Source organism: Aplidium turbinatum, chromosome 8 (assembly GCF_918807975.1).
Source record: "Aplidium turbinatum chromosome 8, kaAplTurb1.1, whole genome shotgun sequence".
NCBI classification, from domain to species: Eukaryota; Metazoa; Chordata; class Ascidiacea; order Aplousobranchia; family Polyclinidae; genus Aplidium; species Aplidium turbinatum.
The window spans coordinates 14,607,544-14,718,718 of record NC_137479.1 but is presented as its reverse complement, the minus strand read 5'-3'; the positions used below and the strand labels follow the sequence as shown (position 1 = coordinate 14,718,718).

The 111,175-nt window shown below is 37.4% G+C and overlaps 6 protein-coding genes and 1 long non-coding RNA gene across 7 annotated transcripts; 4 read left to right on the top strand and 3 right to left on the bottom strand.

Moving 5' to 3' along the window:
- The first annotated feature begins 17,619 nt into the window (after window positions 1-17,619).
- LOC145776088 (lysM and putative peptidoglycan-binding domain-containing protein 2-like) lies at window positions 17,620-18,153 on the top strand. The gene has a single exon (XM_082587493.1). It carries the CDS (start codon window positions 17,620-17,622, stop codon window positions 18,151-18,153), a length of 534 nt encoding a protein of 177 aa, XP_082443619.1.
- Window positions 18,154-19,008: 855 nt separating this feature from the next.
- On the top strand, window positions 19,009-24,790 carry LOC145775084 (large ribosomal subunit protein uL10-like). Its single transcript, XM_082586282.1, has 5 exons — window positions 19,009-20,751; window positions 20,968-21,116; window positions 21,190-21,339; window positions 22,521-22,677; window positions 24,244-24,790. Exons 1-5 carry the CDS (start codon window positions 20,694-20,696, stop codon window positions 24,462-24,464), a joined length of 735 nt encoding a protein of 244 aa, XP_082442408.1. The 5' UTR covers window positions 19,009-20,693; the 3' UTR covers window positions 24,465-24,790.
- A 990-nt stretch (window positions 24,791-25,780) lies between these two features.
- Window positions 25,781-42,651, bottom strand: LOC145775083 (NPC1-like intracellular cholesterol transporter 1). Its single transcript, XM_082586281.1, has 21 exons — window positions 42,563-42,651; window positions 41,270-41,363; window positions 40,747-40,985; window positions 40,247-40,412; window positions 39,292-39,456; window positions 35,883-36,739; window positions 35,587-35,759; window positions 35,236-35,338; window positions 33,652-33,816; window positions 33,161-33,289; window positions 32,368-32,550; window positions 31,867-32,109; window positions 31,304-31,435; window positions 30,940-31,108; window positions 30,361-30,472; window positions 29,829-30,083; window positions 29,226-29,474; window positions 28,729-28,960; window positions 28,325-28,438; window positions 27,525-27,687; window positions 25,781-27,122 (listed from the first exon to the last, which is right to left on the bottom strand). The coding sequence occupies exons 1-21, from the start codon at window positions 42,608-42,610 to the stop codon at window positions 26,938-26,940; spliced, it is 4,176 nt and encodes a 1,391-aa protein (XP_082442407.1). The 5' UTR covers window positions 42,611-42,651; the 3' UTR covers window positions 25,781-26,937.
- Window positions 42,652-46,146: 3,495 nt separating this feature from the next.
- On the top strand, window positions 46,147-52,454 carry LOC145775737 (uncharacterized). Its single transcript, XR_014290173.1, has 2 exons — window positions 46,147-46,467; window positions 51,662-52,454. It is a non-coding gene; the product is annotated as an uncharacterized LOC145775737 (long non-coding RNA).
- A 376-nt stretch (window positions 52,455-52,830) lies between these two features.
- Window positions 52,831-56,786, bottom strand: LOC145776087 (peptidase inhibitor 16-like). Its single transcript, XM_082587492.1, has 4 exons — window positions 56,639-56,786; window positions 55,970-56,082; window positions 53,551-53,750; window positions 52,831-53,299 (listed from the first exon to the last, which is right to left on the bottom strand). The coding sequence occupies exons 1-4, from the start codon at window positions 56,784-56,786 to the stop codon at window positions 52,831-52,833; spliced, it is 930 nt and encodes a 309-aa protein (XP_082443618.1).
- A 4,429-nt stretch (window positions 56,787-61,215) lies between these two features.
- On the bottom strand, window positions 61,216-70,397 carry LOC145775878 (uncharacterized). Its single transcript, XM_082587267.1, has 12 exons — window positions 70,263-70,397; window positions 67,524-67,650; window positions 66,736-66,844; window positions 66,397-66,530; window positions 64,528-64,648; window positions 64,073-64,229; window positions 63,655-63,827; window positions 63,241-63,465; window positions 63,030-63,114; window positions 62,794-62,946; window positions 61,792-62,304; window positions 61,216-61,342 (listed from the first exon to the last, which is right to left on the bottom strand). Exons 1-12 carry the CDS (start codon window positions 70,312-70,314, stop codon window positions 61,290-61,292), a joined length of 1,902 nt encoding a protein of 633 aa, XP_082443393.1. The 5' UTR covers window positions 70,315-70,397; the 3' UTR covers window positions 61,216-61,289.
- A 14,212-nt stretch (window positions 70,398-84,609) lies between these two features.
- LOC145776086 (uncharacterized) lies at window positions 84,610-106,873 on the top strand. Its single transcript, XM_082587491.1, has 26 exons — window positions 84,610-84,771; window positions 84,880-84,981; window positions 85,264-85,434; window positions 85,638-85,737; window positions 85,955-86,108; window positions 86,245-86,368; window positions 86,853-88,408; window positions 93,339-93,532; window positions 93,879-94,063; window positions 94,168-94,388; window positions 94,502-94,602; window positions 95,314-95,949; window positions 96,665-96,799; window positions 97,033-97,145; window positions 97,686-97,849; window positions 97,998-98,196; window positions 98,363-98,484; window positions 100,911-101,235; window positions 101,473-101,636; window positions 101,793-101,836; window positions 102,372-102,442; window positions 102,704-102,901; window positions 103,703-103,922; window positions 104,216-104,442; window positions 104,729-104,986; window positions 105,377-106,873. Exons 1-26 carry the CDS (start codon window positions 84,610-84,612, stop codon window positions 105,548-105,550), a joined length of 6,120 nt encoding a protein of 2,039 aa, XP_082443617.1. The 3' UTR covers window positions 105,551-106,873.
- Window positions 106,874-111,175: the final 4,302 nt, after the last annotated feature.

Sequence of the window (111,175 nt, the reverse complement as noted above, 5' to 3'; positions counted from 1 at the left end):
ATTGAAGTACTAACTTTCATTTTTATACTTTATTTAATATATTAGCAATCGTTGTTCGAAGACAGCCCCCCAACGAAGCTTTTGCCCAATGCATTTCAATGGCGAATCGATCGTCTTCCAGTTCACGCCCTGCCTGATCACGATTCTTCTTCTTGCGTTTGAGATCACGATAATTAATTGTCTCCCATTTATTCATTTCTTGCTCAATTTCAACAGATTTGCTATTGTTGAAAAGCACAAGCATAGATCTAACCAACTAAGTTATTACCAAGTCCCAAAATACTACTAGCTCCATCTGGTGGCCACTTAAACTTGACCAAATTCAAACCATTATCAAAAGTTTATTTGCAGTGATAAACACATTAAACGACAACCAATTAAAAGAACATGTTACTGTTTATTGAAGTGCTAACTTTCATTTTTATACTTTATTTAATATATTAGCAATCGTTGTTCGAAGACAGCCCCCCAACGAAGCTTTTGCCCAATGCATTTCAATGGCGAATCGATCGTCTTCCAGTTCACGCCCTGCGTGATCACGACAATTAAATGTCTCCCATTTATTCATTTCTTGCTCAATTTCAACAGCTTTGCTATCGTTGAAAAGCACAAGCATAGATATAACCAACTAAGTTAATACCAAGTCCCAAAATACTACTAGCTCCATCTGGTGGCCACTTAAACTTGACCAAATTCAAACCATTATCAAAAGTTTATTTGCAGTGATAAAAACATTAAACGACAACCAATTAAAAGAACATGTTACTGTTTATTGAAGTGCTAACTTTCATTTTTATATCTTATTCAATATGCGCGCAATCGTTGTTCGAAGACAGCCCCCCAACGAAGCTTTTGCCCAATGCATTTCAATGGCGAATCGATCGTCTTCCAGTTCACGCCCTGCGTGCTCACGACAATTAATTGTCTCCCATTTATTCATTTCTTGCTCAATTTCAACAGATTTGCTATCGTTGAAAAGCACAAGCATTGATCTAACCGTCTAAATTAATACCAAGTCCCAAAATACTACTAGCTCCATCTGGTGGCTACCTAAACTTGACCAAATTCAAACCATTATCAAAAGTTTATTTGCAATGATAAAAACATTAAACGACAACCAATTAAAAGAACATGTTACTGTTTATTGAAGTGCTAACTTTCATTTTTATACTTTATTTAATATATTAGCAATCGTTGTTCGAAGACAGCCCCCCAACGAAGCTTTTGCCCAATGCATTTCAATGGCGAATCGATCGTCTTCCAGTTCAAGCCCTGCGTGATCACGACAATTAAATGTCTCCCATTTATTCATTTCTTGCTCAATTTCAACAGATTTGCTATCGTTGAAAAGCACAAGCATAGATCTAACCGACTAAGTTAATACCAAGTCCCAAAATACTACTAGCTCCATCTGGTGGCCACCTAAACTTGACCAAATTCAAACCATTATCAAAAGTTTATTTGCAATGATAAACACATTAAACGACAACCAATTGAAAGAACATGTTACTGTTTATTGAAGGGATAACTTTCATTTTTATATCTTATTCAATATGCGCGCAATCGTTGTTCGAACACAGCCCCCCAACGAAGCTTTTGCCCAATGCATTTCAATGGCGAATCGATCGTCTTCCAGTTCACGCCCTGCGTGATCACGACAATTAATTGTCTCCCATTTATTCATTTCTTGCTCAATTTCAACAGATTTGCTATCGTTGAAAAGCACAAGCATAGATCTAACCGACTAAATTAATACCAAGTCCCAAAATACTACTAGCTCCATCTGGTGGCCACCTAAACTTGACCAAATTCAAACTATTATCAAAAGTTTATTTGCAGTGATAAAAACATTAAACGACAACCAATTAAAAGAACATGTTACTGTTTATTGAAGTGCTAACTTTCATTTTTATATCTTATTCAATATGCGCGCAATCGTTGTTCGAACACAGCCCCCAACGAAGCTTTTGCCCAATGCATTTCAATGGCGAATCGATCGTCTTCCAGTTCACGCCCTGCCTGATCACGATTCTTCTTCTTGCGTTTGAGATCACGATAATTAATTATCTCCCATTTATTCATTTCTTGCTCAATTTCAACAGATTTGCTATCGTTGAAAAGCACAAGCATAGATCTAACCAACTAAGTTATTACCAAGTCCCAAAATACTACTAGCTCCATCTGGTGGCCACTTAAACTTGACCAAATTCAAACCATTATCAAAAGTTTATTTGCAGTGATAAAAACATTAAACGACAACCAATTAAAAGAACATGTTACTGTTTATTGAAGTGCTAACTTTCATTTTTATATCTTATTCAATATGCGCGCAATCGTTGTTCGAAGACAGCCCCCCAACGAAGCTTTTGCCCAATGCATTTCAATGGCGAATCGATCGTCTTCCAGTTCACGCCCTGCGTGATCACGACAATTAAATGTCTCCCATTTATTCATTTCTTGCTCAATTTCAACAGATGTGCTATCGTTGAAAAGCACAAGCATAGATCTAACTAACTAAGTTAATACCAAGTCCCAAAATACTACTAGCTCCATCTGGTGGCCACCTAAACTTGACCAAATTCAAACCATTATCAAAAGTTTATTTGCAATGATAAACACATTAAACGACAACCAATTAAAAGAACATGTTACTGTTTATTGAAGTGCTAACTTTCATTTTTATACTTTATTTAATATATTAGCAATCGTTGTTCGAAGACAGCCCCCCAACGAAGCTTTTGCCCAATGCATTTCAATGGCGAATCGATCGTCTTCCAGTTCACGCCCTGCGTGATCACGACAATTAAATGTCTCCCATTTATTCATTTCTTGCTCAATTTCAACAGATTTGCTATTGTTGAAACGCACAAGCATAGATCTAACCGACTAAATTAATACCAAGTCCCAAAATACTACTAGCTCCATCTGGTGGCCACCTAAACTTGACCAAATTCAAACCATTATCAAAAGTTTATTTGCAATGATAAACACATTAAACGACAACCAATTAAAAGAACATGTTACTGTTTATTGAAGTGCTAACTTTCATTTTTATATCTTATTCAATATGCGCGCAATCGTTGTTCGAAGACAGCTCCCCAACGAAGCTTTTGCCCAATGCATTTCAATGGCGAATCGATCGTCTTCCAGTTCACGCCCAGCGTGATCACGACAATTAAATGTCTCCCATTTATTCATTTCTTGCTCAATTTCAACAGATTTGCTATCGTTGAAAAGCACAAGCATAGATCTAACCAACTAAGTTATTACCAAGTCCCAAAATACTACTAGCTCCATCTGGTGGCCACTTAAACTTGACCAAATTCAAACCATTATCAAAAGTTTATTTGCAGTGATAAAAACATTAAACGACAACCAATTAAAAGAACATGTTACTGTTTATTGAAGTGCTAACTTTCATTTTTATATCTTATTCAATATGCGCGCAATCGTTGTTCGAAGACAGCCCCCCAACGAAGCTTTTGCCCAATGCATTTCAATGGCGAATCGATCGTCTTCCAGTTCACGCCCTGCGTGATCACGACAATTAATTGTCTCCCATTTATTCATTTCTTGCTCAATTTCAACAGATTTGCTATCGTGGAAAAGCACAAGCATAGATCTAACCAACTAAGTTATTACCAAGTCCCAAAATACTACTAGCTCCATCTGGTGGCCACTTAAACTTGACCAAATTCAAACCATTATCAAAAGTTTATTTGCAGTGATAAAAACATTAAACGACAACCAATTAAAAGAACATGTTACTGTTTATTGAAGTGCTAACTTTCATTTATATATCTTATTCAATATGCGCGCAATCGTTGTTCGAAGACAGCCCCCCAACGAAGCTTTTGCCCAATGCATTTCAATGGCGAATCGATCGTCTTCCAGTTTACGCCCTGCCTGATCACGATTCTTCTTCTTGCGTTTAAGATCACGATAATTAATTGTCTCCCATTTATTCATTTCTTGCTCAATTTCAACAGATTTGCTATCGTTGAAAAGCACAAGCATAGATCTAACCGACTAAATTAATACCAAGTCCCAAAATACTACTAGCTCCATCTGGTGGCCACCTAAACTTGACCAAATTCAAACCATTATCAAAAGTTTATTTGCAATGATAAACACATTAAACGACAACCAATTAAAAGAACATGTTACTGTTTATTGAAGGGCTAACTTTCATTTTTATACTTTATTTAATATATGAGCAATCGTTGTTCGAAGACAGCCCCCCAACGAAGCTTTTGCCCAATGCATTTCAATGGCGAATCGATCGTCTTCCAGTTCACGCCCTGCGTGATCACGACAATTAAATGTCTCCCATTTATTCATTTCTTGCTCAATTTTAACAGATTTGCTATCGTTGAAAAGCATAAGCATAGATCTAACCAACTAAGTTAATACCAAGTCCGAAAATACTACTAGCTCTATCTGGTGGCCACCTAAACTTGACCAAATTCAAACCATTATCAAAAGTTTATTTGCAATGATAAAAACATTAAACGACAACCAATTAAATGATTGCTTGCACAGTCCCATTGCTCATTTAACCACCAGTTTGTGTTTAGCTTGTCTGAAGACATATCACAGTAGGCCTACAATGTGTACTTTTCTGTTGTGATAGCATCAGACCCAACCATATGGCTTAAACTGTCATGCCAGGTCCCACTTGATACAACTTATTCATAGTGTAGAAACTGTTGACAACAGTTAACCCATTAAAGTTACTTTGGGATAAGAAAAAACAATCAACTGACCTCGCCACTAAACTGCACAGCTCTTTTTCAAAACGCACGATGGCTCATGTCAAAAGAATTATGCATCCACTAAAAATAAATTTACCAATTTAACATGTTTTTGTTATTTCTATTTGGAAACCGTTGCAGCAAGCATTTTACGCTGAAATTTATTTAAAGTTGCTTTCGTATTTTTTTAGATCTTGGATATCGCCACCAAACGGACAACCATCACCATCATTATGTTTCGGCCACAGGGGTTCATACGAACCACATTGAAAACCTGTGGCTGAATTGTAAACGGAAATTTAAAAGAATGGGTGGCACCACAAGGCACATGATACCTGGGTATCTTGATGAATTTATGTGGCGACATCAGTTTCCACGGGGACGACATTTTCCGGAAGTTCTCCGCGCCATAAGGGAGTCCTACCCCTTACTGTAGCCGCCACATCGTCCATTTGCCAAAAAAACAGCCCTTTTCAGGGCTACCTAATGATAAAAAACAGTTGCTGCCAGGGGCGCCGGAACGATTTTTGACTGGGGGGGCAAGATTACGAAAAAAGGGCACTTTTGTTTACTAAAAGGCCAATTTTTTTTCAAGTTTTAAGATAAGACATAGCGATAATGACCATATCAGCTCACTATGTATTGAGTAATGATAGCCTACAAGTGTCCGGTATACAAAGAAGGGCATCATGCTATTTTATAATGATGTAACCTACTGTCAAGCCTTAAAGCAGCCTGCGCCATGGCCGCTACGTAGTGCTTGAATGAACCGCAGGTGCTACCTTCTCAATCGGCCAAGTTTGGCCGCCGGTCTCTCCTAGCCAATTATTTAATTTCGCAATAGAATGATCGTGGATTAACTGTCGAAAACATGCAGTATCAAAGAGTGACGCAAAGTTAGATCAGCACGTCATAATCGCCACTGTTGCATTGTGTGGGGAATATTTGTTATTGATGGAATATCCATCTGCGATCGCCAGCGCTGTAAGTCTTGTTTGTAATTCCCGACGTTTATTTTAACAAAGTCTTAATCCGAATTGCTAATTTACATCGGCTGGCAATATTGTCGTTTTTATGTCGATTCGATGTTGTCGGACATTGAACCGTTGTTAAAAAGGAGAACAAAGTTAGTTGACGTCAATGGGAAAACATTTTTTGATCATAATTTGCAAAAATTATGCTTCTTTTAGTAATGTACATCATTGAAATAGCTAAAACCTCAATTGCTAAGGCAACAGGATCAGATGTCAGTGGATTTAACAGAAAAAATATTTCGCACTTGCTAGTGCATCGTCAGTTCTGATAAAGGGCAGTTAAAGCCTACAAGTAATGTTTTAATCATTGAAATACTTATTTTATTACCTTGCCGTCATCGTCAACACATGTCGAACGTTGTTTTTTGTTGCTAAAAAGAATTCTAGGGGAGTGGCCTAGAACTTTTATAAAATCAGCCACATTGGAGACACTCGTGCGAGTGTCGTTTGAATAGTACTGGATTACAATCCCGATAAAGCAGTTATTGCGTGGTGCAGCGATTCTATTTCAGGACGTCGCCCAGGCCCAGACTTCAACAACGCTAAGTGATCATTTTAGCATTGTTGCAAGTTTAATTCTATTTACTTGTGCTATCGTTATTTTTATTTTGTATTTTGGCCTCCAAGCACGCAGATTTGGCCGTCGAGAAGGAGCTCCCGTTAGGCCACGATGGCTGTCGAAAAAAAACGAGTTTTAAGGCCTGTACTGTGTTGCAAAATTTTGTGCCGTAAATATTATTTTGAGGCAAAAATGAAAGATTATAATTAGGCTAAAAGCGAATAGCAGAAATTGTTATATTGCAAAATGTGCAGTAGCTAACATGACTTTAAAAGGGCACCATTGCCCCCCCCCCCGTCCCCCGCTTCCGGCGCCCCTGGTTGCTGCCCACATACTTTGTGATATTTATTCTATAACAAACAAACTAGGCTAACAAAAGTGCAATGTTAGATGAAACAAAATAATTTTTTTAACTTACGTTTGTAACGTGATTTTTGTGTGTCAAAGTTTAAGGTTTGGACCTATGAATCATTTTGTTTACACACACGGATGCCTTTAGGAAAAAGACTTCGTGTGGTATTGAAAGAACACGAGAATGCAAGCCCAAGTCATTTCATTACGGTTTCGTTACTTACCTTTGATCCATATTTAAGCCTAGGTTTATTAGGCTTAGCCTAAGTGTTGTGAAAAAATTTCTTGGCTAAGCATTGAACAAAACATAAGTATCCGCACCCACTGTCTCGCTGGTTGTTGTTGCTTTTTATTATTTGCAGAGGTTTCTCCATCCAAATAGGAACAATTTTCTGACTCCTGCACTTAGAACTGACATCACTTGCTTCCTCAACCGAGCTTTTCCAGTTGATGGACTGCGGGCCGAGTGACAACAATTCTTCCACGACCTCCCAAAGGATCAAAGTTCTACACCGCTCTAGAGCACACATCGCTTTCCTATTGATCAGTGTTTGTTACATTACTTGATTCGGACAAGCCATTACACCACCAATTAGGCTATTTGTGTGCCTGATCCTAATCCTTTCTATGACTTTAGCATTTTTTCTATATAAATGGGAGACAATTAATTATCGCGATCACGCAATGTGAATCCAGACAGACGATCGATTCGTCATTGAAATGCATTGTGCAAAAGCTTCGTTGGGAGACTGTCTTCAAACAACGATTGCTCATGCATTAAACAAAGCATAAAAATGAAAGTTAGCCCTTCAATAACCAGTAACATGTTCTTTTAATTGGTTGTCGTTTAATGTTTTTATCATTGCAAATAAACTTTTGATAATGGTTTGAATTTGGTCAAGTTTAGGTGGCCACCAGATGGAGCTAGTAGTATTTTTTGGGACTTGGTATTAATTTAGTTGGTTAGATCTATGCTTGTGCTTTTCAACGATAGCACATCTGTTGAAATTGAGCAAGAAATGAATAAATGGGAGACAATTAATTATCGTGAACATGCAGGGCGTGAACTGGAAGATGATCGATTCGCCATTGAAATGCATTGTGCAAAAGCTTCGTTGGGGGGCTGTCTTCGAACAACGATTGCTCGTATATTAAATGAGGTATAAAAATGAAAGTTAGCACTTCAATAAACAGTAACATGTTCTTTTAATTGGTTGTCGTTTAATGTTTTTATCATTGCAAATAAACTTTTGATAATGGTTTGAATTTGGTCAAGTTTAGGTGGCCACCAGATGGAGCTAGTAGTATTTTTTGGGACTTGGTATTAATTTAGTTGGTTAGATCTATGCTTGTGCTTTTCAACGATAGCAAATCTGTTGAAATTGAGCAAGAAATGAATAAATGGGAGACAATTAATTATCGTGATCTCAAACGCAAGAAGAAGAATCGTGATCACGCTAGGCGTGAACTGGAAGACGATCGATTCGCCATTGAAATGCATTGGGCAAAAGCTTCGTTGGGGGGCTGTCTTCGAACAACGATTGCTAATATATTAAATAAAGTATAAAAATGAAAGTTAGCCCTTCAATAAACAGTAACATGTTCTTTTAATTGGTTGTCGTTTAATGTGTTTATCATTGCAAATAAACTTTTGATAATGGTTTGAATTTGGTCAAGTTTAGGTGGCCACCAGATGGAGCTAGTAGTATTTTGGGACTTGGTATTACCTTAGTTAGTTAGATCTATGCTTGTGCTTTTCAACGATAGCAAATCTGTTAAAATTGAGCAAGAAATGAATAAATGGGAGACAATTAATTGTCGTGATCACGCAGGGCGTGAACTGGAAGACGATCGATTCGCCATTGAAATGCATTGGGCAAAAGCTTCGTTGGGGGGCTGTCTTCGAACAACGATTGCTAATATATTAAATAAAGTATAAAAATGAAAGTTAGCACTTCAATAAACAGTAACATGTTCTTTTAATTGGTTGTCGTTTAATGTGTTTATCATTGCAAATAAACTTTTGATAATGGTTTGAATTTGGTCAAGTTTAGGTGGCCACCAGATGGAGCTAGTAGTATTTTGGGACTTGGTATTAACTTAGTTAGTTAGATCTATGCTTGTGCTTTTCAACGATAGCAAATCTTAGTAAAAACAGAGAGAGACTGTTCACCAGGCATTTTATAATAAAAGTAATTTGCGTTCTTCTGGTGACTATTTACTAGGTTACCTCCTGATGTTAAAGATGATAACTAGCTTTTGTATTTCCGACGTTTCGTCAGTCAGCACGACTGACTTTATCAAGGTGGCTAAAACAGGTTAACACAACCTGTTCAGCAACGATGGCACAACACAAAAACGTACTGATAAAATGAATAAAGTAAGCAGCAAGAATCAGAATTAAAACACGCAACAAGATACCTAGAGGTTAAACTGAATGCAGTGAATGCCTAAAACCAGTAGGCTGCTTTCCAACAGCGTAAATTTATCTATCTATTGGGCCACCGTCAAGAAACATTGAAAAGTCATCAGACAAGACAGAAACCAAGGGTGCGTCTTCTCTATCATTGTTATTGCCAATTCCCTTGGTTTCTGTCTTGTCTGATGACTTTTCAATGTTTCTTGACGGTGGCCCAATAGATAGATAAATTTACGCTGTTGGAAAGCAGCCTACTGGTTTTAGGCATTCACTGCATTCAGTTTAACCTCTAGGTATCTTGTTGCGTGTTTTAATTCTGATTCTTGCTGCTTACTTTATTCATTTTATCAGTACGTTTTTGTGTTGTGCCATCGTTGCTGAACAGGTTGTGTTAACCTGTTTTAGCCACCTTGATAAAGTCAGTCGTGCTGACTGACGAAACGTCGGAAATACAAAAGCTAGTTATCATCTTTAACATCAGGAGGTAACCTAGTAAATAGTCACCAGAAGAACGCAAATTACTTTTATGATAGCAAATCTGTTGAAATTGAGCAAGAAATGAATAAATGGGAGACATTTAATTGTCGTGATCACGCAGGGCGTGAACTGGAAGACGATCGATTCGCCATTGAAATGCATTGGGCAAAAGCTTCGTTGGGGGGCTGTCTTCGAAAAACGATTGCTCATATATTAAATAAAGTATAAAAATGAAAGTTAGCCCTTCAATAAACAGTAACATGGTCTTTTAATTGGTTGTCGTTTAATGTTTTTATCATTGCAAATAAACTTTTGATAATGGTTTGAATTTGGTCAAGTTTAGGTGGCCACCAGATGGAGCTAGTAGTATTTTGGGACTTGGTATTAACTTAGTCGGTTAGATCTATGCTTGTGCTTTTCAACGATAGCAAATCTGTTAAAATTGAGCAAGAAATGAATAAATGGGAGACAATTAATTATCGTGATCTTAAACGCAAGAAGAAGAATCGTGATCAGGCAGGGCGTAAACTGGAAGACGATCGATTCGCCATTGAAATGCATTGGGCAAAAGCTTCGTTGGGGGGCTGTCTTCGAACAACGATTGCGCGCATATTGAATAAGATATAAAAATGAAAGTTAGCACTTCAATAAACAGTAACATGTTCTTTTAATTGGTTGTCGTTTAATGTGTTTATCATTGCAAATAAACTTTTGATAATGGTTTGAATTTGGTCAAGTTTAGGTGGCCACCAGATAGAGCTAGTAGTATTTTGGGACTTGGTATTAACTTAGTTAGTTAGATCTATGCTTGTGCTTTTCAACGATAGCAAATCTGTTGAAATTGAGCAAGAAATGAATAAATGGGAGACATTTAATTGTCGTGATCACGCAGGGCGTGAACTGGAAGACGATCGATTCGCCATTGAAATGCATTGGGCAAAAGCTTCGTTTGGGGGCTGTCTTCGAACAACGATTGCGCGCATATTGAATAAGATATAAAAATGAAAGTTAGCACTTCAATAAACAGTAACATGTTCTTTTAATTGGTTGTCGTTTAATGTTTTTATCACTGCAAATAAACTTTTGATAATGGTTTGAATTTGGTCAAGTTTAAGTGGCCACCAGATGGAGCTAGTAGTATTTTGGGACTTGGTAATAACTTAGTTGGTTAGATCTATGCTTGTGCTTTTCAACAATAGCAAATCTGTTGAAATTGAGCAAGAAATGAATAAATGGGAGACAATTAATTATCGTGATCTCAAACGCAAGAAGAAGAATCGTGATCAGGCAGGGCGTGAACTGGAAGACGATCGATTCGCCATTGAAATGCATAGGGCAAAAGCTTCGTTGGGGGGCTGTCTTCGAACAACGATTGCGCGCATATTGAATAAGATATAAAAATGAAAGTTAGCACTTCAATAAACAGTAACATGTTCTTTTAATTGGTTGTCGTTTAATGTTTTTATCACTGCAAATAAACTTTTGATAATGGTTTGAATTTGGTCAAGTTTAAGTGGCCACCAGATGGAGCTAGTAGTATTTTGGGACTTGGTAATAACTTAGTTGGTTAGATCTATGCTTGTGCTTTTCAACAATAGCAAATCTGTTGAAATTGAGCAAGAAATGAATAAATGGGAGACAATTAATTATCGTGATCTCAAACGCAAGAAGAAGAATCGTGATCAGGCAGGGCGTGAACTGGAAGACGATCGATTCGCCATTGAAATGCATAGGGCAAAAGCTTCGTTGGGGGGCTGTCTTCGAACAACGATTGCGCGCATATTGAATAAGATATAAAAATGAAAGTTAGCACTTCAATAAACAGTAACATGTTCTTTTAATTGGTTGTCGTTTAATGTGTTTATCATTGCAAATAAACTTTTGATAATGGTTTGAATTTGGTCAAGTTTAGGTGGCCACCAGATGGAGCTGGTAGTAGTTTGGGACTTGGTATTAATTTAGTCGGTTAGATCTATGCATGTGCTTTTCAACGATAGCACATCTGTTGAAATTGAGCAAGAAATGAATAAATGGGAGACATTTAATTGTCGTGACCACGCAGGGCGTGAACCGGAAGACGATCGATTCGCCATTGAAATGCATTAGGCAAAAGCTTCGTTGGGGGGCTGTCTTCGAACAACGATTGCGCGCATATTGAATAAGATATAAAAATGAAAGTTAGCACTTCAATAAACAGTAACATGTTCTTTTAATTGGTTGTCGTTTAATGTTTTTATCATTGCAAATAAACTTTTGATAATGGTTTGAATTTGGTCAAGTTTAGGTGGCCACCAGATAGAGCTAGTAGTATTTTTGGGACTTGGTATTAATTTAGTCGGTTAGATCTATGCTTGTGCTTTTCAACGATAGCAAATCTGTTGAAATTGAGCAAGAAATGAATAAATGGGAGACAATTAATTGTCGTGATCACGCAGGGCGTGAACTGGAAGACGATCGATTCGCCATTGAAATGCATTGGGCAAAAGCTTCGTTGGGGGGCTGTCTTCGAACAACGATTGCTAATATATTAAATAAAGTATAAAAATGAAAGTTAGCACTTCAATAAACAGTAACATGTTCTTTTAATTGGTTGTCGTTTAATGTTTTTATCACTGCAAATAAACTTTTGATAATGGTTTGAATTTGGTCAAGTTTAAGTGGCCACCAGATGGAGCTAGTAGTATTTTGGGACTTGGTATTAACTTAGTTGGTTAGATCTATGCATGTGCTTTTCAACAATAGCAAATCTGTTGAAATTGAGCAAGAAATGAATAAATGGGAGACATTTAATTATCGTGATCTCAAACGCAAGAAGAAGAATCGTGATCAGGCAGGGCGTGAACTGGAAGACGATCGATTCGCCATTGAAATGCATTGGGCAAACGCTTCGTTGGGGGGCTGTCTTCGAACAACGATTGCGCGCATATTGAATAAGATATAAAAATGAAAGTTAGCACTTCAATAAACAGTAACATGTTCTTTTAATTGGTTGTCGTTTAATGTGTTTATCATTGCAAATAAACTTTTGATAATGGTTTGAATTTGGTCAAGTTTAGGTGGCCACCAGATGGAGCTAGTAGTATTTTGGGACTTGGTATTAACTTAGTTAGTTAGATCTATGCTTGTGCTTTTCAACGATAGCAAATCTGTTGAAATTGAGCAAGAAATGAATAAATGGGAGACAATTAATTGTCGTGATCACGCAGGGCGTGAACTGGAAGACGATCGATTCGCCATTGAAATGCATTGGGCAAAAGCTTCGTTGGGGGGCTGTCTTCGAACAACGATTGCTAATATATTAAATAAAGTATAAAAATGAAAGTTAGCACTTCAATAAACAGTAACATGTTCTTTTAATTGGTTGTCGTTTAATGTTTTTATCACTGCAAATAAACTTTTGATAATGGTTTGAATTTGGTCAAGTTTAAGTGGCCACCAGATGGAGCTAGTAGTATTTTGGGACTTGGTATTAACTTAGTTGGTTAGATCTATGCATGTGCTTTTCAACAATAGCAAATCTGTTGAAATTGAGCAAGAAATGAATAAATGGGAGACAATTAATTATCGTGATCTCAAACGCAAGAAGAAGAATCGTGATCAGGCAGGGCGTGAACTGGAAGACGATCGATTCGCCATTGAAATGCATTGGGCAAACGCTTCGTTGGGGGGCTGTCTTCGAACAACGATTGCGCGCATATTGAATAAGATATAAAAATGAAAGTTAGCACTTCAATAAACAGTAACATGTTCTTTCAATTGGTTGTCGTTTAATGTGTTTATCATTGCAAATAAACTTTTGATAATGGTTTGAATTTGGTCAAGTTTAGGTGGCCACCAGATGGAGCTAGTAGTATTTTGGGACTTGGTATTAACTTAGTCAGTTAGATCTATGCTTGTGCTTTTCAACGATAGCAAATCTGTTGAAATTGAGCAAGAAATGAATAAATGGGAGACAATTAATTTCGTGATCACGCAGGGCGTGAACTGGAAGACGATCGATTCGCCATTGAAATGCATTGGGCAAAAGCTTCGTTTGGGGGCTGTCTTCGAACAACGATTGCGCGCATATTGAATAAGATATAAAAATGAAAGTTAGCACTTCAATAAACAGTAACATGTTCTTTTAATTGGTTGTCGTTTAATGTTTTTATCACTGCAAATAAACTTTTGATAATGGTTTGAATTTGGTCAAGTTTAAGTGGCCACCAGATGGAGCTAGTAGTATTTTGGGACTTGGTAATAACTTAGTTGGTTAGATCTATGCTTGTGCTTTTCAACAATAGCAAATCTGTTGAAATTGAGCAAGAAATGAATAAACGGGAGACAATTAATTATCGTGATCTCAAACGCAAGAAGAAGAATCGTGATCAGGCAGGGCGTGAACTGGAAGACGATCGATTCGCCATTGAAATGCATAGGGCAAAAGCTTCGTTGGGGGGCTGTCTTCGAACAACGATTGCGCGCATATTGAATAAGATATAAAAATGAAAGTTAGCACTTCAATAAACAGTAACATGTTCTTTTAATTGGTTGTCGTTTAATGTGTTTATCATTGCAAATAAACTTTTGATAATGGTTTGAATTTGGTCAAGTTTAGGTGGCCACCAGATGGAGCTGGTAGTAGTTTGGGACTTGGTATTAATTTAGTCGGTTAGATCTATGCTTGTGCTTTTCAACGATAGCACATCTGTTGAAATTGAGCAAGAAATGAATAAATGGGAGACATTTAATTGTCGTGACCACGCAGGGCGTGAACTGGAAGACGATCGATTCGCCATTGAAATGCATTGGGCAAAAGCTTCGTTGGGGGGCTGTCTTCGAACAACGATTGCGCGCATATTGAATAAGATATAAAAATGAAAGTTAGCACTTCAATAAACAGTAACATGTTCTTTTAATTGGTTGTCGTTTAATGTTTTTATCATTGCAAATAAACTTTTGATAATGGTTTGAATTTGGTCAAGTTTAGGTGGCCACCAGATAGAGCTAGTAGTATTTTTGGGACTTGGTATTAATTTAGTCGGTTAGATCTATGCTTGTGCTTTTCAACGATAGCAAATCTGTTGAAATTGAGCAAGAAATGAATAAATGGGAGACAATTAATTGTCGTGATCACGCAGGGCGTGAACTGGAAGACGATCGATTCGCCATTGAAATGCATTGGGCAAAAGCTTCGTTGGGGGGCTGTCTTCGAACAACGATTGCTAATATATTAAATAAAGTATAAAAATGAAAGTTAGCACTTCAATAAACAGTAACATGTTCTTTTAATTGGTTGTCGTTTAATGTGTTTATCATTGCAAATAAACTTTTGATAATGGTTTGAATTTGGTCAAGTTTAGGTGGCCACCAGATGGAGCTAGTAGTATTTTGGGACTTGGTATTGACTTAGTTAGTTAGATCTATGCTTGTGCTTTTCAACGATAGCAAATCTGTTGAAATTGAGCAAGAAATGAATAAATGGGAGACAATTAATTGTCGTGATCACGCAGGGCGTGAACTGGAAGACGATCGATTCGCCATTGAAATGCATTGGGCAAAAGCTTCGTTTGGGGGCTGTCTTCGAACAACGATTGCGCGCATATTGAATAAGATATAAAAATGAAAGTTAGCACTTCAATAAACAGTAACATGTTCTTTTAATTGGTTGTCGTTTAATGTTTTTATCATTGCAAATAAACTTTTGATAATGGTTTGAATTTGGTCAAGTTTAAGTGGCCACCAGATGGAGCTAGTAGTATTTTGGGACTTGGTAATAACTTAGTTGGTTAGATCTATGCTTGTGCTTTTCAACAATAGCAAATCTGTTGAAATTGAGCAAGAAATGAATAAATGGGAGACAATTAATTATCGTGATCTCAAACGCAAGAAGAAGAATCGTGATCAGGCAGGGCGTGAACTGGAAGACGATCGATTCGCCATTGAAATGCATAGGGCAAAAGCTTCGTTGGGGGGCTGTCTTCGAACAACGATTGCGCGCATATTGAATAAGATATAAAAATGAAAGTTAGCACTTCAATAAACAGTAACATGTTCTTTTAATTGGTTGTCGTTTAATGTGTTTATCATTGCAAATAAACTTTTGATAATGGTTTGAATTTGATCAAGTTTAAGTGGCCACCAGATGGAGCTAGTAGTATTTTGGGACTTGGTATTAACTTAGTTAGTTAGATCTATGCATGTGCTTTTCAACGATTGCAAATTTGTTGAAATTGAACAACAAATCAATAAATGGGAGACAATTTCCTTCTGGTGTGTTTCATTGCATTTCCACCCCGCACTTCCTCCTTCATAATAGTCCATTCCAATGTGTGTGACGTCATCATTTTGTCTGGTTGACCAACAGGGCGTCTTGTGGAAGAGCACCAACAAAAGTTGACGATCGATTATATGTTTTTTTAAATCGAAACAATTCAATTTTCGATTTGTATTGAACCAACACGACTGGTGTTTGGAGGATTGTTCGAAAACGAGAAGTCGACAACATTCACGTTGAAACAATCATCCTTTTGAGCAGCATAGTTTCACTTCAGTCATTTAAATGCACTACATTATTCTAATTTCTATGAAAATATAAACAATCAATCAAGCTGTGTGAGTGTGTGAGAAACAATAACATCGTGTGCCAGCATGCAGAGCATTTTGAAACTCTTATCTTTCAATACAGCTTCACATACCATCACGGTACATTTGATAAAAGTCTGATACTAATATGGTAGGCTATATCAATGACATAGCCTAACGCTTATCCATAGCGAAGCTACACCTGGGAGGCACTAAAAAAGAAACATTCGGTTCTCTGAGATAATGTGCCCCAATAAATATAAACAAAAGGTAGGCCTAAGCCCAGTGCTGTATTCGTAAAAAAGCACAGGGTATACTGTCAGATTTGCCAAAATGATAAATAATACACAACTTGCTAAATACTAATCTTTATTCTACCATAACATGAATTAATTATCAACATCAAAATTGGACTAGAGATACAAAATTATTTATTTTTGGAAAACCAGAGGGCATACTATAGTTACTTGTAAAAGTAGAGAGTATACTGCGTATGCCGCCGTATACCCTCGAATACAGCACTGCCTAAGCCTGAGAAGATAGAGTAAGCTTGCGGTCTTAAAAACTCCAAACACACATTGGACATAAATCACCGCAAAAACAGAACATGTAATTGCAACCGTTCCTATATTCCACTCACCCGCATAAACATATTGATGATAGGCTGCACTTGGAAGCATTATAAAACAGTTATCTAAGTGAGATGTCTCTGATGTTTCACATAAATTGACAAAACACGGAATACAGCCACTTTAATGCATTCCAGCTCGCTGCACACCTAGTGTTGAAGTTGCACCGAAACAAAACCACAGGTATAGTTCTAAGTTATCAATAACACCAGACGGTACGGTTAAATAATCCTTAAAAAATGCTGACTGTTAAATTTTTAGCTCAAATTCAGCCTGTAGTTGCAATTTCTATTGGCAAACTCGGTTATATCCTCTTTTGGAAAATGAAAATTCACTTAAAGAAATTTCTAAATTATTACAGAATTGAAAAGCTTTAAAAATTCAACTTTTTTATTTACATTTAAAAGCGCAGATAGCTATTTTCATTCAGGCAATATTAATTGTAGAGACAATGCTTTTTTGTTTGGTGGTCATTGTGGCAACGAAAAGTACCAATATAAATGTGACAAATAAAATAGATTGAAGCCGCAAAAAAAGATATATAATCAACAATTGAGCTATATACTTCACATTGGTTAACCAGTTTACCAAAAAGTATGCTTTGAAGCTGTGTTGAATTGAGGTCTTTTGGAGTTTTGCATTTACAAACAAGCAGTACCCACAGAAAGACAAACAATAAATCTCTCAAGCCAGCTTCATGCAAAGTCAGCTCAATAAGTGTATTTTCGCTTGAGTTTCTGTTTGTTGTTTTTACAAGTGGTCTTTAGTTTCAATTGTTTTTATGATTAAAAGACAGGTTTATGTTTGTTTGCCTTACCTACTGGTTGTTAGTATGAGTGAATGGGAAGCAATTGTTTGCTCTAGCAAGGCAACATCGTATGGATCTTGTGTTAGATCCATTGAAAAATCTTCCATCCAATATGTAAAGCATTTTTTAGATGAATCGGATACTCTGCAAGGATTAGCTCTAAAGTATGATTCCTCAACGGATGAACTGAGGAGGATCAATAAATTATTTAACTCAGATTCCATATTTTTAAGAGACTTCCTGCTGGTTCCAGCACCAAATATCTTTCCTGTAAGAAATCAGCGGGAGCAACATACTGTGTCTAAACCTTCACCAAGGGAGTCAGTTCTCAAAGAAGAGTTGGATGTTTCTTCATTTTTAAAGCAGTTGGATTCAAAAATTTTACTTGGAAAGAAAGCTGTAAAAGATTTTAAGTTTGATGAAAAAACTGTGAGTAGTTCAATGAACTGTGGTACGGGTACTGCAAAATTTCTTAAAAATTCTATATCAAAGGCAGAAGATTCTGCAAAATCATTGTCAAATTTTAAAAGGAGTGATCAAGAGTTTTTGCAGCTTTAATTTATGGAAACTTATTACCACTATTTTGTATTTATATGATATTCTAACTGACATGGCAGATTCTTTTGCCATGAATTGTGTTGTTCTTATAAACTGTCAATTTTTTTCTTTGCACTTCAAAAACTTTCTGTAATCATACCGTATTTAACACACCAGGAAATTTCTTGAATCTGGTTTTACCTGTTTTTTTTTTGTTTTTTTTTTTTCTTCGCGCAACCTGGTACAAATGGACGATCATCAGACCAGCTGTTGTTTTGTAAGAATAAGTATATGATCAATATTTTTTTCTTTCACGTTTGTGGTTTGATTATCAAGTATGCATGTGTATTGTTTAACTGTAACAAGAATACACCATAAAAGCATAAAACGCTGTTTCACAGGCTTGTCACTTTATAATAGTAGGCAATAGTATGATACGGAATGGCCCGTTTCGGTGAGTCCGATTCGGAGAGTCCGATTCGATGAGTCCGATCCTTTAACGGGGGATTTTTTCAATTTTTTTTTTAATTATCGAGTACCGTAGCCTAATTATCATTGCCGTTTTAGGGTTAGGATTAGAGGTTAGGAACTCACCAAATAGTAGCAGACTCAGTATGATAAAGTCCATTTTCCCACAACAGTGGTTAGTTGTCACCTGCTTATTTTCATTGAAAAACTTTGGTGGGATATGATTAGGCAAACTGATTTACATTGCACAATATGCGTGCTGATCTACTTACATGAGGCTCAAATTTAGAAATACCACTGTTTTTTTTTGTATTGACTTGTTCTGTTCTTTAACATCTGTCCTTCAGCTTTTGGACCCTTTTTGGTCCCTTTTTTTTCGTTGCACTATAAAGCATGGCCATAAAGGTCCCATTCACTGTCACGTTTAATCTTGAAACACTGTGTTGTTGTCATTGTATTATATATATGTAGGTGTACATGAAAATGTTGGTTATTAAATTATCAACCCATTTCGTGTAACTTTCAATGTGCACTAATACCGTTAATAAATCAATCACAATATACCCCATCTTCAGAAGAGCAGCAGTTTATCTAGTTATTGTCAAACTAAAAAATGAATAATAATTTGTGATCTCTTTTCGGCTGGACTGGATTCAATTCCCAGCCTAATAACATTAAGGACTTTGAAAAATGACAGCCTGGTGTTTATAGCCTATGTTGAAATTGCACATGAATTTTGCACATGTTTCTATCAAAAGAATACCATTGGTGTTGTTCAATGTTCAGAGGCATCGCTTACATCATTTCTAAAACATGCGACTCGCCGTTTGCAAGTTGGTGTCATGATGTAGTCGAAGTTTGCGTTTAGTTGCTTACACCTTTTTTCTAGACTCCTGCTATGTTATGGCGAGTATTATTGTTTGCATTTATGATCAGAAATAAAGTGAACTGATACCCCCAGTTTTGAGTTGGTCACATGAGTAATAGTCTTTCAACGTTAGGCAAAAGTTTATCAAATATCATAAAAAAAACAGAAGCGCAAACAATTCTATGTCCAACATTTTTAATGTTTTATTTCAAAATTATGATATATGAAATTCCTACAGTACATTGTTTGGAGAAACTGTTGATCATTCCGAAGAAATAATTTACTAATGTTAAAATGTGGCATCCGGGTTTCTCGGCATATGGATCACGCCACGAAGACTTGCTTTGCAGTTACCTAACTCGGAGAAAAATTGTTAATAACTTGCAAGTACACCAGCTTGCTGACAAACAGAAGAATCAATCTTGACAAGTTTTAAACCATGTAGGAATAATTGCTTGGAGAGTAAGGTAGCCTACCTTGTGTGAACACAGAAATGCGTCAGCATTACTGTAATACACAAACAAAACATTTAACTGCACTTTTAATAAGTTAGAAATTTGTGCAATGCAGCCTATATTGTCAGTACATTTATGATATTTTGTGTTTTCAGCAATGAATGTTTGCACAGATTTTCTGTTTATTGTAGTACTATACTTTGATTCTGTGTGTACCCTACTGATCATTCATACGGATATCTATCAATGCCGTTTTATAGATTGATTCCATAACTTCAAGTCTTGTGTATATTACACAGATGCAGTGTGATGTTTTCAAAAGATAAACTTGTATTAAATTTATGAAGCTTATTTTGTGATTGTGAATGAGTACAAATCATATCTTGATATCTTATATGGAAATCTTGACATAACATGTCAAATAGTTTTAATAACTGCAGTGATCTACAAGATTTCCTATTTTTTGCGTAGCCCTACAAATGTTTTGACATCTGTGTAACTTTTTTTGATTTAACTTTAAAATTAATTAATTTAAGGTTTCATCAAACCACGAAAATTAAAACAAAACTTGTTGGAAAGGTAAAAATTTGCTCTGCCTTTTTTGTTTTTTTTTCTTCTTTTTTTAAGTAAACAGAGACTTTGTTAACCTACTATAATTAAAGGTTAATGTTATTCTTTTCCTTCAAATATGTGTTTCAGAACAAATCATAGAAAATTGCTTGACTTACTTGTATTGTCGTATAAATGTGTCATAATCGTACTTTGGGAAAATGTCGTGCGTCAGATCCATAGCTTCAGTTGGTTTTCAAAGCTTTAAAACAAAATCAAGTAAGTATTCTCGCATGATATAATAAAACTCACAAATACATTGTAATTTGTATAATTTGTCATTTAAACTTGGTCATGTAGTGCTTGTATCTTAAATCACGTTTTTCTTTGTAAAAACCTTCAAACTGCTTCAAGATTTCTTGCAAGGATTCGGCGATCAACAGTTTGGTCTGTGATGTTCTTTCACAGCATTCATGAAGATCATTTTTTGTTCAGGTACAAGTACAATCATACCTATGCGAAGCAGATATTACTGGGAAGCAAGACCGGAATGCAGGGAAAGAAAAAGGCTAATGATGATCACTCTTCCTCGGCTTCCAAAGCGAAAACCTCTCGAAACGAAGAAGGAGCTTCATGAACCTAAGGTAATGCAGTCTTACCGTTGTTACAGTCATCAAATTTGACGTATTGCGTCAATCACCGCTTTCTTTTTCACAGTTATATGGACTTGACGTCCTTTTGCACCAAGAAGTTCAGGAGATATTCAATACAAGTCGAATGGTCGTCGCTTGTCTTTATGCCAATCAGATAGAAGACGAATATTACCGAGTTCGATATGAGCTGAAACAGCATGAGATGAGCATGGAAGTGAGTGATTACCAAAATAATAAACCCCAAAACCTTTTTGGTTTTCTGAGGCGTTACTTCAGTTAGCGACTTTCAAGGCTATCTTTTGTTTTGTTTTTTCGCTGCAGTGTTAGCAATTACTATCCTTCCATCAAAAGCTGTGTCTACAACTGCTGCTAGCTGGGAGAAAATTGATAAGGCGTTACGTCTTTTGCGTTGCTTGATTTGCTTGGTCAGATGTTTTCTTGCTTTGCAATTACAGTATTTTATAAATATTGCTTTTTTGCATCTAAGTAATTTCGACTTAGTCATTCTTGTTTTTGTTGGCAGTTTAGGTTGGAATACTCATGAACTTGTTTTCACCCAAATCTATTCAATATTATGCAGCTAAAAATCGGCTAAGAGATGATCTTTAGCTAAGCTGAAACAAAGCAGCAGAAATAATTTCGAAGGTGCGACAGAGTTAAAATGCTACACAGTGCTACTAGGTACACTAGTGCGAGTTGGCTGTATACCCGAGTGGTGAGAGCCATCGTTCGACGTTGGATAAGGCGCCGGTTCGACATCGCTCAAGTGCATGTGGCTGTGTCTTTGGCAAGACACTTAAGCCTTTACTATAGTCCTTGATTTCTTTCATTATTATGAACAGTGAGCTGCTCAAGAGAGAAATGCCTACGCACCTATCTGTGAGGCGCTTGTTCTTGTAAAATTAGCCATGAAAAGAGTTTAGTAAAGCAAACTAATTTCTCCAGTGAAATAACCTGGCAACTAGACACAGAACTGCAGACTGAAGAAGTTATGTGAATTTACATTTGTTGCACATGTACTGTACCTGGTATCTCAAAAAATTGATTCATACGGCTAAACGGCAAATAAAACTTACAGGTACAGTATGTGTGCGACAATTGTTTTGAGTCTATTTGTCAGGTTACTTCATTTGGAACCACTTTGTTTTGCTCTTTTTGTGGCATAACGGGTTGGGGCGGAGACTTCAATTAATTGCACAAATTAAAAATTTTATTTAAGTTAAAAGCTTTTTACGAAAGGCCAAACTTTCGGTCGACATGCTCCACCAGAATATTAGACTTAATTGTACCCGAAATATCCGCTTGTGCAATGCCATGTATTTTAACGCTTTCTTTTTACATTTTTTTTTTGCGTTTTGTTATAAAAACTCAAGGATGCATGTTGCCATATTTCAGAAATACGACAGACACGTGATGGAGTTCACATTGAAAGGCACGCCGTATGAACATCTCATTACATTATTTGACGACCCATGCACTGTCATTTTTGGCGAACCTAACGCAAAGCAAATGTTTGCAGCTGTAAAGAAAAACAAGAACATATTGGTGCTAGGTGAGCAGTTTATTTCAGTTTTCTTAAATTTTCAAAAAATTAACTGTTTCAATTCTTTTTTCATCGCTTCATCTAATTTTTGAATACCTTGGTGTGACATTATCGTTACATTATTTTGGGGTGACAGATCGCTGGCAGGCTCCAGCTGGGAAGTGAGGGCTGACACTTTGCGTATAGCAGAGTACTGTGCATCTGTTTGGTGCCGCACTGGTCACTGCCACATCATCAACACTGCCATAAACAGCGCTCTGCGCACAGTGACCGGGTGCTTGCGTCCCACACCATTGAACAATCTTCCCATTCTTGCTGGCATTCAACCCGCTGAGCTTCGTCGCGAAGAAGCCACTCTGTCTCTCGGTCGACGGGCATTGGATCCCAACCATCTTCTTTATTCCAAGATCTCTGCTCCCCCAAGAGAGCACCCCATCGACTGAAATCAACACACCCATTCGTGCTAGTCGCTTAACTTCTGGACAAAACATCTCTGCGGATAATTAAGCAGACCATAAATGGAAGTCTCAATGGAAGTCAAACACCACCAGACTCCATTCGTTCATCGATGCTGACACTCGTCCCACCAGCCTGACACTACAAAGACAGGCGTGCGTGCGCCTCAACCGTCTCCGTACGGACGTCGGGCTTTTCCGCTCAACCACGCATCAATGGAGAATGGTTTCTTTCTCTACTTGTGAATGTGGTGCTGAGAACCGCAGACAACATCAACGACTGCACCAGTGGAAGATCTGCGTGTCTTGGATGATGAAACAAGACTGGCTGCTCTCCAGTAGCCTTCCAGCTTAATCCGGAAACATCGTGAATCTGGGGTAGTAAATAAATAGACCCTCGGCCCCAGAGGAACGCCGACAACCTATTTTTTTTTTTTGTTCAATGTAGCTTTTCTCTTGGAAGCGTTGAGAGCCACCGGGCAGTTTCTCACTAATTATCCACAATCTTGCCGTTGAGCCAAATTTTCGGCAACAATTTTTACTGGTCAACCTTTGATTTTGCTCACTGCATTCCGGCCACATGAGGATTACTCTGATATAGACCAAGTCAGTAGGCCACATTGCTTCAGAGTTTTGTTGCGATTAGGCTCGGTTTAAATCTAGACCTTATCCAGATTCATTATTGCATAAATGGGTGAAAATTTACAAATCCTTTGACAATTATTTTAACCTTAACTGTAGCGAATTGATTGATGGAATCTTTATCCTCGGACTGAGAAAACTTCTTTGAGAGCTTGATCCTGGCAGTTTTGCACACTTGTAGAAGCTTTGAACCACTGACGCAGGCTTGTCACCACGTTTGGCAGAGTGAAGTTTCCGGTAATTTTTTCCGGGAATTATTCTATCGCTATGGTACCGTTGAACGGAGACAAGTCCTTGAAATGCATTGCTTAAGCGCACACCTCGAGAGTCGAACCAGCGCCGCTTGATCTGGCAGTTTTTGTTCGTAAATCTAGTCGCTTACCAACTGAACTATCGGGGCAGACATTTAAATGTGCACTCATTTTATGTTGACACACAAGTCAAGTCTACAAGTGTGTTTGAACAACTTGTTTCACAGGTGGAATGATTGACGGGAAGCTCATGAGCAGTCCAGAACTGATAGCTTATGCCAACTTGCAAAGTTTAGATCACAGCAGAGGAGAATTGTGCGGCATCCTATCTTCTGCCTCGTCGTCAACTTACAACTTGCTGAGCAACCCGACATCTTCTCTTGTGACCTCATTGAGACAATACATAGACGATAACGAAGCGCGGAAAGATAGAGAAAGCGATGATTAACCATGCTTCTACGACGCCAAACAATCCTGGCTTGGTGCAGTCTGTCGCACTCCGTGGGCAGCAGTGACGTATGGATGCGAGAGACAATGTTGTTGGTTGCGTAACTCACTAAAGAATTTACTTTTTGTGCTTTTGCGAGCGAAAACATTTAAAAATACTTTCAATTCTAAAATCAAGTAAAATCGATAGACTAGTCAGGTGCTGTACAGTTTGCACCAGTGTGCAGCATTTTTTAAATGGTAACTCTACTAAACTCACTATCGCGAAATGACGTCACGTTTGTATGGAAATTTGTCACTTTACGCAGTAAACGAGACATATCTTTTCTGTTTCAGTTTATTGAAAGGAAAAAAATTAATTAGGTTTTATGCAAATATGACTACGTATGTATGACAAGCTACTGTACGGTATGCAAATACGTATTTTTCCATATGCGATTTTCGTTATTGGGCTTCCTTGTACACGTTTTGTGCAAAAACACAATTAAATTCACCTAAAATGATCCAGCGAAGCAGCTTTTTCACGCAGTGGAATAAGGTTAATGGTTATGTGACGATCAGTAGTTACAATCCACTACTGTGTGCACAGCGTTCGTACAAGGAAACCACTAGGCTGCTGAAATCTAGACCAGCTGTGTCCAACCCAGGCGGCCGCATGCGGCTCTGTTAGAAGATTCTTCACAAAACAAATTCATTGTTACACGTTGTGGAGGAGAGTCTCCCATCTTCCAACGTGAGATTGACGTTGTTTCCCGGACTACAGTGGGAGGCTAGTAGGAACAAAAGAGCAACTTATCTTTGGTCTTATGGTTTAAACACTCAGAAGCTCTACTTCATTTTTGGATGGAGGATGGTACAGTCGTCGATGGTATGGTGTGTGGTATGTTTTTCAGTTCCAATTTTGGAGGAAGAGAAATAAGCCATTTCCTACTGAGCGAAAATGCATCCAACCCCCTCGCTAGTATTATGGCAGGTGTATGGATGAATGAGCGGAGTGTAGTAGCGTTTAGTCTCCATTCTGAGTTCAATTTTTGATCCCACCAATCTTTCATACGACTCAGATTTCCTCCCACTGCTCAAGGTGATAAAGGGCAGAGCCCCTCAGGCCCTCGACTATTGGAGTGGTGTAGAAGAAAAGCTTCACACGAAGAAGACCAATTTTTCAAAGTTTAGAGTAGATGGTGAAAAAAGTAGCTTCGTCCAGAGCTGCAGCCACGCATCCGTGTTAGTAAGTTTGGCACTCAAACATACTATTCAGATTAGCCTTACTCCATGAGAAAAACGTTAGTCAATTCAGGGACAAATTTCAGTTGGACATAGCTGTTCTAGACTATTTAATGTGTAACGATTCAGAATTGACAAGTAGAGAAAGATAAAAATTGCATAAATACATCAAAACACCTTTTTGACAGTATAAAATGGAAAGAATTTTACTGCTTAAAACATTGGAAGACCAATGGTTCTTCAAATCCCCTATTTGCCTGTTAGAAGGTTTCTCCGCCGCAATTCAAATGACTGACACAAAAGTGATTCATAATTAGTAGGCTATTGCATGAAATATTATTAATAACGGCACCAACCGACATCCCAAACAGCAAAATTCGTCATTTTTACATTGATTCAACGTCTGCAGACGTCTCAATGTACTGTAAAAGTGACAGATTTTGCTGTCTGGGTGGCCATGGTGCTACTGGAAACGATCAGTCGATAGATATTATTCGTAAATCAAAACGCCAAGCTTTTGTATTGGCCTGCGTTTTACTGAATTGGTATAGGTTATAATGTCAGCTTACAAGTCACCATAGACTATATGAGGACCAAATATCACTTTAAACTTAAACGCTATTCCAGACGAGAGGTGAGAGATGCTTTCAACATATAAACGGTTCCGGTATTCATTGTCTAGCTGATGAAAAAAAAGAACAACAAGCTTACAAAAAAGGCGCAACGTAATCAAACAAGCAAAATACTGCTTGCAAAATATTTACGGGATATTCTAAAAAGTTTTGTACAAATGAGATTGAGCGTTGAGGCTTCTGAGCTCAAAAATATCTCTGCTTGTGCCTTCTTTATAAAAAATTTTCAAGATGAAAAACCATCATTGCTCACAATTTTGATCTCAAGTTGTTTGGTTTAAAATTGACCTTTGTTCAACTGAGCCGGTACCTACGGCAAATTACATTTACAAGAAAATTAAGCTCAGTCACCGGATTACGTAGCGTATATGTAGATAGGTTTCGACTCAAACACAGACGAAGAGAGAGTGATTTTGTAGAAAACTGAGTACTTTGTTGAAAACTCTGTACCAGTGCACAAGAGTAAAAATATCAGGGACCACGAATCTAGCATGTTAAAACATTAGCTGGCTTGTGGAGTGGATATCGACTCATCAAAGTGTACATGTTTAAATTGGTACCCCGCACTGATGATAATAGTCGGTTGTGTTGTCTTAGACGGTTGTGTCATAGATACAATTACAAGAATGTTGTAAAGGGTTCAGCATTCTTGGAGCTCATTGGCTTGCTGGTGCTGCAAAAGCTTGCGCTTTTATGCATTTCTGCATCACCTTTGCATGCTTCATTTTCAATGCCTTCTTTGGTCGTTGCTTCTCGCTGCTGTTTTTGCATCTCGTACAAAATGGCCTTATTCACTGGAGGTCCTGTTGATCGATATAAAACATCATCAATAAAGTAGAACATGAGATGATACAAAAGTATTAAATAGAGCTGATATTCGCTTTGTTTCCATTATTTATAACCTAAATCCATAGAAAGAACGCCTCGTTGATGGGACCACTGGACTTGGTGTGGGACACTGCGAAGCTTTTTTCATATGTTGGAATAAGTATAATTCGAGATGGTTTCTTGTGATTTAAAATTTCATTAGCCTATGTAGGCCTATGCTATTTATTCAACATATAGCCTAAGATTAAATAATAATAGCATGCTGGTAGCCACACCTCTAAGTCCCCTTTGTCACCTGGCAGATTGATAAACAATACCGGTAGCGTATTGGAAAAAGCACGTAGTTGCTGGAAAACTTAAACTTTACTCAAACTTACCAAAATAACTTAGAAACACGGGAAGGAAAATTAAACCGTGAGCCATTCCAAGCAGAGTAATAATTAAGCACATTCGGAAAAAGAATATTTGAATGAGTTGTGCTGTTGCCCAATTCAAAACTATTATTCCTGGTAGATTTGTTAAAGCAACACCAGCGAACACCTGAAATATAAAAATCGAGCTTGTTTGGTGCAGAGTAGATATTAAATATCAAATCTAGGCTAAAGATGCATATATCTGTTTATCAGAGCAATTAGTTTAACTTGAATATGTATTGGACTTTGTTTTTGGTGTGATCTTATAACACAGGGCTACTCAACTAATTTTAGCAAAAGTCCATTTTGACAAGTTGAATATTTTTGCGGTCCGGTGAATATTTCACATGCAACCACGAAAATTAAACAATCAGTACGAGCACCGAAACACTTTTCAGGTAGTGTGTAAGTGCAACACATCTTGGATTTTTGTCTGACACAAACAAAGAAATAGCAAAGAAAAAATGTATTGTGTTTCTTTGTAGTGGATCGCACATCAAAGAAGACGGCAAAGCATTGGGGGGTCTGGGGGCCAAGCCCCCAGCTCCTCGGATAATCACAAAAAATTGCTTTTCTTAATAGAAATCTGTTTTAAGAGGCCCTGAAATGTGGCAATGAAGTTATTCTTCCGGAAGCCCGAAGTCCACCTTCAACACCCACAAGGTCCGGATTCAGACCGCGGTCCGCCAGTTGAGTAGCCCTGTTATAACATATTAAGCTACTGACATATTTCTTCTCAAAAACTATATTTCAACGTGACTTACAGCTGGTCCCATAGTTGCCATAGATTCTATCACTCTTTCTTTGCGCGATAAATTTGTCTTTTTTGCAAATGTTTGCACTACATGGCTGATGAACTCAACTGAAAGTCCAATTGCCTGCGACATAATTAATGGTTATTGTTAAACAAACTGGTTGAACATATTTGATCAACATGCAATACCATACCACTCTGAGTCGTATTTTATCCATGGCAAGACAGCTGTTACTAAGAACAGGTAAAAGTTGCAAAGCCATGGTTAGCCAATTATATTAGCCAATAAACTCGAAAGTTCGACAACAAATTGAAATAGATAAACTGAAATATGTTTGATTAGCTCTTATTACTGTCAGTAAAGCATAAGAACACTAAGCCTTTTTTCTGTTTAAAATTTCCGAGCAAACTTACTTGCACTAAGTTGATCAGAGAAACAGCATTGAGATCCACACCCCACAATGACGACAACCCGGCTGTGTCTACGACAATCATGATGATGGTGACGACAGTGATGATTCCAGAATACCAGTCAAATCCAAGAAGAAAAAAGCTGAAGAGAAAGGCTGGGACAAGACAAATTCCGACCAAAAAGATCGTGTCATCCACGATGGTCAAATACTGTTCGTAGTACACGTAGTACAAGCTGCAAAGAAAAAAATAGTGAGATTGAAACTTTTATTGGTGTCCTTGAACACTGCTTTGAGGATGTATGATTGATCCGATTGTTGTGACGTCCCACACGGTTCAAAGAGGGTTGTAATCTCCAAACTCTGTTTAGGTTTACTTTACTGGTCAGAACACGTCTAGCCTATGTAGTCACTCTTGGCGATGGGAAATACCTTTTTGCAAAGTCAGAGTGATGAACTCCCTTACTGCGATAAAAAAATAAATAACACAGTCGCGCTTACCAGTACGGAAATACCGTAAAGTCGTCTTCATCGCCCAAAATAAAACCGTTTTCATCTGTATTGGCAGCTTTGATGGTCGCTGTGATGTTATCGGCAAGTTCACGTGCTCTTACTAAGTTTTCAGTGCAGTCGACAGATTTTATACACACACTGTGATAAGCCATGAAATAACTGGCTTCAACAACATCTTGTCTTTCACTTGAATAATTTGCCGTTATATTTAATGCGTTTCCATATGCAGAATGTCCCCTTGAAACATAAATATATAAAGTTAGCACATTGCCTACTATTTTCGCATTTCAAAACTTCATGTCTTGTTCACATTAGCAAGATAGTTTTCGAAGAATCTGCACTATAAATAACAAAACTATGACCCAGTTTAGATCCAGCTAGCAATGTCCGTTTTTTAACATTGCTTCAACGTTTGCAGACCTTGAATCAATGTAACAAACATGGACTTTGTTCAAATTTATGCAAATTTGAAAATTTTGTGTACAATAAAATAGCTAATCAATATCGGTTTGCTTAAAAAACTTTTTGCAGCAAAACCAGAGCAATATGCTACATGTGATTTAACGCAAGATTTCAAATCTATGTTCTTACCCTTTGTTACATTCTAACCCTGGATTGTCAATGAGAAACCACGGAAGGAATTCCATAAATTCTTCGCTTGTGTAATTTGCAGAATCTATACAAGAGGTGCATCTTATGTTGCTATCTTTATCAGAGGCCGGACAGAACTGATCGGGATCGCTGTTTCTGTATTTGCAACAAGATTGTTGATTGTTGACGCCTTGCGGAAGCAGCCAGTCTACATAGTCGTCGTACCAAGAAGCAGCTGGGGTTTCAATTTTCCAACTAAAAATAATGAAACATGTTAAAATCAAGAAGTCTCATCCGAAAGGCTACAATGTATGGCTGCCTACAAATGAGTTTTTGTTTCTTTCGATTCTGCGTTTGATTTACTAATCGGGTGCAGCACGACATAGCTTCGTTGTGCTTCATCCGATAAGTAAACACTCATGCTTGATGTTTCTTGTGTTTATAAGCAATTTATCTTGTGAAAAATAGCATCAACTTTTCAGGTCATCTCAATAAAGATCACACCTTCAGCAACCCTTTAAAAGAAACTTACTAGTCTGGGGTCTGACTTGCAAAGGTTATTTGTTGCGTCAGAGAATATGTATCGCAGCCAGATGAGCCACAAATTAACTTTCCAGCTTCAGGATTAGAAAAATTGTACGGGTCTAAATAACAAATAAAATTAGTAAATAAATCGACTACAGTTTTGTCTTACCAAAGTAATAGCCGGTGAAGACATTGGCGAAGAAATCAGATTGACCAACCAGGATAAACAAAATATTTGCTATATCTACGTTTATTTACCACAATGAACAAATACAGAGACTCATATGAATCCCTGAACAAATGGCTTCAGCAAAACGATCATTTGTTTATTTTGACGAGTGAACGAAATATTGACATGTCTGTCTTCCATGTTTGCGAACTGATAGATTTTTAAGCACAAACTGCATTTTCTTTATCAAAAACTCAGATCAAATGACATTATCAAGGCTCATCTGTTTTGAAGATATCTAATTCAAGCGTTATATTAACAAGGGTATTAACAAGGTATATCAACAAGGTATTAACAAAAAAAACAAAAAAAAAAGAACAACGTTAGCCGTAGTTTTTCACTATCGTGCGGCCTTACTTTTAGTAACGAAATAGACAGGTACACCAACATCAAGATATTTTTCCATTGCATCGAAATAATCCAATACGTAAGAGTCTTTTGGAACCGATAGATCTTGGTCTAAACCCAAGGTCATATGATTGGATAAGACCACACACCAGCCACAGAGTCCAACGAATACAATCATCTGTCGAGATTAAGTGCAGTGTGCTTTTTAGTTCTAATCATCACATTATTATAACATAGGTTTTTATTGCTATTACTTACTGCAAAATAACAGTGGTCAAGAGAAAATGTAAGAAAAATTGCAAATATTGTTGCTATAAATCTTTTTCAAGTCATAGGTGAAACAAATCTGTGATTGTTGTTAAAAGCAACTTACCACAACTACTCGAACAACATCATTCATCAGAAATGGAGCATAGTATTCATGGAAAAATACTTGAAGATAACTTTTGTTAGGCTCATCAGCTTCTTTTGTGCTGAAGCAGCAACAGCAATCCATGCGATTGTCCTGAATACACAAACACAAAGTTGGTAATTGCTTGAACTTGAAAATTATAAGAAATTGTTAACGAAAAAGCTCAAAGGGTTTGGGTTGAAACAGCAGGACCGAGTGAGACATGAAACGATCAGAAAACGAATACAAGTCGGAGAACTTGCAGATAAGCTGAGAGAAACACGCCTTAAATGGTTGGATCACGTGATAAAGAGAGAGGAAAGTTACATATTCGAAGAAGAATGAGACAATTGGGAGTTGGTAACAAAAAGCGAGGAAGGCTGAAAAGAAGATGAAGAGATTGTGTGACAGAAGACATGGAAATAGTGGGAATGAAGGAAGAAGATGCTGCTGACAGAGTGATGTGAAAGACTGCAGTCTGCACCGTCGACCCCACTTGAAGTAGGAACAAATCCAGAAGAAAAAAAAATAACGAAAAAGCTCACCTCTTGACGACGAGCATCTAACGAAAGCACGGCAAGAAATGCTGTAATCTGGAGCAAGAAATCGAAGAGAATTGCAATCGCAGCGGCGAGAGCAAACTGTTGTACCGCCGGCATTCCCGAGAGAGCGCCGAGAAAGAATGTGACGCATTCTGTGAGAGAGCATAGCAGCATGCTCGGAGCGACTTCTCCAAACACTCGCCCAACGTGCTCGGGAAGAGTTTCGTCCGGTCGTCGTTCATCTCTCTATAAATCAGATAAAGTTGTCTTATGCTCATAATTCCAAGCAATTAAAGGCTAATGCAATTCAAACCCTTTCACTTCTAAGCAAGCCTACTTTTTATTGTTACAAGAAATTGGATTGCTTAGTAAAGATAAGCTATAAGTTATAAAATCAATCATGAAGCTTTTTCTTCATGATTGATGATATCATTTTTTAACAAATTACAAACCTTTGAAGTAAATTCAGGGGTAAGTTTTGAATATATTTTAAAATTAACTTACTTGATATTCCAAGGTAAGAATAAACACATTATCCGCTCCTATGGCAAGCACGAGGAAAGGAACCACTTCTATCACAATCAGCGAAGTGGCGTATCCTATGTATCCTAAAAATCCAATGCTGGCAAATACACTTCCCAATATCACAAGAATTCCAATTATACCGAGTGTCACTTTAGAGTCAACCTGTTAAAACAAAACATCTGTTGCAAAAATTAGTGGCAAAAAATATTATTTATGCACAAATGATACAGCCATGGCCTGTCTGCGACTTGCCGTCTTTTCACGAGCAAATGTCTGTTCAAATAGAATCGGTGTCGCAATAAGCAAAGTTTACTCACTACACCCGACAAGGTTTTCATACATCGATAAACGAATGTAGTTTGTTTGATCAAGTTTATGTACTAATGCTTGCTTGTAATTTGCTTGATCAGGCCAGTTTTGATAAGATGCCAATAAAAGCCACAGTCGGTCGCCATTACAGCATTCTTACATCACATTACATCACTGAAGCTGCTGAATGTTTCATCTGATTTACAATTTGACTGTCACAGGAAGTTTTCAGAAAGTAAAATTAAATCTGCTGATTGTCGTGATGTTTTCAGGTGTTTATCAGTGATTCATTTCGTCAGGACAGTTTGCATAACAATGCTCTTCAACTCTACGTGATGATGAAACTAATAAATATTGATGAACCATTTGTTTTCAAGCTTTTCCTTTTATATTTTCGTCATCGTAGCTATTCCAATGTTTAACGTAGAATTAATGTAACGTTTCTAATCAACTCACAACTTACAGGAATTCGTCTAAAGGAGGTGTAGGTTCCAAGAGCAATGGTGATGTATACAAAAATGACTAGGTAACTTGCTATGAACACCACAATATCAGTTTGGCTAGAACGTGTCAACTCGTCTTCAGGAGATCTCTGTGTGAACATTACGCCAATGTAGGTTAGTACACTAAGAAACGTAAACGATTGGTAGGCTACTTTAAATGAGGTGAATTCTAGACTGGAATACCAGGTTGGGAAATGCAGCCTTATTGCTAAAGCAAGTTTATAGGCCTGCTGTGGTTTTCAAAACTTCGATTAAAAAGAAACACAAAATATATGCCTTAAAGTCACAGCTTTTAGGTTACTCTTGAAATAAGAAACCTACGCTATCACAAAGAAACGCTATCAACAATTTAAACATTAATCCAACTAAAGCTGTAATAAGTGAGAGCAATAGGCTACATCGTAGAAAATTTTTATACGATAGCTTATAGGCTGCATCAAACCAGCATTACCTCCGAAAAATAAGTAAAATCAAAATATTCCATGTCTAAGTCTGCCATTATTGCAAGGAAGGCTTGTTCCCAAGCTTTTACTAATTTGGTTCGCTCATCATCTTTTGCAAAGTTGTTCACGACAAATGTCATAATAAGAGCTTGTGCTTCGTTGTACGACCCATCCTGAAAACAACAGCAAATGATGAACACATTGAAAGTAACTTCTTATATCTGTGCTGAATACAGTAACCTGGCAATTCGCTAGTATAGTACGCTATTTCACTAATAATAACTACATATTATTTGTAGATAATATTTTAGTAATTTGACATGTTCTACTATCTTACTCGCATTAAATGGAGTAAAAGGGTGCGTAACTTGCATGATCAAACTACAAAGTGGCTCGAATAAAGAAGTTGGCTACATTTTACTTGTGAGTTTGAAAAAGGGTTACAAAATTTGTGTCAGTATTTCAAAATTTTTTATCTTTTGAGAACTCCATTCCAAAATATTTGCTTTAAAATTAAGTTTTGAATCGCTATAGGCCTAAGCATTTTTCAACCAATTTGAGTTTTGTTTAAAAACTTCCTTTCTTATTGTGGCTATACATTACCTGGAGTAGACCCTCCTAGACTATTAAAATGTTTTTTGCTGATGGAACACCATTCGATAAAGGAAAGAAAACCGCCACATTTTGTTACAACCATGATTTCTTGGAATTTTTAATGTCCTTTATCAAATATTTTAGCAGAGAAATGGTATCAGTTAATTATTTACAACCTTACGTGAGTTTCGTAAATATTAAATTTCCGCAGAATTAAAGGACGTTATTATGAAAGATAGTTGAAGCATTGACGAGTGGGATTAAACATTTGAGACTAATTGTTGATTAACAGCAGACTAATAATTTTTTTTTTCTAGGATTTGAAGTTTTTATGATTCCACATTTTTACAGTTTTGTGAAAAATTTCGTAAAGGATTTATTGAATCTAGCCTACAAATGTGCCAAATATTGGGCTAAGTAAATGCGTACATTTTAATTTGCTAAAATAAGCGTTTTGGTTGGCATTTTTTGTGTTTATAGTCAGTTTACCTCAGTAGGCTATCTATCTATGTCACTGAAACTCCTTTTGAGCAAGTTGCTTTGAATTAGCTGGAAATTTAAAATGAGTTTAAAGGTCGTAACAACTGATGACGAAGCTGAAACGCTGTGTGGTAATTTCAACAAAGGACAAGATATCTTAGTCTGGAAAAATAGTTGTCCAAGACAAAATAATATCTGGCATGGCGCTGACACTTTCAATAGAGAATCAGTGGAGCACAAATGCTATAACACCATGTTGAAACTTGAGCACAAAAGTTATGCTATATTTTGTTTTTCGTTTCTTGCGTAACTCCTTGAGCGAAAAGACGTCATACCACCATCTCGACGCCATGGCTAACATTGCCGTCATACCACAGCAACCTAGAGGAAAATTATACTCTTTTGGACATTTAAATGTCCATACAAGCAAACACACTTCATGAAAGTAACGTAGTTTATTTTTAAGTTTTACTAATAGTTAGAAAAAAATCTTAATATCTCGAATCACAATGACTTACCTCGCCTTGACCGCCCAGAATAAGAAAAGGAAAAATTGGGCCACCATAGTCTCCCAAACAACTTTGCTTCAGTGGAGTTGTAGCCTGTATGGCCGCTGGGGATCTAAATGTTTCAAAATAATTTATAACCCTTAATTATATTTTTGCTAACTACAGAAGAATTCACAGTTTACTCTGAAGCAACTTACAATGTATACAGAAACAGTTTAGGTCTGCTGCACAAACCCATTGTCATTAAGTCAAAAATTCGATCTTTATCACATTTATTCAACTTTTACAAAAGTTCAATCAATGTAACAACAGACTGATTTTCTGGCTAGACATGCAGGAACACAATCGTTTTTCTCTTACTGTGTGCAATACAGGAAATGTTCTCGGTAGTCAACTGTGAAATTCTGTTCTTCAATTTTATTGTATTCGACGATAGTTCTGTTCAGTTCATTTGGATCGTTTTGCCAATAATTCATGATTGAAGTGATAGTGCAGTTGTTGTTGTCTGGTTCCAAGGGTTTAAAACATATATCCTGTAAAGTAAGCAATGTTTGTAAAGAAAACTACAGCCCAAGTATTACTAAAAAATGCTTTTTCGTTGCACCAATAAAACCGTAGGCCTACTGAAGAAACGTTTACTTTATTTGTACACTCACGTTCAAAGTTCCGTTTTTTGTTTCTCCTTCATGTTCGTAAAAAACGTCCATGTATCTCAACTTGTTTTGCAAATCTAAAGTACTGAGCAAGTATTTCTTGTCAAGCATTTCAGAAAAGTTGTATTGTACATTGGTGAATGCTGTATACAACGATCCATTGGACTGATACTCTGGCTTTAAAGTCATAATAACCATTTCTGTGCGAAAAAAAGCTCCAAAGTGAGAGTCATAATAATCCTTTTCTATCCGGACTTTACTCTGCTCTGCGGTCCATAGCTCAACGGGATCCGTAGTTAAAATTATAAATCTAGTGCCAATTGATAAGCCAGCGACAATAAGGACTGTTGGGATGAGGACCCACAAAGGTTTTCGAGCTACAAGGGTTCCCCACCATCGGAATCCTTTGGAGATGCCACTCTGACTAATCTTCCCCCAGCGTTCAAACATAGAGATATCGACGTAATCTACCAATGGCCGTCGATCATCGTCATATAAGCTCTCGCTTGTAGATGTTGAAGTTGAATCAGCCCTGGCAACGTCAAGCTTTTCCGATTTTGAACCAAAATAATCCAAAGATGGGTTGCTGTTATAGCCACTTTGCATAATTTTTTTATCACTTCTCCAAGTGAAAAATGCGTATATTAAGAAGATCAATGTCATTGCTAAAAATACAATCAACACGATAACTCCAACTCCATCTGCTTTGCCGATTGTAAAAGGGGGTACGGGTGTCTTGATAGGGGGTGGTGCTGGGCAGGAAAGTTGACAGTCAGTGCAACTGCATGGAGCCACTCCGTTACCTGGGGATTCGCTGCAGCGGTAAAAGTGAGGATCCATTGCATCCATTCCTCCAGGAGCTAAAAAGTCATACACAACATTTGGATCAAAAGCTTTCTTACTTTTGAAAACGATTAGGCCTTGAATTAACTACCGAGCTTGTTATTTAAAAGAAAATTAACACATATCTAACTGAAGCAAAATTTTCATTATCAATCGTATTTTGGACGAATTTATGATACGTTAGCGGTGTCCTAAACAAACATAGGTAGATCTACAACAACTTGAGAAAATTGTTTCACTTGTTTAGAATTTTATACTATTTTATACGTAGCCTACATCGTTGACTGTAAATACAAAACAATAACCAAGCATTAGTTGTGGATATAGAATCATAAACACACGTTTTAAAATACAACACTGGAAAGCTTTACATTTTCAAACAGAATAAATTTTAAACTAATAGTTTGTAAAAAGCATCCTTTTCAAGTGTGAGATTGAAATAAGTTGATTTAAATAAAGATAATTTAAAGTCTTCTGATACTTTCCTTCGGTCAAGTGACAAATTACAAGTAGGGCGATTATTTTTTGACTTGTCAAAAAAAGTCAAAAATTTGTCAAAATTTTAGCGTTAGGTCAAAAATTGTGTACAAAGTCAAAATTGTTTACAAACTGCATTGTCGTGGTGTTGTAGAGGTTGCACTGTCAGTGCTTTTACATTTTACACTTTGTAGCCTACTTTGGCGCAACGGGATGGCGCAACGGACAAGACGTTGGATCCTATTATGCAAACCTCGTTCGACTCCCGGCTTAAGCCGGTTGTTGAAAACACCGCTCACCTCTACCTGGGGCGTAATAAATTGGGTGGACACAATTGCTGCAGGAAAGGCGGCCTAGAGAAAGGAACTGGCCACCCTGCTTTCCTCAGTGCTGAAGGCTTAGTACAATGAGAACCTTATTTTCTCATACCCAACACTTGGATCAAGTATGGGACTACATTTGCCTTTTTAGCCTATTTTACACTGGTGTAGATGGCACATTGTCTACTTATTGTGAATCACAAGCCATTAGGTGAAATAATTAGGTTAATATGGTATGGTGCTCAACGCACCTCAAAACGTGTAAAATTTTGGTAGGTCCTAAGCCGTTACTCGTTTTGCGGCAGCTGTTTTGTACGGCATTTTGTACAATAATGCGTAATTTAACTACGGTACTTGAGTTCTTCATACGTCAAAATTTGTCAAAAAAAAGTTTTTTAATGTCAAAAGTTTCAATTTTTAGGTCAAAATTTTTCCTTTTTTTAAGGTTAAAAAATAATCGCCATAATTACAAGTTTACAAATGATATAGTATCATTATGATAGCCAAATTGTGATTTTATTCCCTATTTGTTACTATATTGTATATAAGATGGAAGCAATACTATTGCAGTAGTTGATTATATTAGTAAGAAATTATTATACGAGCATATACAATATTAGTATACTAATCTGTCATCACCACTCGCTATATACAGTATTTCACAGCATATGGGCTAGTACACAAATACCTACGCTTGTTTAATCACGGGCAATTTTAGAATGAGATGAAAATATTTTCGTTTCTACTTTTGAACAAATAGTAGCCTACAGCTGATAACTTCTCAAAATCATAACAATTGTGCAAATTATAACTAAAGCATAAAATTTTCACCAGTGTTAGACCCATAAGGGTCATTTTAAGATCGGGCGGTAAGTCAGAATTGACCTCTGATGACCTTGAGAGGTCAATGACCTAAACATAACCTAAATTACAGTTTTTCGCGATTCTGGTGCAGTAGGCTATGTCTGTCTCGGGAATTATTTGAAAGACATGTTATGATAATTATTAAAGCATGAAATTTTTACCAGGGTTAGTACGGTATATAATATCTTAAGGTTCATTTTAAGATCGAGATGTAAGTCAGATTTGACCTCTGATGACCTTGAGAGGTCAATGACCTAATTACAGTTTTTCACGATACTGTACTGGTGCAGTTTGTTTGTCTCGGGAATTATTTGAAAGGCATGTCATTATAATTTGCTGCAGTGTAATGTTTAATGTAGCCTACATTAGACAGAGGCTATAAAAGCTTGAAGTACAGTGAGGCCAGGCGGGGCCTCAGACACATGAATATTACATATCGGTAATGAAATACAGACGAATTATCCATATTGCCACATAAATGTCGAGGTGAGTCATCGCAGCAATAGTCTCCCGAACATGCACATAATGCAGTGCACTTCAGTGCAGCCTTGGTGCACTGAAGTTAAAATTAAAATGACCCTTATGGATGTACTAACACTGGTGAAAATTTCATGCTTTAATCATAATTTGGACAATGGTTATGATAACCCGCTGCACTAAAATACCTGATATTTATCAAACATTACTTGGCACCACAATAGGCCTAGGCTATTAACATCACACAAATTTTTCTTAACAAAATTTTCTTGTAATCTGGATGTTTTAGTGTAATATTTTATTTTCCAACCATCAAAGCAAAAAAAAACATCTCTTACCATAAGATATCAGTGGTCTGGAAAAAGGTAGAAACGACAAAACGATGCTTATAGTTACCCGAAAAGAAAGTTTGCCATGCATACAGTACTTACGAGTTGCAATAATCAAGCCGTCGCCACTAGTTTCGTTTCCCACTTGTTGGAATACCATTTGCACTGGAGCAACGCCATTGTTTGTTGATCCCAGGTAGTTAAGGAAATTTTGAGGGGTGCACGCGTCGCCACTGAATCCATTACACAGTAAACTGATAGCTTGTCCTTAGATAAAACAGTTTTGTTTTAAATTGTGTTTTAACAAAAAGAAAATACAAGATTAGCTTTGCCAACAAAAGAGGTAGAACTTCTAACTTTTACCGTAGAAGTGATCTCTTCTCCGAGAGAAAAACAAACTATCAGTATTGTACGTTGACGCCGTCAATTTGACGGCGTCAAATGACGGCGTCAACTTTTTGTTGACGCTGAGGCTAGCGCCGTCAGTTTATTTTTTAGTTGACGGAAGTGATAGCGCCGTCAACTATTTCGCCGATTTTAAGCGTCAAGCGCTATGCATCATTTTTCGTTTTCATGGAAAATCTCGTTTCACTATGAGAGTTAAATTTTGTTTGACGTTTTGACTTTCAGACTGATAGCAATGAACAATCTTTTTTGTGGCAGCTGTTCGGCTATCCAATTATGCAGTTTCAAGTTTGTTTATAGTATCCTGGGTTAATCTGAGTCGAGAAAAGACGAAATCGTCATTCACAGCTCGAAACAGTCTCAAAAACTAAACTCGTTAGAAGTCGAATACTTTCGTTTTGTGAGACCATGGCTAAAATAGCGCTACAAATTAGCGCTGACGCTGACGCCGTCAATTTATTTCATTGAACTTTTTTTAAACTTCTTTTAAAACACCGATAAAAACTTTTTCGCATAGCTGGACGGTTTTCGTTTTTCCACCAGTATTTCCTTTTATGAAACAATATCTTGGTAGAGCTAGAAGACATCTTACTTCTCATTTTACTAACTTACAATACTTAAACTGCAATACCATAAAATATTTCGAACTAACCATTGGTTTGCGGAAAGATAACATCTTTGCAAGAAGCATGCAAGCCATAAGAAAATTCTTCTGAGATGTACACGGTTTGTTCCGCCACACCTGGAAGGTCAAATCCTATATTTTGGTACGTTTCTGTGACGTTTACAAACATCGACTGATCAGGGTTGCAAGTAATCTGGAAAGAAGTTTCCGTTTAAAGCCATATCGTGTCACAAACTTTAAAAGCAACAGAACCGTCATCTTCTCCAGGCAATGTCGGCAAAGACTTAACCCCACAACTTACAGCATCTATTCTTTTGTTAGTCCCAGTATAGCGTACATAATTGCTTTGCTGATCGTAATACCATATTATTGTTAGCAAACTTCTTCGTCGACATACCAACTTAAGACCCCCTAGAGAACGACCCGAAACGACATTGGACAAACGATGAAAACTGTAACGATATTTTTTTAAAGAAAAGATTGCTTGTATGTTTCAGATTTTTCAACAAACAAAAATTGCTACTTACCGTGCAATAAAGAGTTACGAAATTTTCAATGCAGCTCGGGCACCGACCAAAAACGAGTGTGGATGCCACGAGCTGGCTTGATAGTGTTTCAAGCTGGTCCATGTTGCAACAAATTTTAAAATCTTCTCCATTTTCCGGCACAAGCATGGGGCATACACTCTGCGCCAGTGCAAAGTAGTCTGGATCTTTTGTAGATGATACCGTTTGAGCTTTGGTGTTATTCGCACACGACATTTGACCTAAAGTGCAGTGCTACATAAAAGTAAAACTTTGGGAAAGCTCTTAAAATAAGGTTTTGACAGATAAAATTTTAATGGTTTATTTTTCAGTAAGGATTAGCTTAGTTTTCATTTAGCATAAAATGATGGGCTTTCCTTTTTAAAATGAGAAAAAAATAGTTTTTTTTCTTTATTTTTGTAATGATCGAAATGAAAAAGATTAAACACTAATTTTAATTACCAGTTACAGGGCCGAAAAGTAAATGAGATAGCCTAAGATTTCAAAATATTTCATGCTTTCTTACCTCTCACACGTGAATTTTCTAGAGGTTGGTTGTAACCACATTGACCAAAATTCATGCACATGCCGGGTTCGTGAATGTAATCCGCAAAGCAGTCCTGTAAAAGCAAGTCAACTAACAACCAACAAATCTAATTTCATTTTACAATGGTAGTGATAACAATCTTTTGTGGGTATTACAGGTCAATGCAGATGCACCGCAACAGATTATTAGAAGCAGCCAGAGACAACAGCCATTGAGTCAGATGCTTCCATTTTGGCATGCCATGCCACTGAGTGTTTTTCCAAGATATAATCGCACGCTTCCGAAAAGTATAAGACCAACTTGGGTGTTTTTTGAGGGCACAATCGATGTCCTAAAGCGTCGTTACGCTCACTAATAAACTGATGAATGTCTAAAGGAAGTAATCATACTTGGACACAGAATACATCATCTTGGTAGCTTCACATACTGGCTTTGCACGAGGCTATTAGTTTAAAGTAAGTTTCTATTTGAAGTATAGTTGTTTGAAGGCGATCCAATCCGCTAGATGCCGCTAAACAGAAAGCTGTCTTAGAAAGGCACCATCAGTGGCATAACAAAGTGTCTAGGAAGTACTTTTAAACTTGAGTTCTGGATAATTTTATGGGCCAAAAATTTTCAAAGGGGTTCAGAAACTATAAAAACAACAACAAAGTATTCTTTAGGATTCTGTTGCGATATAATGCGTTTGCATCTATTCCGAAGTTTTTTAGAACAATTCCGTCTTTTTGTGAAAAATTTAATTTTCTAATAAACCAATTAGTATAATTTCCTCTTCCTTGACAAAAGACTTTTTCTGTTTTTGTAAGCGTCTTGTTTAAGAGTTCTAGGCCCCATATTTTACCCTGATTATCTTCACAATGGCCTAATGTAGCCTATCGTCGGGTTGTTCACCAATTTTTGATTTGCAAAACCGGTTATCCGTCGATCGAGAGAGACATTTTTTTCATTTGTATCATTGTGATGATGTAGATTTAGAAAAAAATTCTTTGGCGCATGGCTTGTCTGCATGTCAAAGCTAGTCAAAGCTAACAAAATTTAATCAATTCAATTCATATTCGTATATATGCTTATACCACACGTAAAAACAAGCATTTGTACCAATATGATATCATTAATATTTTTTATTATGGTAAGTCATATGCTATGAGAACCAAACAATAACATTTGAGATTATTTGGAATGAAGGTATGGCACTGTATTATTTCAACTGACGTCATTATAATGATTAATAAAAAATTGATTTATTCAAATCAAGTACATTAACCGCCTTACCTTGGTCACAGAAAGCAATACCATTACAAAAATATATTTCAATGCCATCGTTATGAATTTTTTAAATATATGTCTAGATTAAATCTGCCCTGTAAAGAAACTGTCTTAAATATTTTCCTATTATTGTTGCAATTAAAAAAACTATTACTTGAAACAACGAAACCATAAATTATCTTCCCTGCTAACATTCTTGTAACATTATTGCTACTGAGTATATTTCAGTGCTTTTTTTTAATAACTCTATCACTGAGGCTATTTTGTGATAAAAATTTAGCCTAATAATTTTTTGAAATAAATAATTTTAAGATATTTTGAATAACACCTGTTGCTGTTTTTCAGCTGGTTTTACAAAATTTGTCTCATAGTCTGCATCTACGTACATAATTCAATAAAATCTTGATAAATTTTTAAAAATAAAACTATTTTTTTGTAAACTCTTATTTAATTTTTCATAAACAAAACGCTTATGAGCAATACTGTCTTGCATGTGCGCAAACGTTGATATCACTATCTTTTATATAATTTCGGGTTTATGTGCTGAAGAATATTACGGCCCGTGCGTCCCACAGCTGATCTCAGTTTTTCTGGTTTAAATCTCCAGGAAGTTTTGAGAAAAAACAATTGAACTTTGTACAGGTTGTTAATATTTAAACTAATTCGCGTTGCAATTAAATCAACAATACAGGGTCAGAATCGCGTGAGGATTTAAACCAATCAGGGACTTGGGATGGATAAACGTCATGAAACTATTTCCACCAATCAACGTTGGTTAAAATTTTGTTACGCTTTTCATGTCTTACATAAGAATATGTTGTATATTTTTATGTTTAACATAATATTTCTTTTGCACTATCCTACACACAGCCTATCCAACAAGGCAACTCCGTATTGACACTACACACATTTCTTTATACTTGAGATTTAAAGTATGAATTCATTGTTTGACGTTTTCCAAACGATATAACCTGTACAAAACGAATCTTAACGTTTCCATTGTTTTGTCACGTAAATATTTGCAGAAAATATTTAATTTTTAAGTAATTAATTACATCTTTTTTATGTAAAAAAATCGAAATAGCAAAAATCTTAATTTGCCCTTTATTGAAAAATCAGAAAATGAAACAATATTCTAAAATGTTTATGACCCACTCTACCTTTTGACATGGAAAACCTTTGTAATCTTTAAAGATAACTTTTTGAAGTTTCTAAGATTAAAATCGCATCAGAACTAGGCCTATATAGCGAAAACTACTGTAATTAAAAACATGCAATCGGCTTAAAGCAAGTTTTCTCTTCCGGATAAGGACGTAGGCGATGGAGTTTGCTGAAAAAAGGTTTATCATATTTTATACCTTCATAATTGTAACACAACGATACGTTGATTTGGCATTGGAAGAAATTAGGTGACGCCTAAGCATAGTTTAGGTAAAGCAAACAACTTGGTTAAAGTAAGGTTAGAGCAACAGTGTAATCTTATGGATCAGGCTTTTGCTCAAATGCAGTTAGATCTACAAACAAAAAGCAAGCTGGTAAAATATGAATGAGTCTTATTTAGTGCGAGTTTTCCCCTTTGAAGTAAGTCTTGAGTCTTATCTCAACATCTTTCTGGAAGAATAAAAAGCATAGATTAATATTTTATTCACTGGAAGTGGTAAAGAGTGAGGCAGCCTAAAAGGAAAGTTTTTTCAATGGTTTTAGGTAAATGTGATTTGTATCATCTTCACAAGCATTGCAATACATTTGAACGAAAATAATAAACCACTGCGCTAGACATGTGACTTTATTCTCAGCAAAATGCAGTGTAATTAGCAGTTAATTTTGAAGCACTTTTTAAAAGCAATTTCTAATTCTTTGGGTAAACTCAAAGAAATGTGGCGGCCTGCAGTTAGTCTACTACAAGTAGCTCGGTGGGACTAATAGTCAAAAACTGTACAAACAATATGTTACTTATATTGGGCATCTATCATGTTTTCGGCAAACTTGAACAGAAGATTGCCTACTGTATAAACGTAGCTGCAAAGCAAAAAATGTTCATAAGGAGCAAGAAAGTTTCATTTGTCTGGCATCGAAAACATAGGCTACCTAAATTTGAGTGCAAAATTTAAAAAAATAACACGTAGCCAGTTTCAAGCTATATTACGCCAAAAATGTTGACAAAATTTTTGTAATGGATTAGTGCTTATCACTGAAGTAGACTACTGGCTTAGAGTATTAGTTTGTGATGTGTTTCAACAGGCTTTCATCAAAATGAAACTATTTGCGAGTAATTTTTCACTGCGCTTTTGTAAATGTTTTTAATGCAATTGCAAACCGATCAACTGATTAAAAAGTAATCCAATATGGCGTGACTACGCTTTTACGCCGTAAGAGGAAAGAATTTGATTGAAAAATTGCACAGACCACCTATTTGATAAGAATGCCGTAATGCAAAAAGAAGGAAATTTTTAAATTTTGCATTTCACGACATACAATATTGCAAATGTCAATTGCGGTAAATACAGATAATTCTTTTGTCGACGATGTAATATGTTGAAGTTTTCAGTAAAGCTTTGTGAAAGCCGATATCGTTCAGGCTATAGCCTACTTTTTATATCTTTAATCTATGTTTTACCCCTAAAAAAACCCAAAGTGTTAAGGTCAGTGACACTGTTGTAGTCTTTTCGTAGCCTATCCAGACTTGTCTCCGATAGGCTACTACATGTAATAAAAAAAATTTGAATTTTTATGGGCAAAATTTAAGGAAGTGACTTGAAACATATTAAAAGACGTTTTGTCAAAACACAACTGGGTGCTCTCACTGAGGGCAACAATTTTTTATCACTCCGTCACACAGCTGACATAGGAACAAGCTTTTCCAAAAGATACGATTTTTAATTAAGAATCCAAAACACCCAAACCTCTATTGTTGAAAGTTCGTTGTCAATTTACTTGCTGAAATTGGCGGCCAGTGTCAGAGCGCCATTGTGATCTCTTGCAAAGATCTCCACTGGCAGATCTTCAGAATATTGGAGAGCAACAGACAGTTTTCCACTGCACTGCAGAGTTGTTGCATTTGAATCGTTTCGCAGGATTCTATTGTTTTGCTTAAGTACATCATTAAATCAGATGCACTGCGAATAGACCAAGGAACAGCCTATGCGATCTTGGTCGCCATTGGGATCTGCAGCACGAAGGACCTTTACAAAATCAGTCAATCGTTTGCAAAAAAAAAGCGCATAGGTTTTTCTCTTTTCGAGCATAACTTTTCAAGGTTTTCACGATTGAAATCGCCTTTAAACAATGTAAAATATTTGAACAGCAGCAAAAGTTTTGAACTTTGTCGATTCAGAATTTGACTTATCCTTCGGAAACGGTAATAGCCAACAAAATTGTCTTTCAAGTTTACAACACTTAGTTTTTTTGAAATAATTTTATTCAATCCAATTAATTTTTTACCTATTCTCTGTCAGTGGTATTCTAGTAAAATTACTTCTCTGTTCTCTCCCAAAGCTACAACCTAGGCTATGCTTAGTCTGAAGTTGAGCAGAAACAATGCAAAATTATTTTCTATTTCTATAAACGCTATATATTCAATACAGTCTAAAAATACCTTCCGGATTGTTTAAATCTGTTTTGGTTGCTAAATTAAAAGTAATTGATTGTAAAGAAAGTGTTGATACCGCCATTGTTCATCTATATCTGGTCAACGCTCAAACAATAATTCTCATCCTCATCTTGTTGGGGTTTGGTTGAGATAGAGAAGAAGAGGAAGACTTCCACTTGAAAGAAGATGAAGTGATTGTGAAACAAGGATACGGAGGTGGTGAAACAAATAGAGAAAGTTGTCCAAGATCTAAAGTTGTGGGGATTGAAAACAGACTTCACATTAGTTGGATTAGAATCAGAATGGGAACAAAACGGTTACGGTATGAATTTTTCAATTTTCAATAATTTTAATAAAATCATTTTGAAAGATATTTACATGAAAAAAATGTAATTCCTTATTTCAAATTTTAAATTACATCTCACTGTAAGTTGAATCTTTTATTTACAATACCACAACTTGTTTTCCCAGTATTGCTCTTCTCATATATTGCATCGCAGAACTAATGCAAAACAACATGAATAGGACAAAGCCACAATGACGCGCCATTTTGTTGATTTGATTACTGGATGTAACGACAACCCAGGCTGGCAATCCGATCACCCTGTTGAATAACACCTTCCATATTTAATTGGATTTATATCACTGTGTGGTTGTGTTTGTACGCGATTAGCTTAATCACTTTTGTATGACGGAAACTAAGTTGTGCCCATGCATCTGCTCGTAGGCCATTGTAAATCGAAATTAGGCAATGCCCATAAACTGGAAAGTTGAAAGTAACTAATTTCTATAATCACATGAACATTCTCATGGTTGTTACAATTATTAAACTGTATCCAAAATAAACCAAAATACATAACAGTATCATCACAAACAACATTTTCTTATAAACAGAGTGAAAAGTGCACTACAAAATCTATACTTCCCACATCATAGTCAAATATAAGCTAGTTGCAAAGAAGACAATTTTTTATGTTCCCAGATATATTAATTTGGCTAAAGCAAATGGAAACGTTTTGTAAGAAGACATTCCAACATAATAAAACGTTATTGCAGTTGGGCTTTGATAATAACCGTTAACTCAGACCGTCCGTAGAAAGTAGTCTAAACCAGGGCTTCCCAAACTTTCTTGTTCCCGACCCCTTTTAATCTTCAAAAAAATTTCGCGACCCCTTACGATTAAAATGATGAACAGTGCGAAATATACGTTTGTGATATTTATGGAAAAGCTTAGCTCAAACCAAAACCAAATTTCGGTTTGTTTTTATTTATTTCTGACCATCGCAACAAAGCCTATGTGTAGGCTGCTGGGTATAGCCCACTGGAAACAAAATAAAAAAGCAAACACATTTATTCAGCGTGATGGGTGTGACTGCCTTCTGCTACAAAGCAAGTCCACCCGTCGCTCAATGTTAGTTAAAGCTGGTCTCAAGAGGGCTTCAATGTTGCTTAGGTTTGAACGGTAGGCAAAGTGAGAACATTTCAGATAAATCATTTTGAAATGTTGATTTCCAGATGTTCAATTTTTTTGATGAACGCATCAATTTTAGATTTCAATGCAAAATATTGATGTTTTCTCATAGGAGGGACAAATTAAATTCGTTTAGGTTTTCAAGCAAATCTGACATTTGACATAATCTCAAAAGCTAGATGTTATTGCGAAAATGGTGGACCAAGACTGAATTTTATTCTGTTGGAAAAATCACGATTTCGGTTTTCAACGTTAATTGGCTAGCCGTTTTAAAGCTTTGACTTTTGAAAGCCACCTCACTTCACGATGCAGTAAAAGAGTTTTTAACTCCGATTCAATTTCACCTCATAAATTTTCAAAAATACGGGCAGCCTATTGAGTGCGCGACTTTTAATAAGGTTAATAACTGTCACAACATCTCGCACAGAAGTGTTAGTATGCAGTATCTTGTGCAAATTGCTATACTTTCTGCGACCCCTGAAGTTTGTTACGCGACCCCTTGGGGGGGTCGCGACCCCCAGTCTGGGAAGCCCTGGTCTAAACCATCAAGTATTAGCTATGCATTGGCTCATTTAGCTAGACTTACAGGCTAGTTTTATTTGCTTGCTACCCACAATCTTCATCATCTACTATTTAAAATTCTGCGTAGCAACGACAGTGCAAATGGTTTTAAATGTGGCTGGGTATATTATAAACGCAATTCTTCCATTTTTATTGACGCTAAAATGCAACAAAATAAATGCTAAGTTGTTTGACTTTGCACACAAAGTTAAAATAGGCACTTTGCATAGTAGTCTTTAGATATAAAGCATAATAATGTGTTGATGCATAGCCACCTGGAGATGCGGCCTGAGTTGTCACATTTTCCAGATTTTGGTTACAGCTACTGCTAGTGTTTGACTGACAGTTTCAGAGATTTTTTTACTTTTTACTGTCTCCTAATGATATAAAGGCTTTTTGTTGCCTTGGGGAAGCAGTAGCAAAGGAGAAAAAGTAAGTTGAAAAACGTTTACATATGACTGTTATTGAAAAATGAACAGTTGAACTAAAATCATCGAAATCAAATTTTCTTTGTTTTTCTACATCTGAGGATGATAAACCTATTGTGTCATCTGGGGAAAGCAGTAAAGAAAGCGTAAAAATATAATTTTTAGACTGTTTACTTAACTGTTTAACTGTTTACATAACTGCATAGCTGTTTAACTGTTTACATATGAAACAAGTTTTAGTAAGTTTTAAAAAGTTGAAATTCGTAACCTATTTTGTACCTATAGGCATACTGTAGATAAATAGACTGTGTTAGTGCACTAAGTTTAAAAGTTTGATGTTTCCATACATATTCATTAAACAATGATGTAAAGGGATCATGACGTAAAGGGATCGCATTGAAGTTTCACACCTAGGTCTACTCTTCTTAGGAAAAACTCAACGCCAATACAACAATTTATTGATTGGTAAGTATAGAAAAATAAAAAAAACTAAATGTTATAGACTATAAAATAAAGTTACCACTAGTGCCCCGGACTTGAAATGTTTTCTGGCCGATTTTGGCCCGAAAGCCGCAGTTCAGAAGATTATGGCCTGAGCAAAACTAACAGTTGAAAGATGGAAATACGACTTGTAGCTTACGTAGAAGCAACTAACTATCTGCTATTAGAAAAGTAAGTATAGTACTCGTTTAGGCCTTCTAAGTATGCTAAATATTAAACTGTTTATTTAAGAGATAAGGCGATTGATAAATCACCTTATTTTACGGATCTTAGATAAGCTTGTGGCTTCGTCACCTTCACGCTAGAAAGGTGCCGGCATTTACATTATGCAAATTTTAACTATCATCTGATTACCGTAAAGGGTTTTGGATAATTAAAAGCTACACTTTCTGACATTTCCTACGTTTTTAAATATAGATAATATAGTCTGCTCTTTTAAGAACTACCGTAGTTTTGAAACTTGGATTCAACACTAAGAGCGTTTAACAATATACTAGCATCATGTTGGTGCCAAATAGGAGTAGCCTATATTAATCTAATCAAAAAACAAAGAACCCAAAATGTAGATACTACAGTTGCTACACTCATGTTCAGCAAACGTTTCGAAAACTATATATCTTCATCTTCACTGCTATAAATGTCTATTAAAGTCTATATTAACTCAGCTCATGACGTACAATATCATGATTCAAGTATATGCAATGCATGCCAATTTATGTGTGAAGTGATTTTACCTATTACGCGCAATCAATCGCAGTTGGCCATCGCCATTTTGTATTGTCACTCATGTCATTATACAGTAGTACAAACTAAAACAACTTCTTTAATTTTGACACTTTACTTAAACAAAATTTGTTTTATGAAAGTAAAAACATACTGGGCTACCTAAATAACAGTCATTTGGTTTCAATGCAGTTTGTTTAAAATGCTTTATCGCTTAGAATCGACAAAAAGTTATTATGAAAATGACAGAATATGAATCAATCTAACGGAGTTTGATTTACAATAATCCCTATCCCTCTGATATAAACACCGCTGACAAAAATTTATAATTTCACATGTGCAGTATGTCATGAAGGCATGAGGTACTGTGATTAAAAGCTTCTTAGATATTTGAAAATGATGATCAGTTTGAATGACCAATTAGTAAGTTAGTTTAAAAGGGACCAAATCAGACAACAATTTAAATGCTCTATGAAAAAAATGAAAATTTTTCTTTCTCATTTGAAAACAAAATTATTTAAAAAAATCATCAATTCTAAGAACAATTTCACAAAAAAGCAATGCAAAGCTTTTCATAGCTAAACTTTCAAACTTTTTATTGCTAAACTTCCAAATGCGTTTTTCATTGGTTGAAATGCAAACACGTGTTTGTGAACTGTCCAAAAAGGTTTTCAACGCTTTACAGTTGGGAAAATCGGGATTTCAATTACTTTAAAAACGGCTTTGTCGTTAAGCACAAAGCATCACAATAAATCGAAGATTATTATAATAAACTTAGCTTGATGAATTCAGTGTAGATCTAATACTTTCTGCATTTTTGATTTTTTTTTTTGTCACACTACGAATCCTTTCGGGTCATTGGTAAATTGAAAAGAAGATTTTCAATGAAAATTTCAATGACGAATTTTATTTTGAAAGTTTTTGTCATAGTCTAGAAAAGAATTTTAATTTAGTAATCATCTAAAATCAGTTTTAAACTTGACGTTGTGTTTATTTCAAGAACAATCGACTTTTTATAGCTATATATTTTTACACTTTTATATTTTAAACATTTTTATTCATACAAGGTTTTTGTATAAACTATCAAGTGTTCTTTTTGCAATTAAAGTGCAACTTTGTGCACGTTGGCTTGAAGGATTGCTGGATTAGTAGCATTTCTTTTAAATTGGAAATTTACAGCTTAAAAAAATAACAAAACTTGTTTCTGACCATTATCGGATGTTCGAGAGCAAAGTCCTTTCCTGAACTTTTGCTCGTCGGCACAAAATTTATAACCACACGTATTATGCAACCTCACGAAAACAGCAGGACAACAAAAAGTAAAGCTCATTCAAGTTATCACTAATTACCGAAAGAAGAGGTTGAATCAATGTCATGCAAGGGGTCAGTGCCGCCGGAGCTGCCAATACCTGAAAAGGCGAATAAACAACGCTGTTGTTTTAAATGGTAGTTGAAGTATTAAAAATGCTGTTTACAACTAGATAAGTTTGTGGAAGGAACGCGAATAATGTAAATGTTTGCATCCTTGTCTCCTTAATGGGAGCAACCGCACTTTTAATGAGTTTTTATTTCTTTTTTGTGACGCAAGCATTTTTAAAATTACTTTCGTCCTGCGTGATATTTTTGAAGTGTTGCGTAATTCAGAAAAGATTTTTCCAACATAAGCATACGTTTTTTTTTTGTTCAAATTTACGTGTTTCATTCTTGAAAGTATAAATGAAAAACTGACAGCAACATTTTCCACAATCGCATGAACTTTTTAGGATTTGGAAAATTAAAATACAACGCGTGTTTTCAAGACGAAACTTTCAAATGCCTATTTATTTCCACAGACACATCAACAGAATGAGCAACGCGGAGAGAACATCGTATTCTGAAATTAACACTTTTAAACACCAGCGATCGAAGAAATGTGATAATGTTTCTGAAGAAGAATTATTACATATTACAATATTACATAAGCGAAATGTTTTTTTATTAAAATATTTTAGTACAACCATGGCCACGGTACAACTTATATCGGCTTTGAATAGTTTTATTTAAGAACTTCGGTAAGTTCGTTTACCATGCTCTGAATTGCGTATCTCAATCTGAGGTAGACGTTTCTCACTTGATGCTTTGGTTTTGCTTATTGGAATTGTTGCCAAAAATGAAACATTTTAACATTTGTAAATATATTTTTAAATCTATTGTATGTTAATCTTTTATAACGCGGAAAATTCCTGAAATTTTCTTTGGAAATCAGGAAACAGTAATTACCGAAATCAAAGATTTAAACCTGTGTGCGTTGGCAATGTTGGCATCATGAAAGCAATTGAACACACGGACAAAACTATTAAAAAAATGTTTAAAATATGGGTTTTAGTTCTTGATTTTAACCTTTGTTGCTTTGGAGTCAAAGGTTTTATGCCCAAAGTTACGCAACATTTGTTACCTGCAAATAGGTTACACTGCATTAAAATATTTGCAAGCGATCATTTTGCAGACGTTCTAATTCAACAAACCAAATTAAACTCTTTTGAACTTGCTAGAAGAAAAACTCAACATTGCTTGCCCACAACGGGAATGCCAACTTGTGTTGTTGCGCAACTTTTATCCAATAAAAGTTTGCATTTTTCAATCCGATCAAGTTTTGCCACGTACCTGGTAAACCTTAGTATAATCTCATTATAGCCGTGTATTGTATGCTTTCGCAGTTTGATACTGTAGGTCAAAACGCAACTTCTGAAGCGGCAACGCTGGTCCAACTCTCGAGGTGTGCGCTTGAGCGGAGAACAGATTTTCATTCAGCAATACCTATTGGATGGTGTAACTCACAGACAATATTTTAAATATGCAGAAACTTTACCAAGTCCGCGCCATAGGTTTAAAGCCTCTGCAAGTGTGCAAAACTGCCAAGATTAAGTTTCTAAAGTGGGTTCAGTCTAAGGATAGGCTAAAGATTCTCACAATCAATCAAATTAATTAATTATTGTTTCAAACACCTCTATCTGAAAGTTATTCAAAGAAGATAAAGCCAAACCAAAAAGCATGCAAAGGTACAAAAATGTGAAAAAACATTAATCTTGACAGCATTTCCACCCGCAAAAGTTGTTTCAAAATAAGTAGTAAATTCCAACATGGTTGAATCCTCAAAAACAGCTTTTAGCGTCGGATGTTGACTTGAATGCAATCTTCTATGGGTGTGCTCATTGGTGAAAATATTTGGTATCGCTGATGTAAAATTTGTCACTGTTTTGTGAAGAGATGTCGCAGGAGTTGTCTTCGTGATTGCAAGCTCTGAGAAATCACCATCGCCACTTGCTGATACATTGAAATTAAAAAAATTCGTGGTAGTAACTTCTTCATCCAAGCCTATCGGTTGGCTTGTAAATTTGTGTGGTAGGCCTAGCCGGGAAGAAAGCAGATTCGTTGGCTTGTCAGTGACGCATAAATTTTCAGAACAGTGAGGAGCTTGTTTTGGGCATATGCTGCAAATTACACAATAATGAGTTTGCGAAAAGTGTACATTTTTGGTATTCTCAATATAATTTCAAAGATACGATCAGTGGTAACTTTTTTACGCATTTGAGAAAGATTTCTGGCAGTTTAGTCTTAGTTTAGAATTTCTCGTTTACAATTTGCCAGTTCATTTACAAATCTCCTAAGATGTTACGTATTCAAAAGTTACTGCTATAACTTGCTGTTACGCAACTGCGCAGCATACTGTCCATTAGGCTACCTGCATCTGTCTCCTGCTTGATATGGGCGAGATTTTTTTCTTTTAAACAGAAATCCTTCTTGAATATTTCCAGCAGGAGAGTACATGCAAAATACTATGGTGGCTCCAGTGACGACTTTGTTGTCTAGGTCGGGTATTGCAACCTTTCCCGGACAATAATTTTTTCCGCAACCAAGCAAGAATGAATCTGACCAAACCACCTTAAGAAAGAAAATTACATTGCATTATATTCAGTGTGAATTTTTTTATTTTTGAATGATTAAAAAGCGCATGTTAAAAATATCATGAAAACAAAAGATCACTAACGATGAAGTGTTATCCAAATTAAATTCAAACAAAATTCTTTTACAAATAGTGAAAAGAAGAAAATTGAAGTATTTTTGACTCACACTAAGGCAAAACTCCTTACAAAGATCATTAATAGAAGAAAAGATAAATGGCAAAAGAAGCAAAGACACACCAAGAATAATTTGGACAACAAGCATCTCTAAATCGACAATATTAAATTATAAAAGTGCAATACTAAAGGCTCATGGTAGTGAAGAATGCCGTATTGTATCCAAGCCTTAATACCAGGAAGGAACATAATGATGATGAAAAAGCGTATTTAGGTTACAAGAATGAAAATATTTGTTTGTATTTAGCCTGCATCAAATATGTAAAAATCTAGACTATGACTATCGTGCACAGCTGTAGCCAATCATACAACAACAAACACTTTTTATAAAGCATCTTCTTAAAACGATCATTTATTTGTTAATTTGATTACAACGATCGCGCGACGAAAGATATCAAATGGAAATTTATTAAATTATTGAACTCATCAGTTTTCTAAGTCTAATATGGGCAGTTAACACATAGCCTACAATTGAGAACAGTAAAACCTAGAGTAGCAAAAATACAAGAGAATCTTTCGATTCCCAGGTAAAAAGCGATTACGTCAGTTCAATTTTGAAATTTAATTTACATTATTGTTTCCAGATTAAAAAAATCATTTGGGAGAATAAAACAATGTCGACCTTTATTTAGTGTTACAAACTTACAATAGAAATAAAAAATATATTTCCTGTTGAGAAAACGGAAACAATTCAAACGATATTGTTGTGGGAAAAACTAATTGTCATCGTGACATTGTGAATTGCTTATAAATGTCATTTCAGTTTGATGTATTGTGGGAATATTCCTTTTTGAGGTAGGAAAGATCTTGTTGAAAAGGCCTAGTCTTGACAGTTTTGTGTAGAGAAATTCTATGAATCAGTTATATAGTCCCGACCAGCAAGTATGGTAGTTTGCATTTTCCATATATTGTTGAAGTTTTGTTTCTAGTACCGGAACACTACTTTACTCCTAATGTATAAGCCTTGTTACTCAACGCAACAAACAGTTCTGATAAACTGGCTTATACTAATGATACAAGACAGTCTACCCTACCGCTTCGAGTGGACAGTTTGTTGGGTTGGTTCACAAAAACAGAAAAGTTTTATAAGTCAATTACTCCTAAAGTGTCATTGAATGGCGTGCATCTTGCTGAAGCCAGTTTCTCAAACTGCCCGCATTGAGAATCGAGCTATTGTTGCTTATAGCAGCCATTACTTTGTCCAGTGCATCACAGAAGAAACATCGGGAACCAACCCAAACAATTCAATGAAAAACCTTCGCTTGGGGGTTAAGAACTCGTAAGAATAGTTGGTTTGACACATCGCTATGCTTAGGCGTAAATGACCTTTTCAATAGCAACGTCATCAATATAGTTTACCAAGTTTTACAAAAGTGTAATTTCAATTTGTGTTGTGATAATTAGATTAATTCCTACTTCTACTAAATAGGCTACAACTTTTACTAAACTTTCATGTTTTAATTTGTTCGTCGAAATTTGGAATTACTTAAGATTAGATGCAGCAACATCGGATGATTTACCAATTATTATTATGTTGGCTAAATCAGCAGTTTAAGAAAATTAACATCGGTCTAAGTTCTTTCTTTATGTTTGATTGATTGAATGTTTATCCTCTGACTGGGAAAGCTTCTTTCAGAGCTTAATCCTGGCAATTTCCCATACTTGTAGAGTCGTTGAATCACTGAGGAAGGCCTGGTCACCGAGATTGACAGAGTGGAGTTTCCGATTGTTGAAGTGTTGTTGCCGGGGAATTATTCCATCCATTAGGTGCCACTGAAAGGAGAGCAGTCCTTCACGTGCGTTGTGTTATCATCTTTTTTTCATTTATGTTGCCTATCCACCCTTGCTCATTAGAATTTCCAATTATCGATGGGCTGAAAAATTTTGAGTGGTCAAATTCTCGATTAACTAATCAAAAGAGCAAGTTGATCGCTCGATTAAAAACTATGCTGCTGGTTTATCCACTCGTTTATCTCAACACTAACATTTGCATTACAGCAACCAAATTAAGTATACTTTTACCTGGGTATAATGGCCACAGTGTTTATTGTGTTGACAGGAACTTTCATTGTAGTTAAAATACTTGTGCTCTTCGTTCCATTTCGAAACTGACCTTTCTACTCCAAATTCCTTATCTAAATGCAGCAATGAAGCAATACTAAAGCCATCGTTTTATCTTGGTTATAGCTAGGCATGTTAGTAGCCCATCATAGTTTAACAGTAGACTCTAGTCGTATGGGCCTTTCGTTGAAATTAACGCACAGTAGAGTTGACAGGGGGTCCAAGAGATACTTTTGAACCTGGGCCCGAGAGGATTTTAGGGGCTCGAAATATTTTCAATGGCCCCGAAGCTTGAGAAACCACCTCGTATTCTTTGGATACAATGCGTATTCCTTAGAAGGGTCTTGATTTGGGTCTTGAGGATCTCATTAGTTTCGAGCACAAAATATCCCCTCACCGACCCTGCTGACGCAGGTTTAGATTTAAATGGCGGTAGTTAGTTTTAGGTTGGTGATACTGATACATCATCTATTTAGTGGGATGATATGTGGTTAGTTTAATAATAGATGGCCTAAAATTGTTATTCAGGTACTGCGCTCCCTCTATGACCAAAACATTTAAGATAAAGTTTGGTAAAACCTTGGCTATTTTCGTATGTAGTCACTTAGAAGCTCTGATAGGCTTACTTACTAGGTAGATGTCCTTCCGTGATATATATATTTTCGCCAAGTTTTCCAAATGTGGGGTGGAAAATTGGTTTCCCATGCGAGTATATGCAGTTATCAGCCTTATCTTGAGCTATTGACGCGATGTCTTCACTCCAACGCAGCGCTCTCATATCACGTGACGGTGGATTTGTCTTGAAATTAATGAGTAAACGTTAGAAAAATGAAACAAAAATTTGTATGGAAGTTCAGGGCTAGGGCATAGTGACTTATTTATGCTGCCCAACTTGCTTACTCTTCCTCAAAGTAAGGTTCCCTAAACGAAAATCTCTTATGTATAAATTTATTGAAGAATGCATAAAAGCAGGGCCGTGTGAGCACCATCTCTCCCCCCCAAAATCCACTCTGAATCCATTAGTGGGCCCCTATGTTTAGTGATGGCGCTTAAAAATAAGACAAGAAAGCATTTAGGGTTATAAGCACTTTCAATGTGGGGAAAAATTTACATTCATAATTTTAACAAAGAGTAAGCTATAACGACTTTTGAATTTTCTAGAAGAAAAAGGTCTAATAGGCTATGCCGACAATGCAGTAGCGGATGTAGAAAAAGTCGGGAAAGTTATAAAAAATGGAAAGGGGGCGTGGGGGGGGCTTGCCCCCCATACAACTTTGGCAAATATAATCTTGTTTTGGTTACTTTTTAGGCATTTTAGGAACAATAATGTTTGTTTTTTTAATCAAGACGCACCCTTGGTAGGTAACCAAATTTATCAAATAGAAATTACATTGGGGTAGAAGGTTTGATCTTAAATTTAAGTTAGCTTAGTCTACCATTTAAAAAAAATTCATTCACGATTACAGAAGGTTTTCAATAATTTATTTCTTGAAAATTTATAGGCTATAGGCTAGCCCAGTGTGGTGTAGCCTTTCAACAGTCTAGGACTTCGAAAATCTATCTGAGGTGTCTTGACTTTCGTTTCACCGATATCATTTTCACGGCACGTTTAGCTTCATAACCTATCTCGATGAATAATAAAATTTGTCAATTTAATTGTGAATTAACTAGGCTATTTGAGTACGCAATGTTTGCTTCGGAATATGACATCATTGTGTTAGTTTTTGTGTGACACAAAAAACTTTTTACTCCCTTAATCCACTGTTGAAACAATACATAGGCCTACACAATTTTGCCTGCTAGATGAAATGTGGTTGAGCGAGCGAAGCGAGCGAGAAAATTTACAAAAATGGAAAAAAAGTTACGTAGCCTATTAAATGTTACAGGTAGGCCTACATGTAAAATTACAACCTGAAAACACTGTAGCCTACAAACTAAATATGAGTGGACCTCCAGCCGGTGGTTTGGGAAGTAGGCCTGGAATAAATACGGCCTTGCATGATTTAAGCTATTGAATATCTAGCTTCTGTAGCAACTTTTTTATTTTTTAAACAATCAAAAAACATTAAACAGACTGAAACGACTGAGCCCTTAATCAGCCGTGCTCTCCTCGGCTAGGAGGTGGAGGGGGGGGAGGGGGGTTACGGAAAGCTATAAACAAGGCTCTGCATAGAAGCAACAATTTTGTTTAAGTTGATGAAAAGGGAATGAAAACTATCACAAAACTGCATAAGAGACTCAGAGTTGGATCAATTACTGTAGCCTACAATTGTAACTGAATGTAATTAATTAGGCTAAACATTTTCATGCAATTGTCATTATAATTAGCCTAAGGCTTTTTGTTGTAATTTCAAAAAATTTTGATCATGTGATTGTAATGCAATTGAATTGGACACTGTTAATTGATCCAACTCTGGCCAAGTGAACCAACTAAATTGCTTTAAATCCACATTGTTCGTACTTACCGTGCGTCTGCAGAGGTTGTGAGCTGACACAAGGCTATGAGTTTCGTCAGGAGTTAATTTGAAAGACATGCATGACACGTAGTTGCAAAAAAGCCATACTACAGCGCATGCATCAACAAAACAGTGGCAAAATGCTTTCATTTCAACTTGATAAAATTTTTAGCTGCAGCTATAGGCTACGGTACCTGTTAACTTGACCTGCCTTTTTGAATAAAGTAACTTAATATGTACAGCAGAAAGCAAATAAGCATTGCATGTAATAATGCATTGTTTTCTGACATTTTTATGAAAAATTTGATTGTTGAAGTTAACTCTGATAGCCTATAGGCAAAAACTTAAAAATAACCCATTTTCCTACTTTTTAAGACATTCTTTATTTTTGAACTGCGGCACCTCATACACAAGGCAAAGTGGTCATCAGCTCATCCCTGTTAAAGTACTCTGGGACTGTCAGCTCTGAACGATCAGACCTAGAAACAAAGCATTCTACTTCTCAGCATCAAACATTTAAGCGTGAAGAAGAAGCGTTCTTCCCGGCCGTCAGCACAAGGCTGAGCACTCACTAGTAGGCTACAGCGAGCAGCAGTTGCATTTCGCTAACCATAACGGTGTAGCTTCCAAATCGGCTGCCCAGAAACTTATCGTTTATTGGAGGTCTGAATGGCTAGCGTGGAAGCTACACCGTTATGGTTAGCGAAACTCAGCTCAGCCTTGTGCTGACGGCCGGGAAGAACGCTTCTTCTTCACATGTCCTACCCCTGGCACCTGCTGGTTTTGTTGGTTCTTTTCTTTCAACAAAAATAAGAGTTAAACTGACTGGTAAAGCGGCGGTCGATTAATTACCCAAGTGGAAAGAATACGGTGCGATACTGATGAGCCCGGCCTCATGGGCGATACACGTGTCTATCGCTGTCAATTCTTGCTACAAATCGGCTGCCCAGAAACTTAAACATTTCTCAGTGTGAGTTCAGTACCTTCTTCCCGAGCAGCTAGTGGACTGAATAAGAAAATACATTTTTGAACTTTTGAAGTTACTTTAAGCTATAAGCTACCGGCAGCTAGAAAAACTTACAAGTAACTTGCAATCGGAACATGTCATCTGATGACGTCATCACTACGAGACGAAAAATGAATGCAAATTCAATGTTGTGCTTTTCCGGTGTGAACTTGAGCGAGGATTTCAGTTTGATCTTTAAATAGAACTAAAGCATTATCGGAAGGAAATTACAGTGAAGTGTACACAAGGTCTTTAAACTTGAATTTGTGGGAAACTTTTTTGATAAAAGTAAACTAACATGCATGCATGAAAACATAGCATCACAAAAAACTATTGTTCTCACTAATGCTTTAATTTTTTATGATTTAATAGCTCTTGGTTTATGAAATTTCGGCAAATAGCTTAATTTTGTTTATAAAAAACTCGGATTATTTCTAATAGTCATCGTTTTATGAAAACTACAAACACACAGTGCATCACATGGCCTGAATAATATTCTGAAAGTAGGCTACACGTCTTGTGCCAAGGTAGGCTACTTGTTTAGGCTATTCTTGCATATGTCTCATAATAGGCTACATGTTGCATCTTCACGTTGCTTCATTAGGATAGTAAAGGTCTGAAAAAACGCTTTGGCTAATAATATACTTAGACTGACAAAGTCGCCTCTAAAGAGTAAAGGCACTGTCTTTGAATCGTTGACACAAACACAGCTACACATGCCTTTCTTGTTGATTTCAATCTTTATTATCGCATTAAAAAAGCTTCTAAAAAGTTATTTTTGGCAGTTTCGTACACTTGCAAAGGTTTCAAACCATTTGCGTAAGCCCGGTTAATCGCTTACCGAGATAGACAGAGTGAAATTTCGTTGTGTTGTTCTGCGTGAATTATTCCATCCACTAGGTGCCGCTGAATGGAGATCAATCCTTAAAATGGGTTGCTCAAGCGCACACTCAGGCATTGAACCGCGTGATCATGATTTTTTCGTATACAAAATTGGACGTATATTTATATGTTTTCGTATACAAAATACATAAGTCTATGATCTTGCTCAGTAGACTATCAGTTAGGCCCATGCATCTAGTCACAGTATGCAGGGCGTTATTGGCAGGCCAACGAGGCGAATGTGGGCTCTGCGACACCAGGCGGGTAATCCCCTTGAGACAACAAATTTGAAGGTGCAGTATCAAGAAGTCGAATTGTGTCATAAACGACAGTCAATATTCACCAGAAGTTCTTGCAAATGATCGCCGGAGTTCACCTACCATGACAAATATCCACTGGAAAAACTGTGCACTATGTCTCTAAAAGTAAAAATCTATTTTATTTCCTGAAAAATGTCCTAAACAACAAGAACTATCCCAGAAAGCGCCGCCCAATAGAACATAGTTTACTTACTGAGCTATAAATCTCCCAGCTTAGACTTCCAACAAAAACGGGGCAACGCCATGCGGAACGAGACGCCGAATTACCGCTGATTAATCAGAGAGTGGGATGACAGCGGCAGTCGGATACCGTTTGATAATAAAATCTCACATGCAAAAATGTACTTTTAGGCTGACTTAATGCTTTTTATGAACTAAATCAGACTTTTTTTTTTATGTAAATTTGTGTAACCGTTTGAATAATGTAAATGTAAAGCATTCAATTTAACGTAGTCTTGTTTTTTCGGTCAATATTTATCTCTCCTTGCTGACGCAAACATGCAGCATTCGTTCACTTCATATCTAGCAAGGCACGATGGCAGACTAGTTCAAGTATTTTTATTACACGATTGAAATTGGAGATTACAGCTTCCTTCACGTGAAGCGCACTTCCACATCTAGTTGCTCGCCAGCGACGAATCCGAACGCCTCCTGGACCTCGTCATGTAGCCTGGGAATAATTCAAGAGATTATTATTTTGGTGAGAACAACGTCTCTTCACGAAGGCAACTTCTCAAATAAAATACTGAGAATTACAACTTTCAGGGACCATACAATCGTTTTGGAAATTTGCTATACCTTTAAGGGCACTGCCAGTTTTTAAATTTTAGAGCTGAGAACACGACATTCTATTTAACAAGGAACAACACTATTTTTAGAAAGCAGCTAAGCGCTATCCAAGAAGTTTGCGTATACTGCTCTGTTGATACGCGGCCTACAACTTACGACTATTTGATATGTTTGCTACATTGGAACCGACATCTGTAGGTAAATGTCCATCGTACAGGCCTACATACTGTAGCCTAATGTAAAAAGAGACAATGAGAGAAAAACATTCAGCAATTTGTTTTCTAAGAGGAAGTTCTAAGCTTCTAAAAGTCAAAAAAGCTAGTCACGTACCATGAGAACCAGTTGACGATTCGGAATCCGAACGTTCTTTGACGCGCTTCGCTGCTGGCTTCCTAGTTCGGGTGGAAGGCTTGGAAGTATGAACGGTGTCTTCCGTTATAGGCGACAATATAATCGACGGGTTTACTTGGGTTGCTGTTCGTGATTTCTTTGACTGCCTGGGCGTGCGCGACCCCGGCTTACGCTTACGTCTTGTAGATGACGAAATTATAATGTGTTCACTGGTTTCACTAGCGTCGGAGTCTTCGACGTGGTTTTCAGAAATGATTTGATCAGACTCTTGCGATGGGGTGGGATCAGAGTCTTGAGATGCGGCAAGATCAGAGTCTTGAGGTGCGGCAGGATCAGAGTCTTGAGATGCGGTAGGATCGAAGTCTTGAGATGCGGTAGGATCGGAGTCTTGAGATGCGGTAGAATCGGAGTCTTGAGATGCGGTAGGATCGGAGTTATTCGTTGATTGATTAAACGTTGCCAAGGAGAAGTCATCCGATATGTCATCATCTCCTGAAATGCCATACATGAGAGTCAGAGCCGTTGAGGAAATAATTTAGGGCCCAATGGATAGATTCCGAAACCCCAGAATGATACTGCGATTGGCTTAAAAGTATTCACTGAACAATCCTGTCAACGCTACTGGTAAGGGTAATGAATCGCACATAGAAAATTATAACTGAGAGAAAGGCCATTTTACAATGGCACAGACAAGAAACTTGTGGTATAGAATAATACTTTTCAAGCCTGTTGATTCACATGAGAGGTGACAGTCCCTGACAACTCTTTTCATTTCAGTCTTGCACCTGGCTTAATATTTTAATGCAAAAAATTAAACAGAACAAAACAAAAAAACTACCTTGCATTGCTGGCCAAGAGCCCAGGTTATATTTTCGGGTGAATGGAATACAGTATCGTATTGAAGTATGTGTTATTGTTATTTTAGCAATAAAACATAAAGTCTTTCAACTCACGAAAAATAAACCAAAACCAACAGTTTACCTAAAAGATATTCCGTCTGTTTTAGTAATTCTTCTTCGATGCGTTCATCATCCGACTTGTCCTTCTCATCAACATTAGCAACAATGTCAGAGGTATCTTTTATTAATTTTTGGTCTGAAAGCGAAGGCTTCGTGTCGAGAACAAACGCAAAGTCTAAAAAAAAAGTATGAAATACAACGTTACATTACGTCGTTTTATTGCTATGGAAATTACAACTGAACAAGAAAGGAAAGAACCTGTGGGTGGAACAGTGCCAGGAAGCTCGCAGTCTTTCATAGGCTCGTTTGCTTCTTCATCTGTTGCAGGGCCAGACATCGACAACTGTCATCAACAACAATGGCACTGTCATAACGAGGGTTTGAAAATAGACAAGTTTACGTTATAGTAACGTTGCAATGCTTTTATCAGAAACTGAAAAGAAATCGAACAACGAAGACAACTTATTACGTCAAGAAATTCTTCCAGTGTCTCCATTTCACATTCTTTCATGAAGTATTTGGTAACGGCAGCCGGTTTTGTTGTTGCAAGCAAGGGTGTGATGTCCAACAAGTCAGCACCGCCCCTCTGCTTCAGCGCCCACTCGTAGAAGTATTCCGGAGCTAACAGTTGTAGACCGGCAGTGGAAAGGTCATTCGTAAAAGCGTGGTGGTTCGTCTCCAGTAATAAAATAGCCTACACAATCACAGACAATGAGATGATTTGTGCTATCAAAACGAGGTTTTATGAAAAAAAACCTAACTAGACTGTTGATCAATATTGAAGACTTTGTGTTCAACAAGTGCCCATAACGTTAAATTTGGGACAAAAAAGTCTTCGTGATACGCTATGAAAAAGCTAGTTAGAAGAAAACTGGAAACTTACCTGTCGAATGCCCAAAGTATATTTCAAGAACATCGGTTCAGACAATGCTTTATTAAACCAATTTGTTCTTAAGAATACATATTCATAAATAGGTTTTAAAAGACTATCAGACTGAGGTTGTTTAGATGCCGAAACTTGCAAGAGAGATTCTAATATTTTCATCGGTTCATCGCCTGAAACAAAAATAAACTCGGCGTTTAGGCGACAAAAAGCATTATGTTAGATATTTTAAAACATTAGGCCTACTCATCCTATGCAAAACCTAAACTTTCTGCAACTGCACATCCATTTAACCCACATGCAGAAAAATGAAATATTGACAAAGACTTTATTTTATGAACAAGCTTCTGCAGTGCGTAAAAATAGAACACCAAGAAACAATTTTGGATTCAGTGCCAGCAAACGCCTCTTGTCATACCTAAAAAAGTGAAGCCAATCTCAGTTAATTGATATCCAACTGCTTCAGTTTCATCTGCACTAGAGCTTTCCAAAAGTGTGGCATCAATCAAAAGAGAAAAAATAGCAACAGCAAGATTGTCCAACGAAGGTAGCTCTGATGGCCTCGTGTCCTGAACCTAAAAGCATTTACACTGGATCTTAACAATTAAACAACAAGACAAATGCAACAATTTGTATGAACACGTGTCACTCGATTTAACAACGTAATCTGCGGCGGCCTCAAACGCACGAAGACCTGTAAACGATCACATGAGTCCCATTGCAAGTAAACTTGCAATGCAACAGCGTGAACATAAGTCAGCTAACTAGTGTAATATGCAGACAGTAGCTGCAGCATGTAAATCCCCAAAATCTGTGAACAACCGGCATGCACTGTTTAATATTACACGCAACTAGGCATACATTACAACCTACTTTCTCGTCTGTGTTGTTGCTTGGCACTAGAATCACCAAACTGAGCATTGTTTTCTTCAATTCAGAAAGAGAAGTGGAATTTTTTCCTTGAACAAAATTGTCAATTTCTTTGTCAAAATACCTGCAGCATAAAAGTATTTGGCATCAGTATTGCTTCATGTCACTGAAGGTGGGTGTCATTCAAGGTTTGACGATGTTGAAGTGTTACATTACACATAAGGAAAAATGCAAAACGAGATTAGGAAAAATAAACTTTGAAAAAAGTTTTTAGGACGATGAAAAAAAATTGTGAAAAAATGCAGTCATGTTTGAGCCTCTAGCTCAGTGGTTTTCAACCTTTTTAGTGGAACGAAACCCAATGAAACATTCCAAAAGCTCGAGGAACCCCTGTTCAATAATTTAATTGCCTTATGCAAAAAACATCATTTGATTAATAAAATTAAATTAAAATACTCATGTTCAGATTTATTTATGTACGGTAGCCTACAATATACAAACTGTAAAAAACCTAATACTGGCAAAACAAAATGATCTCTAACACGTTCACGGCGATTTGATCCACCGGTGTACAAACGATTAAACTGTCTGAAAGAACTCCTAGAAGCGAAGAAAACATGTCGACGAAATTTGGCAGAAAAGCAGAAAGTTAAGGGGGCAGTTCTACTTATAAAAATTTTCAATTTATTTTATTGATATATATTGGAAATTTATCGTAGATTCCGAATCTGCAGTCAGTTTTTACCTATTTGCCCTCATTAGGCTTCAAACGGAAGGTTTTCTTAACGCACCTCAGTTTAAAATGTGAATAAAAATTTAAATAAAATGTGAATAAAACACCAATTTCTGGTGATTACGTACCTGGTGGCCACTGATATACACTATACAGTATTTAATTTGTGTTTGTGTAAACTCAGTATTTTGTTCATTATATGTATACTTTAGTTGTTGTGAATGGACATAGAAGAAAAAAAGTCACATTTAAAGTCAAAGGCCTAAATTTACCTAATTCTATTTTTCAAATGCCATTTACTCAAAATCATGTTTTTGTGCACTAAAATGTTTCTTTTAGAAAACTACTTGTCAGAAAACTACTACTTGGCTAAAATTTTTAACAGATGTACAGTAGGCTCTTACGGACATAATGATTGAGTTTTGTTTCAATATTCAGAGTAATAAATATTTTATTACCAAATCCTGAAGTCAAATTTGCTCTCGATGGATAGCAATTATGAAATTTTTTATATTTAAAAAGATAAAAGAGTTAAAATAAATCCCCTCTATCAATTTATGGCTAGGATACCCTACTAGATCTTTCAACTCCTTGGCTCACACCATGCAGTTTGAAGTCCCTACCTCTAGCCATTTTCGAGTTTTAAGGGCTGCAATGGAGTCAATCGGTTGATTTTATGTACAAATTTAAAATGGTATAAATCCTTAATGGATTGCCCCAGCCTAACAAAGTAAATACTTTTTGGATAGCTTGTTTCCTCCTTTTTCCAGCAATATATGGTTTGTTGGGGTTTGTGGGTGAACTTTTGTGTGTAGATTGTTATTTAAGACAAGTACGAAAAATGCGATTCTAAGTAGAACTGCCCTCTTAAGGTAATCGCACCACAACAAAACAACAAAAATTCGGGATCGCAGCGAACGTGTTAAAGTGTAGCAAACTTATTAATAAGACACTACTTTGAGTTCATATACTGTGACCACTACAAATTGAATTTAAATGGAATAAGAAACTGATCAAAAACCTTGTAGTTACACATAATCATGATCACAGTATAAAAGCTAGTCAACAATTTAAGTGGTGTGGCTGAATAAATATATTTATAATATATCTTTATTTCCATTGCCACACAGTATATGTACCTGTATAGAGCATGGAGAACACAGTGGCTGATGAGAGGTACATTGCAGGAAACTATGAATAAACGAAGCTTTTTGCTCAAAGCCAGTTTGGCAGAGCTACTATCACATGCATCAAAAGCATCATCTAAAAGTTTCTAAAAACAAATCAGCAATAATTACAGGTGTAACTAATAGAAAGTTTTTAGAGGACACTTTGAAAAAGAAAATTTTACATATAGTAATAGTTTAAGCACCAAAGGAACACAAGAGCATAAACATTAAACAATCATTTGTGCCAAAAACCAACCAAGAACTTAACAACACTGTAGTTCAACAACTTGAACAGCCTAATAATCATACCATAAGTTTAGTTTCATTTGTCGCATGTGCATGGATTTCTTGAACAAAAGACGAATTTATTGTGGACACGTGAGGCAAAACAATATCCTTTCTTGCTTCTTTCCAGAAACTAAAGTGTTATGATATGAATTGAAAATAAATATGCTTGTATCATGCAAAATGTGGAACACAAACAATGTGTATTAAAGGTTTTTAATCACCTCATCTAACATAACAACTTAAAAAAGCCATGACTCGCAAAGACACAGAATAATTTTTTATTGGTTTTATTTGATGCCAAGTGGGAAGTTGGAGATGCCATGTGTTAATTTTCATGTGTTAATAGAATTGCTTCAGTTCTAATGCATTTGATAACAAAAAAAAGAACGATCCGCGGAATCATGATTGAATTACTTCCATCCCTTTGCACCTGGTAACTAAACAATATGTTCTGTTCAAATATAATTCTTTTCACAATGGGAAGACCTCATTTATAATTAGCATGTTTTATTTAGCCGATTTACTATTTATTGCTGTAAATGGTGGCCGCAACTCTTCCAGTTCTCATTTACCAGTTGACAACTGCAACATTCCTGTTTGGTGCTGGTCGATTATCAAGTGCTACGCAAGAGAAAACCCAAAAGTGAAACAAATGGTCTGTCTGCTGCCTTTCGGTGCAGCTGATGTGGAGACATCCTGATATTTGAAGACGGTCTTTTTCAGGTGACCGAATCAGTACAAAGTTTTCAGAATAACACAGAGTCAAATTGAAAACAGGTGTTAACCAGCAGATATTCCTTGAAACATACCCACAGAACTTGAAGACATAGCTCTTTGATAAAGTTTTTAAATGTTTTCTCATCTTTGATTTTTCTGGTAATGCAGATACCGCATCATCAAAAATTGTTTGCAATTGATCATCTTCAATCAAATGACCTGCAGTAAAATAATAATCTACCAGTAAGCACTTCAAATAAAACAGCTAAACATATTTAGATTAGGCTTAAAACAATGAAAACTATTACCGTACTACAAAAAGTGCTCAATGCTAAGCATAAAAGCAAAGCACAGTGAATTAAATCAAATATAGTTATTACCAGTGATGTACGCGCATACAAAAAATATTGACGCCGTCAGCGCAAACGTTCGAAAAACTATACGCCGCATGCGTCAACGCAACTTGTAAAAAAAGTTGTCAGCGCATACACTAGCGCAAACTCATTTTGTTTGCTAGGTACCAAACATTCACACTCGAAACAAACAAGTTTTATTTTGAATTTCCACGAAGAAACACAAGCATCTGAAAGTGTTCATCTGACATGTTGCTGCATTTTGGTTCCAATATGTCTTTGCCCATTGAAAACATTCTTTCAACCGCAGCACTGGAAGAAGGTATTGGCGTGTTGTAGCGAAAAAAAGTATTTTGGAAATCTTTCGTTGAAAAAGCGCCCACGGTTAATGGTCCTTTGTGTGGCCTCTCTTCCAAGTACGCTTTTACAACCTCGTCTATGCTGTCTTCGCCAGTGTCCTCATAAAGAGCATGGAGTAGCCCACGGGGTTCGTTGTCGCTGGCTTCCTTCGTCTGGTTGCAGTGGCTCTCAGCCTCAGAGTTTTTTTAAAAACTTTGAGATGTGGCGAGTGCCTATCAAGAAAATTCTAGTATTATACTAACTGTCGCTCCCTAAAAACCCATTATAAAAAACACTATTTTTAAAATGATTCCGTTTGAATAAGACTGATGTTGCTTTTAATGCCATAATTCTCTCAGTAAGCTCTATGCTTTTTTCTGATAAGATTTTTAAAAAGTGGGTTAATGGAAGACAAAACTGCCAGACACAAGCAAGTTTAGATTCTGAACTGCACAACTCTTTGTTATTAGCATTCAGGGATACTTAGCATTAGCCTACTAGTGTTATTAGCAGTAGGCTACTCAAAAGCCTCTCACAATTGGCCCCTGGATGCATGTTTTGCTAAACTGCTCATCAAGTTACAAAACATATATAATTACATACTTACGCAACAGAATGTATAAATTGTCAAGTAAAAATTACCTTAGCTTGATAGCCTACTGTATGTAGGCCTACACATTACTACGCTACATAGCCTACAACAAGAATAACCCGCAAAGGCAAAGTAATGTACTACATATAACATACAGATTACAGAGTACAACATCATGCAAGCAATCACGGTCGGAGACCAAATATTTGAGTTTGTTTAGATACATAGGCTGCACTGCTCATTGCCTGAGAAGTTTCTGATTTGCCCCAAAATGCAAGACTTAACTAATATAAATTAAAGTGCTCACAATTGCTTACAAACGCCTTCAACACTGCTTGACTAAAAATACTTCACACTACGAAGCCAAGTCATTGTTTACATTTTACATGGAGCGACATTACCAACCTACCTACTTGCTTGCTTACATTACATTCCTGTTCTGACCCGTAATTTACTAATTTCTCAGTAGGCCTAAGTTGTTTTAACTAATTCTTTCTTTTTTTCTGCAAGACTTCAGTCTCCACGTGGGACTCTAGCGTCAAAGGCAGTAGTGCGATATACAAACAAACTCCAGCTGACTGAACAATAGATGACACTGTGACACAACACTAGAACAATGGGCGATTGCAAAACGTCAACATTTCGCAGTTTGACAAAAGAAATTGCAAACAACAACTAAGACATTAAAAAGTATGCGTTGACGCTATGCGCTAAAAAAACGCGAAAACTTTACGGCGCAGCATATACGTACATCTCTGGTTATTACTATCTGAATCCTTAACAGCCTGTTTCACCTAAAGGAGGATCATCAGAAGGTCCTTATTCAAATAGAATCAAAGAAACATGTATAGTACCAAAAATACAGTCTAAAAATATAAAAATACATAATCTTGTTTTGAGTTACAAAATAGCGGTGGAGGTTCCTACCTTGTCCATTACATTATTTTACAATCTAGTTCTATTTGAAGAAGGACCTTCTGATGATCCTCCTTTAGATGAAACAGGCTGTTAAGGATTCAGATATAATAACTACATTTGATTTAGATTAGGCTTAATATATTTATAAATATAATACATAAAAAACAAATATACAATTTTGGTAAAGAGGTTACTTTCTTCAGCCACAGACATATACAACCAAGCAACCACACGGCATTTAACATAATGGATTAAAATTGAACATAAACTATAAGCTACAAACGTTTTCGGCCATACACACGTTAGCCCTTATCAAGTAACAAAAAATAACTGCTTATCATATCTACAATGAAAATGAATGACTGATCTAAACACTGAATTGAAAAACGAAATGCAAATTTCGTTTTTCAATTCAGTGTTTAGATCAGTCATTCATTTTCATTGTAGATATGATAAGCAGTTATTTTTTGTTACTTGATAAGGGCTAACGTGTGTATGGCCGAAAACGTTTGTAGCTTATAGTTTATGTTCAATTTTAATCCATTATGTTAAATGCCGTGTGGTTGCTTGGTTGTATATGTCTGTGGCTGAAAAAACAAATATGTGACAAATTAATCCTCATTTTTCACCTGAAAGTCGTTGTGCAAGAGTCTTGATAAATTTCATAGATTTTTCTTCCATACCAGCTGATTTCAATAAAGCATTCACCTTTTCAGTCTATTGTCTTGTAACCTTATTTATTCACTACTTGCAACCCTAATGCTACATGTAATTGTTTTATCAATGACTTATTTAGGTATAGTATGTCCAAAACTTTTGTTTTTGTGAACCTTAGTTTGAGTATATTTTAATTCTCATAGAATATTTCATTATTTGTTGCATATATCTACTAACGAAGCCACACTTGTGGAGACAGTTCAATAATAAAATTGTTTTCATCAATTTAGTGTGACAGGCCAGGGATATCTATTTTCTATAACCACGGGATTGGAAACTCTGTGGAACTGAAAACCATTTTATACACCAGTAGGGTCATTTTTCTTTGTGCGCTGCTGTGGTAAACAATCACATAAATTGACCTCAAAGGGCAGCAAGTAGTAGGCTAAACGAACAACTAAAAGCGTAACAATCAATTCACCTGCTGTAAATTGCAAGGTCTACGCTTGCCTGGTTTGTTTATTTGTTTGTATTCCATTAGTGCAGTCATGTTGTATTTTGTTTGCTCCTTAAAAAGTTTCCAGAATGACTATTGGTTTTAGTTCAGATGACATCGTAAACGTATTGGTTTCGTACTGGATTGGTCTGTGAACAAGTTGATGATACAACAGCATATTCACTGATTGCTGAACACTCCTCATTTACTTCTGATCCGATTTGCAGTACGCAAAATGCTGAAGAACAACAGTAGGCGGTGTTTGGACTCGTTGCATTCAGTCATTTTTGGATTCATCGTTTTTTTTTTCTAGAATTGTAAATGTACTTTTATACATCAATTAAATTTTAATGTGATTGTACATTTTGTATATTATTGTAAAATATAATTTTGTATATCTTTTAGTCGATATTTTATTTTGTTAATCTTTCTGTAGTCGTAGTAATGTGATGACTCTACTGATGTACAACACTGTTAGTGTTTCCAATCCCGTAGTTATAGATATCCCTGTGACAGGCCTACATGCCTTTTGCTTCTGTATATATTTTTGTCACACTACGCATTCTATTGGATCACTGGAGAATTCAAATAAACATTTTAATGAAAAATTTAGTACAAACTTTTTATTTTGAAAAAAAAAAAAAAATTGCGTACCTTCTTTGTCATTGTTGTATGAGTCTCTGAGGTCGAGGGTCTATCCTTTTACCACTCAAAATTCACAATGTTCCCCGATGACACTGGAAGGCCACTAGAGATCAGCCAGTTTTTGATTTATCCAAGACTAGTAGACCTTCTACTCTATTACTTACGGTACCGGTACCATGTAGGACTGTAGGTGGTTTGAAGATGCTACGGGACATTACACAGTGTTTAGTCTTTCATTGCTTCCTGTCTGTTGCAAAATTTAGTTTTTATGGTGCTAGTTTTTTTGTAATCATTACAACTGTATTGTGCCATAGTACTGTTTTTAAATTTACAACAAACAGAATAAAAGTTTTTACTTTTGCTCTCTCTTGTGTAGGTTTGGTGGGTGTACAAATTAAAGGCAGTGATTTCCAAGCACATCGATACATATTTTACTTTTGCTATCACTTCCTTTTGTTGGTGACAAACTTGTGTGTTTACTTTGTTATTCTTAACATGTTCGCGAGTCGCGACAGCAATGAAAAATAAAATTGATCAGGGCAACTGCTGCAAATCTAGAAGGACTGAAGCCTGAAGGGTGGAATTGTGACCAGTGTTGCCAGACTTCAGTTTGCTCACGACACCATTTCAACCTCCAATTACACCATTTCACCTAGAATTCCACCAACCCTTTAAACCACGTCGCTTGATCTTGAAGCTTAAGGTGTTGCGACTGTACCATATTTTAAACTGATTGTCCTTCTTTGGTATCATGCACGCTACAACGTCCGCATTTTGTTGCTTCTACCTTTTTCTAGACCTCTGCTATGTTTGTCATATATATATATTTTTTCGTTGTGATGGTCACAAATAAAAACAAACTGAACTGCAACTGAACTGCTTTTTCGTTCACGAAGTCACGCGTTAACCAACTGAGTTATGGGGGTGGACAACTGAGCTATCGTGACGGACTACTCATGGTGAAGCATATACAATTAGCCGATAAACGTAGTTCAGCAATAAACAAACCCTCAGAACTCAGCAGGCAAGCAAGACTCAAAGCAGCCGGCAAAAGGTCAGCAAAGATTAGGCTACGGATTAGGATTACGGACAAACAGTTTTATTGTAAATGCAATACAACAATGAATATACTTCATTACAACAAAGTAACAAATATTTTCAAAATTACACCAAATCTGTGATGGTGTAGAAGAAGAATTTTTCGACACCAAACCGTTTTAAATTACACAGTTTTTTTTTAAATTGGTGTCGTAGAACACCAATTATCCAAATTTAATTCAAGCAAAATTCTATTACAAATAGTCAAAAGAAGAAAATTAAAGTATTTTGGACACACAATTAGGCAAAACTCCTTACAAAGATCATTAATAGAAAAAAAGATAAATGGTAAAAGAAACAAAGATAGACCAACAATGATTTGGACATCAAACATCACTAAATTGACAAAATTAATTTATGAAAAAGCAGTACGAACAGCTCATGGTTGAAAACAATGGCGCATTGTATCCAACCCTCAATACGAGGAAGAAACATAATGATGATGATGATGATGATGAAAACACCATCTGGCAACGCTGATTGTGGTGACCAGGGTCTCTGGGAGAATTTTTTACCATTATCCGCCCGAAAAAAATAATCTGTAAATAAGTGCTAGGACTAGAATCGACACAATCTAAATTTTGCATAATTAGAATGTGCAGCTTGAGTTGGGCACTATGAAAGAACTCCCAGCAGAACGGCTGAAGATAGAGGATGTATCTAAGAAAACAATTGAAGTGATACGATTTTGCACAATTGGCACCTCTGCAATGAATTTCGTATAAAAATGCATTCCACAACACGTGCCTCTTAATATAACCAAATAATCATAAACGTGTCAAATATGCTTTCCACGGATCAGCTTGAGTTGGGCATTATGGAGGAACCTTCATTAGAACTGTTCAAAGTTGGATAATATATTATAGGCTACACCTAACTGATTATATTTCAAATAAAACTATAATCTGCAACATGTGCCTTTTAAATTTTGGAGTTGGTAGCCTATTAGGCTAAAGTTGCTTTCCAGGGATGAGCAGCTTGAGTTAGACATTATGGAGGAACTCCCAGCAGAATGGTTCAAAATTGGATGATATATTTATATTTATTCAAGTCGGCCTATAAACTGACTGATTTTGTTAAAGTATGAATTTATAAAGATAGGCCTACTTTTAGTGTTTTTGCTTCGTCCTTTATGCTAGCAGTTAACAGTTGTTGTTTTTGCATAGGTGTTTCTTTTTCTAATAGCCTACTAACTTACTTTTGTAGGGCATGATATTTTTTGATGTTACAATGAAACCACAGGAATTCACTTTTTTGTTTAGGCTACATTTTTGCTGAACTTATGCTTATCTTGTTTGCAACTTAACGCCGATGCTTTACATTTGTCACATTAAAACACGGGAAGCAGCTGACTCGATGACTAATATAGTCTTTCGCTGCTTCCTGTTTGTTGTTGAATATATGTGTAGCCTACCGGTTTATATTTGTACCGTATACAATAGAACTTGGATAACTCGTCTTCGGAAAACTTGTCAGTTTGCCCAAGTCGTCAATGAATGCCAGGTCCCGGCAGAAAGCCTATCTTTTGTACACAATCAAGTTCGGTTAAGTGGTCATCGCATAATTCGTCAATTCGATTATGTCGTCATTGTTTTTCTTCCCTTGGGACGTAAAATTTGTCTGAGTTGTCATTCACCCAAATGCTGACGTGGCATTTACAGACTCTTTCGAGAAGAAATTATTGCGCTAAGACGTGTGCACGCACACACTCTATCGGGCCAGACGCACATGCGTGGAGTATGTTGGTCTGATCGATTGCAGGTGTGCGCGCACGTGCTCTGTTGGCGATAAGAGAAGCGCTGTTCAGCACGTGCGTGGCTCAAGAAGAAGAAGAGCCTGTGCCACCTCCAAAAGAAGCTTTGCAGATGGTTGGAAAGCTCCAACACTATATGTTATGCCAAGAAGACAGTGGTAAATTCGCAAGCTCACTATCAAAAATGCATGACTACTTGGTTGACAAGACACTTGCAAGCAAAACGCAGTCAAAAATATCTGTGTTCTTCAGTTAAGCTGTTAAGTGCGTTATTAGCCTACTGTACTAATTAAATTCTTTTCTCGCTTTCCTCTTCGTCTAACTTTACCACTATCGTATTTAATTAGGTCGCGGAGCACCATGAAATTAATGCGACGCGAAACAATGGCAAAATTTAGCTGTTTGCAGTCGTCACTTTTTCTGTTCCCCCTGGGGTGACGAGTTATCCAAGTTGTACTGTACGGTACTGTTTTTCGCAGCAGACAAAATAAAAGGTTTTACTCTCTCTCTCTCTATTTACGAACAGCATTAAAATAATACAATTTTAGTCTGGTTGACTTCTATAAAATTTCAATAAATCTCGAATAAAACTGTAACCCGCAACAGGTGCTTTTTTAGTTCAACATGCTGGTCACAACGGTAAACCATGATCTCTTCGTGGGAAAATTGTAACATAAGATTCCTGGATCCGTTCGTCTGTATGCAATGACCGAAAGAAACACTCTTCTGAAAACGTCTATTCAAGAATTGTAGGCTATTTCTGTAAAAATAGCCTCAAGGCTGTCGAAATTGGGACGCAACACCGTACGCCACTAAAACTTGTCACTACAATACAAATTATTGAGATAAAGACGGAAATTTCGTCCAGCTGGCAAGCACAAACAAAACCGTTTTAATACGCGACCAACTTTTCAAGCAATAATTTTAAGAATGAGAGAATATATTGCAATCTTCCAAACGCACGTAAATATCTTCTGTGACGTAATAATGAAAGTACTCTTCCCAAATAAGGCCCGTGCCGAAATAAGGCCCACCCTTTCATATCTGGAAAACCAAAGCAAGCAAGGAACAGCTGTGGTAATCTAATTGGCTGCGATAATCATGTGAATGAACAGAAAAGTAATTTGGTTTCCTAGAAGAAACCACATGCTAGCAGAGTTAGTTGTAAATTTCTGAAAGCTATCTTGCAGGATTAAAATTTTGTTCGGTACTTGATATATCGGCGTGTTTTCGTAAGTGGTGTTTGTTTTCTACCTTTGTTAGAGTTTCAGGATATGCTAAAGGGTCTAAAGTTTCCACATGTATCGACATATTGACCTTTCTTGGATAGTGTATTTAGGTAGTTTACGTTAAACTGATTGTGAAGAGTTGCCCTAACAAGGCCCATCAAAATCAGCCATGGGCCTTGTTAGGGCAGGTACCCTTGACATTCAATTGTGGGCTTGTAAGGGCTGTTAGGAGAAAGACAGTGCAGTTGATACTCCCTTACTGGCAGCTAACAAGCACAACCTCAGATCAAAACACTACCACCATGTGGTTAGGGCACAAGATAACTTACCTGTTTCTCGAAAATTGGGTTTCGCTTTTATTAGGATTTGGAATTTTTCCATTTGATAACAAGACTACTGCTGACCATATCGTTGCTCCAAGTGACGTCACCAACATTGACCATACACTCGGTGACCAATCTCAGCTGCCACCACCGAGTCATGACATGTTTTCACAGCCACCAACAAGTTGTGGGATGTCTCCACAACCGTCAACTAGTCATGATTGTCTCCACAAATGTCAACAAGTTATGGGATGTCTCCATAATCGTTAACAAGTCATGAGATGTCTCTACAAATATCAACAAGTTATAAGATGTCTCAACAACCGTTAACAAGTCATGAGATGTCTCCACAAATATAAACAAGTCATGGGATCTCTCCTCAACCATCAAAAAGTCATGGGATTTCAACACAGCTCGCCATATCAACATCATGTCATAGCATTATGGCTACACCGTCAGCAAATACCCTAAGCAAGAAGCGGGGGCAAATAAAAAGGAGCATTAATTATCGAGTAACAACTGTATCGAAGTCTCTGTTTGACACGTATGGAAAAGGGAGAGAAAAGGCAAAACGAAAGGGGAAAACAGTAAATATGCAAAGACGTTCAAGTGTAGGAGTTTGGTGTTGCTCGGTATCTTTAGAAAATACAGTCTCCGACATGAGGCAACGTGAAAGTTGTAAAATATGGTAGGCAACCATGAAGACTGTGTTGGTTTAACAAAAGATGATGATGAATTTATAGGCCTATGCCCTGATTAATATGTAAATGTTTTACCAAGTGGGCCTTAAAAAGGCCTTCTGAGTGGGCCTTAAAAGGGCACCAAAGGCAATGGTGCCCTTTTAAGGCCCACTCAGAAGTAATTAGCAAATCAACTATAATTTCAAAACTGTGGTCAATATGTTATTAAAATCATTCTAAAGAAGTGCTTTAATGATGCTAAAACACAATAAAACACACATTGGTACCCGATTTTTTCATTTCATGATCAATTTGCAACAAAATCAAAAAGGCCGGCCTTGTTAGGGAAGGGTACCTAAGCATTATGAAGCTATTCAAGCACCTGTTAAGTTTAGCTTACACCATATCTCGTAATTCAAGATTTAACGATGCTGTAATGTTTCAACAGGTGTTACAAAGGTGATGCAATCTTTGCTTATTTCTAGCAATAGTCCATATGACGTAAGACGTCAGGTTCAGTAGACAACGGTTTTATGAGACGTTTGATTTGTACAGATATTGTCCGTAACACATGCATCGGATTTAGTACCTTTTTAGAGAAGTGCAGCTTGAGTTGGGCATGATGGAAGAACTCCCATACTAAATCCGATACAAGAGTTAGTATGAACCATTCTGTTAGGAGATCTTCCATAATGGGAGATCCTCGGCAGCAGTGGCCGAGTGGTTAGCGCGTTGGGCTCGCAGTCGACAGCCTGCATGTTCGACTCCAGCCACCCGTACCTGCTGTTGTTTCTCTGGGCAAGAAACTTTACGATAATTGTCTCTACCCGCAGTGATCGATTTCGAGTAATGGGTAGTAGCCTACCAAATTTAAGTCATAAGTAGAGTAGACAACCGGAAACAGACATTGCCGTCGGCTGCAGCGTCGGTCAGGTGTATGTCGGAAGGCGTACACCGATGCATAGCGCTCAAGTCCGCTTTCTCGCAATGCAGGATAAAGATAAACAAACAAACAAAAACAAACAAGTAATGCTTATCAAATATCCTTTCCATAGACGTGCAGCTTGAGTTGGGCAATAGAAGAACTACCAGCAGAATGGTTCAAAGTTGGATAATATGACACTAAACAAAGATGCCCCTCCAACAAATAACTGCTTGTTGAACTGAAGTTTGCGTTGTTTTGTTTGAAGTGCCTCATGAATTTTGGTTTCAAATTCTGATTGGCAATTTCGAATTATTTCAAATGAATCTGGTAGTGCATTCAAAAATGTACGGTAGTTTTTAATTGCAGCTTAGCCTACTGTATTTGTTGATATCTGCCAAATTAAGGTGTTCTTTTACTCTTGTAGCCAAATATTTTGTGGATATGTATGTCAATTTGATGCTTGCTAATGAAACAGCTAGCGTGATTGTTTTCCATGTCACGGTTCATTGCATAGAGCTGCGAGAAAGGTCTATTGTTAATTTATTTCTACAACCGACGAAATAAAAGTTTTATTTTCTCTCTCTCTTTTCTAGGTTTCGTGACTGTGCATTTTTAAGATAGTATTTTCCAAACACTTTTTTATCGATGCATATTTTAAACCCTTTGGTTTTATCATTTTTTCTTTTTGTTGATACCAAACTAGTGTTTTTACTTATCATTCTCTACATGTTCGAGCAAAAAAAAAAAAATTGAATTGATGTTTTGTTCAACTGGTTTGCAATGAACTCAAAATCAACTTGCTTCTTTTTCAATCAACACAAAATAAACAAATAACATTGCCAAACTGAAAAAATCATATTAAACGTTTGAAAATTCTGGCTCAAAAAAAGTTCTTGTCATAAATCAAGACTCCCCAAATAATGAGTGAAGAGAACGTTTTGAATTTTCGAAAGTTTTAGCGTCTGGAAACTCTGTCTCAAAAAAGTTCTATCAAGATTCAAGACTGCAAATGAATGATTGAAAACTAAAAAGTTTTGTCTTGGAATTAGGACTACTGTAGTTAGGGAAATCAGGTGAATGCTTAAACTGGCTACAGTTTTCTAAGAAAAGAATTGATTTCGTAACAAAAAATGCTTGATTAGAGAATTGAATTAGACTATTTTACCTGCATGATATTCCACTTTGGATCATACAAAGGTACAGATAAAACTTGTTTTTTTAGATATTGATATGATTAATTGGTTCAAACACCTACCGGTAACCTACTTGTTAAAAGTGAAAAAGCAGATAAGTCATTTCCACAATCTAAACTTAAACAAATAAGCTTAATTACTCCTCACAGTCACTATTGCAAAAGGATAAGCCAATAAGCCATTCATTAAAAAAACTTAAAATGAAGTAGGCCTACATAACAATGTTTTTTGTGATGCTCATTTTAACAACATAGAGTAGGCATACAGGATCTATTCACAGTGGTGACTGCTTGTATTGATAAAGATAAGTTTAAAACGCAGTGCTGATACTTACTGCTTTAAATTGTACGGTAATGGATAGAAAAACAGCTTATGCCGTAGGCGGGTGCAACCTAGTTCGTACCCTGAACAGTTTGTACCCTCAGTTCGTACCCTGAAAAGATCAAGAGAAAAAATTAAAAAAGCCAAAGTCGCTGATCGCAGTTTAATAGCACAAAGCCGATTTCGCTGATCGGAGTTTCCTCAAAACAAACTTAAGGGTTAGGGTTAGCGGAAACTGCGGAAAAATATTTGCGAAAACTGCAATCAGCAAGGGTTAGAGCACAGATTACTCTATGGTTAGGGTAAAGGGTAGCGGAAACTGCAAAACTGCGGAAAAATGTTTGCGGAAACTGCAATCAGCGAGGGTTCGGGTTAGAGCATAGATTACTCTATGGTTAGGGTAAAGGGGATGCAACCTAATTCGTACCATAAACAATTTGTACCGTCAGTTCGTACCTTGAAAAAATCGAGAGAAAAAATTTAAAAAAGCCGAAGTCGCTGATTGCAGTTTCCGCAAACATTTTAAAATTTTCCGCAAACAAACAAAAACTCTTAGGACCATTACCGTACCAGAAATTTTAAAATGTTTGCGGAAACTTCAATCAACCCTAACCCTTTTAAAATGTTTGCGGAAACTGCGATCAGCGACTTCGGCAAACTCTTAGGATCATTACCGGAAATTTTAAAATATTTGCGGAAAAACGGAAACTGCGATCAGCGATGTTCTATTTTTTTCTCTCGATCTTTTCAGTTTGTTTGTTTGCGGAAACACCCTAATCCTTTTAAAATGTTTGCAGAAACTCCGATCAACCCTAACCCTTTTAATATGTTTGCGGAAACTACGATCAGCGATTTCGGCAAACTCTTAGGATCATTACAGAAGCACAATCAGCACAAAGCGACCTCGGCTTTGTGCTATCTTTCTCTCGATCTTTTCAGGGAGAAGATTTTAAAATGTTTGCGGAAACTGCGATCAGCGACTTCCGCTTTTTTAATTTTTTCTCTCGATCTTTTCTGGGTACAAACTGAGGGTACGAACTGTTCAGGGTACGAACTAGGTTGCATCCGCCGTAGGCTTCCGGTACTGACTTAGGCTGCAATATGGTAGTCAGTTTAAATGCTGCTTTGCTTTTGAATCCATTTACAGTGGTGAAAGCTTAAGTACGTACCACATTGAAATTATTCATGCTAGAGAAATTGAAATACATGCAATTTCAGGCTGTGACAATAAAGTAATTTCATCTCTATCAAGCATTTCACAATTTTTGTAATGTCTACGTACTAGGGTGGCTCTTATTTGGCAAAAAATGAAGAAAATTTGAATTTTGTGTGGGACACCCTTTTAAAAGGTGAGGTTGTCAGAAAAAATAACTCCTGCAAAAAAATTTTGAATTTGAAATTGATTTAGAGGTGGCCCTCCCCCCCTAAAGTTTTGCGCCCTCCTCCAAAATACCAAATCTGCATATCTCAAAAACTGCTTGAGCTAGAGATACGGTTTTTGTGTCAAAAGATGCAGAAAGCATGATTTCCTATCTGCTTTCTGAACAGTGATTGCGTCTATGTTGAGTAGAAAAGCAGTTATTTAAAAAAAAACTGTTTTCGGTATTCTAGCACAAAACAGTGCTAAACAAGTATTGTGGCCCAAGCTATTCAATAAACAAAGTTCATAAACTAACCTGTAAAACTGGTAAAGCAATAAACGAAATAAGTATTCCTAAACTTTTATGCACTCATACTTAGCTAAAATGCCCATTTTTTGTCATATTCCTTGGAGAAACTCCTGAGTGTGGAATTTGCTTTCAAGCTTCAGGTGCTATGCATCGCACTTGTTGGATGGCGAAGGCGATTTATGCAAAAAGCTTGGTTTGCATTTATGGTATCTGTCCGAAGAAAAGGTTGGACTAGCCTTGTTTGACTCTCGATTGTCTGTGGGAAGTAAAAAGCTAATGGTGGCAACCATGTTAGATGAAACAAGAGAACGTCCACCAAGGAGACCAAGCATCAAAGTAAATGCGTTTCTTAGCAATAAGGGTCTAGAACAGTATTGCACTTCTAATTCAAAATGGCTTCTTCAGTTGTTGGGTGAAGATGAAGCAATAATTATACTTTCAAAGGATCCTGCTCATTGGACTGAAGATGGTGCATTTATTCAAGCTTTACACCATGGCGAAGGGACTTTCAGTAGTCAATGACAGAGCAAAAAGAGGAGTTGCTCTAAGTCTAATCCAGGATTTTAACAAACTCTTAACTGAAGATGAGTACCAACTTCAGTTTCTTTTGCAAGTTGTTACTGAACACAGGAAACTGTTTCCAAATTCCAACAAGAACAATATTGTCGATTCTTCTTCGTTGAAACCTTCTTTGTTATTCCAGAGGTCTGTCTTTTACCACCCTTGGGCAGTGGCGATGCGGTTTAGATGCTTAAGCAGGTGTCGAGCAGCAATTGCATTGATTTGTCATCCAGTTCAAGCAGACCACGCATACCATTTGGCGCAGTTTCAGATGGTGTGGTCTGTGGTTTGTTCCTCTTTGCCACACTCACAGATTGCGGATGGAGCCATCCCTCATTTGTGCATGTTGGAGCGGTAGTCCAGTACGCAGGCGGTTGGGCCACACCCAGGCCTTCCTTGGCAAATTATGCATTCCGGTTGGATGGGGGCTGGTGTCGGAGATAAAACTTTAGAGTCTTGAGGAGTTCTTCTTCCACTCTGAGCTCCATTTGTTGTCCTCCCAGGTAGCCACGCTGATGGATTGGTCTTCAGCGGTTTTCATCAGGAGTTGTGCGTCACATACAAATGGGTGTCGCGATTTCAGTTGCCGAGGATGCTCGATTGCTCGCTCACAGACTCGTAGAGACTTGAGTGGAGCAAGTGGTTGGGGTTCGTAGTGCGGCGAGAAAGAGACAGGATGGCTTCTTCGCAATGAAATTCAGGTGGTTGGTTGCCTGCAAGGACAGGGAAATTGTCTGATGGTGTAGGTCGCAGACATCCTGTCACGATAGGCAAGGCAATATGTAAAATATTGTTGATAATATCGCTTCTTGCAGTACTGACCAGAATTATATTTTGAAATGAATATAGTTATCAGTGTTCTCTCTAAGGTGCAAAAATTAAGAAAAAAAAACGAAATTTTGTAGACGGTTTCGTGGTCACAAAAAAGGTTGTAAAATCAAAATTTGGTCAAATGCGTTTTTTCTAAATAACTGCTTTTCTACTCAAGATAGATGCATTCAATGTTCAGAAAGCAGATAGAAAACCATGTTTTCTGCATCTTTTAACACAATAACCGTATCTCTAGCTCAAGTGGTTTTCGAGATACACAGATTTGGTATCTCGAGGGAGGGCACAGAACTTTAGTGGGGGAAGGCCATCCCTAAATCAACTTCAAATTAAAAAAAAATTTGCAAGAGTTATTTTTTCTGACAACCTCACCATTTGAAAGGGTGTCCCAAGCAAAATTCAAAAACTCAATTTTAAGAGCCACCCTACTACGTACTTAATACGAAATGTCATAGGCAAAAAGTAAATATTCTGAATAAGATAGTGAAGCAGTGTCACTGTCATAGAAAATGTCACACTTATTTTGTAATGGTTTATAAAAACTGACAGTGCTTAGCCTACTGATTTTTAAATCTTTCTAACAAAATTATATTTTTCACAAAAACTCTTATCAACGCCTAAGTTGGCACTGCTTCATTATTTATATAACTCAATTTTCTAACTAAATCCCAGTTTTTTTGCAACAATTTTACTCCCTGTGGTTATATATATAGACTAAAGTTTATTGCAACACATTTTTCTAGCATGGCTGTTTAAATGAAGCCTTAATAGCGTTGCCAGATAAGGAGTTCTGCCCTAATTTGAGAAAAGTTTAAAGCTGTTGAAAACAAAAACTTGTATTTTGGATTTTTTTTTAATCCTGGGCAAAGATCAAAACCCTAACCTTATTCCTATCTCCAACCCTTACCTTAACCCTTCCTAACTTAAAGTCTAACTCTGGCAACACCTGATTGTAACCATGGCAACAAGTGGGTAAAAATAGCCACTTTGTTAAATGTAATTGAATACATTTGCAGCACTATAAATGTTGCCACTTTATTATTTGATAATATATACGGTACTCTTTAAAAAATAACATTGATGTCCTTTTTGATATTTCTATTGCTTATCTTGATAATTCATAGGATATTGGTTCAAGAATGAAACAACCTTACTGGACTTTTCACACACAAGCACACATTGATAAATTGCACACAAAAACAAGATCGTGTACTTCAACCAGTTAGGCTGTATTTTTTCATGCAGTATATGTTGGTAAGGCATACTGTATTTTGGTTGTTTAGACCAGGGCTTTCCAAACTGGAAACGAACTTCAGGGGTCGCAGAAGGTATACCAATTTGCACAAGGTACTGCATATTTTATTAACTTTATTACGAGTCACGAACTCAATAGTCAATAGGCTGCACGTATTTTTGAAAATTTATGGGGTAAAATGGAATCGGAAATAAAACTCTTTTACTGCATCGTGAAGTTAGACGGCTTTCAAAAATCAAACCTTTAAAACGGCTAGGCAATTAACGTTGAAAACCGAAATCGTAATTTTTCCAACAGAATAAAATTCATTCTTGGTCCACCATTTTCGCAATGACATATAGCTTTTGGAATTATGCCAAATGTCAGATTTGCTTGAAAAACTGAACAAACTTAATTTGTCCCTCCTAGGAAAAAGCATCAATATTTTGCATTGAAATCTAAAATTGATGCGTTCATCAAAAAATTGAACATCTAGAAACAAAAATTTTAAAATGATTTATCTGAAATGTTCTTACTTCGCCTATCGTTCCAACCTAAACAACATTGAAACCGCCTTGAGACCTGCAACCTGCATTAACAAACACTGCGCCACGGCTGGACTTGCTTTGTCCACACTGAATAAATGTGTTGGCTTTTTTTGTTTTGTTTTCATTAGGCTGCCCAATGCCCATAGGCTTCCTTGTTATGGTCAGAAATAGATAAAAACAAATTGAACTGAGAATGGTAGCCTAAACTGTTTTTGGTTTTTGTTAGGTTTAAGCTTTTCAATAATAATCAGAAATGTATATTTAGCACTGTTTGTCGTTTTAATCATAACGGGTCGCGAGCAAAAAAGTTTGGGAAGCCCTGGTTTAGACTGCTATGGAAGCTATGAAATAACATCATAAACAAAAAGCAATAATTCATTTTGCCAAAATATTACAATGTATAAAACATAGTTGAATGCAAGAAATATTACTTTGGAACAATAGGCCTACCCAATACAAACTGGTAAACAAGTTCTGGTTTTATTTGCAGTGTGTTTATGTTTCACTAATACATATATATTTCATCCACTATTTCAAAGAAGTCAGCTATACCGCTCATGTGTTTTGATTATGTGCTATCGAATTACAAAGTGAACTATTTGCTAATACAGTTTTAACAAGAACGCCAGATAACACATGGAGTGAATAATAATCCACTTGTATTATATATATTTTTATTCCACTTATGGTGCTCACAGTTCAGGCATACATATATTTCTGTTTTAAGGTATAGTAACATGTATTGTGGCCCTTTTTAATGTAAAGTAGCGAAGCATCATTGTGACACAGATGGATTTGAGGTACTTATGAACAGTATGAAAAAGCAACCACTTCCGCCACCACACAGAGAGCATAGTCATGGACAAGGATCTTCAATCAACATTCCAAAACGAAATTACAAACTGCTAGTGGATCCACAGCTTAAAAAAGGCCAAGAAAAGCTTACAAGGTTTAATGGAGAAACGTACAGCTGTGTGGTAAGACTTTTAAAATTGATTCTCATCACAGTAGCCTATGGAAAAGACTGCAGTGTTTTGACAAATAAAAAAAACAACAACTAATTTATGGATATTTTTAAACTTTAGAACCATGGCCAAAGGCCGGTAGTGGTTTGTGATCCCAGGGCACACACTACCAGGTTATGGGCAAGGAAAGAACAAGTGAATCTGCCTGTTCCACGATACAAGGTGGGTAAATTACTGTTTGTTTACATGGTTTTACTTTATTTGGTTTTGTTAGCAAAATACAGTCATCAAAAACACTAATGAAATTAGTTCACACAGCACAACATTGAAGACAAATTGATAAGTCTGGGTTTTCCACCAATAAAATTAGCTAAATGATATAACCAATCTTGTTTTGCGGCAACATTTGTATACTGAGGTGTCTCTAGGGTTGTAAAGATGATTGATTCAGGTGCTGCCATATGCTTTAGCGTATTTAAGCTCTAACTTTTATTTTATGTCTAGGTTGATGAGTGGTATATTGGAGCAGTGCCACCCAGAGAGGTTACTTTTTCGAAATTAAATGATAACATAACTAAACAATTTATGGAGCAAATGTGTGGAAAGTATGGAAAACTGGAGAGAGTACGAGTATACCATCATCCAAAGACAGACAAGCACATGGGTCTTGCAAAGGTATCATGTGGAATTTGTTTTATGCAGTGCCTACGTTGCTGAATATTATATAATATTTAGTTTTTTTTTTAAATGGCTCACAGAGGCACTGTATTGAACAAAAGTGTTTTTTCATGTTATATATGTATTTGTTTCAACCTTTGAAGTGTAAACTATACTTTTAACCTGCTTTCCTACTACTAATTGCTTTTAACTGTGTTTAGGTTGTTTTTTCCTCCATAAAATCTGCTGCTGTGTGCATTGAACGACTTCATCAAACTTCAATAATGGGAAATATCATCAATGCTGAATTAGACTCAAAAGGTACGTGAGTAAAATTGTTGATTTTTTAAGATTTAATGGAACATTAAATTCTAGCTGACATTGCACAATATTTGCATGATCTGACACAATAAAGTAGGAGTCTACTATGAATATTCAGTGGCAAACTCATCATTATCCTGTGCTATCTGATGTGTGATCCTTTTCAAAGTTTTTGATAACAGTACTGAGTACATGTCTTTCATTCTCCCCACATCAGGTGAACTGCTGAAGCGTTTGTTTAACAAGATAGTAAAAGGTGAAATGATGGCTGACACCATGCCAGATGTTATTAAACACACACAAGAAAAACCTCCACCACGTCCTAGTAAAGTTCACAAACAAAGAAGAAAATCTTCAACTGATGATCCAAGGTGCGTAGAATTTACATCGCAATATTAGTTGTAAAACGCGACATGGTCAGTGTGTTTAGGTAGTTTTGTTTGAATTAGTGATGTTTGATTTTTTTGGTACAAATGCCTAAAATTTTGAATTCTCATGTGATCACAGGAGAAAATCAACTGACTCCTTGGGAAGACGACCATCTGCAGACTTCCATTCTTCCGTATCAGGTCCTAAAACTCCTCCAATAGAAACTAGTCCAATCCATAGAACTCATCATACCCAACCACAAGTACAAACTCAATTCCTTTTGGATGAAATTTTGCATGATTTTAGTTTTTCAAATATAGATTGTTGTCGCATCACTGTTGTCACTCTTTTTCTACATTTAGTATCCTCCCTGTAATGCTAAAATCTTGCCATTAATCAAAGTGCTATTCTTAGTACAATTGTTGTTGGTCTGTCCTGCACACTTAAATTTTGGCATGGTCTTTTGAATATGATTAACTTCCCTGTGTAAAGTGTTTTGTAACCCGTGTTCAGATGACACCATGTGTATTTGCAATTGTACCATGTTGGTAGTTGCCCTTTCTTGTCATTAACAATCCATATGCAAAAAAACTGGTCGTGGAATCTTGATTATTGTGAGCAAAGTGCCTTTGTTCCAGCTCCCACGATGGTCAAATAAAGAAAGTCGACTATATTGCTGAACATCATTTCACAGTTGTGGGATTTAGCTTTGATAAATATTTATTATTGTTCGTTTGTTCTTGCAGGAAAGTCATTCACAAGAAACTGATGTCAATCAGGATTTCGTATTTCCTCCACAAGGCCATCCTCATCCCTCTGATGACAACCTCTCAACCTCCATTTATGTGCCTCATCATAAATTGGAAGAACATCATGAAAGAGGCTTGCCACTTCATCTCCATGGTGTCCCCAACATGAAAGATTTTTCTAAACCTCATTCGTTAGACTCTGAACATGGAAGTTATCCAGGAAGTGCATCAATAATGTCAGAGCAAGTGTCTCCATTTTGTCACAATCAGTTAAATGATGCTGCTGAAGAACACAATGTTTTTGTCGATCCAATGCAAGGTACCATCATGGAAAAACAAACCTTATTACATGGGGCTCGAGACCCTGAACACAAACCCAAACCCACCCTTTGGACTAAAGATCTACAAAATCGCATCGAGTCTTTAATTAGTGAACAAAATCAAAAATATAATCTTGACAGCCCAAAAGAGCATGTAAAAATTGAACGCAGACGCAGTTCTGCTTCAGAAACCAAAGAATCAAGTTATTTGGCCAAACCATCCTTAAAGATAAAAAGAGAAAAATCTCCACAAGATTTAGAAGATGGAGAATGTTCTGGTGAGGATCAACCTGATGAAGAACCCAGCACTCCAACATCGACTGTTCTTATCAAAAAGGAAATAATATCAGTGAAAACTGAAGTGAAAACAGTTTCAGAACAGCACCTAGAAAAACCACCTTCTCCACTTCCTCCAAGAGAGTTTCCTGAAAAGGTACGGCCGCGTTTTTCTCGAAGTCCATCACCTTCATTTCGCTTTCCAGCTAGTCATTCCCCTCCCAGAATCCCTGAGAGACCTGGTATTGACCACCCTGGCTTCAACGAGCAAAGAAGATTTCCCCCACCCCCAGATGATTTTTTTCATTCTCGGCGCCAGGGTTTTTCACATGAACGATTTCGTCATCCAAGTCCTGGAAGACCTCCACATGATTTTGGGGATCGTCGATTTCACCATGAAATGTTTGATTCCAGGTCTAGAAGTCCTACATTTGATCATCGTCGTAGACCTGTCTCACCTTTCAAAAACCATCAGCGACATTCCAGAAGTCCTGGCTATGAACGTAGGCATCATCACCCTCATAGTCCAGGACGAGGTCGACCTCCAAGTCCAGGATATATTCGACATCATGATTTGCCACCAGGTCATCCTGATTATGGCCGAAGACGAACTCCAAGTCCAGGTTTTGATCGTCGAAGACGAAGTATATCACCTCCACGGAGGTTTCAAGGACCAATTTTAAGGCGTGAATTTGACTGCAGTCCTCGAAGAGAAAGAATGTACTTTTCTCCTCATGACATTGACAGACACCGTCGAGATCTCAGTCCCAGATATTCAGAGCATGATAGGCATCATAAAAGATCACCAGGGTTACGACATGAACATCACAGACCGATGAATATCCCACCCAGTCCAGAATCTCGTAAAATGCGTGAGCATAGAGAACTACCTCCTGAATTTCGAGAAAGATGGTCTCGTCAACTTTCTTCAAGCCCTCCTCCACAGGGACGTCCAAGGTAATAATAATAATCGTCTTTTATTTAACGCCCATTGTGACAACACACAGTAGCTATACTGCGATTACGGAGACAACACAACAGGAAGCAGCAAAATCTCTCATTTTTGACATGGCTTGTGTCTTGCCGAGAGCTCAAGAGCAGTGTCGAGCCGACGACTTTTCGAACGTCGTGCAGACGTTCTCTCCACTCGACTAAGCAGCCGACAATATTTATTGCCTTTCAAGAAGTCAGTGGTGTGACTGATGAATCGAGAAAAATAAACCTGGTTATCATTTTAACGTCTTGCGGTTTTAATATATTAGATGCCTGGTGAATGGTGAACATACCAATACTTATTGTATATCTTGGATTCTTGGTCCAGTGTTTACGTGGTTGATATTTTCTGCTTTTTTTTTCGAATACAGCACTACATTCCAGTACTTCCTTGGTTTTCCCTTTCTCCATTTTACTTCAAAGAAATTCCTCATGCATGTTTTTGTTTTCGAAGCCATCAATAGAAATATTCATTTTCCACTTATAGTCAGGTTCACTATGTCAAAAAAAAGAGTTTCGTTTAAATTTTTTGGAGATTAGCAAACCTATACATTTTCGGAAAGCTTAGATCATGAGGAATCCGAAAAACGTTGATTACATTTGCAGAGATGTCCGTTTGGCCGCCATTTTGAACTTTCAAAATGGCCGCCGCAAAATATATATTTTGATATATCTCGGCTCCTAATAAACTTAGAAACTTTATCAAACATGCTAATTCTATGTTTTAAGGGTCAAGAAATCCATTAGAAGCATACCTAGATACCAAGCGTTAACCACTTTGCAATTATCCGCCATATTGGTTTTCAAAATGGCCGCAGAAATTATATTTTGTTACATTACTACTTACTAGTTGAGATATAAACTTCATTCAACAATAACATGCTAGTACTAAGTTATGTTGACTAAGAAATTCATTAGAAGCAAACCTGCACGCCACTGTCATATTTTGGACAAACATTTTCCAACAGCTGCTGTCCTGAGTCTTATTTCCAGCATTACAGTCAACGTCATTTTCGCAGTCTATCCCACACAGGCACAAGTCGGTGCAGGTCAAGTTGTTCCTTCGACACGAACATCTCTGGGTTGAGCATTTGGTTTTACATTGGCATCGGTCTAGCTGAATAATGGCTTGTGGTGCAGGTAGAATCTTTGTGGTGATAGGTGAAATCCCACTTTCATGCTGATGGTAGCCATGCCGAAGTGGATGAAGGAGCTGTTGCCACATGACAGTTGGTGTGGCACCAGACACAACTCTGAACTCGCACGCGTTCAATGTGCTCCTCTAATGCACCAATTGTTGGAGGACAGTTTTGATTTTTCGCCAAGTTCTTGCAAAACAGGTGCCATCTCAGTTCTGGATTGTTGTTTGTGTGGACACCCTTCGGGCAGCACATCGTGCAGACAAAGCTGCCAGCATTTCTTTAACATTCGGAGATAGTGTGCTGTCCTCAGGTAAGTGTATTAGTGCACTGATTGTTTCCATTCCTGCCTTCAAGTAGCCTACTGTTGGAACCACTTGGTTTTATCCAATCCTGAAAATCTGCCAACATTATCAGCTCCACTGAAAGTATGGAATACGGGTAATGCTTTTGCCTTCTCTTGTCCTACAGCTCTCCATATTGGTGCGATCACCAGAGTACCTGATAGCATGGAAATGAACGAGTGTTTGCAGAGTTGGTTGTAGTTTGCAACAGCAAGGACAAGAACGTCTGTGTCCAGACTGAAGAAGACTAACTGCGCACCAAGACTCCGCTGTGATGCTGCGAGGCAGATCATCAAGGTGTCAGCTTTGTGATTATTTACTTCAAACGTGATGCTTGAAGATTGCTTCTGGTGTGGCCTGACGCTGAAGTATCACCAGCTTTGGAGAATGCTTGTTGTATCCGATTACTTCTTCAGCAAGATACTGTGTCAAATCTGCTTTCGTTTGGTCATGGGACAGGAACCTACTCAGTGGTATATGTGCTTGATTCTGGTGTCATCCATGATTTGGTATTAGACGGGATCTTTGTCTTTTCGTCGTCTTGCTCTAGTTATCTTCTGGACGACCACCATGCTATTGACAATGGCAATTTTCTGACTCATGTGCGATGCCGATGGTAACAGTTCTGCATTAGCAGTGTCAACTCTCTGTCCACCCGATGCTGGTTCATGCGCATCATGCTCTGTTCCATCAGTTTCAACCAGATGCTGCAGGCAATGGATGAGCTTTGATTTATCAGTGCATGGTAGAACTGATCCATCTGGAGCGAATAGTGCTCTCGGTGTGAGGGTGAACTCATAGTTACTGATAGCATTCTTCTGGTCAATGTCCCGGTTTGATCTGGATAGGACCATGAAGCGCCCGTAGGGATCTTTTGTTTCTTTCAGATCGACCGACTGGTCACGAACCTTGACTGTTTCCTACTTGTTTTTTGACATGTACATGGGGTTGTTCTGCTTCTTAACTGGTGCCCATAAGCTGACATCGCCATTAATGCGTTCTGCAGCATACTCTTTGTAGAGCTGCTGTCCCTGCTCATCGACGGTCAGGATCTGTTTGACATTTTCTTGTGGAACACATGCGTGTGTGATGAAGTTGTACAACTCATCACCTTCAACTGCGAATGGATTTCCGTGACTCAGTATGGTAGCTTTTATCTTGTCAACAGCTTCATGCTCTTTCCTGACAATGGCTGTTTGTACTTCAGGGTGACTTTTTTTTTGGAAGAAGTGTCTCCAAACTGCTCTTTGAACTTTTCTCAGAGGCGCGACATCTTTGGTGCAGCCAGAAAAAACCGTTGCCGGGCATTCGTGTTTAGGGACGGTAGATTACGGGACGCGCAACTCCGTTGTTCCGCCAACATTAGAAGGGTCAATTGCCAATTTGACATTTTTTTCACGCTTTGTTGCTCGCTTGTTTTCAACTAAAAACCTTAAAGTACTTTAAAACCAACTTCATTCTTCTTATATAACTTATAAAATGTACATTATTTTGTAAATCAGAAAAAATCGTAACCCTTCTAGTGTTGCGGATAAGCCAAAAGCGGATGTAGTTGCGCTTCCCGATATTCTACTGTCCCTAATTCGTGTTGTTAGAAATGCCAATTAGTCCAGAGCGGACTTTCATCATCTTGTTGAACTGCTCTCATGCACGATCTGCACCAATGGACACAAATGGAATCTCACCCTTGGTAACAGACACATTGCCTTCTTGAAGTTCACACCAAGTCTCTGGGTGGTTGATCTTCAGGTCATGCATATCTGCAATATACCGTGGCCAAAGGCGCTTGTACTTTATCCGATCTAGGGCTTATTCAGTTCCTCACCAACTTGCAAATGGAGATTGAGATCTGCATTCCGGGATGCCTCGACAAAGAATAAGATTGTTTCCACACAGTGAACATAGTTCATCATTGACTTGAACATCGCATTAGAGGACTTTTCCGTTTCCCATGCTTTCGATGGCTGCATCACATCTTCATCTATGAGGATTCGTTCCAGATGGTCATGAGCAGTCGAGATGGATTCAAGAGTAATGTTTCTGTTATCAGATAACGATGTACATGCCTTCTGGACGTTATCTGCTGATTTTGAGCAGATAATCTTCAGATGTGGCTTCTCTGTGAAAAAATGACCCAAGGCCAGTTTTACAAAGCTATGTAAGTGTGGATGTGTGCACGAAGAGTTCTCTTGTAGTGCGCACACTTGAGAATTTGTCTTGTGATCGCAGATCTATACACATGGGCTTCAATCCAGGCATCATCAAACCCAGAGTTCTCTATGGAAGTTCCGAGAGCTCTTAGTGCAGCCATCACAGCATGCAGCTCACCCAGTCTGGAAACAATTTCTCTTTTCAGGTCGACCCTTGCGTCTAGCAACTATACTGCCTTTTCGTAGAGGGCCATGTCGAAGGTTATCACAGTTGAGTACCCCTGACCAACGACTAACGTTTTCTGCTGGGATAGCCTACTTGTAGAATCACAGTCAGCATAGTAGGCCACTCGTGGCAACTTCAGGTAGCAGGGGCAGTGCACCAACGTGAGTGAGTGGTTGGCAAGATGAGATGAGTGACTTGTATCCTGCCCATCCGGGGATCTTGCTCTGTTTATCATTTTCTCTTGCTCTGGACAAAGTACATGCTGTGACCCACCCTAACTGGGTCAGTTCATTTGACTGAGCAACACCTGTTGTGTTGGCTTCAAACCTCCGTGCTCTGTTGTCAAGTTCTGGTTTTGGCTTGGCACATGGCTTAATGGGCACATGATATGGAAGGATTGATAAGTTCTTACCTGCAGTAAGTTCGAGCTTTGGTGCAACTAGTTCTCCTGGAACATTTGCTTTCTGATACACTACAGTGATTGTTCCATTGTGTGGTGCCTTTCCAGTACGCGGACAACAAATACTAATAAATACTTTTTCATTTCATTATTTTCATTTTTTATACTTAATTACGGACAAATACGACGTAACACTGTATATAAGTAGTAATGCAACGAAATATAATTTCTGCGGCCATTTTGAAAACCAATGTGGCGGATAATTGCAAAGCACTTAACGCTTGGTATCTAGGTATGCTTCTAATGGATTTCTTGACCATTAAAGTATAGAATTAGCATGTTTGATAAAGTTTCTTAGGAGCCGAGATATATCAAAATATATATTCTGCGGCGGCCATTTTGAAAATTCAAAATGGCGGCCATGGGGACATCTCTGCAAATGTAATCAACGTTTTTCGGATTCCTCATGATCTAAGCTTTCCGAAAATGTATAGGTTTGCTAATCTCCAAAAAATTTGAACGAAATTACATAACGAACCTGACTATTATGTCGCTTACTTTTTGTAGCTCACGATGATAGATTTATGTTTGCTACTGTTAAGTTGCAAAATATTTTTAATATCTTCTACTGAAAGATTCCCTGCTGATGCTGGCCACATTCCACATCCCAAAGCTGCACACATCTTTCGTCGATCAAGATCATCATCCCCAGAAACTCTAAACAGTACACCTCCGCGGATCCGTTCTCCTGTTCCCATGCATCCGGATCAAAAACCATACTCCCCGGGAGACCTTCCTTTGGACGATTCTGCAAACGTGGATGGGCACGGTCAGTTCAAAGAGGAACGATTCTATTATTTGAAGTATTTTGCAAAGTGCGATTGACAATCTTCTGTTGCAAATTGACTTAACGGACTAGTCTACGTTTTGCATGACTAATTGCGCTAGATAGCATTTTAGATTTTTGAGCAGTCGACTTTTGAATATAATTTTTTCAGTAGTTCAACAATAGTAGCAGTTGTCATAGATTCTGTTCGTTACTTGTAGCACTGCCTACTTTTAAAGTGAACTTTAAAACAGTATGCATTCATTGGATTTGGAGAGCGGATTTTCAATATGTTTATACAAATAGCTAAAATTGTTCTTCAACCAAACCTTGTTGTTTCTATTTGAAGATCCTAATCCAGTTGATGCCAAAGCTGCTCTAAGAAAGCAGAGAGAATCTTCAGATCATGATGCTCCCGTAATTTCTTTGGATGAGAGATTAAGAGAAATCACTGGTGAACCTCCTCCTGAGCCTGATTCTCCTCCTGAATCAGTAAATGAGGTTGAGGAAGAGGAGGAAGATAAGCCCAAAGAAGTTAGTAGCGTTGTGCGTTCTCATGCGCTGAAAATGCTTTTTACATTAGTTTTACCCATTTGGAAACAAAACTTAAATTATTTCTTGTACTTTGTTTATGGCAGGTTTCTCCAACAGCATCCGAAGACATGGAAATTTCTTCTGGAGGTGGTGGGAGTGAACATGGCGATCAACCTCCACCTGTCAAACCACATCCTTATTCTGACATGCCATTCAGAAGTGGTCCTGGACCATTCAGGCCGATTTACCCAAGACCTCCTGGCCAGATGTGGCGGTTTGGCGGTCCAAGAGGTGGTCCGGATATGTGGAACGGTTACAACCAAAGGTGTGGTCGAGGGCTTATACCACTTTGAAATTAAATCTAAACGTCGATGCTAATTTATCATGTGAAAACAAGTTTCTTTCAAAGTCAACGTATTGATGCCTGAATTTTTTTAGATTTCCAATAAATCAACAGCAGCCGATGTGGAGGGGTCCTCTTGGTGAACGTCCTAGGTATTCTCCTCATCTTCATGGCAGGTTTCCTCAACCTCTTCACAGTGAGTCTCATTGTAGACTCCTTGTAGTGTATGGTGGTAAATAGAACCGCTTTTGACAACGTAGAGTAGTACAGTAATACAGGGTCCTGCAGCTAAATTGGGACTTTTGTAGTTTTTTGTAATTTTCCGATTTCAAGGATGAAAAAGGTAAATTGTTATTTTAACTTGTTAATGTAATCCTTACAATTTATTTAACACAGTTATTCAATATGATGGCCCTTTGCTTTGATAATTATCAATATTCTCTGGCGAAACCATGAACAACTTTTGTTCACTTTATCGGTATTGAGATTCTGGACGTTATTGACTTTTTAGCCCTGCCAGAAAATTTTTTGTTCGCTTTCGATCCTTTCGAGGGCTGTGGAGGTTTCTTTCAACTTTCCCCTCAGCATCAAACTTGGCTAGTGCCACAACTCGATAAACTGTCGTCTTTGAGTAGCCAGTGCTCTTAATAATATCTGAAGGGTGTTCCCAGCACATCTTAATTCGCATATGGTTATCCGTTTCGTTAATTCTGCCATGTTTAAAGAAGTCTGTCTAAATATCAATATATTATCTTTTAGAATACCTTTATAAGATTATCTGCAGAAAGTTTCATCTTGATTAGAGAAATAAAAAAAAATTATGCGAAAATGAAAAAGTCTCAATTTAATTGTGGACCCTGTGAGATTTAATAAAAATTAAAAACTCCACTATTTGTATTTCGTTCAGATCAAAATCATCCTGAACCTCCCTTTAACAACCAGATGTTGCCCCCACCTCCTCCAGGATGGAACAACCGTCCTTGGGTTCAAGGACAACAACCTCCTCCAATAGATCCTATGTTTGCTCCGGGATTGCATGAAGCACAACAGGGCGAGAACGAGGAGCGAGATTCCAACAAAATCATAGGCGACTGCGTTTTAAATCTCGTTTCACAGAATTTAAAAGAAACAATTCGAAAAGACCTAAGTAAAAAAGTAATTGAAACAATGGCTTTTAAAGTCTATGAGTCCTGGTGGGATGAACAACGTGCTCTTAAAAATCCCAAACCAGTCTCTGGAGCTAAGCCTTCATTGAACAACAGTAACCCTGTCATTAAGACAGAACCAAACAGTGAAGTTCAGGCAAAGATTGCAGAGATCAACAGCAAACCAGTGACACAAGCTGGAAAACTGCCGGCGCTTCTCAATACGTTCGACCCTTTGAATTGGGCGAAAGGTTCGTTAGAAATGGATGGATTTCGAATTGGCCTTGGCTTTCGATCTGCCATTTCGAAAATGCCTTCATTTCGCGTGAAGAAACGTACCCCATCCCCAGTTCCAGAGAAGAAACCTAAGTTAGACGACAATTACCGAAAATCTAAAGGTACTGTACTGGTTAATAAGTAAACATTAGTGATGCTGTATAATATTAAGCTTATCATTGGATGCGAGCAATGTACTCTCTGGTTGTTAGCGTGTACGACCTATGCTGGAGACTCGGACTAGCGAATTCGGCTAGTCCGATTCGGCGAGTGCCCTATTCGGAGATTTTTCGAATTTTTTTTTTTAAATTATCGGGTACCGTAGCCTAATTATCATTGCCGCTTTTACATCGTTTTAACGTCGCTAAACGTTCAAACCTTTAACCCCTAACCCTTAACCCCCTAACTCTAACCCTAACCTCTAACTCCAACCCCTAACCCTAAAACGGCAATGATAATTGGGCTACGGTACCCAATAATTTAAAAAAAAAATCAAAAAATCGCCGAAAAGGGAACTCGCCGAAAAGGGCTCTCGCCGAATAAGGCTCTCGCCGAATAAGGCTCTCGCCGAATAGGGCACTCGCCGAATTGGACTCGCCGAAACGGGCCATTCCAAAATGCAAAGTCTTTTTTTATCTAACGTTAAGACGACTTTGGAAGGAACGGGCCACTTGATCGTAGTGTCTCGTTGTGATACTTAATTCCTCTTCTCACATGCGAGTCCGTTTAAAGTCTGGATCACATATCCAATAGATTTTACTTGTGACTTAGCAATTATTTGTCTTTTCCACACATCATGCACGTTCACTTCGTAAATTTAACTTCATGTATTTGCAGCAGACAAAGAGAATCAACCAGATGTCACAAGGAAGAGGATTTGGTTGGATAGCGAAGGTGAGGAGGAAGATGAGAGCGAGCAAGAATCCTCTGAGGATGACGAAGATGATCGGAAAGGTCTTTCCAAAACAAGAGGTTTGTATCTCCATCAACATGTGTTTGTTATAATCTGATACTTTTTCTGTTGAACTGTACTTGCGACTGCGAGTTAATTTACACTTACAATGTTTGGATATTTTTTTAATTAGTACTTTTAGTCCTTTAAATAAGATAACGCCATGACCGTTATTAGCATACTAGACTACTAGTATATTGTCCAAGTTGTGCAGTGTCATAACAGGTTATGTTTTACACAAATCTTTCTTCAGCTGTTCTTACGGTGGAAGAGGTTTTCAGTTCGTCGTCTTCAAGCTCAGAAGATGAAGCAACAGATGATGAAGAAGATGAAGATGAAACTGACGAGGAAAGTGATGAGGAGCAGGTCATATTTAATAAATTTTTTTTTCATCAGAGCTGCAAATTGGGCTGTCAAGTTTAAGAATCTACCTGGGGCTAGAGAAAATCCTCCTTTTACACCCATTGAGATTATGTATTTGTGTCTTAGCTTGAGACACTCAATCATCAGTATGAAGGTGGCCATGAAGTGTAGCTTTTTTACACTTCTACTCATGATTTATCTTTTCAATCACCAAGCACATGTCCAGATGCGATAAGAAAATCTGACCAAAACTACTTTTTGGCTTTAAAACTTATTGATGACATTAACTGAACTGTTGTCTGCACTGCCGAGTGATGAGCCCCTGGTTCGACCATTCGAAAGGGCATCGGTTCGACACCGCTCGAGCATGCTGTTGTTACTTTGGTGGGAAACTTAAAGGCATGTCTGATGGTGGACATGAAGATTGGCTTCCTTGTCTTCCCATCTACTTGATCTAAATCTTCAACTACTGGACTTAAGGCCGGTTGGGTTACGACATTCAACTGTAACTTGGGAACTTATCTTTTCATTTTCGATCTGCAGGAAGAGGAAGACATTGAACATTATCCCGTCAAGAAAGATGAAGTCAAGTCGTCCAATAAACGCTCACTGGTTGAGGATGAAGATCACGTTGAACCTCCAAAGAAGAAACTGAAAGCTGTACACGATGGAACGAGTGACGAAAAGGGCCAGCCTTCAATGGAAAAGTACGCTGATGGATGTTCACATTTTTTTTAGTTTCTGCTAACGACACATACCAAAGTCGCTTTTTTACATTACCATGACGTGCTGTAACGTTACGAATTGCCATAATATCAACCATTTTTGCCTAACTAATCTTTTCTCGAATTACAGACTTGACGATGCTGTGGCACAAGCAGCTCTGTCTTTGTCTGAGTTGCAATCCCGCGCTCTCTCTGGATCACCTCTGCTGTCTCCTTCTGCTCCAGCTGGTGCTGATCTCACTCAAGAGAGTCTTCGTCACGTACATCCCAAGAAGCGCTATCGACTTCTTTCCAAAGATGAAACGCGAAATCTCGACCTTATTGCAGAGGTAGGTCCAGATTTGTCACCATTAGTTTACCATACCATAGTATGACCCACAATCAGTGGAATATGTGAACATTGTGAAGCTATTGATCTGTTTTAATAAGAATTTTACTAACCCAGCACGGCGAAAATCTTAAAAGTTCACAGTTGTTTTTATCTGATCTGCTTAGGTATCAAACAAACTGCGTTCTGACGATGAAGTATCTTCAATGAGCGATAAGGAGAAGGCAGCTTTAGAAATACTTCGTGACATGAAGTCCACGCCAGAAAGAATTATTTCTTCTGCCAACAGGTTGGTTAAAAAAACAGTTAAATTATTTTAAAAGTTGTCCAATTGTTTCCGTTTTGCAAAAGAGATATTTTAAAAATACAGCCTGAGTTTACGATTAAATGTGGTACACCAAGCCCGAAAGAGCAATTTTTTTGTCTTATCAAGCCACCCGGTTATGGGACCAATTTGGCCACAGAGTGGTCCTATAAAGGAGGGTTGACTGCAGTGGTCAAAAACTCAAAATAAATTTTTGTGGTTGATGTGTCTGTCCCATCCTGGAAAGAACTTCGATTGTAAGGCACTTCAAGAGTCCCCGCTACCCAGCTGTGGCTTGTCATTAGAACAATCAGTTGCTTGTATGCGATTGTGAACATGAAGAATTCATTGTCACTTCGTCCACGATCTAAAGTTTTAATCACCAGACATATTTAACCACCGAGGTACCAAAAAAGAAACGACACTGACTTTGTTCTTTTTCTGTTCACGTTTTCGTTTAGGACTGCTTCCCTGCTAAGAATGATGCATAATTTCAAAGAATCAAGGTTAGGTTTGCACTTACTCACTGCTTGTCACAGTGTACGCTTAACCACTATCTTAAAACAGCGGCTTTGGAGCAGGCAAACAAAAGTGTTTCAATGAGTATCAATCGATGTAAGGTCACTGATTTGTTATGTGATGCCATCCAAAAACAGCATCGCCTCAACGTAGCACCTGAAGATACCTTCCTAACAACTTTCCCGTTTGCTTAATCCTCCCCAGACAGCAAAATCAATCATTTTTATATTGGTTCAACGTCTGCAGACGTTGAATCAATGTAAAAATAACTGATTTTGCTGTCTTGGTCGTAAAGAGTTCCCATAAAAATATACCTCTCCAAAGCCTCACATGAACCTACATTCCACGTTCATATCTCACGTTTGTTCATTTAACAACATTCGAATGGAAACTAAACCCATGTCAACAACGTAAAAATAGCCTTGATTTTAACAATTGTTATTACTACGCACTATATCGTGTGATTGACTCTTTGTCTCCACTTTTTGCCATCACGTTTGGAGTGCTTGAGTGGTCACTGTGTTTATTCCTGCTATTCGTAGTGTAGATGAAAGAAAAGTTCAACAATAGTTTGTCACTTTGTATTAAAAAAAGAATCTGACGTTGCGACGGGAGGGCACATGGACGATTCAAACCTTGTGTGTTGACGGGCACAATAGTTTGAGATGCAAAAGTTTCTTGAAAACTGCTCCCGGCTGGTAAATTTCTCCTTTCACGTTGATTCGGCGTCAAAGTATGAAAAGTGACATTTTTTTTCTAAATGGGAAGCTCATTTGGAATACACCCTTTAATCGTTCATGGAGTATCAGATAGAAAATAAATCCATGGCTAAGATTTGAACTAACGCACACTCTCCAGAAAGTATGTCCAAACCGATATAATTAAGCTCGTTTTAAATTAAAACAAAAGTCAATAATCTGAGGCAAAATTTTTAATTGTTTTTGGTGAATAGCGTGTAGTGAACTCTAGCTGGACTAATACCAAGTTGCAGCTTAGTTTCAACTGATTCATCAAACGTGAAAAACGTTTCGGTATTTTCAAAACAGTTGCAATCGTGGCAAGTATTGGTAATCGACGCTTGAACCACATCGCATGATCTCTACTTGACTCGTCTCCTTGATTCATATCATTAACACATCGTAGAGCATGGGTTCCCAACCTGGGGGCCATGGCTCCCTAGTGGGCCATGAGCCATTTTCAAGGGGGCCATGAAAAAATTTGAAAATTTGTAATTTTTTTAATTTATTATTTCTAAGTCCACTTCAACACTATATAACAAAAGAAATAAATTAAAATTTAATAAAAATACTAGTACATATTAATAAAAATACTGCAAAAAACAAGCTCAGCCGTCACATTAATTGCATATGTAATAACTAATTAATGTACTATCATGTTTATTGTGTGTTGTATTTATATCGTTTGATCATTCTAACTACCGGTTACTGTGTAAACAAGTTTTTTAATTAAAATGACATTTTTTCAATTTTTTCAAAAGGTTGAAAAAATAGGGAGGCCATTGATTTTTCAAAAATTTCAAAGAGGGCCACGGTGTAAAAAAGGTTGGGAACCCCTGTCGTAGAGGAAACGTAGTTTTGAAACGCCTGCATTAAGTTTCACAACATTTTAACTGAGATCTAATCTTGTCCATTTTTACTTTTTAGTTAGTAACCATAGAAACAATCTAATTTGTAGTGTAACCATAACAAATTGGCAACTAAAATATTGCTTTTATTATTTTTGTCTAAGTTCTTGCATTGCTTGTTTCCCCAGTTAGATGGTTCTTTGTTTGTTATTATGCATCATGCACTGTCTGATGACGTGTTTTTTTTTATTTTGGTATGGTAAGTGCAACGTAACACTGTGTCAAAACTTTCGTAACTCATTTTTAGATTCTCGGAAAGTTCTGATACTGGCGAGCAGCTACGTCCCTCTGTTCCGAATCGTCAGTTGAGTGAAGGTGGTTTCCCCCATCCGGCGTCTTCTTTGGTCTCACGTCACTCCAGTCTTGAAGCTCGTCTCCCGTCCACTCCTGGGAGTGGGATCTTTACTGATGCCAAACAATCTGGCGAGGAGGAATTGGAAGCGGTTGAAGCTCTTCTATCCATCAAGCAATCCCAACCTCCAATCCCTCCTTTGTCTCCTCCAACCGCAACTTTGCTGAAGAAAAAATCCTCGAAAAAACGAAAAGAATTGGAAAACCAAGAACCTCACGAGGTAGAGTATTTCTTACCGGTGTATGACATGTAGGACAGCTTTGCATTGCTTTTTGTTGAGAATTCCACACACATTGCAATTGAAAACAAGTCATTTACACTTTATTTTTGTGGAAAATAAAGACTTTTTTTAAACTGAACCAGCATATCAAACGTCCACAGAAATTGAATCAATTTAAAAAGTCTGGTTTTATTGGAAAAGGAATGCTGTCAATTTCATGTTGGCATTTTATTTAAGAATGAAATGGTTAAAGTCACCCACGAGCTCACTCAAAGAGATCGCGATATAATGTCGGCCATTGCTGAAGAGCACAACTACTTCGCCCTGTCGCCCAAAGATCGTCAAGCGGCTGATGCTGCTGACCCAAGATTACTTCAGATTTTGGAAGAACACAGCTACAGGTTTGAGTTTTGCTGGTTAGTTACTCACATCCATGTGACAATACTTCTAAACAAACCTTTGCATAACCCACGGAATTATTTTCTTCCATTAAACCTTTTTTATAACTCTGTTTCACCCTTGTAGTCTGCTTCTAACCGTATTCTTCGTGTTTGCAGCTGTCCTCCAAGTCAAGCTCCAGAAACTACTGCCCAACGATCCCGTAAGTAACTTGTAAACATACCACCAACATCTAGCAACACAGTTTCTGAATGTTTTTTTATTGTTTGTCTAGTCATTATAAAATCTACTACAAAAGAGATCCACTAACAAGAAGTGTTTTTTTATCATTTCTCGTGCAGAAGTGAAAGTAATTCGCCCATTTGAACCAGCTTTACGGCTGCTGATAATATTGGTTTATTTCTCTAAATCGAATGGATCAACTGGGCTTCACATTAGTAAACCAAGTAACGGAAGAAAATCATTTACAAGACTTTACCTATCACCTTTGCCTTGCCGTCGATTTTTACCTTCCCAGGATTGTGCAAGATAGGCCCCTCTTCAAGATTCAGAAAGAAACAATCAAATAAATATGTTGCGGTTAGACGTTCCGAATCTCCAGACGAGGTTTACTTGAGCGATCACTCTAAAAAATATGGTGTCTTCATCCTCACGCTGATGCTTCCGTGAACCAACGAGGCCGACATTGCATTGTGAACCTCTCCAACTGTCTATATCATTCATTTTGTTTGTTTTAGGTCGTTACGAAAGAGAGAGAGACTCTTTATTCGAATCTGGGTTTCTCAAAATTGATGGCGACCTGTCTTCTGTGAGTCGAACTTTTGTAATTTGCTATCGTCTAGTTATCAGCTTTTACGTCTACACTTGCACGTAAATTATCCAGAGTAAAATTTTCAAGTCGTTTAAACAGTAAATTATTTTCCTTTTTGTGATCCAACAGCTTTGTTATGAATTGCCGATAACTTTGGTCTGGCCTGTTGTACGTTAATCATACCCGCTAGCGTGCTACTTGACAATGGAACCTATTTCATATAAAAAATGGAAATAAAAAATTTGTTGACAATTGCAGACTTCGGCGGCGGAAAGGGTCAAACTTCGTCGTGAATCAAAAACCGAAAAGAAGACGAAACCGAAAACCACCAAAGGTGTCCACGTGGACGACAGAAGGAAGCCATCTTATGTCAAGCACCGGATCAGATCGGAGATGGAAGAAATGGTCATCCTCTACCTCATGTGGACGACTGGCTTGGATGTGGAGGACATGCGGGTGCGTATAGTTACATTCTTACAAGTTTCCTTATTGTGTGCTGTGGATCGGTGGGATGACGCAGTAGGTAAGGCGCTCGCTTTCCAACATGCAATCCTGGTTCGACTTCAGGTTTGAGCTGGTTGTTGATATACACCGCTCATCTCTACACACGTACACAGGGTGTAATAAATTGGGTGTGCGTAGTTGCTGAAGGAAAGGTGGCCGAGAGAAAGGAACTGGCCACCCTACTCTCGTTAGTGGCCAACGCTTTGCCTTTGTGTAATGAGAACCTTATCTTCTCATCTCCTGATGCTTGGATTCAAGTATGGGACTCACCTTTACCTTACTGTAGTTTGCACCCAGTTGGTGTGAAATAAATTATTATTATTATTGTTATATTTGACCACAGGCTTTCAAATTTAACAAAGAATTTCCTTTTTCGTGTTAAAGGGAAAGTGTTTCAAAATGCCAAAGCTGGAGCAGCAGCAGCTGACTTGATAACAACTGAAAGCTCTTTCGCTGCTTCTTATGTTGCATCTGCTACTCCACTATGTCATTGTACTGTGCATGCAACGTTACTGTATCCTCGTGGCGGACACAAAATAAAATGGTTGCAATTCTTTGTTTGTTATTCATCCACGTTCATTATTGCTATGAGCCGAAATAATACGCTTCTTTAACCTCGTTTCGTTTATTTATATTCGTTTAATTCATTTCAACCTCATAACCTCAACCTTTAGTTTCCAAACTAAAATCCATTGCAAGAGCCAAAGTTTAAATAAAAACAAATCACTCAAAAATTTTCAAACCTGTTTCTAGTTTTTGCGTCAAGAGTATGAAGACCTGCTGACTAAAGACAACGTTCCTAAGTGGGCGAATGACACCCACTGGACTCCTCATCCCATCACCAACATCCCTGATCCTGACAGTGCATCCGCGTCCTCTTCTCCGTTAAAACGCAACCGGAAAAGAAAAAACAAGAAGAAGAATGACGTGTCGGAACTGAAGGCTCACAAATCCGGATGCGCGAGAAGCGAAGGTATCAAATTTTTGCGTCGTTTTTACGTTTTTTAACATCACGAAGAACTTCATTTCTACGTCCATTAAAAGCGATCGTCGAGTTTTTCAAAGCAATGTGCGCTGAATATCTTGATTCTTATTTAACATTGCTACGGGTCAGATGGCACCAATAAGTAATTCAAAGGATGCACTCAGTGCTCAGACCAGATAGCAAATTTAACCCTTGTTACATTGATTTAACGTCTTCAGACGTCGAATCAGTATGAAAAGGGGGGGGGGGACAATTTTGCTAGATGTCAATTTTTTCCTTAGGTTATTACAAAGTGGCCGACAAGACCAAACTCATACAGAGGAGGCTGATGTATCGCCATGCTGACAACACCAACACTGGAAGGGGCTATGGAAACACGGCCACATCCTCAACAGCCGCGTCTGGCGTGGCGACCGAAAAGTCACGGGAAGCCCGGCATATGATGCGCAGGATTGCGTTTGAATTCGGCTCCGACGCGAGCGACCTTCTCAAGTACAACCAGTTGATGGTAAGCGTTTGCGAGGTTGATTGAAACCAAGTCGGATTGTCTTCCTTGTTTTTAACATCCTATCGTTCAAAAAGTGTCGAAATGTCTGTTTTCTATTAAATAGTCTTTTCACGATTGATAAGATGATTATATATCATTACCAACATTGAATTGTCCAGTGAACACCCCACTAGTTTGCTATTTTCCTGCTCTTTTTGGGTGAATGTACAGAGCTTCATTCTCCCTTGTTTCCACCATCATATTCTATATTTAGTTAATTGCACCACTTTTGTTATCTCTTGCACAGTACCGCAAAAAGGCCGTTAAATTCAAGAGGAGCCAAATCCACGGATGGGGACTCTTTGCTGAGGAGACCATCGGAGCCGATGAGATGGTCATCGAATACGTCGGTCAGTTGGTACGATCTCTGGTTGCCGATCGTCGAGAAGTTGACTACACAAAGCGAGGAATCGGAAGCTCGTATCTCTTCCGCATCGACTCGGACCACATCATTGACGCTACTAAGTGTGGAAACTATGCTCGCTTTATGAACCACTCATGTGACGTAAGTTTCATCGACTTTGTGGTTGTCTGTGTGTTTCAACGCTGAAAGATAAAGCGTGTATTGTGTAGTCCGACGGTTAATTTGCAGTTTCAATTTAGATTTTAGACAACAAAAGATATTAATTCTCCACTGAAATACAGTCTATTGTTGTTTTCTTTCTTCTAGCCTGTGGTATTGCTCTTTTTACATTAACGCAATATTTTCGCCATCGGCAGACAGCAAATTAACCCTTTTTCACATTGATTCGATATGCTTGTAAAATGAGGGCTAATTTGCTAGCTGATATTACAATTGTGAAATGGCAAACGTGAAAAGGGCTGCAAGCCTCACTGGCCTTTTGTACCGAACTGGTGAGGCTGTTTGCTAATGGTATTGGTCGTTTTTTTTTAGCCGAGCTGTTATGCGAAAGTGATCACTGTTGATGGGGCGAAGAAAATTGTCATCTATTCAAAGAATGTTATTCGACCCTCCGACGAAATCACCTATGACTATAAATTTCCGATTGAGGACGTCAAAATACCGTGTTTTTGTGGCGCTATCAACTGCCGTGGAACTCTCAATTGAGCTCCAATCTATTCGCATTTACCTGTGACAATTTCTATTTGCATTTTCACTATTTCAACGCTCATTATCAGCAATTCATTAAAAGTAGATTCGTATTCCTACATTTTCTGTCTGAAGCTGACTTCCACAGGTGAAGAACTTTTTATTCCTAAAATTCGATCAGTTGCAAGATGTACCCTGAACTTTCGTATTGAAATCCCGATGGTATCATTTTATCCACTTTCTTAGGTTTCAAGCCTGAGAGGCACAGAAATACTCAATCTTTGGCGTTTTCCTGCAACTGATTGTCGTTACTCTGGTGAATCGAATCCGTTATGGATTTGCATGACCCTGATACCTCAAAAACACATCCAAATTATTTGATTTTATTGAAAGTTTAAAGCTGTTCAAACTTTGCTCGATAAATGTTGGAAAGCGTTTCTAAATCATTGCTTTCTATCAATCAATTTTGTGACTTACTATGAGAGATGGAGCATTTACTGCGTCAACAAAATACTCAAAAATGCTCTGCTTCTATTAACTTGTATCTTGTTGATGATCGTATGATGCTGTTTCAACGTTAATGGTTTAACTCTTGTGGAAACACAAACGGCCGCGTTTGCATTGACACAAATTTTTGGGTTTGCCATGTAGCTGGAGTAAGTAATCCTTTCCGCATTGCCAAATAAACGTTGGTGGACGAATTTTCTTTCCCGTAACCAGAAACTAACGTATATAAAAGGATGTGTTTGCGCAGTTTTAATTATGTTAACTGCGCAGACTTTTTTCTATTCTGTTTGACGAAAGTCGCTCTTTCAATGTATCCATCGAGTAAAGATCTGTGATTTCCAGTATTCTAGGTTGCTGCAACCACCAGAACTGTTCGAGAAAATTTACAAAGTTTTACTATTTTAAGGCTCACAAGCGCACATTTGTTGAATACTTTCGTCTACGTATAAGTTGCTGGACATTGCTAACTGGTTTCATCGTTTCACTCGAGGTTGAATCTCTTCTCTGGTTTCAGTTGGCATTGAGTTTTGAGTCCACGTCATCAATTCTAGAATTCTATCATTCATGATGATGATGATGCGCTTTAGACCAGTTGCACATCCTCCATTTCTAAACGAAATGTTTTCTTTTTGGCCTCACGCTATCGGAGATATGGGAAATGTATTGCTTTTGTAGTTTAACTTTGACTCCACATTTCCAGGTCGCTATTTCTATTTTTCCTGCTATTTTGACGTCGCTCGTAAATCCGTTGCTTTTCCGCCCGATTGATGACGTCATCGGTCGGAATGTTCAGTTTTACGTTTCAAGTTCTTCTAATACAGCGCATAAAAGGACGAACAACACTTGTCAGAACATGCCAGGTTTCAGTCAGCAGTGTGCAGTGGCGGCTCGTGGTCTCAAAACATGGGGGGGCTGCATCAACCAGTAGGCTAACCTAATATAAATAATTATAAACCTGTACCGGACTGAGTTATAAATGCACTGAGTTAGGGTTAGTACAGGGATATCTATAACTACGGGATTGGAAACTCTGTGGATCGGAAAACCATTTTATACACCAGTAGGGTCACTTTTCTTTGTGCGCTACTGTGATAAATAATCACATAAATTGACCTCAAAGGGCAGTAAGTAGTAGCTAAACGAACAATCAAAAGTGTAACAATCAATTTACCTGCTGTAAATTGTAAAGTCTACGCTTGCCTGGTTTGTTTATTTGTTTGTATTCCATTAGTGCAGTCATGTTGTATTTTGTTTGCTGCTTAAAAAATTTCCAGAATGAATATTGGTTTTAGTTCTGATGACATCGTAAACGGATTGATTTCGTATTGGATTGGTCTGTGAACAAGTTGATGATACAACAGCATATTTCACTGATTGCTGAATACTCCTCATTTACTTCTGATCGAATTTGCAGTAGCCTACGCAAAATGCTAAAGAAGAACAATAGGCGGTTTTTGGACTTGTTGCATTCATTGATTTTTGGATTCATCGTTTTTTTTTTCTAGCAGCGTAGATGTACTTTTATAATCAATTAAGTTTTAAGGTGAGTTTACATTTTGTATTATTATTGTAAAATCGAATTTTGTGTGTCTTTTAGTCGATATTTTATCTTGTTAATCTTTCTGTAGTTGTAGCAAGTCGTAGTAATGTGATGACCCTACTGATGTATAGCACTGGATGGAGTTTCCAATCCCGTAGTTATAGATATCCCTGGGTTAGTATCACAGTAACATATTCTTTTAATTGGCTGTCGTTTAATGTTTTTATCATTTAAAGTAAACTTTTGATAATGGCTTAAATTTGGTCAAGTTTAGGTGGTCACCAGATGGAGCTAGTACTATTTTGGGACTTGGTATTAACTTAGTTGGTTAGATATATGCTTGTGCTTTCCGACGATAGCAAATTTGTTAAAATTGAACAACAAATGAATAAATGGGAGACAAGTTCCTTCAGGTCTTTTTCAGTGCATTTCCACCCCGTACTTCCTCCTTTATAATAGTCCATTCCAACATGTGTGACGTTTCATTACGTCTTCATCCCAAAAGGACGAATTGTGAAGACTGAAGAGCACCAATAATTACAGTGATTGGCTTTACTTCACATCAAAACTAGTCTGTCTCAGTGACTTCTCAAAACACAGATCAAGTAAAGTAACCTACGATCCCTTCCCCTATTCACTGATAACTTCCACACGCCTACCTTAAAGATTTACAAGAACCAAAGTCGGAATCCCTGACCAGGGTCTGTTCTATTTGCAGTCCCTACAGCGCTTGTTCAGTGATGCTAGAAAACTTTTTTCTGAAAAACTACGTCATAAAAAAAAGAACAAGCAACACCGGACCTGCAGAATTTGCAGACCCAGAGTTGCCAATTAATTTTTGTAACACAAATGTTTTTTTTTATTACAAAAAAAATTAATATTAAGAGTTTTTTTTAATTCTTCAAGCGAAATAAATTAAAAAAACATGGCAAACCTATCTATGTAATATAATTCACATATGCACAAAAATGTTGGGGGGGCTGCAGTCCCGCAGTCCCTTATGACGAGCCGCCACTGGCAGTGTGCATTGTTATTAATAATATGGAACATTTTAATTATGAGGGCATTTACGGTTTATGCCAATAAGAACATTTCGAAATGTTTCCCACTAAACTGTTTTTCTAGCTACGTTGTGTAACGATAGGCTCACTTGAATAGACGAGTTCAAAACACTTTCATTTTTAGACAATTCGGTTTAAGAGGCAGATCTTGTTGTTTTCAAAACTAAAATATAACCTACAACCGGACTTGGCATAGCCTACTCGGTTTTATACACTATAACAGTCTTCTGCGTGTAATCGAAGTATCGACATCGAGTAAATACTATAGCCATTGTAAGGGCTGGTTACTTTGTAGCTATAGGCTAATAGAGAAACAGCACTTTAAGTAATAAAAAAAATTGTTAACGTGATTTCCATATGCCCTTTCATTTTGCACCAAGTTTTGTCGAAACAAAATATCCACAAACATTTAAAAGCAGCTTTATCGAATGTAAAGGGGGCACGTACCTACTGCACAAGTGTTGATGGCAGCTCTAAAGAAAAGCATTTGAGCTGCTCTAAAAGATTTTACGGTTGTACGATTTGGAACGACAACGGTTTCTCAGGCGGACGACAACTCTTGTTTTTGATGGAAGTTGCTGGCACGGCCAATAAAATTTGTGCTAGCTTTGGAAAACTAGCTTGGCTGACTTTCCATCAATTGAATGCAGAACGCACTGATTCATTTTGTATTCACTCGGGTTTCCAACATTGTTGTACTTCGTTTTAAAATCGTCTGCTGGTCGTAGTGGTTTGAGCTTGCTGATGTACGGTTCCGGAACCAGTTTTCTTTTCGAGAACGGGACAGAACTTTTATGCATTATAGTCCTGGTTATGCGATTTCTTGTCCTCCTGCTTGCACCATCTCAAGATTACGAAAGTACGGAGAAAATTCCGGTCGTCGCAATACATAAGCCGAATAAACCACAAGATGATCCGAAAAGCTATATCTCCATCTCTTTACTCGAGGCTGTGTTCGTTGATCTAACAGCAGCGTATGACACCGTGGCCTGGTTTACAAACTATTCCCTGACACATGATCAAGCTGGTTATGGAACTCGTCCACAATAAGAGTCTTACCCTTACCGCCAAAACTTAATAGACTGCAACTTCTCAAAAATGGTGTCAGACCGGCATCAGTTTTGGCACCTCTCCGTTTTACCATCTATAGACTACTGACGATCTGCCAAGACATGACGATTGACGACCATGTCAGGACACCTCCATGCAAGGGCGCGGGAAGTAGGGGTGCTCAAGGGGCTGCAGCCCCCCCTAGAGAAAATTCAGCCCCCCCTGGAATTTTTAATAATTGCTTCAGCCCCCCCTAGAAAATTCTGACAATTTAAGGTAGGCCTACATAACATAATTTCAGAAATTTTTCGAACACTAATTGCTACGATGAATCTAGTTCCTGTTACGTGTCGCGCTCATCATTTGCAATAAAGAGTCGTCAATCACAGGGAGCTATACCTCTCAGTGGCGGTGCTAGCCACCTTCCCTACTAACACGGCGGTACATCGTTTATTGAACATCATTCTGCAATATTTACATATCATGCGTAGGCTACTTCTGAACATTACAATAATACATGATATTGCTTTGTCAAGTCTGACCGACATGACAGAAGATACCGTAGTGCAGCGTTTCTTAACCTTTTCTGACTTTAGCACCCCTGTAAACATGCCTGACCAGTCTAGCACCCCCTAACTATCATTGACATAAGACTACTACAGTACCGATACCGACCAAAAGTTTCGTACAGGCCGAAATTTTAACATGCCTTCAGATCGCTGGAGATATATTTTGTAATGAAGTCTCTTGTTGTTTAACAAACTGAGCAGTTGTTTTAACGAAGTTGATTCAGGATTTGGTATCTGGCTTTCATTCACCAACAGAAATTCAATTATAACCATATGTAAGTGAATCAACTCTCTTAAAACAACAGCACCGTTTGTTAGGCGACAAAATATACAAAATATACCGCCAGTGATCAAATAACATGTCAAAATTTCGACGCCGCCATTAAACTTTGGCCTGCACTATTGAAAGGAAAGCGAAGTACAAATTGATCATTTTGTTTATCCTTCAAAACTACTGTCGTCATTGGTGATAAAAGAAATAGGAAAACCCGAGAATAGTAAAAGAACATGGACAAACTTAAGCATATTTAAGTTACCCAGCTGGGTATCTAGTTACACATGTATCAATATGATTTATGTTGTTAGGCTATGTGTGACCAATTTCTCTATTCGAGGCTTCGTGTTTGTCAAAGCCACTCTCATATCGTGGAGCAACCCATGTTGAAGGCGGCTCCGGCCAATTGTTTTGATTTGGAGCATGGTGGAGAACGCCTTTTCACACAGGTAGTTAGTCGGAAATGGGACGACCAATTCCATTGCTGCTCGTGCCAATGCAGGATGTGCTGTCAACTGGTCACACCAGAAATCAGCAAGCGGAAGGACGAAAGTTTGTCCCACAACTCTGATTCACCTGCATGTCAATCATAGCTTCTCCTTTAGTCTATTAGCCTATGATCACTCATGTCTGCCAAGAAGG

What these genes read in the sequence shown, in the direction of transcription:
- LOC145776087 (XM_082587492.1), bottom strand. Translation starts at nt 56,786, where the DNA reads ATGAGAGCGCTGCGTTGGAGTGAAGACATCGCGTCAATAGCTCAAGAT. An exon ending in CACGGAAGGACATCTACCTA is followed by an intron (nt 56,083 to 56,638) that starts GTAAGTAAGCCT and finishes TGCTGCATTTAG; the next exon opens with ATAAGGAATTTGGAGTAGAA. An exon ending in ACTGTGGCCATTATACCCAG is followed by an intron (nt 53,751 to 55,969) that starts GTAAAAGTATAC and finishes TTCTTTCTTAAG; the next exon opens with GTGGTTTGGTCAGATTCATT.
- LOC145776088 (XM_082587493.1), top strand. Translation starts at nt 17,620, where the DNA reads ATGAGTGAATGGGAAGCAATTGTTTGCTCTAGCAAGGCAACATCGTAT.
- LOC145775083 (XM_082586281.1), bottom strand. Translation starts at nt 42,610, where the DNA reads ATGGCATTGAAATATATTTTTGTAATGGTATTGCTTTCTGTGACCAAG. An exon ending in CGGCTTGATTATTGCAACTC is followed by an intron (nt 36,740 to 39,291) that starts GTAAGTACTGTA and finishes ATGACTTTTTAG; the next exon opens with CTCCTGGAGGAATGGATGCA. An exon ending in CTCTGATCAACTTAGTGCAA is followed by an intron (nt 28,439 to 28,728) that starts GTAAGTTTGCTC and finishes ATTATGTCGCAG; the next exon opens with GCAATTGGACTTTCAGTTGA.
- LOC145775084 (XM_082586282.1), top strand. Translation starts at nt 20,694, where the DNA reads ATGTCGTGCGTCAGATCCATAGCTTCAGTTGGTTTTCAAAGCTTTAAA. An exon ending in AAGCTTTAAAACAAAATCAA is followed by an intron (nt 20,752 to 20,967) that starts GTAAGTATTCTC and finishes TTTTTTGTTCAG; the next exon opens with GTACAAGTACAATCATACCT. An exon ending in CAAGAACATATTGGTGCTAG is followed by an intron (nt 22,678 to 24,243) that starts GTGAGCAGTTTA and finishes CTTGTTTCACAG; the next exon opens with GTGGAATGATTGACGGGAAG.
- LOC145776086 (XM_082587491.1), top strand. Translation starts at nt 84,610, where the DNA reads ATGAAAAAGCAACCACTTCCGCCACCACACAGAGAGCATAGTCATGGA. An exon ending in GTTTCCTCAACCTCTTCACA is followed by an intron (nt 94,603 to 95,313) that starts GTGAGTCTCATT and finishes TATTTCGTTCAG; the next exon opens with ATCAAAATCATCCTGAACCT. An exon ending in CAATTACCGAAAATCTAAAG is followed by an intron (nt 95,950 to 96,664) that starts GTACTGTACTGG and finishes ATGTATTTGCAG; the next exon opens with CAGACAAAGAGAATCAACCA.
- LOC145775878 (XM_082587267.1), bottom strand. Translation starts at nt 70,314, where the DNA reads ATGGAAGAAAAATCTATGAAATTTATCAAGACTCTTGCACAACGACTT. An exon ending in CACTGGAAGAATTTCTTGAC is followed by an intron (nt 63,115 to 63,240) that starts GTAATAAGTTGT and finishes TGTTGATGACAG; the next exon opens with TTGTCGATGTCTGGCCCTGC. An exon ending in ACAGACGGAATATCTTTTAG is followed by an intron (nt 62,305 to 62,793) that starts GTAAACTGTTGG and finishes ATGGCATTTCAG; the next exon opens with GAGATGATGACATATCGGAT.